Source organism: Argopecten irradians, chromosome 12, assembly GCF_041381155.1.
Source record: "Argopecten irradians isolate NY chromosome 12, Ai_NY, whole genome shotgun sequence".
NCBI lineage: Eukaryota > Metazoa > Mollusca > Bivalvia > Pectinida > Pectinidae > Argopecten > Argopecten irradians.
Window position 1 is genome coordinate 547,072 of NC_091145.1, and position 144,179 is coordinate 691,250.

At 35.9% G+C, this 144,179-nt stretch overlaps 3 protein-coding genes across 4 annotated transcripts in view; 2 read left to right on the forward strand and 1 right to left on the reverse strand.

Annotated features, from left to right (window-relative positions):
* Positions 1-28,183: 28,183 nt before the first annotated feature.
* LOC138336519 (rho guanine nucleotide exchange factor 3-like) lies at positions 28,184-59,498 on the forward strand. The gene is made up of 11 exons (XM_069286026.1): positions 28,184-28,384; positions 34,370-34,432; positions 36,155-36,251; positions 37,310-37,386; positions 41,061-41,217; positions 41,779-41,837; positions 42,708-42,749; positions 45,297-45,398; positions 51,373-51,441; positions 53,087-53,276; positions 53,790-59,498. The coding sequence occupies exons 1-11, from the start codon at positions 28,184-28,186 to the stop codon at positions 54,128-54,130; spliced, it is 1,398 nt and encodes a 465-aa protein (XP_069142127.1). The 3' UTR covers positions 54,131-59,498.
* Positions 59,499-62,551: 3,053 nt separating this feature from the next.
* LOC138336383 (beta-galactosidase-1-like protein 2) lies at positions 62,552-103,323 on the reverse strand. 2 transcript variants are annotated; one of them, XM_069285859.1, is made up of 20 exons: positions 103,239-103,256; positions 102,577-102,630; positions 96,576-96,774; positions 87,258-87,326; positions 84,948-85,043; positions 83,725-83,833; positions 81,719-81,811; positions 80,213-80,294; positions 79,702-79,860; positions 78,454-78,597; positions 73,654-73,746; positions 72,976-73,026; positions 71,924-71,979; positions 71,236-71,385; positions 70,320-70,397; positions 69,798-69,888; positions 69,423-69,510; positions 67,858-67,975; positions 64,735-64,851; positions 62,552-64,506 (listed from the first exon to the last, which is right to left on the reverse strand). In XM_069285859.1, exons 3-20 carry the CDS (start codon positions 96,752-96,754, stop codon positions 64,384-64,386), a joined length of 1,896 nt encoding a protein of 631 aa, XP_069141960.1. In that variant the 5' UTR covers positions 96,755-96,774; positions 102,577-102,630; positions 103,239-103,256; the 3' UTR covers positions 62,552-64,383. The 2 variants fall into 2 exon arrangements, with proteins under 2 accessions (XP_069141960.1, XP_069141961.1); XM_069285860.1 differs by lacking the exon at positions 102,577-102,630 and having other exon boundaries at positions 103,239-103,323.
* Positions 103,324-134,171: 30,848 nt separating this feature from the next.
* The window catches only part of LOC138336520 (uncharacterized), a 21,022-nt gene continuing 11,014 nt past the window's right edge, over positions 134,172-144,179 (forward strand). The window contains exons 1-4 of the mRNA XM_069286027.1: positions 134,172-134,183; positions 135,010-135,194; positions 135,400-135,514; positions 141,940-142,010. Coding sequence (XP_069142128.1) covers positions 134,172-134,183; positions 135,010-135,194; positions 135,400-135,514; positions 141,940-142,010 — 383 coding nt within the window. The remainder of the gene's footprint in view (positions 134,184-135,009; positions 135,195-135,399; positions 135,515-141,939; positions 142,011-144,179) is intronic.

Genomic DNA, 144,179 nt, shown 5'->3' on the forward strand with positions numbered 1-144,179 from the left:
CATCTGGAAAATGCTGTTGATATTACCTCTTTGTCCCCAAACATATATATATAAGTAAAAAAGAACCATGTCCATGTGATGGTTTCCATATACATAAAAAGAAAATACAACTATAAAACAGTTTTTTCCTCCCTAGCGCTTTCTCGGCTCATGCCGGTCTTCAGGGGTTTGAATTCTTGTATTTGTAAAACATGACGTCATAGTACAAAAATGACAAATTAATTATACATTCAAAAATGGTTTTCATTTCAAAATCAAAACTAATATGAATTGTACATCCAAAAATGTCATATACGCACTTATTTGTAGAAAATGCTAAGATTTTTATATTGGTCAGACAGGAATGGAATTGAGAAAGAGAGCTACATTACACCGACAACAAACCAAAACAGATCATCTCAGATATTTAACAGTAAACGAACATTGTCATATGTGTGCTAATGATAACTTTTTTATTTTACCAATATATCAAATGTCTAATTCAGATCTTTTAAAAAGAGAAAATAAGAAAATGTATTTTATTCAACTTATGAAACCTGTGCTAAATTCAGAACGTGACAAAGGAACTTTACATTAGTTTTTATTTTGTCCTCATGTTTTTGTTAGTTTCTTCCAGAACCATTCACAATATCTTTATGTACCATGTTATGACGTAATCTTACTATGACGTAATCTTACTATGACATCATTGTACTATGACGTCATGTTTTACAAATAAAAGAATTCAAACCCCTGAAGACCGGCATGAGCCGAGAAAGCGCTAGGGAGGAAAAAACTGTTTTATAGTAGTGTTTTCTTTTTATGTATATATATATATAGAGAGAGAGAGAGAGAGAGAAAGAAAAACTAAAACAAATCTGCCATCGATCTCTAACGTTTTCCCAGCTGCCGCTGTTCTTCAGGAGATGTTTATTGATGTTGTTAAGGCAACAACACAAATAACAAGGATTGATGACGTCATAGTAAACAATACACTATGACGTCATAAGATACACATATTAGAAGTCACACTTACAAATTAAACTGAACTATTTAAACCTGGTTTTAATAAAGCTATTAAACTTGATTCTTTTCCTTCTCTTTCAACAACATTATCAGTAGATTGATAAATAGGGATAACGTTGAAAACATCACTTGCACATGTATGAATGTGCTTACTGACATGAAGAAATCTTAAACTGTCTGTCTTAATTTGATGTCTGTATACAGTAATCCGTTGTCGCAACTCATTACCAGTTTATCATTTATTTATTATATATATATTGAATAGCATTAAATTATCAATGTCCGGTAAACATATAGGAATAAAAACGTAGAAACACGTTGTTGGTTTAGCATTAGCGCTTTCATAATGTTCTTCAGGTGCTTAACAACATTAGATGACGTCATAACAATACAATGACTATACTGTCATGACGTCATCTAATGTTGTTAAGAACATGATGAAGCGCTAATGCTAAACTAACAACGTGTTTCTACCTTTTTTATTTATATATACATGAACGTGTTTTACAGTTTGTGTTTAAAAATAGTCAAAAAGTCAAAAATAGTCAATAGTCAAAAATGTGCTTCACTTCTAGCACAAGATGAAATAGGACGTTGGGTTATGAGTTACAAAGTTTAACTTCAAGTTTACAAAATTGTGAAAATTTGATGGAGGGCCCCATTATTATTATTATATGATATTCGACAAATATGCTATCTTAGGTATCCCATGTCAAATATTGTAAATTTTTTAAGCTTTTTATTTCGTTTTAGCCCATTCCTCCAATTGACGAACTAACAAGTAAAGCGTAATGTGCATATACGTGTTATTTTAAGGGTATAAGCGAAATGAACGACACTCAAATATGTCAGTTTATACAAATATTTGCGAAGGATTTAAATTCACGAACGCCTCCCTTTGCGAATCTACCCGATTATAAATCTCTCCTGAAATATAAGTGATTTACAGTTAATTGAATCACGTTATATCATTCAAATGCCTGACGAAATTGAGGCCTCATGATTCAAGCGTCTACGGGTAAATATAATGAGTTATCTCCCTTACCATGAAACTACATTCATAAGCATAATATTTATCTTAATTTTTTAAATAATTACTACACTATTTACAAAGACTGTTTTAAAATCTTTTACGTCTTTGTAATGTTGCTTAAGAGTTACGTCCCTTTACATTGAACGATTTTCACGTCAATATCCTCACATGAGGAAGCCCCCTGATATACGTTGCTAATTTCGGTTGGCTGCTATGTCTGTTTTTGCTCAGTTTTGGCACAACATTATCAAAAAATATATATAATCATATGGGGAAAACGATGGTAGTAATTGCTTACAACTCTTTAATCATCACAGTTAGTAGATGACCAGTTTTAGCAAAATGTTTCAAGATTTCGAGATTTCAAGATTTTTCAAGATTTAAGATTTCAATATAACAATAATAACGCACTAATGAAGATGGTATAATAACTAACAAATGAGATGTGGAAGGAAAGTGATATTGTATGACTTGATGTAAGGTTTTCTTCAAATGGTTCGGTAGAGTTTAGATGATATCTTATTCAGATGGGACCAAAAAAACTGACCACTACTCAAATTGAAACATTTTTGCTAACATTTCACAAATAAATACCATCGTGTTTTATTTCATGTCTTGTAAATATGTCAATAGCACAGTACTTTATAAATATACAGCTTCGAGGCATTTCTGGTTCACCAACGCGTTTCTGCAGGTCCGAGTACCCAAAATGATTGTTTATATAAATGTAGCAGAAATTTGGGTTTTGTAACGTTACTGTAAACTAAACTGTTTTTCGCGTGATAAGAATTCACAATAAATAAATAAATTATTAGAATCGTCAAAAATGAAATGGGTTTTTAAATGTAAATCGAGAAAAATCAATCGTTATGGAAACGACATCAGACACGAAAAAGTGAAATGATGTTATCGTAAAAATACGCTGGGTTACAGAGTATTAAAAGGTTTTGGTATTTAACGTTTATTTACAGGACTATGTACGGGAATTCCAGTCTGTGTCTAATGACGAAGCAGCTCGTGTCATTTGTGTGGACCCACTAGCATTTTCTAACCTTTTGGTGAGGTCTCATTTAGACTCTGGAGGCCATATATTTCGATTGGAGGCCGGGAAATTTTGGCCTTCAAATATGGATCGAAAACCACCAGATCCCCAAACCCTGGCAGGAGTGCTGGAATATTTACAGAGCAGTGGGACAGTCCCCGAATCATTTCTGCCTCTCCTCTGGAATGTACGTCTCTCATATATACGTGTATAATACTGGTGTCTCCAGTGCAACCTCGTGACGTCACTGCGTCAACCAAATTACAATTTTATTAGTAAAATTTAAAAGTTGTTTTCAGGAACTAGGCTGGTTCCGCTATTAAAAACACAAACAACGGGATTTGTGTTTACAATATCACACAATTTTCTTGTGTAGAGAATTGACTTGCAGTCACGGTTTTCTTCGAACTTCAAAATCGCAGGATATCATAATTTGCAAAATTGTAATAATAAACGTCAGGGTATGAGATGTGGATATGAAGGATAAGGATATTCTACCCAAAGGTTACACAATGTATATATTATAATAAATTGGTATATTGGTAAAATGTAGTATTGAGATGCACAACTACGTGAAAAGATAATGATGTGTTTGTTTAACCTTAAATGTTGCATTGTGTCTTAATGTTTTGAATTTTACTGACTGTAACAATTTAAATATTGTTATAAAAATGCTATTCAGTTTATCTGATACTTAAAACTTAAAACAGCGCACTGTCAAAAAATATCAGACAGAGTATAACAGTATAAAATATTGCTATTTAAAACTGAATGTAAAATATATTAACACTTAACAACATATATATATATCGTTACTTACCCACTATCTCCTTGATTCTAGATGCCGTATATTCGTGAGGACCAGATTTTAACAACATTGAGTGTTATGGAAAATCTGGGTCTAATATGTTATGCTAACATACTTGGCCAGGCAAGGGATGCCACCCCGGAGCTAGACATGCCATTCTTCACATATCTCTCTGGTGCTAACATTCGTCACATCATGCTTATGAACAAATTCACAGAGAGCAAGCCGGTAAGTAGCGTGCTTTAAAGACTTTATCTTTGCTCTTGTATCATTGCATGAATATTACTTATCACTATGAAACAAGAACATGTTTATCGTGTGTTTATTTCTGTCGTTACCTATGATAACCGCAGTCTATGTTTCCCTCCATGGTTTTAATTTATTTTTATGTTTGAGTACTTCTCATAGTCATTGACAACAAAATTACATGTCCAGCAAAATCCTAAATGCTATGAATATATTTGTAGTTTTTGTGCTCGAATAAATTTAGACGTCGATCGTTTTAAAATCAGAACAAAATTATGTAGTTTGTTCGTGTGATTTAGACTCGCCTTGGATGTACTGTATATGACACACACATCACCGACCAGCGATCAGATTTACGCAATGGCCCCATTTAGTGTAGATGACTTAGCAGAAAATAGCACGAATCGAATCGCCAAAAAAATACCGAAACGTCTCTGTATATTGTTATTATATTGTTATCTTATAAACCTAAATATGTGTAACTATATTTGTTAGAATGTCGATAAAGTGTGATATGTGAGAAGCACTGTTATATGTATCCAGATCCTCCGTAAATCTACCAGGGTAGGACCATTGTTTGACACAGATAAATGTAACGAAGCTGTGGTGCGCTTCGTTGCTATATTTTCCGGAAATTATATTAACCGGGACTTTGGCGGGAATTTGCTGGGCAAGAGATCTCGGGACTGCGCCGAGGCTTTCAGTTTTCTACCGGGCCTTGAGAGGTGAGGGTTGTGTTTTTGATTCCTATGTCATTGTTATATATTTGTCGCCCATCCTTTCCCTAATTTGATGTTATCGTATAGTATGGAAATGCATTAACATTACTGTGTGTGTATTTTTCGCTATCAGTCGATATTTTTGCTATATTTTTGAGTTTGAAATACTTGTGAAATTGTTCAATGTCGGACTTGGCATGTCTCGCTTTTAGACGGGTTTCGATAGTAATTAAAAGTCTTCACTCTTGTGTTGAGAGCCGTCGGTAGGCTGGAAAAGAGTGGGAGCCTCCTGTGTTGAGTTTCGGGGTTAACCGTTAAGAAGATATTTTGAGAATCTTCGCTGGAGAACGGTGTTTGTGAAATTGGAGGTTAAACTGTCGATAATCGGCCCGGTGTGAAGCGCCACGTGTTCGGTCTTTCATTGATGGGTAGGAGTTAATTCTGATAGCGAAAACGTAAGAATATTAGCAGCAAAACTGTCCATTACACACTACTTCCCACTGAGCCACGCGGGTATTTTCTTGTTGTCACCTTTACACATGTTAAATATTAATAAACTGTTAAATGAATTTGATGTCGTCCATTGTCCATACTCACTAGTACTTTTGAATATTGTAGCGATACATAGAAATCTGCAAGCTAACGCGGCAGTCGAACCCAGAGCAAAACAAATTAACTGCGGTCGTAGCGAAACAAGTCGTTACAATTTGGCGCCCATGTAGGGACCCTAATTAACTAATTAATTAATTTGAATTTTTGATTGTTGACTTCCTACTCCTTTATTTACTAGGCGGTGTGACGAGTCCCTGTGTTTGTGAAATTTATACAGGTGAACTGTTTACGTTTCGGTTGAGTGGTTACGCTTGTGTGTATAATTTCTCCGGTGTGAGCTATTTATAGCTTGCACTGTGTTTCTCTTTTATATTCTGGACCTAGTCTTGTTGGCTTGATTAACGAAACTTGTGTAGGCGTTTCACATTACTGGTGAGAATATGGACAGTGCGGATTTTGGAAATGAAATATAGGCTTTACAATCCTGTGTAAAACTTCCATTGCGAATGCTCATGGGAGGTGTCGTGTAACAGGGTACAGGGGAAGGATGGGCGACAGCATTACTGGGGAGGCCGCTCATGGGTAAAGGGGACTAAGGAGGATTTATTGTAGCAACTGATATGGGGTTGGAGTGTGTTAATACTGAAACTGATAAGGCCACTACTGAAAATACAAACTTGTGATTTGGATATTTGAGGGGTTGTTGTTATTTAGTAGTATTGATATTACAATTTGATAGGACTAACGTTTGTTGTTCAACTTGTTTTTCATATCGCTGTATACTGGTGCCCCTGACCTGGGGGGAGGAACTAAGGAAGAGGACCCAGGCCCCTGTGTCATTGCTGGTGCCATAACGTCAAAGCGGTTTGGGGAAACTAGGGGGCCCTGCCCGGACCCAGACGTCCTCATTGTTATTCCGGAAGTACAAAGTTTGATATAAAGTGCCCGGAGGAACTTTGATGTGATAAGTGTCGGGACATTGGGGTGTTTTGGCCATGGTAACAATAACCCCCAGTACTTGATTCCAGGGAATTTCAGTGGTACACAAGGAGAACATTATAGTTTGGGCCCGATCGGGCAGGGTAATTACCCCGAACCGCGCAGCACAGGGGTCTGGAGGACACCGTGTCGACCCCTGAATATCCCTTCCCCCAGCGGGCATCAGAACTGTTGGATAATGTGCATTAGTGAACATTCAAATTTCAATGTATTGATAAGTATTCCTGAAATGTTCATATCTGTTTTATATTTTTTTCGTTTTGTTATTGGTAGGCTAAATATGGCTATAGTCATGTAGTGTTAGGTATAATTTGGGGGGGGGGGGGGGCTGTTTTTCTATATTGTCTATATAATGGGGGTTGTAATGTAGGTGAACCGGGGGTGGGGGTATATAATGTTAGGTGAAATTGGTGGGGGCGTCCAGGGGTATGTAGATAAGACTATAGGTATAATTGTAGTTAGTTAGGGAGAAGGTCCAGGTGGTTGGGGGTGTCTCATCAGCGGGGGGTAAGAGTTAACATGACCAACACCTCGAGGTAACCCTAACAAGGACTTCTCCTATTCAAAATTGTTGGGGTAGGTATTTTTGGCTGTTAGGTATTCTGGCCACTGTGGGGACTATGGTTCTGGTGGTTAGAGTTGATATGACCAACACTGGGGTCTTGTACTCACGTGGTCAGACTTAATTAGTTTGGGAGGGAGCTATATAAGTAACGGGAAAAGTCTCTGGTCGACCCCAAATTTTCATTCGAGTTGGGTTAAGTGAAATCATAAGAGTGGCTTCCCCAGTCTTGTAGGATCGTTTAGGCCCGGTGGAAAACTTTGTTTTGTTAATTGTATGTTTTTGTATTTGTGTACTTTTTTCCCATTATGTCATTTTTCCCCCTTTTCTTCTAAAAATCGTGTAAAAAGGAGGTGGTGTCCAAGGCAGAAAGAAAAATTATGTATGGGTACTTTTCTGATTTTGGAATTGTCTAAAAGCATAAACGAAATTTAACTTGGTTAAAAGACTCTTGGGACATTGTTCTGTTTTTTTTTTATATATATAAATGCTGGAATCTTGTGAAACCCACAAGGTTAATGACAGCAAGGGATTATTACGTTTATCTATAATCTTAAAGTTTTCGTGTACAGAGTTCTGGGACATGGAGCTTAAACTTTTTCTGCCTTGGAAAATTATTCAACTCTCTCTAAGTTATGTTTGGTGGTTTCTAACTTTGCACAGCGGAAAGTGTAACGCGTGCAAATATATATGTTAGGGGTAAAATCAATTGCTGATTAATGTCCATTTCACAATAACAATTATTATGGTCTCACCATTGTAATACTCGACAACATCTTTGATAAAAAAGTAGAACGACGTCGCAGTCTATATTTTTCTGACATGTTACAAAAAATAGAAGAAAAACGTATTTTTATATTAACAATTCATGTCTCTATCTCATGTATTAGTACCGTTTTGTATTGTGTGTATTTGTGTTTTTTTTTTTTATTTTTTCACTTTTTTATCTTTTCTCTTCGGATCTGTCGATCGGCATGTCTACAAACAAAGTCCACCATTTTGAAGTATGACGTCACAATTCATTATAACGAAATCAAAAGTTCGTTTTCGGGGATATCAAAAATAAACGAAATCTATGAGAGGAAACCAGAAGGGAGGGTCTACCTTAAAGTACTAAAAGATGCTCCATGGTTGCCGTAGATCGGAGTTCGAGGCCCGGATAGGACACGAGTAAATAAATTGTCATGCTTTGTTAAATTGTGTTTCTTTGATATTTAATGTCTAATTTACACAAACAAATAATATGAAATAATTTATTTTGCTTTTTGGTGCATGCCCAATCAGTACTTTATTCCATACTGGCTGTCGACCCTGGGCCTATTATCGTGATGTACCCATTATCATGAATTTGAATGGCGTGATATACAAAATGCGATTTTTGTGCGTGTAAAAAGATGTCATACCAAAATTATCAACAATATTTTTTCAAATTTTACAAGAAAATTCTTTAGATTTAAATAAAAAATGGCAAATTTAAAAAAAAAAGAAGACATTACTCAGGGAGGAGGAGCATGATATCGGCTTCATTCTAAGATAAATAGTACTGATTCGCATATTGTCTGCTTCCTACAATGTCGGAAAACAGTGTTCAAAAAACAAAGTCCGAAGGGAGATAATTCAATCTTAGTAACTTGACACAACATGCATGGCTGGGGAAATGTACTCGTCCGCTCATACAGACGAGTGCATTTGGCCATCGGACGAGTGAATGTTGACATCACGCTTGTCTGCCGGACGAGTAAAATATACTGTTACCAAATATGATCTACAGTAACACCTTATTAATTATATCATTTCTCGCTAAATCTATATAGGGTGTGACATTCGTAACGGTTTCTTTTTATTCCATATATATTAAAAACACCCTTTACATTATACAAACATACAGTGCTATGTAATGTAGTGTTACATCGTTTTTAATCGCGTTGTTGAGTAATAAAAATGCTCCAATGTGAGGTTCTTGTTGTAATACGATTCTGTTTGAGACAAAGCTAGGCTACAGACGATCGCAACCTAATAATGCAATAAATAAACATGATAGTGTCTGCAAATATTTACATTTTTGAACCTAAATAATGAACAAATTTACGTACATTTGTCCTGGCAAGATAAGCTTATGATCGTGGTCTAACTTCAAAGGGCTGATCGGTTTGCAGTGTTGTTTCGACATATGTAGGAATTCGAAAATGGTGGCAGGCGATGAATCCTGCAATAGCTGGCAAAAACCCTGCAGCCATGTATTCAATGGGCCTTAAATGTGTTTAGAGAATTATTCCTTCCGGTATTGTTGATTGATGGAGCATTTGCAATTTTGCATGAAACACATTGTAAAGTCTATAAACTCATTTCTACAGGAGTTATTTGCCGAGTTTGGTAACCTGAAGAAAGCAGCAGTACATTACGACAGGTCGGGCAGGTCCCTGGGAACAGCAGAGGTTATATTTGAGAGGAGGGCAGACGCAGCTAAAGCCATGAAACAATACAACAATGTTCCCCTAGACGGTATACATCTATTAATATTGGATATAACATATTCTACTTCTATAAGCCAGGAGAAACAATTGAATGACCTATATATAGTTTTCTATTGTAATGAAACACATACATTCATGCTTTATGATTACCTTTAAAGGATTTGTGCAGCCAAAAAAATTTTTTTGTAATACGTCAGGATATTGCTTTGGATGAATGAAAAATTAAGTCCCACCCAACGAATCGCCTATCTTTTAGCGCTATCAGTTGGTTTTGGTCGTGATTTACGGGTAGTGTCGACTACGGTTCAGAGATAATGAGCTAGGTGGTCACGTGGTCTTGTGATGTCAGAGTAGTCCGCGGCTACACAAGGTAAGCCTAGTACTATAAATGTATACCGCATGTATACTTATACGTTAGATCTACAATTTGAGTTTTTCGAGTAAATGGTTATTCTAGCTTTATGGTGTCGATATTTTCAGTTTCAAAACATTCCATTTAAAACCACTTAAAAAATTCAGACAAGCATATACCTAACTTTAGATTAGATAATCAGTCCAATTTGATAGCGATATCAAAATGATGTTCGGATCAGTCTGGACTGAGATTTAGATAGCATTTGATGTAAATTTCAGTGTAATAAAAAACAGTATAATGTAACACTATCTTTTTACGAGTAAAATCCCAAAATTTAGCATGAATATATCTAGAATCCGTGTTTTTATTTCAAACTTCTTCTATAACGATGCAAACATGGCACAGTTTTTGAGTAAAAATAAAATGTGGACGGTTATCAGTTATGTGATATTGGAGTAACAGTACCGAACTTATACTGAAAATAATATGTATATCTATATTGTTGCCTTTGAAACTTTATCCATAACGTTTACTAAAAAGCAGAAATACATCAATGGTATTTCTGATATATGTTCCTAAATCACAGTTGAAGTGTAGATTTATATTCATTACTTCAAAATTAAACTAAATCCTTAAAATAGTATATTCATTGTCGACCATTTTTGTATATCATACCGAGATTTAATAGTATGATATATGAAAATTTATCGTATAATCCAAAAAGTAACCACATAAAGTGTTCAAATGAAAATTGATAACTTGTATAAAGGGATTATAAATAGATATAATATCTTGTGGTACCTTTTTAAAAATATACTAAGTGATATTTAAATAAGCATATTTAGTGTGATAATGTTGTAACCCTTCTTGTATGACTAAAATCTTGTACATTTATATTCGAAACGGTGAAAAATACATGCTTAGAATTTTTAATTATCCTTAGAAAATTACGGAAGATTGCTATATGCCACGATTCCGGAATACAGTTCTAGACTGGAATAATTTTTATAAACCTTTAGTTGAAATATTCTTTGAACCATTTTTGCTTCTGAATAAGTCACGTTCCATTTGTTTTAACTGTTACACATCTGGAAAATTAGTTGCCGATATAAACCCAACAATGCGTACCAAATATATTTTATTAACATATGGTTTTATTTTGTTAGTTCCCATGAATTAAAAATTTTTAATATGTGTTATGTACGTTTAAATAAACATGTTCAAGTTTTTGAGTGTACAGAATTTAATAAAATAATATTACAGTATTCAAAATTAAACTACTGACCCTTTGAATAATATGTATTTTCTATTTGCTTTTATTACTTTATCCATAACTAAATGGAGGCGGCATAAGCCAATTCTGTTGCAGTAATATCCTGACAGCCTAAATACATTTAGTGTAGATTTATATTCATTATTCAAAATTAAAAACTAATTTAAAATTTATGTAATATCATTGTGGTATATATATCGAAAATAGTTGATTTATATCAATTTAATATATACTGTATAATCCAAATGAAAATAGAAATGTGTTTAAATGATTATATTGCTAATTTTCGAAAACCTTTCAAGTAACAATGATTGTATAAAGTAATTGTAAACGGATTAATGTGTGATAAATACCACATTTATCACAAGGAAAAAATATAAAACTATAAACGAGGGTATAATAAAAAATGAATTTATTAATATATATGTGGTACCTTTTTAAAAATATACTAAACTGATATTTAAATTCGATAAACATTTAGTGTGATAATGTTAATTGTAACCCTTCTTGTCTGACTAAATTGTACCATTTATATTCGAACGGTATGAAAACTTACATGCTTAGAATATGTTTGACTAATACTTAGACACTTACGGAAGATTGCTAAAAAAAAAAAAATATAAAGACAAAATACTATAAAAAGAAATTCAAAAATAAAAATAAGATATTGCCACGATTCCCGGAATTTTCTCAGTTCTAGACTGGCTATATTTTTTAAGGGATGAAACCTTTAGTTGGAAATAGTATGCTTAAAAGAACCATTCTTTGCCTTCTGAATAAGTCACGTTTCCAATTATTGTTTTGAACTTTGTACGACATATATATATATTAGGGCTGTCCGCGATAAGACGGCTTAGCGTACCACGATTATATTGCGATACACAACAACTGTATTGTGATATTTATTGCAATATGTATGACCTTAACATATGTGTTGTTGTCTATTTTGTATATATTCCATAATAAAAACACCCTTTTACATTATAACAACATACAGTGCTATGTTAATGTAGTGTTTACATCGAATTTGAAACCATGTTGTTTGAGTAACAAAAAATGTTCAAATGTGTTTCTTGTTTTAAAAAAAATACGAGTTGTGCTTTTGTCGGTGGTGGAAAACGCACTCTGGTGAGTTTACCTTAGTGATGTACTCGTGCAGAGATGTGGCCGGAATGTTTGTGTTTAGGTAATGTTAACAGACGATCGATATCCTATAATGCAATTCTTTAAAAGCTACGTGGCTGGACCCCCTTCAAATTCATACAACCATCAACACACAAAAATGAAAGCGTATGCTCTCACTACTAAAACATGATTGTGTCAGCACAATAATTAACACTTTTTGAACCTAACTGATGAAACAATTTATCACGTTGTAATTTTGAAACGGACAATTGTCCCTACAGTGCATAATAAGCATACGATCGTGATTAAACTTTTCATAGGGTAATGACCTGCCTTGCAAAAAGAGTTGTTTTTTGGACACGTGTTAGGAAAATCGAAAATGGGGCGCCGGACGATGAAGGCATCCTCCCCTTGTTGACAAAGCTGGGCAAAAATCCCTGCAGCCATGTATTCACCGGGCCCTTAAATGTGTTTAGAGAATTAGGATATCTTCCGTATTGTTTGATTGATTGGAGCGAATCACTTGATAATATATTACAGAGAAACTAGCCTAATGTCCCAATTGTTTAATATTTCAACGTCATGCAAATGTTTGAATCATTTGAACATTATACAACGTTATGTTTACGACAACATTTGGACCGAACATCTGAATCGAAATGAAAACCGAACGGGATACCCGCCAGGGCTTTATGGCTTAAATATTATCGGGGGGGAAAGCGAAAACAAATACAACCTTGCTGGTTTTGTTTTTTAAATGACAGACGTTTGTTTTAATTATATCAAATTAATGAAATTGTGATACTAAGAAAATATATCGTAAAAAACCAGGTACAGGTAGACCTGTATCGTGGTCACAATATTTTTTTGGTGGTGCATTGCAATACCCCAATATACCGGTGAACCGCGGCAGCCCTAATATATATGTGTATGTAATATATATTCCTAGGTATGATCAGGTATATTTTACTTCCATTTGCTTTTTTCATCTTCATTTTGAAAAATGGAGGTGACAATAAAAAAACCTAGAGCATAGATGTACGGGGTTTCCATAATTCAAATCACAATCCAATTAACAGATGTCCTAACCTGATTGACAGTAAGACAATAGCAAATACCCAATATAGTTCACCGCAGGGGGTGTACAATTCCAACTAGCACCGACGTCCGGGGCTAGTGATTTTCAGGTCAGGGCTAGTGGCTTCACGATCATTACTAGCCCGTGGGCTAGTGAAAATTTCTGTTAAAATCTATATTCACATTGAAATTTCAGTTGTAAATCAGCAGTTTAGCCTTTTATTGCCGTTCAGAATTCGACTAGCAGTAAATGTGTCGTCAAAACTGAAGCAAGCGATATCGTTGCATACCACAGGTGTTCCCAAACGTAAATAACCTTCTTCATCTAGATGCTTCAAACGTTTTGTTATGTAATTGATGAAAGTTAAGAGCTTGAGTGACCCAGATGGCCATGTGTTTGCCTATAGGTTGCTGACAGACAGGGAACGGGAAAATCTAGATTTCTTGACTCTAGACAAGAATCAATTATGAAGTGACATTTTTATTACCTAGCATCATTATCATTTTAGTGTTATAAATTTGAGTATATGGGGGTTGGATTCAGAAAGAACTACTGCTGTGCGATGGATAGCGGATCATTTTGAAGTAATTAAAATACACGGTTAAAATGTTGTTCATGCCACTTGCAGATACATAGGTATGCTTAGTTAACACAGCTGACACAAATAAACCCACTGAATGTTTTTCAAAATAACTTTAATAGAGGTTTCATAATTATAGGTACAATATTTTTGCATATTTTTCATCTTATCTTTCGCATATTTTTATGATATATTGAAAACTTGTAAATGAAAATCAGCAGTGCTAATTAATAATCATTTACAAAATATTTTATAGTAAATTGTAAAATTGATTTTGTGTAGTTCTTAAAATAAATCTATATGAAATTCAATAACAAATTGACATTCAAATACGAATATATCATGCAAATGTTACTAGATAAAAAAAACTTTTCCAATGCTCATAAAATTAGGGAAAATAAGTAAGTGTTCAGTAAAACAGTAATTTCAATTAAAGATTTTTTACAGAATTTTCATGAACAGTACTATGTACTAAATTCATCATACCCATAAAATGAAAACAGCAGATAATAAATACTGATTGTTCACTTTACATTTTCCTGCTAAGCTTTTAATATCAAAGTTAAACTTTAATAGATATACTGATTATGTTATCTTTCTATATATATATAATGATAGTTTTAAAGGAAATATCTGAGTGAAATAAGAACCATAATTTCAAATCTAAAGTATTTTGCATGCGATGGCATTGTTGCATTATCAATATTGACTCAAGAATTTTTTTACTAAATGAATACCTGGTACCTGTGAACAATCGGTGCAATATCTTTATTAGCGGAATGGTATTTAACACACTGTTAGACATGTACTTGTTCTGTACAGGTTTGTAAAAAATCCAGATCGAGTAAAATGAACATATAAAAACAAACAAAAAATAGGGCTAGTAGACTTCTGATCAGGGCTAGTGAAAAATTGATGCTACTAGCCCTTGGGCTAGTGCAAAATTTTCAGAATTGTACACCCCTGTCACCGAATAGCAAATTCCCCGCGGCCAGAATAATTACCGGTGAGTTCGATGAATGGCGTTGTGTACAGGTAAACAACATCCTGGTCAAGGTATAACATAAACATTAAACCAAAGGCATGGCTAATTATATATCTATAATATCGGTGATTCTACTCGTACATCGATTAAAAATTGAAAGCGACCGCACGGTCTGAAAAAATAGTTTGTTTTGCTTAATATCTCAATTATTTGATCTTTTATAATATCAAAAGTAAATTCTTTCTACCACTTGTTGAAACGTTTTACGGTCATTGAAATAAATGTATTTCGATTTATTCGGTTAGCAACACACAACACAATGTTTGTAATGATCAATCATCGGTGTGTACATATGTCAAGCATCATATCCTTGATGCTTTAATCAAGAATTTCTTAAATTGTTGCGTAAAATTTCATTTTACAGTCACAAACTTTGCAATTCTCAATGTATCAAAGATATAGACTACAGGAAAATATTATCTAAATAAAGCCTATTCGTTGCTGAACTCCTCGAAAAAAAAATCTGAAACTTTTATTTCTGTGTGGATTTTCCTTCATTATTACACGAAGATACCTGCTATTAGAGCATAAATAAGAGTATTTGGAACATCGAATTTTCACGCTTTTAGTTATAAATATCCGAGCCAAAGTTATTGTACGATTAACTTCACTCAAAAGTAATCATAAAAAAATCTTTGATCGGCTTTTCCTGTGACCGTCGATGTAAGTGATAGCACATCAGTTTTGTAGTACAGCTTTAAGCCACGGACTAATAATACATCACACGGTTTTAGAGCTAGAAAATATGCATAATCGGGTGGTCAGAAAATTTGACCTCGATATCGGCGGTTTACAGGTTATTCCGGTCGCGCGCGGCAACGGAGAGGTTTCTACATGGTCTAATAAAGCCACTTCCAGCATAAACTGAAATTATCATTTTTGACTGCACAAATCCTTTTAGATTTTGTATTTAACAATGAGAGATTTTTGTAGGTCGACAGATGAGCATACAGTTAATAGGGGCATCAGAGAGCGGGAGCTGTACCAATGTCCAACAGAATTAACATGAGCCCAAAGGACAGGTGGTGGCCAGAGGAGTAGAGGAAGTGGCAGGTCAGTTATATAATATACAAGTCAGTCAGATTAAGAGAACCACTATTTACCGTCATATGTAAATAAGATGTACAGTCAAACCATTGTAAACGAGACGTACACCTCAAGGGACAGAAAAATATGTCTAATTAGACAGGTGTCTTTAACACCTTCCTGTTCGGGTGTTTTTTGATCTGCTAAATAAGTGAGATTAGCACTTTTTTGTATATCTTATATTCCAAACGTTGGGTGCATAGAAACCATAAAGTGTTATGCATCATTGATTAGTATATCACCTGAATTTCATTTTCCTAAATATAGTTTTTCACCTTTGACCTTTATGGTAGTAAAGGTCAAAGGTCAAAGATCACCAAAATCACCTTTGTATTGAAAAAAAAAAATCACCATTTTGCTTTTCTGGATAATTTGCCGGGCGGAACAACAACACAAACTGTAAATTTGAAGATTCAATGTAAACTACAGATAATTCTGAAGATAATCCTATGAGATAGCCCATTAATTACGATCAACAAAGTTTTGGCAAAGAGATTATCGGTGTGACCTTTGAAGAAAATATCAGCTAAAATGACAATATTGGCAGCAAAATCATGTATTGATTAAGTAAGTAGTTACACATAAGATAGTAAAACCTTGAATTGATAAAGATATGAGTTACCTACGGTAATTGAAAAATCAAAGTAGTATAAAGATTAAAATACATGTACATAATATTAATATAATTATTATATATGTACATTGGCAAGACACAAGGGAGGTAATTCATATTCTTGCACACTACTCATTGTTTTGGAAGAAACGTTTGCATTTACTCCCAATTTGTCATGAACTTGGAACATGAAAGATGGTGCAACATCTTCGTCGTAAGACTTTGTTTCCATTCATATTACAGAGATGACATGTTTATTTTTACAAATTGACATAAAATGTATATAGTATGTGCATGTATATATTAAAACGGGAGATTACTTTTGGTATTAATTGAGAAGCAGAAGCAATAAAGTTTTGTTGTAAGAACATTTTAATCCCGTGGGAACGTTGGAGATCTATGGTTACGACCAATTGTTATGTATATGTTTGCATGATTATACACTTCAACATATATCATAAAATAAGCATTGTCTTGCTGAATAGTATGTATGCTTAATTCATCCATGCTACTAGAGTGGATCCAGGAATGACGGTATTTACTGGGTTTTTTTTTAGCCCACCATCTGATGATATTGAAATCGCCTTTCGTACGTGGTCCGCCTGTCCTTCCTTCCGTCCGTCTGTTAACAATTCTTGTTACCGCTATTTCTCAGAAAGATCTAAGGGATCTTCTTTCAAATTTCATATGTAGGTTTCCCTAGGGCCCTAGCTGTGCATATTGCATTTTGGGACCGAACGGTCAACAAGATGGCCGACGGCCGCCATCTTGGATTTTGATATCGAAAAGCAGCGAAAAAGATCCCTCTGCCATATGTCAGACATAGACCATTTTTTGTGGGCGGCAAGATCCCTCTAGGATCTCTTGTTTCTTTGTAGGAAAGGATGTGATTAAACAGTACCGACATTCTGATAACCAGTACCTACATATGTATATCGTTAGTTGACATCTTTGTGACCGACAGGTTTCTTATTATTGTGGTAAGAGCGAGATAATGCACGACCAGAACCGTTTCAAACCCGGGACCATCCAAACTCTTCCCGGATGCTCTACTAATTGAGCTGCTTGGTTGTCGGCTATCGATCCGACCCAGAACCGTTACATTAGTATTATCCCCTTCCTTTTCACTCATCGCCACCAAAGATTCAACACACTAACCGGGGTTTTTTATATTCCCCTTTTTAGATTCCGAGACACTCCAAAACACTATCCTGATGCTCTACCAATTCAATTGTGCTATATAAATAATATATATATTTCAAACAGATGAGCCGAAGCTCAGCATAATAGAAAGCCGGAGCAAATGGGGAAAAAAATACTCTTGTGTTATAGATTAAGAGGGAAAAAATTCTTTTTTATGCCATGATATATATATGATAAGCAACTAGGTCAGGTTCTGATTTTCTGTACATGTATGAATTTGACTCAAATTTAATTCAAATCACTACATTTACGAATTAATATCAATCAAGTGTTGTACCCATCTAGATCCAAGAGAAAACCGTATGTTTTAGAAAATAGCCGCTGCCCTTTGGCCAGTTCCTTAGAGCTGTGTAACGATTAATAATTACATGTACACATTAAACATTAAATCGTTTTATTTACTGTTTACCGTTTTCATATGGATGTTGTCGATCAATTGTGAGAAGCATTGTTGTAAATGATATCTATAAATATAAACCAAACTCTTTATATATTTCATTACAGGCTGTTATTACAAAAATGATTTGTAATCTGTTTTCTTTTTAAAAAAAACTATGTAGCAGAGTCATCCATGATATCTCTTTCTCCGACATCCCTTCAGTTTTCATTTGGTTGTGTAAAATAGTGATTGACAGATCTGACTTGTAATCAGTATGACTTAATTATATGTTTATGGAGTTATGAACCACAAGACTTCTAGTATATAATCTATATTTTACATATGAACCACAAGACCACAGGGACCTGACAAGAACATTTTAACCAACAGTATACATATATATATTATAGATACTATAATATGTATGTACAGTTGGTTAAACATTTTCGTGCCAGGTCCCTGTGCACAAGACTACTAGTATATATAATCTATATAACTACATTTTTTTGATACTGATTCTGATACTAGAGTCAACATTTTTAAAGCAAACAGATTAAGAGAGCATTATAATGTATATGCATATGAACAATGTATATACACATAATTATAATGCACCGGTCGTCACTCACAAAAAAGGCGATTTGATTTTACCGACCAAAACGTGTATTACAAATAGTTCGTATGTCAATCTATTACGAATAGTTCTATATTCATCCTATCCTAAGTCTATTTCAAAACGGATCCAGAGCCCCTGTTAATTTGTGCACGAGGTCTACATGTACATGTACACGTACGTACAATAGAACTATGGCTATCACGACTAACCCGTCACAACTACGTACATGTACACGTATTACCTACGTGTGCTGCACATGTACCTGCTACTAGTACCGCTATTTCACATATTTAAGTAAACAAGTTGAAATCTATCCGTTTCATAAAATGTTTGATGATTGAACTGGTTTCAACGACGTCTAAACCTAACATTAATTGCTAACGCTTCAAAAATTGATGAGAGTTTATTATGCATCGTTTCTATGGACGCTCAAGGGACAATACTCTAGATTGATTTTTTCTATACATGTACAAATTTTGAAGTACTTTCACAGATGCTTTACTGTACATGTATTACCTACGTGTGCTGCACATGTACCTGCTACTAGTCCCGCTATTTCACACATTTAAGTAAACAAGATGAAATCTATCCGTTACATAAAATATTTGATGATTGAACTGGTTTCAACGACGTCTAAACCTAACATTAATTAATGCTTCAAAAATTGATGAGTTTATTATGCATCGTTTCTATGGACGCTCTAGGACAATACTATAGATTGATTTTTAGCTCACCTGGCCCGAAGGGCCGGTGAGCTTATGCCATGGCGCGGCGTCCGTCGTCCGTCGTCCGTCCGTCCGTCCGTCCGTCTGTCTGTCCGTCAACATTTCCTTTAAATCGCTACTAGTCATAGAGTTCTGCATGGATTGTGACCAAATTTGGCCACAAACATCCTTGGGGGAAGGGGAACAGAACTTGTATAAATTTTGGCTCTGAGCCCCTGGGGGCAGGAGGGGCGGGGCCCAATAGGGGAAATAAAGGTAAATCCTATAAATCGCTACTAGTCATAGAGTTCTGCATGGATTGTAACCAAATTTGGCCACAAGCATCCTTGGGGGAAGGGGAACAGAACTTGTATAAATTTTGGCTCTGAGCCCCCGGAGGCAGGAGGGGCGGGGCCCAATAGGGGAAATAAAGGTAAATCCTATAAATCGCTACTTGTCCTAGAGTTCTGCATGGATTGTGACCAAATTTGGCCACAAACATCCTTTGGAGAAGGGGAACAGAACTTGTATAAATTTTGGCTCTGACCCCCCGGGGGGCAGGAGGGGCGGGGCCCAATAGGGAAAATAAAGGTAAATCCTATAAATCGCTACTTGTCCTAGAGTTCTGCATGGATTGTAACCAAATTTAGCCACAAACATCCTTGGGGGAAGGGGAACAGAACTTGTATAAATTTTGGCTCTGAGCCCCTGGGGGCAGGAGGGGCGGGGCCCAATAGGGGAAATAAAGGTAAATCCTATAAATCGCTACTTGTCATAGAGTTCTGCATGGATTGTAACCAAATTTGGCCACAAGCATCCTTGGGGGAAGGGGAACAGAACTTGTATAAATTTTGGCTCTGAGCCCCCGGGGGCAGGAGGGGCGGGGCCCAATAGGGGAAATAAAGGTAAATCCTATAAATCGCTACTTGTCCTAGAGTTCTGCATGGATTGTGTATCACCAAATTTAAATCGCTACTAGTCATAGAGTTCTGCATGGATTGAAAATAAACAATGAACCTGTATCCAGAATATTACTAGGCATTACAAACCAGGTGAGCGATACAGGCCCTCTGGGCCTCTTGTTGTGAACCAAATTTGGCCACAAACATCCTTGGGGGAAGGGGAACAGAACTTGTATAAATTTTGGCTCTGAGCCCCTGGGGGCAGGAGGGGCGGGGCCCAATAGGGGAAATAAAGGTAAATCCTATAAATCGCTACTAGTCATAGAGTTCTGCATGGATTGTAACCAAATTTGGCCACAAGCATCCTTGGGGGAAGGGGAACAGAACTTGTATAAATTTTGGCTCTGAGCCCCCGGAGGCAGGAGGGGCGGGGCCCAATAGGGGAAATAAAGGTAAATCCTATAAATCGCTACTTGTCCTAGAGTTCTGCATGGATTGTGACCAAATTTGGCCACAAACATCCTTTGGAGAAGGGGAACAGAACTTGTATAAATTTTGGCTCTGACCCCCCGGGGGCAGGAGGGGCGGGGCCCAATAGGGGAAATAAAGGTAAATCCTATAAATCGCTACTTGTCCTAGAGTTCTGCATGGATTGTAACCAAATTTAGCCACAAACATCCTTGGGGGAAGGGGAACAGAACTTGTATAAATTTTGGCTCTGAGCCCCTGGGGGCAGGAGGGGCGGGGCCCAATAGGGGAAATAAAGGTAAATCCTATAAATCGCTACTTGTCATAGAGTTCTGCATGGATTGTAACCAAATTTGGCCACAAGCATCCTTGGGGGAAGGGGAACAGAACTTGTATAAATTTTGGCTCTGAGCCCCCGGGGGCAGGAGGGGCGGGGCCCAATAGGGGAAATAAAGGTAAATCCTATAAATCGCTACTTGTCCTAGAGTTCTGCATGGATTGTGACCAAATTTGGCCACAAACATCCTTGGGAGAAGGGGAACAGAACTTGTATAAATTTTGGCTCTGACCCCCTGGGGGCAGGAGGGGCGGGGCCCAATAGGGGAAATAAAGGTAAATCCTATAAATCGCTACTAGTCATAGAGTTCTGCATGGATTATAACCAAATTTGGCCACAAACATCCTTGGGGGAAGGGGAACAGAGCTTGTATAAATTTTGGCTCTGACCCCCAGGGGGCAGGAATGGTGGGGCCCAATAGGGGAATTAGAGGTAAATATTCAAATTTCTTCAGAAAATAAACAATGAACCTGTATCCAGAATATTACTAGGCATTACAAACCAGGTGAGCGATACAGGCCCTCTGGGCCTCTTGTTTAATAAGTATATAATGTTAGTCCTAAAATATATGATATAATATACACAATCTTATTTGTTATGTCTAAAACAAAGTCTCCACTGACCTATAGTTATTGTCATTAGTCCCCTATCCATTTTCCATTCTACTTCATGTGTTCACAAATAATTCACATTTTTTTATTTCTCCAAATCAATCTCAATGAAACTTAAGTATTTCCAAAGATCTGAAACAAAATGATCAAGTAGATATATATCATTGCTAGCATTAAATAGGGTCAAAATGCTGAAATTTTACTGAAGATTTTAAAATCTTCTCAGGACTGAAGTTATAGTAGAATTGAATGCTAAATGGGGATATAATAAATTCCTTTATTATAAAGATTATGCCTGTTATTTCCCAGGATGAAAATAAACAGGAAAATCATTTCTTTCAGACATTGTTATCTCGGAGAAGTGATACAAAATTGGATAGAATGTTCAATATTTTGTTACTAATTTTCTCCTTTGGCTTGCTTACTAATTTTCTCCTTTGGCTTGCTTACTAATTTTCTCCTTTGGCTTGCTTTTTTTTCCACCTTGGCCCCATTCTACCAAGATAAGTAGGGTCACTGTGACCCAGCTTGCACACCCCTCGATTTATAGTATTGGCCTGTAGATGGCTCCAGGAACATTTCTCTGATCCAATAACATTATACTGTCTGATCCATCGACTCCTGAAGTGTGTGTAAAGTCAAGCCATAGAGAGTGTACAGTTCAGATGCTGTAATGTAGAATTGGGTATAACACCTGTCTCTGTTGGATAAGATAAAACAAACAAGGAAAATTAAAGCTCAAACTATTGTTATGTAAATTTTTGGGAAGACATGATTAACTGCCTTTATGTACGATTAAAGGTAGTATAAGCTCAAACTGTCTTTATGTAGGAATTAGGATAGGAAAAGCTCAAATTGTCTTTATGTAGGAATTAGGATAGGAAAAGTTCAAATTGTCTTTATGTAGGAATTAGGATAGGAAAAGTTCAAACTGTTAGCTCACCTGGCCCGAAGGGCCGGTGAGCTTATGTCATGGCGCGGCGTCCGTCGTCCGTCCGTCCGTCCGTCCGTCCGTCAACATTTCCTTTAAATCGCTACTAGTCATAGAGTTCTGCATGGATTGTAACCAAATTTGGCCACAAACATCCTTGGGGGAGGGGGAACAGAACTTGTATAAATTTTGGCTCTGGTCCCCCAGGGGCAGGAGGGGCGGGGCCCAATAGGGGTAATAGAGGTAAATCCTTTAAATCGCTACTTGTCCTAGAGTTCTGCATTGATTGTAACCAAAATTAGCAACAAACATCCTTGGGGGAAGGGGAACAGAACTTGTATAAATTTTGACTCTGACCCCCCGGGGGCAGGAGGGGCGGGGCCCAATAGGGGAAATAGAGGTAAATCCTTTAAATCGCTACTAGTCATAGAGTTCTGAATGGAATGTAACCAAATTTGGCCACAAACATCCTTGGGGGAAGGGGAACAGAACTTGTATAAATTTTGGCTCTGACCCCCCGGGGGCAGGAGGGGCGGAGCCCAATAGGGGAAATAGAGGTAAATCCTTTAAATCTCTACTTGTCCTAGAGCTCTACATGAATTGTAACCAAATTTGGCCACAAACATCCTTGGGGGAAGGGGAACAGAACTTGTATAAATTTTGGCTCTGATCCCCCAGGGGCTGGAGGGGCGGGGCCCAATAGGGGAAATAGAGGTAAATCCTTTAAATCACTACTTGTCATAGAGTTCTGAATGGAATTTAACCAAATTTGGCCACAAACATCCTTTGGGGAAGGGGAACAGAACTTGTATAAATTTTGGCTCTGACCCCCCGGGGGCAGGAGGGGTGGGGCCCAATAGGGGAAATAGAGGTAAATCCTTTAAATCGCTACTAGTCATAGAGTTCTGCATGGATTGTAACCAAATTTGGCCACAAACATCCTTGGGGGAAGGGGAACAGAACTTGTATAAATTTTGACTCTGGCCCCCCCGAGGGCAGGACGGGTGGGGCCCAATAGGGGAAATAGAGGTAAATCCTATAAATCACTTCTTGTCCTAGAGTTTTGTTTGGATTGTGACCAAATTTGGCCATAAACATCCTTGGAAGAAGGGGAACAGAACTTGTATAAATTTTGGCTCTGACCCCCTGGGGGCGGGAGGGGTGGGGCCCAATAGGGGATTTAGAGGTTAATATTAAAATTCCTTCAGAAAAGAAACAATGAACCTGTATTCAGAACATTACTTGGCATTACAAACCAGGTGAGCGATACAGGCCCTCTGGGCCTCTTGTTTCTATATATGTACAAAATTTGAAGTACTTCACAGACGCTTTAGCTTAAGGATTTTTTTCAGTGGTAATAATTACCTATAATTCCATCAAAAAGGAGTTTCCGAGGCCGCAACGTTGACCGTCCGAGGTCAGAATTACCGTAATCTCACATTTAGCATCCCATAATATGAATGCGATGATATTTTCTGATTGCATAGTGTATTTTGAGTAGTTTCGTTAAATTCTATATCTGTAATCTTCAGCAGCATGATATATATCTATCTATTTGATTTAGATAAACAATCATCCAATGTGCTTCTCCAGGATCATGATCATAACGTTACGATAAACGTAAATGAAACGTAACGTCATAATGTTACACATTTGTAAGTAACGTCGCGAATTTTCGTTTGAGTAGGGTAAAGTAAAATCGCGATAATTTCGTTTCAAGAAAACCAATTCTAAATCTAAAGCTGATTTGTAAAAGAATTTATCTGTGGCATTAACACACTGTATTTTCATGAAGTTATAATCTTAACTGATATATATATTCCAGCTCTGAATACATAAAAACGTTAATTTTTGATGAAAAACATTGCATATGTTTTTCATTTGAGAAAATTTTCTTTAAAATAATAAAATAAAGACATATGAATAACATCTTTTTCTTGCTTGCAATCTAAGCTTTTCAGTGATATATGTCATTTCAACACTGCAATATTTCATATTTACTTTCCGAGCGGTTTATTCACGAATAACGCTGGCAAATTTAACGACATTTTCGGCACTTTTTAACGGACGTTTTTTTGACGGAAACTTACAGCGCACTAATTCATTCTAGCAAACCAACTTGTGAAATTTATATGAACATAAAATAGAGAAATCACTGATTCCGTTGATATAAATATTTCGTTTCTACGAGGAATATAAAGGTTAATGTGACGCCTTCGAACTTGGTAGATGACGTTATCAAAGTCATATCGGTACAAATGTACCGATGCGAACGGGAAGGTGTTAATATACAGGTTACCAAAAGATCACGACACAATATGTGTACTTTATTACAATGGAATATTGGAAAAAATACTGCATTAATTAGGGCTTAATTAAATAAGTTTTAAATTCATTACAATTATGTATGTACCTAATTTTCATCTCAACAGAAGCATTTACTTATTAATAAAATATTTTTAAACCCGTTAAAGTAGTAGTCAAAATGTATCTTTATCTGTGAAAAAATAAACAAAAAAAATTCTTTGTTTACTGGTTTATTTAAAGTATGAATTTTTAGCTCACCTGATCCGAAGGACCGAGGTGAGCTTATGGGATACCGCGGCGTCCGTCGTCCGTCAACAATCGACTTCTTCTCCATAACCGCTGGTTGGATTTCAACAAAATTTGATTGGTAGCATCCTTATGGGCTACTAACTGAAAATTGTACAAATGATGGGGCTGATCCCCCTGGGGCCTGAGGGGCGGGGCCAAAAGGGGTCAATTTGGCTTTTTCCATATAAACGACTTCTTCTCTGAAACCAAGCATGGGATAGCACCCATAATGCAATGGTAGCATCCTTATAGGGTGGGGATTCAAAATTGTACAAATGATAGGGCTGACCCCCCGGGGGCCTGAGGGGCGGGGTCAAATGGGGTCAATTTGGCTATTTCCATAAAACAACTTCTTCTCTGAAACTAAGCAAGAGAAAGCACTCATAATGCAATGGTAGTATCGTTATAGGGTGGGGATTCAAAATTGTACATATGATGGGGCTGACCCCCGGGGGGCCTGAGGGGCGGGGTCAAAAGGGGTCAATTTGGCTTTTTCCATATAAACGACTTCTTCTTTGAAACCAAGCATGGGATAGCACCCATAATGCAATGGTATTATTCTTATAGGGTGGGGATTCAAAATTGTACAAATGATGGGGCTGACCTCCTGGGGGCCTGAGGGGCGGGGTCAAAAGGGCCATTTTGGCTATTTCCACATAAACGACTTCTTTTCTGAAACTAAGTATGGTATAGCACCCATTATGCAATGGTAGCATCCTTATAGGGTGGGGATTCAAATTTGTGCAAATGATAGGGCTGACCCCACGGGGGCCTGAGGGGCGGGGTCAAATGGGGTCAATTTGGCTATTTCCATAAAACAACTTCTTCTCTGAAACTAAGCAAGAGAAAGCACTCATAATGCAATGGTAGTATCGTTATAGGGTGGGGATTCAAAATTGTACATATGTTGGGGCTGACCCCCGGGGGGCCTGAGGGGCGGGGTCAAAAGGGGTCAATTTGGCTTTTTCCATATAAACGACTTCTTCTTTGAAACCAAGCATGGGATAGCACCCATAAGGCAATGGTATTATTCTTATAGGATGGGGATTCAAAATTGTACAAATGATGGGGCTGACCTCCTGGGGGCCTGAGGGGCGGGGTCAAAAGGGCCAATTTGGCTATTTCCACATAAATGACTTCTTTTCTGAAACTAAGTATGGTATAGCACCCATAATGCAATGGTAGCATCCTTATAGGGTGGGGATTCAAAATTGTGCAAATGATAGGGCTGACCCCCCGGGGGCTTGAGGGGCGGGGTCAAAAGGGGTCAATTTGGCTTTTTAGGTCATCTGACCCGAAGGGTCAGGATGACCTAAAGTCATCATGCACCATCCGTCGTCGTCCGCTGTGCGCCGTGCATAAACTTTTCATTCAAACAACCTCTTCTCAATAACTGTAAGGCCCATAGTACTCATATTTGGCCTGCAGCATACTGGGATGAAGGGCTATCAAAGTTGTGAAAATAAATGACCTTGACCTACTTTCAAGGTCACAGGGGTCAAATAGGCTAAAATCTTTTAATAACTTCTTCTAACTAACCAAAAGGTCCAGGGTACTCATATTTGGCCTGTATTATACTCAGATGAAGGGCTACAAAAGTTGTGAAAATTAATGACCTTGACATACTGTCAAGGTCACCAGGGGTCAAATAGGCTAAAATCTTTGAACGACTTCTTCTAACTAACCCAAAGGTACAGGGTACTCATATTTGGCCTGTGACATGCTGGGATAAAGGGCTACAAAAGTTGTGAAAATCAATGACCTTGACGTACTGTCAAGGTCACACGGGTCAAATAGGCTAAAATCTTTGAACGACTTCTTCTAACTAACCAAAAGGTCCAGGGTACTCATATTTGGCCTGTAGCATGCTGGGATGAAGGGCTACCAAAGTTGTGAAAATAAATGACCTTGACGTACTGTCAAGGTCACCGGGGGTCAAATAGGCTAAAATCTTTGAACAACTTCTTCTAACTAACCAAAAGGTCCAGGGTACTCATATTTGGCCTGTAGCATGCTGGGATGAAGGGCTACAAAGTTGTGAAAATAAATGACCTTGACGTACTGTCAAGGTCACCGGGGGTCAAATAGTCTAAAATCTTTGAACAACTTCTTCTAACTAACCAAAAGGTCCAGGGTACTCATATTTGGCCTGTGGCATGCTGGGATAAAGGGCTACAAAAGTTGTGAAAATAAATGACCTTGACCTACTTTCAAGGTCACCGGGGGTCAAATAGGCTAAAATCTTTGAACGACTTCTTCTAACTAACCAAAAGGTCCAGGGTACTCATATTTGGCCTGTAGCATGCTGGGATGAAGGGCTACAAAAGTTGTGAAAATTAATGAACTTCTTTCATGGTCACAGGGGTCAAATAGGATAAATTCTTTGAACAATTTTTGTTAACTAACCCAAAAGTACAGGATACTCATATTTTGCTGGTGGCATGCTGGGATGAAGGGTTACCATAGTTATAAAAATGAATGACCTTGACCTTCTTTCAAGGTCACAGGGGTCAATTAAGCTAAAATGTTAAGGTCCAGGGTCATTCATATTTTAGTCAGTAGCATGCTGAGATAAAGGGCTATCAATGTTGTGGAAATTAATGACCTTGACCTACTTTCAAGGTTATGCCGAGAGTCAAATATTCCAAAACCCTCTTTCATGAAGATAAAAATTTTGAATGCACAATAATTTCTTCATTAATGACAAGAACAAATAATCATGCTTAATGAAGATTAAGAAAATTAAGCAATGCTATTTTTATCTATCTCTTTCATATATCTATCGGACAGTGATCAGTGCATAAAGTATATATAACAAAATCAAGATGATATAACATTCTATATGTATTGTAACTTTTTGCAGAGGTCAATCAGTTTCAAGGTGCCATCTTCTCCAGCTTCATCCAAACAGAGTCTGACACCCTACAAGGCCCCATCCCCGTCCCCAGCAAAGCGACGTCTCAGTCGGACATGGAGTGATATGATGACAACTTCAGGTCATATTCCTGCTGAGCTCAGCCATCGGGACATCAAGAAACAGGAGGTCAGAGATCCAAAAGAAATTGCTATTGAATTCTAGCTATAAAATTATGGTGCATGTCATTGAAATTACGTGTCAAAATTCTGTTTACACATATTTGCTGCATTATTGCATTCTCAAACCGAGTTCTATAACTCAATATCCCTGATTTGGGAACACATTTTATTAGCCCACCATCATCAGATGGTGGGCTATTCAAATCGCCCTGCGTCCGTGGTCCGTCGTCCTCCGTCTGTCGTCCGTCCGTAAACAATGCTTGTTATCGATATTTCTTGAGAACTACTGAAGGGATTTTGTTCAAACTTCACATGGAGGTTACCCTTGGTCCCTAGTTGTGCCATACAGATTTTGAGGCTGATCGGAAAAACAAGATGGCCGCCAGGCAGCCATCTTTGATTTTGGCAGTTGAAGTTTGTTATCGATATTTCTTGAGAACTACTGAAGGGATTTTGTTCAAACTTCACATGGAGGGTACCCTTGGTCCCTAGTTTTGCCATACAGATTTTGAGGCTGATCGGAAAAACAAGATGGTCGCCAGGCAGCCATCTTGGATTTGGGCAGTTGAAGTTTGTTATCGATATTTCTTGAGAACTACTGAAGGAATTTTGTTCAAACTTCACATGGAGGTTACCCTTGGTCCCTATTTGTGCCATACAAATTTTGAGGCTGATAGGAAAAACAAGATGGCCGCCAGATGGCCATCTTGGATTTTGATAGTTAAGGTTTGATATCCCTATTTCTCAAAAAGTGCTGAAGGGATCTTTCTCAAATTTAATATGTAGGTTCTCCTAGGGCCCTTGTTGTGCTTATTGCATTTTTGGACCAATCGGTGAACAAGATGGCCGCCAGGCCGCCATCTTGGATTTTGATAGTTAAAGTTTGTTATCGCTATTTCTCAGATAGTACTGAAGGGAATTTCATATGTAGGTTCCCCTAAGGACCTACACTACTGCATAGAACTTTAATTAAAATGTACTTAAAATCCAATTAACACTGTCATTAGAATCATTGGCGTTTTTCATTAAAACTGCTCATTAAATTCATGTTTTTCTTAATTTAATGAGCTGCAGTTTATTTCATTAAAAATCATTAAACTGCCTAATTTTAATGCTCATTAAGAACAACTAATTTCTCATTAAAATAAGTTTTCAAGGCCATAAAAATTATGATTTAAGAAGTTCAGCATTTTGAATGATCATTTACTTCTTGTAGTCTATTGAATTTCAGCGATCATTAATTTGCATTTTAATTAGTCATTAATGATTTGTTGATGATAATTGAAATATTTGATGTAAGTATAATGAACCATGAATGGAATTATCATTAATAAATGCAAAACAATAACATTTAATCAAAATTTCTAATTTATATCTAACTTTAGGACAATGAAAATGTAGCATGAAATTTAATGACCATTAGTTTTGGATGAAAATCTATCTAATATAATTATTGGCCATTATTTCTTTATGTGTGTCATGAAATATATATTTTGATACCATTAAATATTTTTTAATGGCCATTAATCAAAATAAGAAGTCATGTGACTTCAATTTTTCCGCCAAAATAGACAAAATCCAAAATGGCAGCAGTGTCTGTTGAAGTGTTGGAGGGGAATATTCATTCTTCTTAAAATGTAAGTTTTGAGAACTGGTGAAAAGATTATCTCATTCCTGAATATCTTAGGTACAGATGAACACTTTCAGTAGATTTTAAATGTGTTTACAATTCTTTATCAACGTGAAATAGGGCACACAAATATAATTTCTGAGGTGTACCAAAAAAGTCATTGTGTTTGGTTTAAAAATTTAAGTGTTTTGTCAAAACAAAAATATTAGAAATCTTAGTTTCACTATGTTATTAGTTTTGGTATAACAAGTAGTTTTATTTGTAGGCAAATAACAATTATTTTGTTTATTAAGAACAGTAAACATCAGCAAAAACTAGTTAACTTTCTAAGATAGTATGTAATCGCCAATTATATAATGAAAATCCATCACAGACAGGAAAGTAAATATAAAGGTCATGTTCATCTTTTAAACTTGCCATTTATAGGCCATTAACGAAATTTAGGACATTAATGTGAAAGACACCAGGAATATTCAAGCCCAAGGATAATGCTGAAAAATGATATTTGATTGACATGTACAAGGTTTATCAGTTGTTATGACCCTCAAACTAGATATTGAGCACCATTATTTTGCAATGCTAATCAAAAGTGATGGCAATTAATCAATTAAATATTGATAAAAAATAATGGAATTTGATCATTAATATGCACCCACTAAATACCAAATTAATGGGCAGTTGCTCGGTCACATTTGCAAGTATTAGATGATATGAATATAATATATGCATTTTTAGCTCACCATGTCAGGAGATGTGTGGGCTAATTTTCAACAACAATTGCTTAATAAGGAGTTAATTAAGGCGTACATAGCTATTAAAATTTAAATTTGTTTTATCATTACCAATTAATCATTTTAATGTTCTTAATCATGCACTGATTTCATTAAATTTTAATGATTTTAATTATTGTTAAACCAGATCAGATGACGACAATGAAAAGAAAATTAAAAACTTGACAATTTTTTAATCAATTTTTAATTAATTTTAAAATATCATTAATCAAATAATTAAAACCTCATTAAGTTATTTTTCGTTAATATGATATTTTGAATAGCATTAAAGATGATCTTTTGTGAAAAGATTAAGAAACAATTAATGTTCTTATTCATGCATGTTTTTCATGGAATTTTGATGAGGTTTTAATGCAAGAACATTTATGATATTTTCATGACAATTTAATAGCCATTCTATGCAGTAGTGCTAGTTGTTCATATTGCATTTTGGGACCGATTGGTCAACAAGATGGCCGTCAGGCAGCCATCTTGAATTTTGTTATTCAAAGATTGCTATCGCTATTTCTCAGAAAGTACTGAAGGGACCTGTCTCAAAATTCATATGTAGGTTCCCCTAGGGCCCTAGTTGTGCACATTGTGATTTGGGACCGATCGGTCAACAAGATTGCTGCCAGGCAGCCATCTTGGATTTTTATATTCAAAGTTTGTTATCGCTATTTCTCAGAAAGTATTGAATGGATCTTTCTCAAATTTCACATGTAGGTTCCCCTAGGGCCCTAGTTGTGCATATTGTGATTTGGGACCGATTGATCAACAAGATGGCCGCCAAGGAGTCATCTTGGATTTTTATAGTTGAAGTTTGTTACCACTATTTCTCAAAAGGTACTGAAGTGATCTGTCTCAAATTTTATATGTACCGTAGTATGTTTGAAAAAGTTTAAAAAGTAGAGAAAAGATCCATCTTTCCTTTGTCAGATATAGATCATTCTTTGGTGGGCGCCAAGATCCCTCTGGGATCTCTTGATGACATATTTCATTCCTATTAGCAATGTATATAAATTTAGAATGACCCTTACAGACATAGTATAGACTAAAAAGAAAACTCGACACATCCTTTAGCACTTTCACCGTGTCTAAGCGGCTCTTCTGAGAAGATTAAGATCATTCAAAACAGATTAATAAATTTTTTCTTATTTAATTGTTTTTGTAGTAGCCATACCAGATTATAAAGGTTTTCAAAACATCCAATATCATTTGGTTGCCATTCCAATATCATTTGGTTGCCATAGTTACTAAATGAAAGTCAAAATGAACTTAAAAACTCGGTTTATGTATCATAAGGGCTTTTCACTATTTGTGAAAAGACCTATTGTTTTCGTTAAGTTTCTTATTCTTATTATTATTATTCTTCCTGTTTTTGTGAACGCTCTATCGGTCAGACGGTAAGACATAGAATAAAAATTAATTCAGTATGTTTAAACCATGTATCTGAAGGTGTTCCATGAACAAAATTAAGTAGGTCAAAAATTTCAAAATGGCCGCCATGACGTAAAAAACTCAAATAGTATGAAAGCTATTTCAAATCTGATGGTATTTTATTGTAGGAAATGAACATATCTAACTTTTACCCATTACATATTTCCACAAAATGCGTCTCGTTAAAAAGCTTGCTAGAGGTCTAAGTTTACCAAATGTGACTATATTTAGATTTTTTTTGTAATTATCCATTTTTTCCCCAATTTTTTGCATTGAATCGATGCAGTATGTCATTGTGAAGTTTTTGATGTCTTCAAAATTAAAATTGGTCCACTAATTATTTTTTTATGACGTAATTAATATTTAACAAAGAATGTATTGCAAATTTCGACAATTATATTATAAACGTCTCCTCTGATTTCACCAGTCCGATCAAGCCTAAACTCGCACAAGATCTTCCACTTATCACCGTGACCAATTCTTGTTAATATGGTGTCTATTCAAATTCAAATATGGCCGCAATGACGTCACTTCCGGTTTAACCTAGACAGCCATAACTCGTTCCAGGGTTGGGGTAATTAAAATTGTAATTGTAATTAATTGCAATTAATTACATTTTTTCAAGTAATTGAAAGTAATTTGTAATTAAGAAATATTTCAATTACATGTAATTGTAATTGTAATTAATTACATTCTAAAAAATGTGTAATTAACAATTACATTTCAATTACTTTTCAATTACATTACATTTATATATTTACTTATGTCTAAATAATTACAAAGATTAATGAATGTATGACATTTATTTGACTTATATGTAGAAATTTAATTATAAACAGTTAACATATGTGAGGTAGTGACCATAGTATATATATATATATACTACACTTGTACCTGTAGTTTACACCTCAGGCAATATACAGGTGTGAGGTGTGAACACAAAGCCTGTGATTACAACTCACAAAGGTCTTGCGTGTATAACACATGTTGATCACCTAATTAGCAAATCTAATGAAGGCAAAAATATAGATGATAGTTCAGATTAGTCTTCACTGCCCCTGCCAAGAAAAAATGATAACAGAAGACTTTTTCCAGTTTTCTTCCCACTACACCGTCACGAAAGAGACACAACTGAGGTCTTATAAATTCAATGAATTCTAGGCATCTACATTAGTGAAGATTGCACAGAGAAATGTTGTGACCCATTAAAGTTCTGGAAAGATTATTCTTGCAGATTTCTAAATTCGTCTTTTTTAGCTAGGAAGTACTTAGCTATACCAGCTCCAGTACAGAGTGTTTAGTGTTGCTGGCAAAGTATTCCGACCAGACAGATACAGACTGTCTGATGATGATTTTGAGATGCTAATGGTGATAAAATGCAATAAAAAATATGAATACCTGGTACATAAAGTTGACGCATTTAACAATATTACTGCTAGGTCCAATAAAAATGTACATGTAAAACTAATACACCCTACCAATACTCTATTGTAACTTGCGGTTTATGTGAAGTGAACATGTGTTCTATCAGAATTTACTGATATTGAGTATATCCAGAGATTTAAATCTCTGGTATATCTGTATAACTGCTACAGTGTATGATTATACAAATGTGTATATATGCAAGGACGTACATCTCACTTATAAATCCTTGGTATAACCATATAAATAAACATATTAAGAAAATGTAATGTGTAATTGTAATTAATTACTTTTTGAATGTAATTGTAATTGTAATTAATTACATTTACAAAACTGAGTAATTGTAATTGTAATTGTAATTGAGTTTTGACCAAGTAATTGTAATTGTAATTAATTACATTGCAATGTAATTGACCCCAACCCTGACTCGTTAACCACTGAGCCAATTTCTTTCATTTCGTTATATGTTATGTAGAATAGTATATGGAGAAACTTTGTAATTGTACATTTTTCTCCTTGGCTTTCATTTCAAGTTGATGATTGAAATATTTTGAGGTAAGATTTCCAAATAAGGTTGTCAAAGGATGTTTGAACATAATTTGTGGATGCTATAATTACATCACTTAGTGTCTGAGGTAAAGCAAAAGTATGTAGATTCCTTTCAGATGAATTTCTAATTCCTCATAAAGAACATAACCCAAGTAATCCATCTAACTACTATTCATTGCAGGCTATCTATGAGCTGTACCAGGGGGAGAAAGACCTGGCAGAAGATCTGATTAATGTGAAGAAGGTAATGTCTGTCCAATGATTACTCAATGTCATTTGTTTTGGTATGATAAGAAGGTAAGCTCTGTCAAATGATTACTCAATGTCATTTGTTTTAGTGGGATAAAATCTTCTCCACTCGCAAATGTGGTAGAATCAAATACTCTTCAAAGATTGAAGAGTCACATTTGGTTAGAATTATTAGCCTGAGATAGCATTTTAGCATCATATCAATAATGCATATTGGTCCTGGCTTACCCCCATCTACATAGATTAAAAGTTCAAATCGATATTCTGATTTCAAGTGCCTGAGTGGCCAAGTGTTTTCGTCTTTGTTTCTTTCTGTATCCAAACCCAGGTGACTTAAAACCCATGGGCCTCTTGTATATAGAATGTTTTATTGATGAAAGTTGCAAATTCAAGTGATGGATCAGGTAATCAGTTAACTCACAACTCATTCAAATGTTGTGGTCGCTACTGAAAGTATCAAATGTTGTGGTCGCTACCGAAAGTATCAAATGTTGTGGTCGCTACCGAAAGTATCAAATGTTGTGGTCGCTACCGAAAGTATCAAATGTTGTGGTCGCTACCGAAAGTATCAAATGTTGTGGTCGCTACCGAAAGTATCAAATGTTGTGGTCGCTACCGAAAGTATCAAATGTTGTGGTCGCTACCGAAAGTATCAAATGTTGTGGTCGCTACCGAAAGTATCAAATGTTGTGGTCGCTACCAAAAGTATAAAATGTTGTGGTCGCTACTGAAAGTAAATATGGAGTTCATTCTTAGAGTAAATGCATATTGCTGCTGAGATTAATTGAACTATGTTTAAAGACTGTATGATGCTTATAATATGATCATCATTATAGAATAATATTGTATAGTATATTGCCTGAAGTTATAGAATGTGTATAAACTTAATTGTCGATTATTATTTCGCTAAAAATGCAGCAAAACTGTTTGACAAAATCAAGGAAAATACACCTGTAACTGAAATATATATCTCATGTGTGCAGACATGTTTTTTCGTTGCAATTGTCTGCAAATTAAACGTGTCGTGAAGTATTATTTAAAAAATATATAATTCAGTTATGTTTTGATCATTGATCATTTTTAATGTTATATGTACCATAGCTAGACGAAATTTTGGCATATTTTTTTCTGTAATCTATTAAAAACAATCAAATTGAGTGAATTAAGCTGTCAAAATTATTGAAATGGACAAATGTATACGGGATAACTGAGTTTCAGTCGGTTGATTTTCCTTGAATGAAGCCATTTTAATGATAGAACATGCTTCTGGTACGTAATTATTTAGTTGTATTGTATATGGTAGAAAATGCTTCTGTTAGGTAATTATACTGTATTTCCTGGGATTATTTTAATGTATGATTGCTAAACCAGAGAGAAAATCTACAACTTTTACAAGTGTATTATAACATAATCAAAGGAAAGAACGCTTGTTTGCTGTGATATCGATGTATTAATGCTTCATCATGAGTACAAAAAGAGTTCAAACTGTCTGATATATTTGATGATTCAATATTGCGAACTAAAATGGTAAAATGTTTGGCAAAATGTTGATTCAATTTATAACCCTCATACTTATGAATCTAAATTTAAAGCAATAAGTAAAACTGAACTCTTTCAAAAATACTGCATTTGGACTTTTGTGACCAATTTTGTAAACCAATTAAGTGAGATGAGATGTTTATGTTATATAAATACATTTTTTATTTTAACATTTAAGACATATCGTGACTCGATGAAGAAACTCCAGCTTTTGTCAGATGGAGAACTACAGCAGATATTTGGACCAATTGACTCCCTGATCCCTGTCCATGAAGGTAAAATTCTATCAGGTATTACTTTCTGTGAAAATAACTCCAGAAAGAATGATAATTATCTTATTCTAACTTTGAGGAGAAACCTTTGTTGGCTTTAACTCTTTCGGTACTCATTCAATACAGATAAATCTTGGTAAAAATGTTTAAAGAAGATAATATGTATTGAAAATATGATAAAGATGACAATAATTACATACCAGATGCATGTTCAATCGTTAATTCACGGAACAATATTGATATTTTCATTCGCATTTGACCAATCAGGATGTAGCATTGGCAGTGAAAATATCATTTTGATTGTTACCTACTGGTAATTAGTTTATGCACAAAAATTACATCATATTTTTGAGTAGAAATACGATGGTATGCTCACAAAAATATAACGTAATATTCGCAAGGGCAGATAAATTAAAATAAAATACAATGGCTGAATAACCTTTGGGGGAACTAGCAGTGATGATCTTCTGTAAATGAAAGCAAGAAAAATGTAATAAAAAGAATATTCCATGTTTCTTAATGAATGCCAGTGATATTCCACTTCACTCGATGTCAGAAATATAACTGGTATTCATCAAGTAATATCCTCTTTATATATACTGATTTTTACTGCCAAAAGTGATTGTCAGCTCTTATCTGTACTTGTAAAATTAAAACAATTATTTGTGAATATGAAAATTACGACACATCTAACTTGCACATGTGTCACACTTGTTGGTCAACAGATGTATTTCCTGGAATTCTGTCAAACAATTTTGCCATGTTTGTCATGAAACAATCAGCTGTCAAGTTCACATATGTAAGTTTAGGCCATACAATGTTAATTATTTGTTTCTAAGGCCCACCCGTATTGTTTTTAAATCCCAGCATCAGCCGATTTTATCAATAATTCAACAAAACAAAAAAAAACAATCTCTGCAGCGGCATGCATTTGCTCAATACACAAAGGTCGAAGCCCATAATTTGAATGAGTACAGAAAGAGTTGATAGATTATATATAGCCCATTTGGATATAACTGAATGTGACATTATGCACCAATTGATTTTATATTTGAATGCAGACCTAGCTATGAAGCTACAGAACAACCGTCGGCCTGATGGCACTACAAACAGAGTTGGAGAGATCCTGGTAGATTGGGTAAGTTATTTCTGCTGTCACAATATAGGTATGTGAAATTGATCATTACCGTATTTCACCGCAAATAAGACCCCTCCCGCAAATAAGACCCCCCACCTATTTTGACACATTTTCAGACTTAGGGGGGATGTCTGCAAATAAGACCCCCCACCAATTTTTCAGTTTACTGGATGATGGATTTGAGCAATGGAGTAATTAAAAATATCACCAAAATGACTTTGTATCGGAATTTTTGTTTTTGTTTATTTTATCGGCATAGAAAAATCACGTAGTAAAGAACTGTTTGTGTGCTTGTTATTTTTGTCATTTAATTCAAGTTAATTCACGGGTGATTTAATTTAATTATCAATAACTACGAAATGTGAACAGTGCTTATATTTAATCGGAGGCTATTTTCAACAAAATACGCCGATATTTGTTTCCATGAACACTTCAACACGTTTTAGTGTTCCTAACTTACGGCTTGTCATTTTTTACATGCATCGGCAAAGATATTCGTCATTGATGCAGATCGTTTCTGCACTCGTGGATTCTAACTTAATACAATCATTACCTTAAACATCTACTTAAGGCATTTACAATTTCAAATATGTTTATTTGTGAACGTAACGTACCTGCAGTTCACGATCAGTTGGAGAAACCATGCTTTACTTTTCGGCCGCCATGTTTTGTTTACGCAGTCAGTACAATATGATTAGCCGCAAAGTTTCGTATTTTACTCTGGATACAAAAATACTTGCTACGATGTTTTAATGCAGTTAATACTTGGATTAATATCTGAAATATTATCAAAAACTATCGTCGTATCAATAGCAATACCGATCAAATTCCCAAACACGACCCGGTGTGAAAATGTGAAAGTATGGCTTCAACCCGGCGCCATTTTCCTACACATGTGTGTACGATGTTACAAACAACTGCATCAGTGCATGTCGGCACGTTGAAGTTAAATCACGATCGTTTGCTCATTTGACTGAGACAAATGTACGTAAATTCTTCTGTCTATAAACAAATTTGATATGTAAACGTTTGCAGTGAATTTTAAATAGGCCTGAGTCTGAACGGCGATCGTCCTTCCGATTCACGGCGATTGATTCACGTGTTTACTAAGACGGAGATGTAGTTGTGATCGTAAACAATAACCTAATTTGAATATTTTAAAATAACAATACGATTATTAAAACTTCTAGATTAAAATGACATTGCTTATGATGCTGTTTCTTCGTTTTGATTCATTGGTGAATGTCCGCGTGACTCTTGCAAAAATGTGCTATTACCCATCTGTCATACGACTGTTACAACGATGACAGGACATTAAAAAATCCAATATGGCGACCTCATAGATCGATGTTATCAGGCGGGTTGTCCGCAAATAAGACCCCCCACCACTTTTGACCTTTATTTCTTCTCTGGGAGGGGGGTAAGTTATTTCTGCTGTCACAATATGTAGGTATGTGAAATTGATCATTCATAATTGTTGACGTCTGCTACTCCACACAAATTTGACTGATATAAGAAATAACTCCCTCTCTACATCTTACACAGCACAAAAGTGTTCCAATTATAGTGCAAATTATTGTCGTGAAGAAAGAAACAGTAATTACTTTCGGGTGTAGACTGATGATACATTAAAATGTGAAAAACTTTCTCACTGTATGTCTCCCAGACAATTTCTAGTTCATCATTTGTTTCTCTGTATAAATTTGTCACTGTATGTTTCCCAGACAATTTCTAGTTCATCATTTGTTTCTCTGTATAAATTTGTCACTGTATGTTTCCCAGACAATTTCTAGTTCATCATTTGTTTCTCTGTATAAATTTGTCACTGTATGTCTCCCAGACAATTTCTAGTTCATCATTTGTTTCTCTGTATAAATTTGTCACTGTATGTTTCCCAGACAATTTCTAGTTCATCATTTGTTTCTCTGTATAAATTTGTCACTGTATGTCTCACAGACAATTTCTAGTTCATCATTTGTTTCTCTGTATAAATTTGTCACTGTATGTTTCCCAGACAATTTCTAGTTCATCATTTGTTTTTCTGTATAAATTTGTCACTGTATGTCTCCCAGACAATTTCTAGTTCATCATTTGTTTTTCTGTATAAATTTGTCACTGTATGTTTCCCAGACAATTTCTAGTTCATCATTTGTTTTTCTGTATAAATTTGTCACTGTATGTTTCCCAGACAATTTCTAGTTCATCATTTGTTTCTCTGTATAAATTTGTCACTGTATGTTTCCCAGACAATTTCTAGTTCATCATTTGTTTCTCTGTATAAATTTGTCACTGTATGTTTCCCAGACAATTTCTAGTTCATCATTTGTTTCTCTGTATAAATTTGTCACTGTATGTTTCCCAGACAATTTCTAGTTCATCATTTGTTTCTCTGTATAAATTTGTCACTGTATGTTTCACAGACAATTTCTAGTTCATCATTTGTTTCTCTGTATAAATTTGTCACTGTATGTTTCCCAGACAATTTCTAGTTCATCATTTGTTTCTCTGTATAAATTTGTCACTGTATGTCTCCCAGACAATTTCTAGTTCATCATTTGTTTCTCTGTATAAATTTGTCACTGTATGTTTCCCAGACAATTTCTAGTTCATCATTTGTTTCTCTGTATAAATTTGTCACTGTATGTCTCACAGACAATTTCTAGTTCATCATTTGTTTCTCTGTATAAATTTGTCACTGTATGTTTCCCAGACAATTTCTAGTTCATCATTTGTTTTTCTGTATAAATTTGTCACTGTATGTCTCCCAGACAATTTCTAGTTCATCATTTGTTTTTCTGTATAAATTTGTCACTGTATGTTTCCCAGACAATTTCTAGTTCATCATTTGTTTTTCTGTATAAATTTGTCACTGTATGTCTCACAGACAATTTCTAGTTCATCATTTGTTTCTCTGTATAAATTTGTCACTGTATGTTTCCCAGACAATTTCTAGTTCATCATTTGTTTTTCTGTATAAATTTGTCACTGTATGTCTCCCAGACAATTTCTAGTTCATCATTTGTTTCTCTGTATAAATTTGTCACTGTATGTTTCCCAGACAATTTCTAGTTCATCATTTGTTTTTCTGTATAAATTTGTCACTGTATGTCTCACAGACAATTTCTAGTTCATCATTTGTTTCTCTGTATAAATTTGTCACTGTATGTTTCCCAGACAATTTCTAGTTCATCATTTGTTTTTCTGTATAAATTTGTCACTGTATGTTTCCCAGACAATTTCTAGTTCATCATTTGTTTCTCTGTATAAATTTGTCACTGTATGTTTCCCAGACAATTTCTAGTTCATCATTTGTTTTCTCTGTATAAATTTGTCACTGTATGTTTCCCAGACAATTTCTAGTTCATCATTTGTTTCTCTGTATAAATTTGTCACTGTATGTTTCCCAGACAATTTCTAGTTCATCATTTGTTTTTCTGTATAAATTTGTCACTGTATGTCTCACAGACAATTTCTAGTTCATCATTTGTTTCTCTGTATAAATTTGTCACTGTATGTTTCCCAGACAATTTCTAGTTCATCATTTGTTTCTCTGCATAAATTTGTCACTGTATGTTTCCCAGACAATTTCTAGTTCATCATTTGTTTTTCTGTATAAATTTGTCACTGTATGTCTCAGACAATTTCTAGTTCATCATTTGTTTCTCTGTATAAAGGTGCCGTCTCTGAAGGAGTATGTTACATTCTGTAGTAACCAGGTGTTTGGGAAAGCCCTGTTGGACGAGAAGCTAGCTAATCCTGCAGTTGATGATTTTCTCCAGAGATGTCAGAACTCCCCTTTTAGTCGTAAACTTGATCTTTGGACATTGCTAGGTAAATTTTCATGTTATTTTGTGTGCCATATCTGCCCTGTGTATTTTAATTGTATTGAGGAAGTGACATTTATTAATTACAGTATTTGTAGTATTCTTATTTGTAATTTCCAATCTTGTCAAAACTAGATAATATATACTACGGTGCATCCAGTAGACTCTTGAGAGTATGAACTCTTCAGTTTGAAGCATATGTCTATTTGTCATATGTTTCGACTCTTCAGATTTCTGAGAAATTGTGATTTGACTCCTGAATCTGCTAAAAGTCAAGGGTCAACTGGATGCCCTGTTAATAAATAAATACTAAATGGTTGCAGAAGACAGGTGGTCATAGAAAAAACGTGTCATTCAATATCTGATCTTTTCATAATTAATTGAAAAAAGTTCACATGGGATATGTGAGTGAAGCATTCATCTAAAATCAGTTACCAATACCAAACAGAATACTACCATCTTCTGTAGTTCTTATATGTTCAGATTGCCTCTTCTTCTCAAGTTTTTAACCAAATCTTTATATCATATCGGTGTTGACATTATTTTATTTTGAAATGGACTTTTGCAGATGGAGCTAGGAGCAAGTTCATCAAGTATCCTCTTCTTATCAAGAGCATCAAGAAATATGTGAGTTTCATGAATGGGAATCATTCATGTACCACATGATATATACCCGATAACGTTTGTGTGGGACTATTGTTTCTATTGGTGATGGAATGATGTCAAAAGATGAAATCCCGCGCTAACGTCATTTCAGCAGGAGGATTACAAATAGTTTTGTTTCATCACCACTGGAGATACTAGTCCCGCACATTCACCATCGGGTATCACGTAGTACGTGAATGAGTCCTATTCACTTCATTTATGGGATGGAGTTGAGGGAATACTTTGTCAAACTGTACTCTCAGAGCTCCTGATAATAATTTCTATGCATAAGCGCGTAATAACACATTGAAAATAATTTCTATGTGTACAAAGAAATGCATTAGAAAAACTAAATATGCATTGTTTTCAAAGATGATGCTTATCCAAGATGGCTTAAGGGCATTTGGATTTTGACATTTCACATAAATTACTATTTCTCATAAAGTACTAAAGGAATCTCTTGTTAAATATAAACATTGGAATACAAGATGGCCAACTGCAGACAGTCATCTTGGATTTTGATAGTTAACGATTGTTACCAATATTTTTCAGAAAAAAAACTAGTAGGTCCTCCTTTATATACATACCCCGATTTCGCATTCTGGAAGTGATTAGAAAACAATGTGATCATCTGGGATTTTGTAATTGAAGTGTTTTGCTGTTTGATCTTCTCACTAACATAGATTGTTCACTGGTTATATAGAGCAAAAAGATATTATTTTGTGATATCAGAATTATGAAAAAAATTATTTTTAGAATTAATAGCCAAATTTACAGTACTTCTAACTTCATCTAGATATGAGCTTGTCTTCCAGCAATATTTTGTCATTACCTGTATTTTCTAAATTTTAGACACAGACAGAAGATGAAGACACCCACTACCTGAATGAAGCTGTGAGTACTTACTGGTGGATATTTGAAATAGTCGTTTCTTTCATATCTGGATTTTATTGAAAATTGAGTAAATTCAACAACATTCAAAACGCCATTGTAACGGTAATGTGTCACGGTAACAGAAAACATGTTTAATATACAATCTGATTCTCTTTCCCATTCTTTGTATTCTCTCTTGATTCCGTAGTTATAGTCTTGCCCCGAAAGGCTTTGAGAAGATATCAGACAAAATGACCAGTTGTTGTGTGCTAAGTTATTCATTTTAAACATACTAAGTTTAGCGCAATTATTTGAGCTTAGTTAGAAACATTTTATGAATTATTTAAAAAAAAAAAAAACTGCATCAAGTTTTTATTTTGATAGACTGCCATTTTGCTGATGATAACGTCTGTTTAATTTATCTTGTTCCGCTGCCATGAAAATTGATACATGGTCAAAATAATTATTTAGCATCCAGAAAATTGGTTTTGAACTTTAGATACTTTTCATATATCTCTGCATTGAAAATTTGAATTCAATAGGACTTTTAAATCTAAAGAAAGAACATTAGTGTCGACTATGGTCAAAAATGGAGAATTGGGAGGGTAAAATCCTGTCGACAATGGTACGGAAAGAATTGAATAAAGATATTATTTCATGAACAACTGCAGAAAAATTCAACATTTATGTGTTTTTTTTTCTTGAATTCAATACGAAATTGCCATTTTTTGGATTTTAAAGATTGGATATAGATTATTTTTATGATACATAATTTAATAAAACTGATTTAAAACATATTTTTTTCATGAAGATAAATATGAAGTGCTATTTCATAATTACTTATTTTCAATGTTTTAATAAGACTTTTGGCTAAATTGACCACAGTCCTACATTAGTATTATACATTAAAAACAAAATCTTTAAAAAGTTTGATAGGTGCGAAATACAAAAACATTGGTCAGAATGAATCGTGTTATGCAATCTCTGAACAGTATTTCCATGTAAAAAAGGAAAAATAACCTTGATTATTTAGATTAGATAGTTTACTTAAAATGTATCTCTAATAAATTTGTTCTACACAGATCCAAGTATTTGAAGAATTGTCTCAATAAACATCATGTAATTTCCTGTGAGAAATTGGGACATTAGTTTTGGACATTCTACCATTACAGATATTTGGAACTTCTTTCAATAAAATTTCTATTATTTAGCATAACTTAAACCATTGAAACTAATTTAAATGCTGTACTAAATTGATTATTTATGGGATTTATTTAATTAAAGATAAAGACATAGAAAATAAAAAATGTCCCTATGGAGATATTGACGCATTTAGTGTGTCGCCTGCAACGCAAGGGTGTCACTTATATAATTAGGTATCACTATGTCGGCGGCGTCTGGGAAACGGTTCCCATGCGATAACTTTAGTATTTAATCGTCCGATTTCAACCAAATTTGGTATATGGCTTTATATCAATGAGATCTCAGATGAGTTCAATAATGGTCAAAATCTGTGAATATTTGCAAGAGTTACAGGACTTTAAAATTGTCAAAACAGATAAATCCATGGTTTCTGCTCGATAACTTTATCATTTATTGTCTGATTTCAACCAAATTTGGTATATTGCTTTATATTAATGAGTTCTTAAAGGATTCGATACTGGTCAAAATCCATCAATATTTACAAGAGTTACAGGACTTAATAACTTCACAATTAGTAATTTTTGTGTTGCTGTGCAGGCGACACATCCACTTCCGTGGAATTCTTGTTGTTATTGATATATAACAGTACGTAGTCACCGGTACAGAAGGGTAAATTTATAAAATATTTATATAACTCTCCCAAATTCTATCTCTGAAAACCAACTTCTTTGTAAATTTCAAGCGAATCTTGTATCAGTACCTTCACAATATTCTCAACTGATAGCATCTTCCAGAACAATACAAAGCAAATTAGGTTTATATAGTCAATAAAAGAAAGAGTGGAAACAGATACCGTATTCGACCCAATTAGCGCCCATGTCCCTATAAGCGCCTCTCCCTCTTTTTGAGGCCTCAATTTTAATTGCCCAGGCACAAATAAGGACCAAAACTACGTAAAATGGTATAAATTTGCAATAATTTTGACTTATTAGCACCTTTTCATTTTTATCAATTTTTTAAGCGCCCTGGGCGCTTATTGGGTCAAATACAGTACAGCTAATTATTATTTGTGCCAACCAAATACATTTACACCGTTATTTATAATTATATATGTGCTGTTTATTATACAAAGCTGTAGACTATACATGCACTATATACATCACATATTGATGGTTAGAAAGTTCTACTTTCGTTTTCAATCATATAATATTTTCACGATTCCGATATGATTATTTGTTACTTGCAAAATATCTTAGAGCAGGGGCCTTATATATAGATGCATATTGAACTGGAAATTAAGGTTTTAGGAAGTATAGTTTGCATACACTTGATGTCGAACAGACATATTTCTAGTTTGTAACATACATTTTTAATTACTAACATTAAAACCACAAACTTTATGACTTATAAACACATATGTTACAGATCAAGCTGTCTGAGAGTGTGATAGCAGAAGCAGACAAGATGACAGGCGAGGCCAAATGCCGCTACTACAGGTGTCAGATCTCCTTTCTGTTTGACGAAGAGGTACATCTTTAGTGTTATATCAAACAACTTGACAATGTAACTTTGATTCAAGTTTATGATGAAATAAATGTATGCATTGCCTGTATTTTGTGACTTTAACAAATCATGCAGCTATCTTTCTGTGTACAAATATAGAATAAGATATACTTTTTAACATCTATACATTAACAAAAACATGGTGGACTATCTGAAAAAAATATAATTGACTGATTCCTTTTAAATAATTTTATCCTACGTCTGTGATATGTGATAATGTATATGTTTGATATTAACCACTGTCGGCTCGTGAAAATGTTCAGACACATTACCTCTAATCCTCTACCTGGTGAAAATGTTCAGACACATTACCTGTAGTCCTCTACCTGGTGAAAATGTTCAGACACATTACCTCTAGTCCTCTACCTGGTGAAAATGTTCAGACACATTACCTCTAGTCCTCTACCTGGTGAAAATGTTCAGACACATTACCACTAGTCCTCTACCTGGTGAAAATGTTCAGACACATTACCACTAGTCCTCTACCTGGTGAAAATGTTCAGACACATTACCACTAGTCCTCTACCTGGTGAAAATGTTTCAGACACATTACCACTAGTCCTCTACCTGGTGAAAATGTTCAGACACATTACCTCTAGTCCTCTACCTGGTGAAAATGTTCAGACACATTACCACTAGTCCTCTACCTGGTGAAAATGTTCAGACACATTACCACTAGTCCTCTACCTGGTGAAAATGTTCAGACACATTACCACTAGTCCTCTACCTGGTGAAAATGTTCAGACACATTACCACTAGTCCTCTACCTGGTGAAAATGTTCAGACACATTACCACTAGTCCTCTACCTGGTGAAAATGTTCAGACACATTACCACTAGTCCTCTACCTGGTGAAAATGTTCAGACACATTACCACTAGTCCTCTACCTGGTGAAAATGTTCAGACACATTACCACTAGTCCTCTACCTGGTGAAAATGTTCAGACACATTACCACTAGTCCTCTACCTGGTGAAAATGTTCAGACACATTACCACTAGTCCTCTACCTGGTGAAAATGTTCAGACACATTACCACTAGTCCTCTACCTGGTGAAAATGTTCAGACACATTACCACTAGTCCTCTACCTGGTGAAAATGTTCAGACACATTACCACTAGTCCTCTACCTGGTGAAAATGTTCAGACACATTACCACTAGTCCTCTACCTGGTGAAAATGTTCAGACACATTACCACTAGTCCTCTACCTGGTGAAAATGTTCAGACACATTACCACTAGTCCTCTACCTGGTGAAAATGTTCAGACACATTACCACTAGTCCTCTACCTGGTGAAAATGTTCAGACACATTACCACTAGTCCTCTACCTGGTGAAAATGTTCAGACACATTACCACTAGTCCTCTACCTGGTGAAAATGTTCAGACACATTACCACTAGTCCTCTACCTGGTGAAAATGTTCAGACACATTACCACTAGTCCTCTACCTGGTGAAAATGTTCAGACACATTACCACTAGTCCTCTACCTGGTGAAAATGTTCAGACACATTACCACTAGTCCTCTACCTGGTGAAAATGTTCAGACACATTACCACTAGTCCTCTACCTGGTGAAAATGTTCAGACACATTACCACTAGTCCTCTACCTGGTGAAAATGTTCAGACACATTACCTCTAGTCCTCTACCTGGTGAAAATGTTCAGACACATTACCACTAGTCCTCTACCTGGTGAAAATGTTCAGACACATTACCACTAGTCCTCTACCTGGTGAAAATGTTCAGACACATTACCACTAGTCCTCTACCTGGTGAAAATGTTCAGACACATTACCACTAGTCCTCTACCTGGTGTTCAGACACATTACCTCTAGTCCTCTAGAAAATGTTCACATTACCTCTAGTCCTCTACCTGGTGAAAATGTTCAGACACATTACCCTAGTCCTCTACCTGGTGAAAATGTTCAGACACATTACCACTAGTCCTCTCTACCTGGTGAAAATGTTCAGACACATTACCACTAGTCCTCTACCTGGTGAAAATGTTCAGACACATTACCTCTAGTCCTCTACCTGGTGAAAATGTTCAGACACATTACCACTAGTCCTCTACCTGGTGAAAATGTTCAGACACATTACCACTAGTCCTCTACCTGGTGAAAATGTTCAGACACATTACCCACTAGTCCTCTACCTGGTGAAAAAATGTTCAGACACATTACCACTAGTCCTCTACCTGGTGAAAATGTTCAGACACATTACCACTAGTCCTCTACCTGGTGAAAATGTTCAGACACATTACCACTAGTCCTCTACCTGGTGAAAATGTTCAGACACATTACCACTAGTCCCTCTACCTGGTGAAAATGTTCAGACACATTACCACTACTAGTCCTCTACCTGGTGAAAATGTTCAGACACATTACCACTAGTCCTCTACCTGGTGAAAATGTTCAGACACATTACCACTAGTCCTCTACCTGGTGAAAATGTTCAGACACATTACCACTAGTCCTCTACCTGGTGAAAATGTTCAGACACATTACCACTGGTAGTCCTCTACCTGGTGAAAATGTTCAGACACATTACCACTAGTCCTCTACCTGGTGAAAATGTGACAAATGTTCACCTGGTGACACATTACCACTAGTCCTCTACCTGGTGAAAATGTTCAGACACATTACCATCTAGTCCTCTACCTGGTGAAAATGTTCAGACACATTACCACTAGTCCTCTACCTTGAAAATGTTCAGACCATTTACACTAGTCCCTCTACCTGGTGAAAATGTTCAGACACATTACTACTGGGAAAATTCAGACACCACTAGTCCTCTACCTGGTGAAAATGTTCAGACACATTACCACTAGTCCTCTACCTGGTGAAAATGTTCAGACACATTACCACTAGTCCTCTACCTGGTGAAAATGTTCAGACACATTACCACTAGTTCCTCTACCTGGTGAAAATGTTCAGACACATTACCCTCTAGTCCTCTACCTGGTGAAAATGTTCAGACACATTACCATCTAGTCCTCTACCTGGTGAAAATGTTCAGACACATTACCACTAGTCCTCTACCTGGTGAAAATGTTCAGACACATTTACCACTAGTCCTCTACCTGGTGAAAATGTTCAGACACATTACCACTAGTCCTCTACCTGGTGAAAATGTTCAGACACATTACCTCTAGTCCTCTACCTGGTGAAAATGTTCAGACACATTACCACTAGTCCTCTACCTGGTGAAAATGTTCAGACACATTACCACTAGTCCTCTACCTGGTGAAAATGTTCAGACACATTACCACTAGTCCTCTACCTGGTGAAAATGTTCAGACACATTACCACTAGTCCTCTACCTGGTGAAAATGTTCAGACACATTACCACTCGTCCTCTACCTGGTGAAAATGTTCAGACACATTACCTCTAGTCCTCTACCTGGTGAAAATGTTCAGACACATTACCTCTAGTCCTCTACCTGGTGAAAATGTTCAGACACATTACCACTAGTCCTCTACCTGGTGAAAATGTTCATGACACATTACCACTAGTCCTCTACCTGGTGAAAATGTTCAGACACATTACCACTAGTCCTCTACCTGGTGAAAATGTTCAGACACATTACCACTAGTCCTCTACCCTGGTGAAAATGTTCAGACACATTACCACTAGTCCTCTACCTGGTGAAAATGTTCAGACACATTACCACTAGTCCTCTACCTGGTGAAAATGTTCAGACACATTACCACTAGTCCTCTACCTGGTGAAAATGTTCAGAGAACGTATTACCACTAGTCCTCTACTGGTGAAAATGTTCAGAGTATTACCACTAGTCCTCTACCTGGTGAAAATGTTCAGACACATTACCACTAGTCCTCTACCTGGTGAAAATGTTCAGACACATTACCACTAGTCCTCTACGTGGTGAAAATGTTCAGACACATTACATCTAGTCCTCTACCTGGTGAAAATGTTCAGACACATTACCCCTAGTCCTCTACCTGGTGAAAATGTTCAGACACATTACCACTAGTCCTACCTGGTGAAAATGTTCAGACACATTACCACTAGTCCTCTACCTGGTGAAAATGTTCAGACACATTACCACTAGTCCTCTACCTGGTGAAAATGTTCAGACACATTACCACTAGTCCTCTACCTGGTGAAAATGTTCAGACACATTACCACTAGTCCTCTACGTGGTGAAAATGTTCAGACACATTACATCTAGTCCTCTACCTGGTGAAAATGTTCAGACACATTACCCCTAGTCCTCTACCTGGTGAAAAATGTTCAGACACATTACCACTAGTCCCTACCTGGTGAAAATGTTCAGACACATTACCACTAGTCCTCTACCTGGTGAAAATGTTCAGACACATTACCACTAGTCCTCTACCTGGTGAAAATGTTCAGACACATTACCTCTAGTCCTCTACCTGGTGAAAATGTTCAGACACATTACCACTAGTCCTCTACCTGGTGAAAATGTTCAGACACATTACCACTAGTCCTCTACCTGGTGAAAATGTTCAGACACATTACCACTAGTCCTCTACCTGGTGAAAATGTTCAGACACATTACCACTAGTCCTCTACCTGGTGAAAATGTTCAGACACATTACCACTAGTCCTCTACCTGGTGAAAATGTTCAGACACATTACCTCTAGTCCTCTACCTGGTGAAAATGTTCAGACACATTACCTCTAGTCCTCTACCTGGTGAAAATGTTCAGACACATTACCACTAGTCCTCTACCTGGTGAAAATGTTCAGACACATTACCACTAGTCCTCTACCTGGTGAAAATGTTCAGACACATTACCACTCGTCCTCTACCTGGTGAAAATGTTCAGACACATTACCTCTAGTCCTCTACCTGGTGAAAATGTTCAGACACATTACCACTAGTCCTCTACCTGGTGAAAATGTTCAGACACATTACCACTAGTCCTCTACCTGGTGAAAATGTTCAGACACATTACCACTAGTCCTCTACCTGGTGAAAATGTTCAGACACATTACCACTAGTCCTCTACCTGGTGAAAATGTTCAGACACATTACCACTAGTCCTCTACCTGGTGAAAATGTTCAGACACATTACCACTAGTCCTCTACCTGGTGAAAATGTTCAGACACATTACCACTAGTCCTCTACCTGGTGAAAATGTTCAGACACATTACCACTAGTCCTCTACCTGGTGAAAATGTTCAGACACATTACCACTAGTCCTCTACCTGGTGAAAATGTTCAGACACATTACCACTAGTCCTCTACCTGGTGAAAATGTTCAGACGTATTACCACTAGTCCTCTACCTGGTGAAAATGTTCAGACACATTACCACTAGTCCTCTACCTGGTGAAAATGTTCAGACACATTACCTCTAGTCCTCTACCTGGTGAAAATGTTCAGACACATTACCACTAGTCCTCTACCTGGTGAAAATGTTCAGACACATTACCACTAGTCCTCTACCTGGTGAAAATGTTCAGACACATTACCACTAGTCCTCTACCTGGTGAAAATGTTCAGACACATTACCTCTAGTCCTCTACCTGGTGAAAATGTTCAGACACATTACCACTCGTCCACTATATATAAAGATGTCATCTATATATACATATAGATTATAGATTCCATAGGAATATAGTTTAATGCATATATTTTCATTATTCACTCATTTTAATAGTCTCTGCATTAAAATTGTTTAAAGTTTACCAAGTAAACCGTTTATCAATGACAAGATACTCCACAAGATGGAACAGCTATTTTGATTACCATGTCAACATATATTAGTGACATCAGATATAATGGTCACATTTTGGGTGTCATTTATACGATCATTTGTTTCACTTTCATATGTTTCACTTTGGTTTGCTTAGTTTATATAGTAGAAGTGGCAAGTTTTGTAAATATTAATATATATGTATCCAACAAAGTGGTATTGTAATTGATTTATTTGTTGTTTGCAGAAGTGTGAAGCTCTGGAGCAGTCTTCCATGTTGGTGTGTAATGGAATCCTGAAAAACAACAAGAATAGTGTAAGTCTTTACAACCAATTCATACCGGGTACTTCGATAAAGTATCTGTGCTAGTTTTTAAAAATAGTGGAAATAGTACCAGGACTCTTATTGGTATTTGAAGGAAAACTAAATACATATTATTCTAAGGAAATTAAAGGCGTTAAAGAGTAGGGCTGGTTATTGGAATGTCTAAAGCGATACGATACGTATTGACAATACACTGAAACAATACACGATTCATATTGACGATACAGTGGACTTCTTTTTCAAATTAAGTTGACCATTGTGTTTTGAATACTGTGACAATAAAAGACAATTTTGATAAAACATTCTATAACCTGGATAAAACCTACCGAACATTTGATTCGTTGTATCATCTGTGTAAATAAATTACTGTCAATTCGTTTGCTTAGTTATGTAAAGTCATTTCTAATGCATCTAGGTGAGGCAGATGCTTTAAACACTTCCTTTTGATTGAAATGCTGTAACTTAAATGATGTTTTAGAATAAATTTTGTTGGAATTTCCTATTTCTATTGATAGCGAACGAAAACACTAGGTTGATTGGTTAGAACGATACAGCGATATACAGCATGTTTGCATATCGATATTCGATACGCTGCGAAAAACCGATACGTTTCGGTATATTGATATATTGATCCAGCCCTATTAAAGAGGTTAATCAAAACGACAGAGCACCCTGCGGTCAATACCACAAGTGAACATGCATATCGCTAAAGTGATTGTGTGATATATATTAAAGATGCTCCACCACCGACAGAGCATAAATGATATTCATCATTTGAACAATGATTGATGTTTAATCGTGTAGATATGTCTAATTAACAGAATAAACCAATATATAACAATTCATTTCGGTATTGCTGCATGCGTAATTAGTACTTAATTCCATATAGGATTTAGTGACACAGAATTTTTTCGGGATGCAATTAATTATTTTCCATATTTTTAACTTAAAGTAAAATTAGAAGCTCAAACTTTTCAGTGGTGGTAATGGTGTAAAGTAAATAACTTTTGCAACTGAAGAAAAATACTAAATCGTCTGCTCCTGTTTTTGATAGTGAAAAAATACCAATTGTCAGCGGTGGAGCATCTTTAAATCGGAATTAATATACAGAAAACAGTTTCATAGAAAAATGTTATCATTCTTAAGTTTTGAGAGAATTGAAAGATATTGTTGTCAGGGATTATAACACAGAATTACTGAACATATCTGTGTAAACATTTAAAACTTCATGTTTTTCATGTCATGGTTTACATGTTGGTGAAGGGCACTCAGGTGTGATAAGACATTCCTAGTAATGTTTTATAAATAGAAACAAAGAAATGGGAAGAAAACATATACTTTTAATTTTGATAGTTATTGTTCTAATCTATTATCAAAATGATATCAAGACTATTCTTGATTGTGAAGAAATCCAATAGAAGGTATCCAGAAATTGAATCCTTTATTGCAAGACATCTCCTTACGAGAGTAAAACCCCTGGCAAATATCTTTGCTTGAATTTGATGTGAGGTTAATTGTCTTTAATGACTTGAGAAGTTGATGATCTGTTTGATATGAGAAGTTTACCATACTTTCTTGTTCTATACCAGTTTAGCTTGTTTTCCAGAATCATTAAGATTTTTTGTTTATATTACAGAAGCTGTACATTTTCCTGTTTGACAAGGTGCTGGTAGTGACACGTATGGTGAACCATAATGGACATCAGGGCTTCCAGGTCTACAGACAACCCATCCCTGTAGATGAGCTCATCCTCACAGATCTCAAGGATGGAGAAGTCAAGATGGGATCCTTCCGCAGTGCCTTTGGCTCAGGCCAGACAAGCAAAGGTAAGATTGATCTGTTTGAATATGAGAAGATTTTAAAGTAAAAGAAAAAATAAGATGATGAATCCTGTCTGCGATAACCTTTATTCAGTAAAACTCACTTGGGTCACGCATGCTTGAACCAACTATATTGGATGAGTCAAATGTTTTGTTAGATTCCAAATTTTTTCTCAGACGAATTTCAGCTAAATATCTTGACATAATTAGATCTAAATACATATCAGATTTACAATAGATTTTAATGATGACACTTGGAATTACACAAGGTAGGATTGATTATTTGATTGCAAAAACATTGTGTTGAAATCCCCATTAGTCTACCAGTATAGTCTCACTGGCAATGAGTAAACAAAGCGTCAATTAACAATATATTGTTTAGGCAGTATGCAACTAAATTTGATTATATGCTTGGATAGTTCAGTTTAACTGAAATATTTGAAATTAGATATTACTTATTAGACTTATTTTATTGTTTTCACTCCTAAATAATAATGAAAAATTTATGTTTCATTTCAGCAAAGAACTTGTTTCGGGTGTCTTTCCAAGATTCCAACAGAGGCCAGTCACACACCCTGATAGCAACAGATGAACATGACAAGCGCCAATGGCTTCAGTCCATACAGAAAACCCTGGACAGTGTGAGACGTGGGGAGGGGGATGGAGAAGAGCGGCCATCAACATCGTCTCACACAGCGACAACACAGACCACTGAAACTTCATCATCATATTCTGATTTGGAAGCAACAACTTCAATGTCAAGCTTATCAAGAAATACATCTGCTTCAAAAACGACATCATCATCTGATTTGGCATTAACAACTTCATTATCAGATTCAACAACATCTTCATCATCATGATCAACGCGTACAGTGATGACAAATTAATATACACAGTACTAGCTGATATGTGTGGACTTATCATTTGCCATCTTTTAACTAGTGCTACAGCAATCTCAATTAATGTGGACAAAACTTGTGGAGATAGAGAGAAAGGACTGAATTAGCCATGCTGATTATTTTCTGGTACGCATTCTCTTCAGGGTCAGATCTGTGTTGTTTGTGATATTAGTTTTTGTTGAAGACAGTTGTTTATGTTATAGTGCAGTGACTTGTTATGTTTGAATGTCCCTGGTAATAATTGTTTGTTTGATTCAAGAACTGACTCTAAACCAAGTGGCTCGGGGAATTAGCTTTTTGTGCAGTAAGGCCAGACAACATTTTTACTTCAGATTTCTAACTCTGATCAAATCAAAAGATAGCCTTAGGCCAAAAAAAAAATATGTCTGTTTAGGGTTACATTGGGATATATATATTTTTTTAGTGTCTTTCACTCTAAAGTTATGGCCGGAACCGGAGTCTGAGATCAAAATCTCAATTTAAACAAAAAAAAAAAAAATGGTTTAAAATATGTGGAAAAGTGGGAGGGAGGGGGGGGATAGGGTCGGGGGTCAAAAATTAGAGCCGGTCGGGTCTTTTTTTTTTCCCGCCTAAGCTCAGAGCAGCAATTGACTCTTTATAAATCGCAGTACATTTTGTTTTAACTTTATCTTGATTGTAATCATGGGTTGTAAGAAAGTGTTAAGTGTTTTAACGATGAATTGTGAAGATACATCTGTTTTAATTGTTAATGTTTTGTTATGATTATAATTGCTGTATGTCTTGATAATAGTGTTTGTCAACATTATGAGATAGAGAGCAAATCAGTTTCAAAGGGAAAAGTGGAAAAATTGTTTGGATATTAAGTCAGCCTGATATAACCCTACATGGAATTTGGGACATACAGGATTATAGGTGATTGACCCATCATTGTTGTTTCTACTTCGTTGCATGGAGGCAGGGACATTTATTTCTACCATACTTCACAGGGATATCACAGGCATATCCTGTGGTTGCTAGGGAAAAGATTATAACTCTATTTTACACACTACAGGGATGGGGATGTAAGACGACTACACAATTACATGACGTCATCAGTACATGACGCATAACCACATTCCTTTGATAATTACTTGATGAAAAAACTGGAAAGCAATGGAAATTTCATCATGATTTCTTCAAAGTATGGAAAAAATAGATCTGTCAAGTCCACTTATCCCTGTCCACTATATAAGATTCTATTTAGTATTAAACACATTTCTAGTTTAATTTATGTATGTTTGTTAAATATCTCATGGTTGTTTTATATTGCATATAATTTTGGAATATTTCTCTATTATTGTAATAGCTGTGTGATCAATTGTTTTGTAATTAGTCAAACGTTTTAATTCCAATAATTGTACAGTATTTGACCCAATAAGCTCTTCTCCTTCTTTTTGAGATCTCAATTTTACTTATGTTGACTTAAATACAGATTTAAACTATGAAAACTGTTTTGGATTTCGTTTTGTAATTTCTTACTATAGATCTGTGCAATGAATTTGTGAAAAATAAGGCCAAATTTTATCCTATTTGGCATTCCTGCAGTTTTCATTTTTTTTTTTTACCACCATGGGCTCGAGCTCTGATTGGGTCAAATACAGTATTTAATAGCCATATATCGCATTAGCCCAGACATTTACATGTTCTATAAAAGAAAGCCTTGAAGATGAGATTATCTGTACATATAAATACCACATATTAGCCGACTATTAGAAGGTTTTATAATAAGTTATTTTATGATGTTGATGTATTTTTCTTTGATTGGTGCTGTGAATTTTTACTACCCAAGTTTTAGCATGTAATCTAGTCTTGAGTAAAGGTGTACCATGTATCTTCTCTGTACAGTTGTTCATGTGATGTTGAGTCATGGCATGTATATCCTCATGTACCTACTATGTACAGTCAAGCTACTTAAAATTGCACTTGTAATTAATATTCCACTCCACTACGATGCTCTGAGTAACGCTCCAATACAAGATCTAACAACGCTCCATTAGGGGTCACCTCAGCATGACCCCTGGCCTAGAATCGGAACATCTTGAGACATACTGTTAGCGGGTTATACTTTCGAGAGAATCAACCACATTTTCGCAGGCAAGACACTGATTGACTATTAAACCAAAGGGGTCATGCTGAGGTGACCCTTAACGGGGAGTTGTTAGGTTTTGTATTTAAGTGTATGATAGAGCATCGTAGTGGAACGGAATTACAAGTCTAATTTTAATTAGTTGTATGTACAGTCATTTATTAGCTCACCTCTTGAAGTGAAGGGGCTTATGGAATCACTCTGGCGTTAGCGTTGGCGTCGGATATCCGAGGTTAATGTTTTGGTGCTAGTGTTGAAATACTGTTATCTGTCACAACAGACATTAATTTCTACACTGATTTAGGATATTAAGTGTTGTGATTGGTATGAACAATCATTTTAAGGGAATGAAATGCTGGATTTTGAGAATTTCAAGAGGCCTAATGGGCTGAAATCACCAAGTTAAGGCTTTGAAGTGTTGAAATACCGTTCCCTATAATTTCGACATCATTATAGCATTACATGTGTTGGTAGGGGTATGAACAATCAATTTAATGGAAAAAAAGCTGGATTAGGAGAATTTCAAAAAGCCCAAAGGGCCGACAAAATAATCAGATTTAGGTTTTGGTGCCTGTTGTTGAATGCTGTTCATATATGTAGATCTGAAACGAATAGCAGATTTTGGTATTGGAATATTCGTTTGATGTATTCGAATAGTATTCGAATATTCAGACCTTAATGTCAAAGATCTTTGAAACTCCCAAACTCTCCTTATACTCATTCAAATTTCCCACTCGCTACTGTACCGGAAGTAAATATGGGCTTCATCCTTTCTGTATGGAGCAGTTGCATGTCGTTGCAGAGATCGATTAAACGATGTTTTACATCAGTGTGATGTTTATAACATCGGTATTATGAACTAAATTACCTTTATTTTACATGCATAAAATGGATTGCTGATTATTTAGTTAAAACATAGCAAAATTGTTTGACAGAATGCTAGGAAAGACCGACATACATGTATGTGTAACACGTGTGGAAGTTAGCAGTCAGTCAGAAGATCGTTTTTACACTGTCTACGAACATTTTTTTGCACCTGCATAATATTTAAATAATATAATTAACTTATTGTTTGATATTTCATTATTTTTGACGATTTAACTATTATTTTCTCGATAATCGTCCCGTAGAAAATCATAGCAAAAATGAGTCCGCCATTGCGTTGCGATTGTAAACAACCACGCTTCAGTCGGCCGATTTTCCGTGAATTAAATCATGATTGAACGCTTTTACCAATATTTATCTGATCAATAACTTTGCTAAACTGACGAGTCAAACGAAAGGAAAACATACGATTTTCACATGTGAATAACGAATTGATAATGCGTCATAAAGGATACCGGAAGGGAGGTAATATTTATCGAATATTCGAATACTATTTTACTATTCGAATATTCGTTAATAAATATTCATTCGCGAATATTCGAATATTAGTTTCAGCTCTACATATATGTACAAAATATTACGCGTGGGGGAAATTTTCGCTATCAAGCAGCCTTCACGTAATTATCATCAATTTCCCCCTCGTGAAAATTTCCACATTTATAGTATTTAAAACTACAGGGATCTGAGAATTAGTTACAATATAATTATGGACCCAACAGAGTGCCCTTAGACCATTTTTAGACGTTTTAGAGGTTTAGATCAAAAATTGGTAAATATCATACTGTACATGGTACTATTAGGTATAGGATGGAAAGCTCCCTAAATCAAAACTTCTAGCCCACATAGCTTAAGCAGCTAAAAAACACATTTCTAGCAGGTCTTCATAAAAAGGGTTACTATCGTTGGAAAGAGTGATAATTTTCCTTTTAAAAATATTCCTACATAACTACGCAAAGTGCTGTCACTCAGCCCCATTACCGTATTTTTGAAGACATGCTAGAATATTTTTTTCAGTTGCTAAAGCTTGGTGGGCTAGAAGTTTTGAGTTGGGGAGCTTTCCACCCTTTACGTATATAGTACTTTGTAGAGTATGATTTTTACCGACTTTTGATCTAGACCTCTAAAATGTCTAAAAATGGTATTAGGGCACTCTGGTGGGTCCATAATTATATTGTAACTAATTCTCAGATCCCTGTGTTAAAAACCTGCATCAAGATTTCATTTTGATATTTCAATCAGGGGCAAAAGTGCAACAAATCACCATTTGTTGATAATTTAGTACTTCATCCTCAGGTTACGATGACACATATCAGCTGCTAGGGAAAATGTCTTGAAACAATTGATGCCTATATCTTGATATTTACAGGTAACATCAACTTGACAGTAGGAGATACACGTGACGTAGAAATAATCCAATCAAACAGGCTAGATTAGATTATTTCTATTATCTGTAAACTTGTTACAAATAAGTATAGAGCCTAGCAAGCATTCGGATCATTCTGATATTGTTATGAGATAGGAGTCTATGGGAAATAAGCTATGCCTTGTTATTAGATCCTGAATATATCAATGTAGTCTAAACTTGAAATCAAAAACACTGAGTAACAGTCACAATATGCCCTGCCTGTATATAATTTAGACTCTCTTTTGGACATACAAATAGGGCTATTCAGTTCTTTATCAATGACCAACTTTTTTTAGAAACCTTATTTTTGGAAAAAGATTTTTTATAAGAAAAAATAACGTTCTAGATGAAATAAGAAAATAATAAGACAGTACAGCCCCTGATCAGGTTCAATTGGAAGAAAAGAAGGGGAAAAAAAACTAAAATCATTACGCATTCAAAAAGTGAAGGGGAGTGTTGTTTAGTTGCGAGCAAAATGAATTGAAGAGGGGGAGAAGTCTTTCTTGTTTCTCATTCTTGTTTAATCTTGAAAATAGAAATTAGAAATTAGAAAAGGAGAAAGGTGACATTAATACAAACCAAAATGATATTTTACTTAAGTTCCATCAATGATTCACAATGTATAGTATTATAGAAGTTAACAATTTTAATTTGGAGGATTATCTTAATGGATGCGAGGTTTCTAAATTAGTTGTGACAGAGGAAGCAGGCATCACTCTGAAAAGTATGAAAAAATAATAAATGTCCATGCTCTGATGGGTTCACTGTAGATTTTTTTTGAAAATATGTAGGAGAGTTCATTGTGTCAGTTACAGCTGCAATATCGTAGCTCAAAAGACCTTTGTCGTCTTTAGAGCTACAATTGGTGCCTATCACTGCTAATGGAGCAAAGTAATGATTATGCAAACCATTATTAAAACGTTTGTATGCATTTTATTGTATTTGTTTTATATCGCTTACCTACTAGGCAATTAAACTGAACCATATGAAATATCACATTCACATGCGAGACATTTTTTTCACATACATAAATATGAGTTTTTTTTCGAAAAAAATTATATGACAAATCTACAAATTGTGAACTTGACGTCTTGTTAGCGGTAAACAGTAGATATTACGAATGGTCGTTATGTTTGTTTTAGACATATATGCATGTATACATACAATATTCGGAAACGTACAAAAAAGTATTAGAAATAGTGCCCGAGTGATTTTCTGAGGCAGTGCTCCACAAGGACACAAAGGCACCATTTTATACCCGGCCGAAAGGAATATTCGTTCTAGATAATGCTAGGTTTACACTATGTTCCCGGCGACCACGGCAGCCCCATTTGCCCGAAACGTAGTACGCCGTGGAATTTTGGCTATTTTTGTATCTGTATTCAAGTTGAGCTAGGTCTTGTGAAGTTTTGCCACGGTCTTTTACGGATTACGTGGTGGACCGTGGATATAGGGGAAATGACTGCTCCCGGAGGTTAAAGGTACACTACGGTTACCGTACGGTCTACCAAGGATACCACTACGTTCTCTCTAGGCCCGCTACGATCTGATAAGGTCTTCTACGTTTTGCACGTTTTGATCTTTTTTTTTCACGGTTCGCCAAGGCTTACTGGAGATGACAGTGTAATGACGGGCTCTGTGGAGCAGGTAATAATCAGAAATGAAACAATATCTATTGCCGAAAATTTCTTAATTATAAAATGTATTAAAAGAAAAGAATAATCTGAGCTAGGTTTGGTATAAATATATCATTATCATATATTTAATGCATTATATAGCAGCTAAGTAATATTAGACAGCAGTTTAATACGGCAAAGTGTTTCTACGCAGATCTTTTTTTTATGTTATGATTCTCAATTTATAATAGGCTTTTTTGTAATAATAGCTTTGGTATAATATGATGGTTAAAATGTGTTTGATAATGACTATTTCTATTATTCATTAATACAAATACTCCATGAAGTATCAAATATGTACCAGATAAAGCAATGCTACCCCATCATATATTGCTTGCAACCTAAGACCGTAATAAGACGCAACACGCCGTAGAGCGCCGGGCTTTCAACCGCTACAAGCCGTGATGTGCCATTCACAGCGAGACATTTTTTTTCACTTAAATAAATATGAGGTTTTTTTCGAAAAAAATTATATGACAAATCTACAAATTGTGAACTTGACGTCTTGTTAGCGGTAAACAGTAGATATTAAGAATGGTCGTTATGTTTGTTTTAGATATATATGCATGTATACATACAATATTCGGAAACGTACAAAAAAGTATTAGAAATAGTGCCCGAGTGATTTTCTGAGGCAGTGCTCCACAAGGACACATAGGCACCATTTCATACCCGGCCGAAAGGAATAGTAAGCCGGGTATGTACATGTGTATAATCAGACCGTTTTTTTATCAGGGCGCTATATTGGATAATTATTCACTTTATGATGTTATGTGTTATGCAGAAGATTTGAATATTCCTGGTATGATACTCTTGGTAGATTTTGAAAACGCATTCGATTCAATTTCGTGGAAATCTATTGACAATCTTATTTCAATTTTGGGGCGAGTATTAGAAAATGGGTCCAACCTTAAAATACTAATGTATCATCTCTTGTAAATCAAGGTGGAAATCTTACTTTGCTCGTCTCTATCCAACGTGCATGCATCAGGAGATCCAGTTGATCGATCCTCAAAAAAAATTCAGTTTGGAAGACTTTTTACCAGCTTTCAAAGCATCAGTCGGAAAAATATATCTCATATATAAGGAAATACAAAGGTATTAATGAAAAAGTTGTGTCTATTAAGCTCACACAAGCATTAGTCACTTCTTACACATGTATAATCCTTGAAATACACAGCGAAAAAAGGAATGCCGTAATTTTTGCCTCTTCTGAGAACATCTTGTTTATGTTGTCTATATAGTCAATGGAAAGGGAGTTTCAAATCAGCGTAATTGCAATGACATATGAATACAAACCTAGTCCCAGACTGGACTACTTCTACTTCGCGCTTTGATAAGATAATACTTAGTTTACATTTTACTTTAAGTTTTGCTATGATTTAATGTTAAACTATAAAGGTCTAAAGACTGATCCTGAGGCAGCACAGACAATATCATTCTCATCAGTAGAAAGAACTGAACAGGAAATTTTACAATGAAATATATTTCGTCATGTTACAGAGTTAGCTACGTACCTTTCGAGTAGGTATCCATTGTGACGTCATTATTTTGTGGACGCAATTCACATCGTTTTCTACGAAAAGTATGACGCTACGCTCGCAAACACGTGACGTCCCAATCAATACCTACCTGCAAAGGCAGATAACTCTAATATGCAAATACGGTATCAGTTGATGGATTTCACAATAGCAATAGGAGAGTTGTTATTAGATAATTGTCCATATATATGAATTATGGATCTTTGTTGAGGTCCATATGGTGTTATTTCGCTCGAGTAGAATAAATAATGACCAAGGGCGTAGCCTGAGGTCATTATTTTAAATTATAACAGGGCAATATAACACCATATGGCCAAAAACAAAAGTCATTAATTTTTATATTAGATGTGATAATTAATTTTAATGTTTGCTTTGTGCAAAGTAATATAAAAATGCATGGAGAATGGCTCGAATATATACATCTTAACGAAGAACTCGACGTCAGGGTATCGTAACGTCATATTTGCAATATCGACTTGGGAGTGACGCCACAATAGGGAATATTGACTCAGTGGTTCTTAAAACGGAAACATCAAGTCAATATGCTTTCTAAAAATGAAAACATCAAGTCGATTTGCTAAATATAGCTCTCCTTGTGACAGTGTATCAGCCAATGGCGGAGAATCGGAGCATATCTAGTGTATACATGTATGTACATAAATTTCAGTCTCAGATGACGTAAACACTATAACATAATTAATTGCGTCATCATTTACAATTAATTTAAACTTACATGTTAATTAGCAGGACAAAAAACACAGATCCCAATTTGCTTTTACTTCTTAATTGTATTGTAAACATTGATTTGTTTCTGATATTTTAAAAATTGTGGCACATTATACAGAAATAAAATCAAGTTCATTTGTATTGGTGATCCAATATAGACACTCTATATGTCTGTAGATGGCGATGCAATATTTTAAAATAAGTCCCCAGTTTGAATAATGTTCACTCTCACAGTTCACTTTTTGGAAATCCAACTTTGAAATATGTAATGAATGTTCGTTGATGGATGTCCTGTCCCTTTGGTCGTTGACAATCCAACTACCGTAAAAAATATAAAAATTGTTCATATGATAGACCTGACAATTGTCCAGCTTGACGGGTAAATCCGGATGTAAGAATAATTACATAACAATTAAAAGACTTGACAATATAGTGTGCGCTTTGATATAAAAGGACAACTTCCCAAACCTATTAACAGAATAACACTTGGGTGACATTAATATGGCGGTATAATGATACATTGTACCTCTGAAATAACACGCTGTTTCCCCAGATGATCCGTTTGTTTTGACGTAATACTAACTCATTAACTAATCTTTTTTTTTCGCCAGAGGCAAATCCAACATGATTGGAATTTGCCTCTGTCCAGTTGGCATTCATATTTGCTATGAATGCAAACTGAAAGACGTTCAATGCTTAAATATTTACATTTTCACTACAGTCCCACTATGTAACCTTTTCAAGTGCAGTTGACAGTCATATAAACTGTGAACTTCAATCGTTTATTATGACGTTTTTATCATTGTGACGTCACAATTGTCCTGCCAGCGATCACTGAAAACGGCTGTTCAAATGGCTGTTCCATCCGTTACGATAACGAATGAGAAATTCATTATTCCGGATTTGCATATTACAGAGTTATCTGCACTTGCGGGTAGGTACGGATTGTGACGTCATGATTTTGCGAGCGTAACGTCATACTTTTTCGGAGAACGTGGCGTGAATTGGGCTCACAAAATAATGACGTAACAATCGATACCTACCCGCAAGGAAGCTAACTCTGTAATATGCAAAGACGGAATAGATGCAAAATCCCTTGTTATTTCAACATACAATTGTAACCAAATGTAAATATAAGCATTGAACGTCTTTCAGTTGGCATTCATAGCGAAAATGAATGCCAACTGGACAGAGGCAAATCCAACATGAAGCTCTGACGCGCTTCATGGAATTTGCCTCTATCCAGTTGGCATTCGTTTTGGCATCCGGCATGAATCCCTCTCTATTTCCATATAATGTTTCCTGTAAGTACCAACAAACATAACATTTGTACATCATTCTCTATTCTCTTTTGATACATGTCTTTAGCCGTCCATGATGGCCGCCATTTTGAAAAATACCAAAACTTTAGGGACCCGCATCGAGATGCGGATGCCCTATAGTTATCAGGTTGTCCATCTGTCTGTCCGTTTTTTCTAATTGTAAAATTATGAAGGGAGGAAGTAGAACATTGCTCTTAAATTTGGTAGAATTAATCGTCATGTTAACTAGAGATACTGCGTAACCTTTTGGACTAACCAGATTCAGAAAGCCTACTCAGCGGCCATATTTCATTGCCGCTCTACTTTCATTTCACATTCTCTATCCTCTCTTGTTATGTTTTTCTCTCTCTTTAAAAACTCGTTTGTGAATGAGTTGATTAATGTTTATGATACTGTCTATATTGTATATGTTTATTGGTTTTGCAGCATTGTTGTCTTTTAAATTTTTTTTTTTCAAAGTTGCATTAACGATTACTATCACAATAACAGCCAATAGCACCGAATTATGGGTCATCAATTCTAAGCATTCTACACCGCCTCGAACATAGATATTTATGAACCAGTCGGATATTCTTTGCTGGCATCCTCCACATGTCTCTCGTCATTTTCATCCAAAATCGGGGCGTCCAGAAATTCTACAGACATGCCAGATGCTTCTTGTTCAAATATCAAAATCTGCAAACAATTAAACTGACTGGTAAAATCATATCATATATGATATTTTCACCAAAAAAATCCAACCGAAATGTTAAAAAAATCGATGTATTCACGATTAGTTACATTTTTAATAAATTACTATATTTGAACATATTTTATTTTGTTGTAAAACATCAATCAAAATTCATGTAATGTACGTAAATGTTGGTAATAATCGTGAGACTTTTACGGCGATAGGATATTTACCTGATTGTCTCCCTTTCGTAATAGTGGTGCTGGCACGTACAGTGTTTGCTGGGGACCGATATACCAGAATCGGCCAAGGTTGAACCCATTTAGGAACACTATGCCCTTTGACCAACCCTGCAAAGCACAGTGTTTGAATGAGCCGAAAGGTAATAAAAGAATTGAATTGGATTGAATAAAATAAAATTTATATTGAAATTAAGGTGTCTGTTCGAATAAATGCATTTTTTTAAACATCAAACACGCTGACCTGATAAATCTGGCGGCAAAATCGGGATGTCAAAATAGTGATAACACTTCAACACAACACAAGTAGATCATGTCTTTTATAGCTATCTTACCTTCATACAGAGGAACGTATCTCTGGGTAGGTACCTAGCTATCTTACCTTCATACAGAGGAACGTATCTCTGGGTAGGTACCTAGCTATCTTACCTCCATACAGAGGAACGTATCTCTGGGTAGGTACCTAGCTATCTTACCTTCATACAGAGGAACGTATCTCTGGGTAGGTACCTGGCTATCTTACCTTCATACAGAGGAACGTATCTCTGGGTAGGTTCCTAGCTATATTACCTTCATACAGAGGAACGTATCTCTGGGTAGGTACCTAGTTATATTACTTCATACAGAGGAACGTATCTCTTGGTAGGTCTGGTACGTACAGAGGAACGTATCTCTGGGTAGGTTCCTGGCTATCTTACCTTCTTACAAAGGAACGTATCTCTGGGTAGGTACTGGCTATCTTACTTTACCTTCATACAGAGGAACGTATCTCTGGGTAGGTACCTAGCTATATTACCTTCATACAGAGGAACGTATCTCTCTGGGTAGGTACCTAGTTATATTACCTTCATACAGAGGAACGTATCTCTGGGTAGGTACCTGGCTATCTTACCTCCATACAGAGGAACGTATCTCTGGGTAGGTACCTAGCTATCTTACCTTCATACAGAGGAACGTATCTCTGGGTAGGTTCCTAGCTATATTACCTTCATACAGAGGAACGTATCTCTGGGTAGGTACCTAGTTATATTACCTTCATACAGAGGAACGTATCTCTTGGTAGGTTCCTGGCTATCTTACCTTCATACAGAGGAACGTATCTCTGGGTAGGTACCTGGCTATCTTACCTTCATACAGAGGAACGTATCTCTGGGTAGGTACCTAGCTATCTTACCTTCATACAGAGGAACGTATCTCTGGGTAGGTACCTAGCTATCTTACCTTCATACAGAGGAACGTATCTCTGGGTAGGTACCTAGCTATCTTACCTTCATACAGAGGAACGTATCTCTGGGTAGGTACCTAGCTATCTTACCTTCATACAGAGGAACGTATCTCTGGGTAGGTACCTAGCTATCTTACCTTCATACAGAGGAACGTATCTCTGGGTAGGTACCTAGCTATCTTACCTCCATACAGAGGAACGTATCTCTGGGTAGGGCTATCTTACCATACAGAGGAACGTATCTCGGTAGGTACCTAGCTATCTTACCTCCATACAGAGGAACGTATCTCTGGGTAGGTACCTAGCTATCTTACCTCATACAAGGAGTAGGGTAGTAGCTTCTCTCCATACAGAGGAACGTATCTCTGGGTAGGTACCTATCTTACCTCCATACAGAGGAACGTATCTCTGGGTAGGTACCTAGCTATCTTACCTCCATACAGAGGAACGTATCTCTGGGTAGGTACCTAGCTATCTTACCTCCATACAGAGGAACGTATCTCTGGGTAGGTACCTAGCTATCTTACCTCCATACAGAGGAACGTATCTCTGGGTAGGTACCTAGCTATCTTACCTCCTCCATACAGAGGAACGTATCTCTGGGTAGGTTCCTAGCTATCTTACCTCCATACAGAGGAACGTATCTCTGGGTAGGTACCTAGCTATCTTACCTCCATACAGAGGAACGTATCTCTGGGTAGGTACCTAGCTATCTTACCTCCATACAGAGGAACGTATCTCTGGGTAGGCACCTAGCTATCTTACCTCCATACAGAGGAACGTATCTCTGGGTAGGCACCTAGCTATCTTACCTCCATACAGAGGAACGTATCTCTGGGTAGGTACCTAGCTATCTTACCTCCATACAGAGGAACGTATCTCTGGGTAGGTACCTAGCTATCTTACCTCCATACAGAGGAACGTATCTCTGGGTAGGCACCTAGCTATCTTACCTCCATACAGAGGAACGTATCTCTGGGTAGGTTCCTAGCTATATTACCTTCATACAGAGGAACGTATCTCTGGGTAGGTACCTAGTTATATTACCTTCATACAGAGGAACGTATCTCTTGGTAGGTTCCTGGCTATCTTACCTCCATACAGAGGTACGTATCTCTGGGTAGGCACCTAGCTATCTTACCTTCATACAGAGGAACGTATCTCTGGGTAGGCACCTAGCTATCTTACCTTCATACAGAGGAACGTATCTCTGGGTAGGCACCTAGGTATCTTACCTTCATACAGAGGAACGTATCTCTGGGTAGGTACCTAGCTCTCTTACCTCCATACAGAGGAACGTATCTCTGGGTAGGTTCCTAGCTATCTTACCTCCATACAGAGGAACGTATCTCTGGGTAGGTTCCTAGCTATCTTACCTCCATACAGAGGAACGTATCTCTGGGTAGGTTCCTAGCTATCTTACCTCCATACAGAGGAACGTATCTCTGGGTAGGTTCCTAGCTATCTTACCTCCATACAGAGGAACGTATCTCTGGGTAGGTACCTAGCTATCTTACCTCCATACAGAGGAACGTATCTCTGGGTAGGTACCTAGCTATCTTACCTCCATACAGAGGAACGTATCTCTGGGTAGGTACCTAGCTATCTTACCTCCATACAGAGGAACGTATTCTGGGTAGGTACCTAGCTATCTTACCTCCATACAGAGGAACGTATCTCTGGGTAGGTACCTAGCTATCTTACCTCCATACAGAGGAACGTATCTCTGGGTAGGTACCTAGCTATCTTACCTCCATACAGAGGAACGTATCTCTGGGTAGGTACCTAGCTATCTTACCTCCATACAGAGGAACGTATCTCTGGGTAGGTACCTAGCTATCTTACCTCCATACAGAGGAACGTATCTCTGGGTAGGTACCTAGCTATCTTACCTTCATACAGAGGAACGTATCTCTGGGTAGGTCAGGAATGGTCAATGTGGCTCTGAACAATGCTGGGGAACCACTAGCTGACAGAGATATGGCCTCCCATTCATCACACTGAGACACACTGGAGAACAAGTGTAGTTTATGGATTTATGATACTTGAACACATAATGCTTCAAATTCGTTATTTGCATACATGCATTTACATGAGACATTGTCTGAACAGGCAAACACAAAATAAAAGTAAAATTTGCAATAAAATATTGGCTTACTTGAAATTGTAGTGAAGTTTTTACCATTTAAATTCTCACACAAAGTAAACATTTACATTAGCTATCTATCTACCTATCAAACAGTTCAGGGGAACTCAACTATAATTACATTATATAAGAATATGTTATTTCTGTAATGGTGTGCCACACTACGGGAATAAAATCCTTGGCTAGTATAGCATATGTTAGTTTAATATGAATATAAATCATAGTCAGTTGAAATTTTACAAAATTAAAACAATAACCCCACAGTACAAGGCGCGCTTAACTCAACAGGTGCCCAAACGTTACGTTTATGTGTTTGCTATGGACAGTGTATGGAACAAGCACGCAACACTGTTTAAACTACTATCGCCACTTTGGTACCTTGGACCAGATATTCGTGATATGGACCTACCATACATCTGTTTTCTGTGACATTGATGTGAAGGATCATTGCTAACATGGGATGACTTACTGATGTCCTATCATTGATGTGAAGGATCATTGCTAAATAGGTTGACTTACAGATGTCCTATCATTGATGCGAAGGATCATTGCTAACGATGTGAAGGATCATTGCTAATACAGGCTGACTTACTGATGTCCTATCATTGATGTGAAGGATCATTGCTAACATAGGCTGACTTACAGATGTCCTTTCATTGATGCGAAGGATCATTGCTAACGATGTGAAGGATCATTGCTAATATAGGCTGACTTACTGATGTCCTATCATTGATGTGAAGGATCATTACTAATATAGGCTGACGTACTGATGTCCTATCATTGATGTGTAAGGATCATTGCTAACATGGGGTGACTGACTGATGTCCTATTATTGATGTGAAGGATCATTGCTTACATAAGCTGACTTACTGATGTCCTATTATTGATGTGAATGATCATTGCTAATATAGGCTGACTTACAGATGTCCTATCATTGATGCGAAGGATCATTGCTAATATAGGCTGACCTACTGATGTCCTATCATTGATGTGAATGATCATTGCTAATATAGGCTGACGTACTGATGTCCTATCATTGATGTGAAGGATCATTGCTAAATAGGCTGACTTACTGATGTCCTATCAATACAGACTTCTTCTGTATGCAATGTATTGTGTGTGATGACTTCAATGTTTTGGGAGAACTTAATACGCTAGGTTTTGAAACATAATCTCAAGAAACTCTAGACAATGAGTACAATAATTAGTCATGGCATTTGAAGCAACCCTAACAACACTACTATCGCACCATATGATTTCAACCCATCTACTAATTGAAATTTTAATTTTAGTGAATTTGCAATTTCTTACTTGTTCACAAATTCTTTGTCAAATTCCAAAGGAAATATATTCCACGATTCCAATTTCTGACCGTCTATTGATACATATCCAGACAACCCTGTAGCAAAATCAATTCATAAATAAACTTTGATATTACTTGCCAAAGCGGTGCCGGACAGGCAGCATGAAAACGGCTAGTTCTGGAGTTAAGGTTTACCAAATTATCACAACCGATTACTATGTATCACTTTACAAGTTTGCGAGACAAAAATGTTTGAAAATAACTCATCTATCCCGTTTCTTTACAACCCTACATAATAATAATAACAAGGTTTCCATGGACCGCTGGTAAATTATTGTAACATACAAACTCTTTATATTATAACACTAGTTTTTACTTTTTACCTTTTCTTTGTTCATTCAACATATTAAGACCAAATTCCACATAGTTGACACGCCCGTGGTTTTCCACCAATATCTCCAATGTGTTAGCATCCTGTCAATGCAGAATGGACCTTATTTCTCAGCATGTACGGAAATTCTTAATATGTATTTTAAATATTACATGTCCAACGAACTCATTAAAAAAATTAACTTGATGAAGGATATTTTTTATATGAATCTCGACTTTCAGCACATTAAATGAGAACTACAGTGTATTTGATTAGACTGTCATATCACGTAATGCCTATTCCTAAATCAGGATTTCGGCTTTCGTTCATTTTTACATTACGCCTTTCATACATTTTCATAGTCAAGAACTATTCCTAAACCATGATTTTGTTATCGTACATTTTACACCCTATATCTATTCTGAATCATTATTTCGCTTTTCATACTGTTTTACAGCAAGTATCTATTCTTAAATGAAGATTTCGCCATTCATACTTTTTTACACTCAATAAATCATGATTTCGCCATTCATACCTTGTTACACTCAATATCTATTCCTAAATCAGGATTTCTCCAGTCAATCACATGTACGGAAAGTCCATTTATAAAGATCTAAAACACAAAAAATAGTTACGTCAACAATTAATGTGTGGATATGGTATAGACTTTCGATATAAATCAATTCTGTACAGTAGTTTTGGTGTTAAACAAAATCAATATTAGTTGGTAAACAGCCTTAATGACAAATTGATATATGTAATCAGCATTAACAATTAATCCATGTTTATGTTCCTTTTCTCATATGTGTGTATTAAATAGATTATATCATTACAACATTAAATACGACAAAGGTGTGCTGCCTCTAACCACGTGTACATGTAATATGACAAAAATGATGATCCATACAAATACATGTAATTTCACTAAAAGTGTGCTCCATTATAAATGTACATGTAATATGATAAAAGTGTGCTCCTTAGAAGTAAATATGATATGACAACAGTTGAAAACATGTAGATTTGAGCACCTTTACAGGGTAAAGTCACGACTTTTCCAATGGTGTAAACATATTGGTAATATCCCAGTGCCGAATATCTAATGATCAACACAATCAATATGTAGTGTTAATAAGAAAACAACTAAGAATTTTGATAATACCATACAACAATGCTGATATTAAAATTTATTACACATTACTTTTTAAGCCGTGAAGTTACAGAAAGCTTTCGATGACTACACTGTCCATATTGGTTACTCTAATGATAACACTAGGTGGCGTGGCTACATAGCAGTGGCGTAACATACACATGATGATATTAGTCGTAATTACACTTGGTGATCACTGAAAAAACGAATAATTTTACAATTTAAAACATATGACACAAAGTATGTCAGAACTCCACAAATCTAACCTTTTCAGTTCTAACATGCTATTGCCTCGCATATATACCTGGGCCCTATCCTGTGGAAGTGATGAAAACTCCAGTCGTTTCCCGGCAGGAAAAGTTGCACGGTACAAAATGTAACCGTAGTTCTGGCCATTTCCCCCATGTATTTTAAGGAGCTCCATTGGAATTGGTGAAGGAACTTGGACATCATGCTAGAAGCATAACCAACAAAGGTTTGTTTAAAGGCCACACAAGATAATACCATATACTTATGCTGTTTCGTTATCAATCAGCGACACTGACGCATGATACATTATGCTGATAGCTTTGGTTAGCTTTTATAACTAAGACTATCAAAAGACACAGCTAAAATACTCTTGGGCATTTTAATATCATCACGTTTCACACTCTTTCACTTAAGATTCTGAGTAAAAGTATTATGTTAATCAAAATAGTAATTCATGTACTGTAAGCTCTATCTATCGTGGAGGATTAACATCTTATCCTTTTAACAACTTAACATGAAGCACTTAAAATATTGCTCGCGTATATCTACAAAACAACTGTATGAGGCTTGTCTGACTGACCTTAATGCGTATCCTCAATGAAGTGGAAATAAGCGTGTAAGTGACATGGGGTACACTACTTATCCGATTATTCGGTCACAGATGCCACCATTTAAACATGATATAAATAAGCGTGATATCACGTGAATAGCTTAGCTAAATTAAGCATAATATTGATACAAACCTTCACATAAGTAAGCATGTGACTTAAGCTCATCGTATGCGTACAGAGGACCTTCCCTAGAAAACAGCAATTAACTACATTGTAGAAAAAAACAAGAAATCCCAGAGGGATTTGGCGCCCACTAAAAATTATCTATGTATGACAATAGAAAGAAGGATATTTTCTTTGCTTTTTTTTAAATATTAAAATCCAAGATGGCGGCCTGTATTCTATCTTATTGACCGACCGCTCCCAAAATATAATATGCATAACTAGGACCGATCACGATCCTACATATGAAATTTAAAATCCCTTCAGTACTTTCTGAGAAATAGCGGTAACAAACTTAAGCTATCAAATCCAAAATGGCAGTCTGGTGGCCATCATGTTTTACTGATCGGTCCGAATATGGAATATGCATATCAGCTGACATAGGGGAACCAACATATTAAATTTGAGGAAGATTCCTTCAGCACTTTGTTTTTGAAAATATCGGTAACAAACTTCAACTATCAACATCCAAGATGTCGGCCATCTTCTTTACCGATTGGTCCAAAAATCTAATATGCGCAAATAAGGCTCTAGGAAAATCTACATACGAAACTTGAAAAAAGATGCCTTAAGTACTTTCTGAGAAATAACGGTAACACGAATTGTTGACGGACAGACGGACGGAATGACGGAGCACGGACGAAAGGTGATTTGAATAGTCAAACTGGAATCATGTACTTTAAAACTCTGATATGGTTCTCCAAAATATATTTGCTTTCAATATTTGTACACCCTATAATATATGGGGTTGTCTTTTATATTACACCAAACTTGACGTTCTTTATTTTGACACATAATTATTTCAAAAGCTGTATTAAAGCATTATCTCTCATTTAGAAATTTTAACAATTAACTATATTCTCGTTTCTTCACTGGAAAAGACATTCCATATAAATCACTTTCAATCATTCTGATTCTATTTTCAACCCAGTACAATATGTTGATATCAGTAACTGTTCGTTTCATTGCAATATAATAATCATCATATTATTTTCAGCTTACATAGCATTTCATCTACTCACCATAATTTGCTTTAGGGGTATTTGGAGGAATGTCTGGCAATTTGGAAATACCTGTATGAAGCAACGAAGGTAAAACAAACTCAAATTCATTAAAATTGCCTTACTTTACAAATAATTCAATATAAATGATCACATTAAAGGATAAGATGAGTTATTGTTACTTTTTTCTTTAGAAAAACGTTCTGCTTTATCGACCAATTACAGGCGATTTTACAAACTATAGCGACATTTTCACTCACTAGGTGATGCCTACATGACAACATTAGTTTTAAGTGAGTTGAGAAAGATTGAATTATCGCCTATTAAAAAAATACCCATTTAATATTAGAACCATCTGTGAAATTTCTAAAGTGAAGTATCAAAACTTAATTAGTTTGATTTGTGGATATGGGCTTTGGTTGCCTCTTATTATTAACACTTGCATGATTAAAATATAAACATATCTGATAGAATAAATAAATGTAGGATGTCCTTGTGATGGAACAAAATATGAAAAAAACCAAATATCAAAACAAATCTGCAATCTCTAGCGCTTTCACAGCTACCGCTGCTCTTCAGGGGATGTTTATTGATGACCAATAATACACATGCCCTGAAGAGCAGCAGTAGCTGCGAAAGCGCTATGGAAGGCAGATTTGTTTTGATGTTTGCATTTTTTATATATGATTATATATTTACCTGATGGTTTGAGGACTTTTTCAAAAATAATTTCTCTTGCTCGCAGAAACTTCGGTGTGATGTCGCCTGCTTCACTGAGCGGTGCGTCATAATCTAAAAATATTAAAAACAATTCTCAAAGTGTAAAAGTATCATTAAAATGCACAAAAACCCAAAAGTATAGTAGGATATATACTGTACCATAGTAAGGATATTTACCGTACAATACTATGGATATTTACCGTACCATACCAGGGATATTTACTGTACCATAGTAGGGATATTTACTGTACCATACCAGGGATATTTACTGTACCATACCAGGGATATTTACTGTACCACAGCAGGGATATTTACTGTACCATACCAGGGATATTTACTGTACCATACTAGGGATATTTACCGTACAATACCAGGGATATTTACCGTACCATACCAGGGATATTTACTGTACCATACTAGGGATATTTACTGTACCATACTAGGGATATTTACTGTACCATACTAGGGATATTTACTGTACCATAGTAAGGATATTTACTGTACCATATTAGGGATATTTACTGTACCATAGTAGAGATATATACAGTACCATACCCGGGATATTTACTGTACCATACTAGGGATATTTACTGTACCATACTAGGGATATTTACTGTACCATACCAGGGATATTTACTGTACCATACCAGGGATATTTACTGTACAATACTAGGGATATTTACTGTACCATACTAGGGATATTTACTGTACCATACTAGGGATATTTACTGTACCATAGTAAGGATATTTACTGTACCATAGTAGGGATATTTACTGTACCATAGTAGGGATATTTACTGTACCATAGTAGGGATATTTACCGTACCATACTATGAATATTTACCGTACCATACCAGGGATATTTACTGTACCCTAGTAGGGATATTTACTGTACCATACCAGGGATATTTACTGTACCATACCAGGGATATTTACTGTACCACAGCAGGGATATTTAATGTACCATACCAGGGATATTTACTGTACCATACTAGGGATATTTACCGTACAATACCAGGGATATTTACTGTACCATACTAGGGATATTTACTGTACCATACTAGGGATATTTACTGTACCATACTAGGGATATTTACTGTACCATAGTAAGGATATTTACTGTACCATATTAGGGATATTTACTGTACTATAGTAGGGATATATACAGTACCATAGTAGGGATATTTACTGTACCATAGTAGGGATATTTATTGTACCATAGTAGGGATATATACAGTACCATAGTAGGGATATATACAGTACCATACCCGGGATATTTACTGTACCATAATAGGGATATTTACTGTACCATAGTAGGGATATTTACTGTACCATAATAGGGATATTTACTGTACCATAGTAGGGATATTTACTGTACCATAGTAGGGATATATACAGTACCATACCCGGAATATTTACTGTACCATAATAGGGATATTTACTGTACCAAAGTAGGGATATTTACCGTACCATACTAGGGATATTTACTGTACCATAGTAAGGATATTTACTGTACCATAGTAGGGATATATACAGTACCATTGTAGGGATATTTACTGTACCATTGTAAGGATATTTACTGTACCATAGTAGGGATATTTACTGTACAATTGTAGGGATATTTACTGTACCATAGTAGGGATATTTACTGTGCTATAGAAGGGATATTTACTGTACCATACCAGGGATATTTACTGTACCATAGTAGGGATATTTACTGTACCATTGTAGGGATATTTACTGTGCTATAGAAGGGATATTTACTGTACCATACTAGGGATATTTACTGTACCATACTAGGGATATTGATTGTACCATAGTAGGGATATTTACTGTACTATAGTAGGGATACTTACTGTACCATAGTAGGGATATTTACTGTACCATACTAGGGATATTTACTGTACCATATTAGGGATATTTACTGTACCATAGTAGGGATATATACAGTACTATAGAAGGGATATTTACTGTACCATAGTAGGGATATTTACTGTACCATAGTAGGGATATTTACCGTACCATACTAGGGATATTTACTGTACCATAATAGGGATATTTACTGTACCATAGTATGGATATTTACCGTACCATACTAGGGATATTGATTGTACCATAGTAGGGATATTTACTGTACCAATGTAGGGATATTTACTGTACCATAGTAGGGATATTTTACTGTACCATAGTAGGGATATTTTACCGTACCATACTAGGGATATTTACTGTACCATAGTAGGGATATTTACTGTACCATTGTAAGGATATTTACTGTACCTTAGTAGGGATATTTACTCTACCATTGTAGGGACATTTACTGTACCATTGTAGGGATATTTACTGTGCTATAGAAGGGATATTTACTGTACCATACCAGGGATATTTACTGTACCATAGTAGGGATATTTACTGTACCATTGTAGGGATATTTACTGTGCTATAGAAGGGATATTTACTGTGCTATAGAAGGGATATTTACTCTACCATACTAGGGATATTGATTGTACCATAGTAGGGATATTTACTGTACTATAGTAGGGATACTTACTGTACCATAGTAGGGTAGTAGGGATATTTACTGTACCATACTAGGGATATTTACTGTACCATATTAGGGATATTTACTGTACCATAGTAGGGATATATACAGTACTATAGAAGGGATATTTACTGTACCATAGTAGGGATATTTACTGTACCATAGTAGGGATATTTACCGTACCATACTAGTGATATTTACTGTACCACAGAAGGGATATTTACTGTACCATACTAGGGATATTTACTGTACCATAGTAGGGATATTTACCGTACCATACTAGGGATATTATTTGTACCATAGTAGGGATATTTACTGTACTATAGTAGGGATATTTACTGTACCATAGTAGGAATATTTACCGTACCATATTAGGGATATTTACTGTACCATAGTAGGGATATTTACTGTACCATAGTAAGGATATATACAGTACCATACCCGGGATATTTACTGTACCATACTAGGGATATTTACTGTACCATATTAGGGATATTTACTGTACCATAGTAGGGATATTTACTGTACTATAGAAGGGATATTTACTGTACCATAGTAGGGAAATTTACTGTGCTATACTAGGGATATTTACTGTACCATAGTAGGGATATTTACTGTACCATAGTAGGGATATTTACTGTACCATAGTAGGGATATTTACTGTACCATACCAGGGATATTTACTGTGCTATACAAGGGATATTTACTGTACCATAGTAGGGTTATTTACCGTTCCATACTAGGGATATTTACTGTACCATAGTAGGGATATTTACCGTACCATACTAGGGACATTTACTGTACCATAGTAGGGATATTAACTGTACCATAGTAGGGATATTTACTGTACCATAGTAGGGATATTTACTGTACCATAATAGGGATATTTACTGTACCATTGTAGGGATATTTACTGTACCATAGCAGGGATATTTACCGTACCATACTAGGGATATTTACTGTACCATAGTAGGGATATTTACTGTACCATAGTAGGGATATTTACTGTACCATAGTAGGGATATTTACTGTACCATAGTAGGGATATTTACTGTACCATAGTAAGGATATTTACTGTACCATAGTAGGGATATTTTACCGTACCATACTAGGGATATTTACTGTACCATAGTAGGGATATTTACTGTACCATTGTAAGGATATTTACTGTACCATAGTAGGGATATTTACTGCACCATAGTAGGGATATTTACTGTACCATAGTAGGGATATTTACTGTACCATAGTAGGGATATTTACTGTACCATACTAGGGATATTTACTGTATCATAGTAAGGATATTTACTATACCATAGTAGAGATATTAACTGTACCATACTAGGGATATTTACCGTACCATACTAGGGATAGATAGGATATTTACTGTACCATAGTAGGGATATTTACTGTACCATACTAGGGATATTTACCGTACCATACTAGGGATATTTACTGTACCATAATAGGGATATTTACTGTACCATTGTAGGGATATTTACTGTACCATAGCAGGGATATTTACCGTACCATACTAGGGATATTTACTGTACCATAGTAAGGATATTTACTGTACCATAGTAGGGATATTTACTGTACCATAGTAGGGATATTTACTGTACCATAGTAGGGATATTTACTGCACCATAGTAAGGATATTTACTGTACCATAGTAGGGATATTTACTGTACCATAATAGGGATATTTACTGTACCATTGTAGGGATATTTACTGTACCATAGCAGGGATATTTACCGTACCATACTAGGGATATTTACTGTACCATAGTAAGGATATTTACTGTACCATAGTAGGGATATTTACTGTACCATAGTAGGGATATTTACTGTACCATAGTAGGGATATTTACTGCACCATAGTAAGGATATTTACTGTACCATTGTAGGGATATTTACTGTACCATACTAGGGATATTTACTGTACCATAGTAGGGATATTTACTGTACCATTGTAGGGATATTTACTGTACCATAGTAGGGATATTTACTGCACCATAGTAGGGATATTTACTGTACCATAGTAGGGATATTTACTGTACCATAGTAGGGATATTTACTGTACCATACTAGGGATATTTACTGTATCATAGTAAGGATATTTACTGTACCATAGTAGAGATATTAACTGTACCATACTAGGGATATTTACACTGTAGCATACTAGGGGTATTTACTGTATCATAGTAGGGATATTTACTGTACCAGTAGGGATATTTACTGTACCATAGCTTGTGATGTCGGGCTTGTAAGTAGAGTTTGCGAAGAAATTCGCCCCAGCCATAAAGCCGAAGTTTGTTCCGCCATGAAACATGTACATGTTGAAGGAACCGCCGGCGTCTAATATCCCCATCAAGCAGTTCTCAAACGCTGTAAGGCGACAAGCAAGTTTCAGTTACAACAAAATGATATGCATTACCTATGTGTTTCTTAATCATTCAAGCACGCTCCGCCGGACACGTTACAAAGTAATTTCACAACATAACCTGTACGTGTTAACAGGGGACTATTGTATACCAAGCAGGCGCATAATATAACCCGTACGTGTTAACAGGGGACTATTGTATACCAAGCAGGCGCATAATATAACCCGTACGTGTTAACAGGGGACTATTGTATACCAAGCAGGCGCATAATATAACCCGTACGTGTTAACAGGGGGCTATTGTATACCAAGCAGGCGTACAACATAACCTGTACGTGTTAACAGGGGACTATTGTATACCAAGCAGGCGCATAATATAACCCGTACGTGTTAACAGGGGACTATTGTATATCAAGCAGGCCCACAACATAACCTGTACGTGTTAACAGGGGACTATTGTATACCAAGCAGGCGTACAACATAACCTGTACGTGTTAACAGGGGACTATTATATACCAAGCAGGTCCACAACATAACCTGTACGTGTTAACAGGGGACTATTGTATACCAAGCAGGCGTACAACATAACCTGTACGTGTTAACATGGGACTATTATATACCAAGCAGGTCCACAACATAACCTGTACGTGTTAACAGGGGACTATTGTATATCAAGCAGGCCCACAACATTACATTTACGTGTTAACAGGGGACTATTGTATATTAAGCAGGCCCACAACATAACCTGTACGTGTTAACTGGGGCAGGTGTTATCAAATGGAACAAAGACAGACAGGTACATATGTGTACCTCTAATTCATTTGAAAGTTAAAAACAAAGCAGGCCCACCGTTTATACAAGATTGGTTTCCCTTCACCCAAGAAAGCTTCAGACCAAATTTGGTCAAAGTCCATTCCGCCAATAATGTCTAGTAGGGATTTTTGTGAAAATATGACGTACGACGGACGCGCCATGACGTAAGCTTCGGCCAAGGTGAGCTAACAAGTAGAGTAGCATATAATCTTATAGCGGAAAATCCTACAACATTCAAATGTTATCAAAGGTAGGTATATCACTTGAATATTAAGTTTTTATAAGATTTTACTGACATGGTATCGGTAAACCTTTGTGTTTCTGCCCCCAGTGATCAAACCAGCCCGGCCAGAACTCCATAACCATCAGAGGGAAGGCGGAATTCCATTCTCGGATCAAATCAAACAGCTTTTGTCCGTCTCCCATTTCCGGAAAATTCGCTGTCGGCAGTGCATCTTTAATACACATGTTTCCGTTATACATTTTGTACACAGTGTTTGTTACAATTATACACCAACTTCAAACATAACGGTCCCATAAATCTACTTTTACAATGATTTCGATTTTCTATGATACCGTTACTTAAGGAAATAAACTACAATATTTTGATGATATTTTATTTTTAGCGCTTTTGGTTTCGGACCTTTGTTTAATTCATTTTATCGTGTTTTGACTTGTCTTTGGTGTCAATTTCGTAATTGTATGGTTTCACTGAAATTGTTTAATTTATTTAAATTTTTTATGCTTGGGGTACACCATAACGACTGACGGAACTTAACCAAATTTATGACAAATTGAAAATCTTACGTTGATAAAAGGCTGCTCTCTTTAGTCCGAAGATATTTTCAGAAGTGAGTAATAGTTCTTGTATTCCGTACTTGATGAGCAACTGAAATAGTAAGCATCCACTTCACTATATGTTGACTGTTCTAATAGATAATGCAAAATATGGACAATCCTAAATTTCAGATAAATTTTTAAAGGTTAATATTTTATTGTTAATTATAAATTAGTTAATATTTCTTGTTTTTATTGAACAGAAACAATTTCTGGGATTCTTTGTGGCGCCCATTACTGAATGATTACTGTTATAAAAAGGAGAAATGGATACGTTCTCTACCTTTTCCTTCTTCCTTTGCATCATTTGATACATACAGGCAAACTATTTCAGTTTTAGTCTTATTAGTTTAACGGCCTATTAACAGCTAGAGTCATTTAATGTTTAACCCATTACTGCACAAATACGCATTTCTTCGCATCTACGGGATCTTTTTGTAAATCTTGAATTGTCTGGTAATATGATTGTTTATATATGCGAATTAAATATTTTTGTAAAGTAGAAATAATAAGGATAAACTTCTGTGTATTTGCAAAAGTATCATCTTCATTGCAAATACAAAGTTGTTTCTTGACGTTGCGTGCTATTCGCAAAGTCGTCAAATAACGTTGCATTGCATTTCAACTCCCAACTACGCATTTCTACGCATTTTCGTGCCATTGTAGGAAAGATTTCCCTTATTTGTGGATCATTCAGGATATTGTTTATATGTTGTAAAACTGCAGAAAATAATCGACAACTTTCTTCTAAGAAAAAAAATCATTTGGCAATGTCTTTTTTTCTCTTTCCGTAAGTTGAAAAATCATGCCAACTTAATTCCGAGCATTTTTAAATTGTTGACGTCATGTGTCAGACGGAGAAATACCAAATTCTGATATTTACCAAATTAACTGTCAAAATCAAAGATGTTTTCAGCCATTTTGCAACTTGATTGGTTCGAAATTCAATGTGCATAACTAGTGCATAATGTGCATAACGGGAACCTACAAATGAAATTTAAGAGAAATCCATTCAGTACTTTCTTAGAAATAGCAATAAAAAACTTCATTTGTCAATATCATAGATGGGTGTGTGTCGGCCATCTTGGATCTTGACTGGTCCAAAAATGCAAAGTACATAACTTTGCACAAAGGGGTACCTACAAACGAAATTTGCGAGGGATCCTTTCAGCATTTTCTGAGAAATTAGGATAACAAACTTCAATTGTCAAAATCCAAGATCGCTGCTTGTCGACCATCTTGTCTTTGGGTCAGTCCCAAAATGTATTATGAATAACATTACGGGCGGACGACGGACCATGGACGAAATGCAATTTGACTATATCACCATCTGATGATGGTGTGTTATGATAAACTCCTTTTTTTATTATTTTTATTATAAAGCGTTGATACTTAATAGTTTGAAGTATCGTAGAATGTATATCACGATGTTTCTATCGTTTTTCCCTTTGATGAAATTGTAATACAAATTATTACCTCCTTTACAAACACTAAATGCTCTACTTGGTCACTGTAAGAGCCAAACTCATTTTCAACCTGTACGGCGATAATTGGTCCCCCATGTGAATACTGCAATAACAAAAATATCGTTGACATCACTCATTCAAAATAATCACCCAAAAGCGAAAGAGAAAGTAGTTCCATCTATGAAAAGACATGTAGATATACAACATCTGAATAAAACACATTATCTGCTGATGTTACATGCAAATTATTGAAAAATCAGGGAAACTGAGGTATTAAATAAGAGCCCCATGGGAATTTACAGTCACATGATTTCGGATACAGCATGAAACAAAAACTTGTTGAAATTTTAGCCATTTTGATCCCTTTTGACCCCACCTCTCTGGTTCCTGGAAGTCAACCGGACCTATATCGATATGATGTTAAAATGCTATCTTCGACTAAGCATTAAAGGGCCACTACCTTTCCGAAACGGCTTTTAATTTTTAAAATAGGAATGTAAAACGAGATCAATAATTTTGTAGAGTCGCAGAAGTTATTAACTATACGTTTACTAGCACACTTATCATCACCTTCAGAACTGTTTAATTAGAATAAATAAAATGTTAATTTTCATAACGCGGGTCGTTTTATGTTTCCCGCCGTCGTCCTAAATGCCGCGCGGTAGTTGACTATCACTGCGCCAGACGGCAAAACAGCGAAATGAATCTTCACTGTTATCGTACATTAGACAGGAAATCTTGCATATGTTTGGTGTTGTAACCTCATCTTAAGCCATCGATATATATTTTCTTTTGTTATTAATGTTTTTAAGAAACCTTTAAATTTTGCTCCGGAAAGGTAGTGGGCCTTTAAATCCAAGTTTTACTTGTGTAAATAAATCGCATAAATGTGTTATCCAATATAAACCAAAATAAATGTGACTCAACCCCAGGGAAAAATCTGAGACCCTGTGCTATGAAATTCACAATTTTGTAGAGGGGTTTTAGACCTGTCAATCTATCTAAATCTGTAGATTCAGAAAACGATTTTTGGAATTTTTGTCATTTTGACCCTTTTTGAACCCGCCCCTCAGGGCCCCTCAGGCCACATGGCGTCAGTCAGGACCAATTAGGATATGTTAAAAACTATCTCAGGCTAATGATTCATTTCCAATTAGGCAAATAATGCTCATACGGTTTTAGACTCTGTATAAACTAGTGATATTGTACATGACTATATATCACTTCTTAGGTGTATTTGAACATAACTAAGTTGATAAAATGTGTGTATGCATCAGACCTAACCTGAAGTATTACTGTCGACACGTAGAATGTTGTGTTGTTTGTAAAATTTGGCAAAATGTGTAAAAAATGTACATTTCAGTTTAGAATTCAAAAGTTCTTATTTTTTAAGGAACATTAAGAGGTCTTGGTCGTATAAACAACTGGCACTCAGGCCCAGATCGTGTCTATTATTGACACTCAGGCCCGATCAAAAAACGTTCAAAACACAACAATCCAGTAATTCCTATGCAGAGACAGGTGTGTACAACAAACAATATCACTTCAAGGTAAAAGTTCATCGCGATATAGTCTTAGAGTTGTTCAAAATGCTCAGAATCTTCAAATTAGGTAAGTTACGTCAACGCGCACGACTGTGTCATTTCACGTGATCACTCAGGTACCATATATGGAAGTGTGGAATTCACAATTTTGATTGATCTTATGCTTTAGAAGTTTTGTATAAAATTTAATTGAATTTGCTTCAGCAGTTTTGGAGAAGTTGAAAATGTAAATTGTTTAAGGACACACAACGGACGGCGGACGACAACGCACAAATCATACAATGTATACGCCTATACGGTATGAATCATCTCCCATCAATATCATTACGGTTTGACAATGTGTCTGAAGTCCTCTTCCATGTTATAGGACATAAGAAGTAATATACATGTAGGCATAGAAAATATCACTTCTTTACCCTTAACCTCTGAATCCAGTTACAAGGACGCTGACCTGTAATTCACACATTCTTACCTGTAAATCTGTAACTAAAGGTAACAGTTTGGAAAAGAATCGCTCCATGGCCTCTTGGTAAGGTTTGTAGTTACTTCTCACTTGCATGTTTTGGTCGGCCAGAAGCCAGCTGTGGAGACATCAGTGAGTGCCACATAATCCTAATCTATTGTACATGAAGTCAAGTATTTTTATATTTCTAACGCCATTTAATGAAATAATTTTCGTTTGATGATGCTTTGAGTTAAAATACCTCCGATAAGACATTTCCATATTTGGATATGAAGGATAAGTTACTACTATACCCGAGGGTCTCAAAATGTTGTTTAACCCGAGGCTTGCCGTGAGGTCAATTAAAGGTTCCTTTTACCTATTTGACTGTTTTAGAAAGTAGGTCATGGTCATTTTATGAACAATACTGTGCAAAAACCAAAGTGTCATTCATTACACAGTTTTGCCATGCCACTCTATATAGGACTTTGTATTTTCAGCTCAAAATTACAAATATCATAAACCTAGCTGGGTAAATTGTTTGTTATTACAATCATTACAACTACTTATTTAGTACACTTCTTGAAAAATGACATCCGTCGAATGTCATTTATTACTTACCATATATAATTACTATCCTGCATAGAAGTAAATATTACATCACTATACGAGTGACAATGTATTTGACCGGTATGCTTTAAACCTAAGTATTCACTACATAGTCAATGTTTGATTTACTATCAGTTTGCAACCGACAAAAACAAGTAACAAATCTGCAGCTTGTTATACGCAACTTACACTTATAAATGTATGAAGCCTATCATTTCAAAGAAATTGACAGAAAAGTGAGGAAAGCCACCCAGACAATATTCATGTACTAGTAGAATTAACAATGGGATGTTTTCGAAATGGAATTTGTAATTACAAATGTTTGACGTTCAGATTATATTCAAATAATGTAATGAATCGAATTTTTAGAATATAATTGACAGAAAAGTGTAAATGGCCATCCCCAGACAATATTCATGGACTGGTAGAAATAAACAAAAGGAAATAATGTCTGCAAAACTATACCTGGACATCTTACCTAATCTTTCTTGTTATAACATGTAGAAAAACAATCCCCTTTAGATTATCTTCAAATAATTACATCCCGTAAAAGCTGTAAAAGTAGCGATCAGATTTTATAAAATATCAAAACGTTTGCCGTTCAAATTGAATTCAATTTAAAACTATATGTATCTATACTATACCTTGGTAGTCCGCCAAGGTCCCATTCGGCACATATGTACGGACCAGGGCGGAATATGACGTATAATCCAACCTTTTGGGCGACCTGTACAAATTTTCTGGAAAACCAAAAAATACGATGGTATCTCTAAGTTTTTGCGGTCCCTATCGTAAATGGGAATGGATTTTCAAACATTCGAAGTAACATTAATCGCAAGATATGATAAAAGGGGACCCGTCCGAAAGATATTCCGGAATTTTAAAAGTAATCGCATGCGGATTTCGTTAAAACACTTAATTTGGAGAAAATCATAAGAACAAACAAACTTAAACCAGATGTAATATAATATAAAACATATGAACTGATTCAGATTTATTTATTTACTTTTTTGCGGCTTGGTTTTCAAAAAAATAGTCAAATATGACCCATCTTAGCACCGGATGAAATGGGGGTTGGGTTGTGAAAATTTGATCGAGGACCCCATGTTTATATACAATATTTGAAAAATATATAACCTTGGATATATCATAATATACCAATATTGTGAAAATCACATGGTTTTGATTTTCGTTTTTGCATATTCATTGATTTTTAGGGGCAAAAATATGGCAAAACATGATTATTACGTAAAGAAAATAAAATTAGATATAATTTGTGAAAATAAAACAGCTTTGTATTTTTTTTTATCGTTAGACATTTAGGAAAATAAATCAACAGTATTGTGACTACATTCACTCTAATATTACAGAAAACATGATTTTATCCATTTTTCGGTCAGCAAAATTTGCACAGATGGTATATTTCAAATTAAAATATCTCAATAAGTAGTTCGAGATTTCCCATTTTTTTAATATATTTGAAATCTTCATGAAAAATGCAAGAAGATATGGCATGTCAGAAAAAGATGACATGGATTTCACCAAATTCATGGGGCTACCATAAGTTTGCTTATAAAGATTATTTCTATTGGCTTAATCATTGACTGCTACTATGGCTTAACGATTTATTCTAAGAAGAAAAAGTCCGTAAAACTTAGGAATACCAAATGATTAATATTACTTTATGTATCTATAAACACAGAAACCGTGCCATAATCTAGTTATAAACCGCTAAAATATATTAAAGTTAACGGCCCACTACCTTTCCGGAGCAAAATTTAAAGGTTTCTTAAAAACATTAATAACAAAAGAAAATATATATCGATGGCTTAAGATGAGGTTACAACACCAAACATATGCAAGATTTCCTGTCTAATGTACGATAACAGTGAAGATTCATTTCGCTGTTTTGCCGTCTGGCGCAGTGATAGTCAACTACCGCGCGGCATTTAGGACGACGGCGGGAAACATAAAACGACCCGCGTTATGAAAATTAACATTTTATTTATTCTAATTAAACAATTCTGAAGGTGATGATAAGTGTGCTAGTAAACGTATAGTTAATAACTTCTGCGACTCTACAAAATTATTGATCTCGTTTTACATTCCTATTTTAAAAATTAAAAGCCGTTTCGGAAAGGTAGTGGGCCTTTAACCTTATAATAAGTTAGCGGCTCCTAGCTACGTTTTTATTACTGTCTCCAGCTCAATTGAGTACATGTTAACCTCAATTTCCCTCAAATTGTTACTGTTATGCTTTCATAAATCTCGGATTATCGAAAATTCATGGGACCGGCAGTCACAGGAATAGAAAATTGGTCGTCATGGCAAGTCTTTAAAGATGACGCATGCCACACAAAATCCCTTTTCAGTGAATTAAGTACAAAATTGTGTTAAAATAATTTCTATTATTTTGGTTTCTACAGTTCAATAATGTGTCACAAGCACTTATTACTCCTCTAACTCCTACTATGTTAGTCGGAAAGAAGGGTAAGGATATATCGGCTACTTTTCATTTGTTCTAGTGTCTATATACTCCAATATTCCTTCAAGATGCTCCACCGCCGACAGAGCATAAACATAAATGATATTCATCATTTGAACAATAATTAATGTTTAATCGTGTATACATAATTCTAATTAACATATAAAATAATTTATTTTTGCATCTGGGTCATGCGCAATCAGTACTTCATTCCATATAGGGTATAGTGCCACGGAATTTTTTCGGGATGCAATTAATTATTTTGTTATAGTTTTAACTTGAAGTAAAATTAGAAGCTCAAACTTTTCAATGGCGGTAATGGTGTAAAGTAAGTAACTTTTGTAACTGAATAAAAATACTAAATCGTCTGCTGCTGTTTTTGATAATGAAAAAATGCCATTTGTCAGCGGTGGAGCATCTTTAATGTTGTGGTATCTAATAGATTCAATTTGCAAGGTGATAGACTTACCTAACGTCCAGGAGACCATCGAAGTCAAACTTCCCAGGGTATTCTTCGTGTTTATTCCATGGCACATACCTATAAAACAACAACCATCAATACAAATAACCAAATGGCCTGAAACTGATCACATTTTCTTCTAGCAATAAAACAAAGTACATTGATACACAAATTTCAATTACAAAATTACACAAATACGCTTTGGTCATAGGTTAACGTCTAGGAATGTCCTAATTGTTCACAGTAACTAATTCTAAGATAGCCGTGCAGCGTATGTTGGTGAGGAGCGGGAATTTGACACACTTTACCGCAAGCAAGTCCTCATTTATATGTAATATGCGAAACGTTAGGGAAATACGTGCTTAATTCAAAACAAACTTTACTTTATAAAGTCTTAAGAACTAATTTTGAATAGTTTCACAATCCGATAATGCATGTGAAGTTTCGAAAAAGATATGAAAAAAATCAAAATAACTAGAAATTGTCATCGGACAATTTGACGGGCTTTTCACCAACAAGGAATTTCGTTAATTATCATTCGTATTAACACACTTGGTAGCTATTTATCTCAGCATGCTACAGGCCAAATATTAAGTCTCTAGGCCTTCTAGAACTTCACAAGAAGTCAATTGAAGATTTAGGGATTTTTGGCCCATGTGACCTTGAATTAAGGTCAATGTCATTCATATTTACTAATTTGATAGCCGTTTATGTTAGTATGCTACAGGCCTAATATTAGGTCTCTAGGCCCTCTAGAACTTCACAGGTTTTGATTGTAGGTTACATGTATAACAAATGTCATTTCTAAAAGCAGTTTCCATCTAGATTTCGATTTGATGCTATTGTCACAACACAAAGTATGATACATGTCAATAACACATGGCGTCATTATCATTGTAACGTTACAATTGCCAGCGATTACGAAAGATGGCTGTTCAAATGGCTGTTCCGTCTCTGCCGATAATGAATTATCTGGTAATTATAGATGCAAAATCTCTTAGGATATCATAAAATTGTTATCAAATGTAAATATAAGCATTGAGCGTCTTTCAGTTGCCATTCATAGCCAATATGAATGCCAACTGGACAGAGGCAAATTCAACATGAAGCGCTATTGCTATCTGTCCAGTTGGCATTCATATTGGCTATGAATCCCAACTGAATTTATCCCGCTTCATGAACTTTGGGGTGGGGCGTCGGGGTCGTATAAATAGGTTTAGGCGGGGGTTAGTCCTAACAGGAGGTTTGACCTGGGAACTGGTCAGGCACTGAACACCCCAAGTGGCGCCACGTGTTTTCGGTAAGTGAAATTAGTGTAAATTATTCTGTCGGTCGGGTCGTCTAAAATTGTATTTCAGTTTAAGGTTTAGCGGTCTCTGTTTACTCCAGGTTGAAGTTTACTGTGGAACTTCCGAGCGTCAGTAGATGCCGGCATATACTTATTGTTTATTCCCGTCTGTCTGTCCGGATTTGGTTTCCGGTTTGTATAATCAAACCACATTATAAACAATAATGTATCAATTTAAGTTAGTCACGTTGATTGAGAATATCTTTGTACTATTACAGCTGGGAAATGCAACGTCATTTGGAACTCCACAGTCTTGCTTGTACTAGTAATTTAGAGAAATAGTCCACTGGAGATCACCAGGATGTAAGTGTCATATGTTTGTACTAAACTTGTTTATTTACTTGTTATAATGCATTGGTTAAAATACATTAGAATTGATCAGTAGATTTATTGACATGTAAGGAAATCCAGTCTAAATGTACATCTACAAATTATAGATGGTTATTGTAATACTCTGTATCATACATGCTATACTGTAGCTATGTACATGTAATGTAATGACAGGGTAATATCTATATTGTGTGCAGTTATAATTCTTTGTTAGTTTTTCTGATTTGTATGGTCACAAGTTTGAATTATAATGTCCAATATGAAAATAGTCATAGGTTATGACTTTATCTGGATATGGTTTAAAGCGACGATCAATAAAGAAACGTTTCCCTGTAAATGGCTGCTTGTTATGATTCGCAAAGGCAAATGCGTATTGTAATTCAGGGCAGTACAAGAAAAAATCAACGCATTTTCATCAAATTTTCCACAATGGTAGCATATGGGAAAATAAACCTGGGATTGTATTTGATGTCAAAAGGTCAACTACAAAGGTCTTGTTTCACAAATGTTAGTTTCCGGATGATAACATGGATTTGCTCAAAATTCATACGATGGTAACATAAGAGATAACATGGCTTGGGATTGATTTGGGGTCAAAAGATCAACTACAAAGGTCACTGCTACTAAAATTAAATTGTTTCACAAAATATTAGTTTCCAGACGATAACTTGAGAAAACATCAACGCATTTTCATCAAACTTCACACAATGGTAGTATATGGGAAAATACAGCTGGGGTCAAAAGGTCAACGGCAAAGGTCACTGTTACTAAAAATAGATTGTTTCACAAATTTTAGTTTCCGAAATGATAACTTGAGAACACATCAATGGAATTTGTTTAAACTTCATACAATGATAGCGTAACTAAGCAATAATAACTTATCATAGATTAGAAAATGTAATTGACGGCAGGGGACGTGTGTCGCTTGCAACACTTGCTGTAAGCTTGTTTATTCCATATTTGTGTCGTCTGGTTCTTCCCCGGCGCTTATATTCGTCCTTCGATTTACAGTTTATGTATATTTATGTCTATGTATATTTATGTCTATGTATATTTGTGTCTATATATATTTGTGTCTATGTATATTTGTGTCTATGTATATTTGTGTCTATATATATTTGTGTCTATGTATATTTATGTCTATATATATTTGTGTCTATGTATATTTGTGTCTATGTATATTTGTGTCTATGTATATTTGTGTCTATGTATATTTGTGTCTATGTATATTTGTGTCTATATATATTGTGTCTATTATATTTGTGTCTATATATATTTGTGTCTATATATATTTGTGTCTATGTATATTTATGTCTATGTATATTTATATATTTATGTCTATATATATTTATGTCTATGTATATTTGTGTCTATGTATATATTTGTGTCTATGTATATTTGTGTCTATGTATATTTTGTGTCTATGTATATTTATGTCTATGAATAATTTGTGTCTATGTGATGGTTTCATATAATAAAAAAACACTAACTATAAAACAGTTTTTCTCCTAGCGCTTTTGCTCATGCGGTCTTAGGGTTTGAATTCTATTATATTTGTGTCATGACGTCATAGTACAATGACGTCATAGTCTAGTATTGTCATGACATGGTTATAAAGATTTGTGAATGGTTCTGGATTTAGAGGTGAAATAAAAACTAATATGAAGTTCTTTGTCCCGTTTATTTGTGTCTATATATATTTGTGTCTATATATATTTGTGTCTATGTTATATTTGTGTCTATATATATTTATGTCTATGTATATTTATGTCTATGTATATTTATGTCTATGTATATTTGTGTCTATGTATATATTTGTGTCTATGTATATTTGTGTCTATATATATATTTGTGTCTATGTATATTTGTGTCTATATATATTTGTGTCTATATATATTTGTGTCTATTATATATTTATGTCTATATTATATTTGTGTCTATGTATATTTATGTCTATGTATATTTGTGTCTATTTTTTATATATTTGTGTCTATGTATATTTATGTATATTTGTGTCTATCAATTTCATTCTGTGCTATTTTTCATGTATCTTCACATTTATATGTTAAATATTGTAGTTGTTTGGATTAAAAGTACTGACAAAAGGTATTATATTGCTTTTGGATTCACTTTATTCGATTTATTAATGAATAGGTGTCTTTTTTTGCTATTTCAATGTCTATCTATATTTCTGCGGATAATGCTGTGCGCAGATAAAAAACTAAGTTCTCTAGCGTTCATAATATAGTTTTATCACTTACGATTGTATTAACGGACGCTAATTAAATGGGATATTTAGCTTTACATGCTTGCATGATTTGAATAAAAATTATAGTTATGCGAATCCGTCGGTTTACATACAAGTCAGTAGTGATTTCACATTTTTATGTACAGATATATCCAAAAACGTTTTTTACTGTACTAGAATCCATTGTGTACTGTATATAGGATGTAGCTATATTTATTTGTGTCTTGAAATATATTTTACATCTATATATATTTGTGTATATGTATATCGTCTATAAAAATCTGATGAAATTCCTTCTATTAAATAATCAGCTTGTTCATTGTCTATTTTCCCGATGTTTGTGTAAAGCATTTCCTCTAGGTAACCAAGAACCAAAGTAGCATACGTAGGGGCAACCTTTGTCCCCATCGCTGTACCTTTACATTGCCGATAATATGAATTATCAAAATAAAACACATTTCTATTCAAAACTATTTTCAAAGCTTCCAAAATAAAGTTTTTACTTACTCGATTGTGAATTAAAGCAGGGTGTTTTTTCTAGCCAAAAATTGACTGCTTTTAAACCAAGTTCGGTAGGAATGTTTGTATATAAACTAACCACATCAAACGAAATCAATTTGCTACCTGGTACAACCTTTTTTGGTAACCTTGTTAAAAAGTCAAAATCGTCTTTAACAAAACTCGGTACTGTAGGACAAAGTGGTTTTAAAATGATATCTTTGACTTAGTCGTTGTGTAACGTATTATATTTATGTCTATGTAATATTTTGGTCAATGTATATATACTCAGAATTTTGTGTCTATGTATATTTATGAATCTATGTCTATAAATATAGAATCTATTCCTCTTGTTGTCTCTATTTATATTTGTGTCTATGTATATTTTGTTGTCTATGTAATTATTGTGTGTATATGATATAATTATGTCTATGTATTTATTTGTGTCTATGATCTTTTTATTTTATATTTTTGTCTATGATATCTTCTAAAACTATGTAATTTAGGTGTCTATGTATATTTTGTCTATGTAAATATTTGTGTCTATGTCAGAAATATTTGTGTCTTATATCTTTGTTGTCTATGTATATTTAATTCTTGTCTTATATTTTGGAGTGACAAAATTTAGACCTTTTTTAAGCAAATTAATTTCATGTTACGTTAAACTGCGCGATGACAAATTGATAACTTTTGGTAGTACCTGTTCAGTCAATGAGTCCTGGTTTTTCCCCCGCCTTTCATTAGATAAAACTATTTTTATTAGATAAAACTATTTTAGCTGAACGCTTAGAGAACTTAGTTTTTTATCTGCGCAAACAGCATTATCCGCAAGAAGTTATAGATTATGGAGTTGAAAGAGCAAAAAAAGAAGGACCTATTCATTTAAGGAAATCGAATAAAGTGGAATCCAAAAGCAATATAATACCTTTTGTCAGTACTTTTAATCCAAACAACTACAATATTTTTCCAATTGTAAAAGGTTGTGAAGATTACATGAAAAATAGCGACAGAATGAAATTGATTTTATCTAACAAGAAAATAATAAATTGCAAGCGTCAGCCTAAAAACCTTAAACGTATTTTATGTGCGTCAAAATTTGATTGAAAATGCAAGATACTTCTGTCACTAAATGTAGCAAAAGCGTTGCAAAACATGTGATATTATTATAGAGTGTAAAAATTATACATTCAAAAATGGTTTTAATTTCAAAATTAAAACTAATATAATTGTACATCCTATGTCATATACGCACTTATTTGTAGCAAATGCTCAGATTTTTATATTGGTCAGAATGGAATTGAGTAGAGAGTTACATTACACCGACAACAAACAAAACAGACCATCTCAGATATTTAACAGTAAACGAACATTGTCATATGTGTGCTAATGATAATTTTTTTTATATTTACCAATATATCAAATGTCCAATTCAGATCTTTTGAAAATAAAGAATGTATTTCATTCAACTTATGAAACCTGTGCTCAATCAGAACGGGACAAAGGAACTTCATATTAGTTTTTATTTCGTCCTCATGTTTTTGTTATTTTCTTCCAGAACCATTCACAATATCTTTATGTACCATGTCATGACGTAATCTTACTATGACGTCATTGTACTATGACGTCATGTTTTACAAATAAAAGAATTCAAACCCCTGAAGACCGGCATGAGCCGAGAAAGCGCTAGGGAGAAAAAACTGTTTTTATATTTATGTCTATGTATATTTGTGTCTATGTATATTTGTGTCTATGTATATTTGTGTCTATGTATATTTATGTCTATGTATATTTGTGTCTATGTATATTTATGTCTATGTATATTTATGTCTATGTATATTTGTGTCTATGTATATTTGTGTCTATGTAATATTTTGTAGTATTTGTCTATGTATATTTATGTCTATGTATATTTTGTGTCTATGTATATTTATGTCTATGTATATTTTGTCTATTATATTTATGTCTATGTATATTTGTGTCTATGTATATTTGTGTCTATGTATATTTGTGTCTATGTATATTTGTGTCTATGTATATTTATGTCTATGTATATTTATGTCTATGTATATTTGTGTCTATTATATTTGTGTCTATGTATATTTGTGTCTATGTATATTTGTGTCTATGTATATTTGTGTCTATGTATATTTTGTCTATGTATATTTGTGTCTATGTATATTTATGTCTATGTTATTTTGTCTATGTTATATTGTGTCTATGTATATTTGTGTCTATGTATATTTGTGTCTATGTATATTTTGTCTATGTATATTTGTGTCTATGTATATTTGTGTCTATGTATATTTTGTCTATGTATATTTGTGTCTATGTATATTTATGTCTATGTATATTTGTGTCTATGTATATTTTTGTCTATGTATATTTGTGTCTATGTATATTATGTCTATGTATATTTGTGTCTATGTATATTTATGTCTATGTATATTTGTGTCTATGTATATTTATGTCTATGTATATTTGTGTCTATGTATATTTTTGTGTCTATGTATATTTGTGTCTATATATATTTGTGTCTATGTATATTTATGTCTATGTATATTTGTGTCTATGTATATTTGTGTCTATGTATATTTTGTCTATGTATATTTTGTGTCTATGTATATTTGTGTCTATGTATATATTTGTGTCTATGTATATTTGTGTCTATTATTTATTTGTGTCTATGTATATTTATGTCTATGTATATTTGTGTCTATGTATATTTGTGTCTATGTATATTTGTTTATGTCTATGTATATTTATGTCTATGTATATTTATGTCTATGTATATTTATGTCTATTATATATTTGTGTCTATGTATATTTATGTCTATTATATTTTGTCTATGTATATTTGTGTCTATGTATATTTGTGTCTATGTATATTTGTGTCTATGTATATTTGTGTCTATGTATATTTATGTCTATGTATATTTATGTCTATGTATATTTGTGTCTATGTATATTTGTGTCTATGTATATTTATGTCTATGTATATTTGTGTCTATGTATATTTGTGTCTATGTATATTTATGTCTATGTATATTTGTGTCTATGTATATTTGTGTCTATGTATATTTATGTCTATGTATATTTGTGTCTATGTATATTTATGTCTATGTATATTTATGTCTATGTATATTTGTGTCTATGTATATTTGTGTCTATGTATATTTGTGTCTATGTATATTTGTGTCTATGTATATTTGTGTCTATGTATATTTGTGTCTATGTATATTTGTGTCTATGTATATTTGTGTCTATGTATATTTGTGTCTATGTATATTTATGTCTATGTATATTTGTGTCTATGTATATTTGTGTCTATGTATATTTGTGTCTATGTATATTTATGTCTATGTATATTTGTGTCTATGTATATTTGTGTCTATGTATATTTGTGTCTATGTATATTTATGTCTATGTATATTTGTGTCTATGTATATTTGTGTCTATGTATATTTGTGTCTATGTATATTTGTGTCTATGTATATTTGTGTCTATGTATATTTATGTCTATGTATATTTGTGTCTATGTATATTTATGTCTATGTATATTTATGTCTATGTATATTTATGCGTATGTCGCGAGGTGAACATGTACATTTATAGTTGTTTCAATGTGTTTTAATTATGGTTACTTGTTATTGCCTTCCTGTATACACTCTCCCATACCTGACACGGCTATCACCCAGAACCCAAAATCGTTACCTAAGGAAATTCTACGGAAAACTGTTACACTTTAATTGTGTACATTTTTACTCAACAGTAATGTTTGTGTTAATTTCAAAAATATAGTGCCCGGCCAAAATCGGTGATTCAGTTACACGACCTACTTATAATTACGTTTCTGTGCTATTTAGGGGTCGGTATATATTAGTCCACACGCCTATGTTACAAGGGGTCGGTATATATTAGTCCACACGCCTATGTTACAAGGGGTCGGTATATATAAGTCCACACGCCTATGTTACAAGGGGTCGGTATATATAAGTCCACACGCCTACCACACGCCTATGTTACACGGGGTCGGTATATATAAGTACACACGCCTATGTTACAAGGGGTCGGTATATATAAGTACACACGCCTATGTTACAAGGGGTCGGCATATATAAGTACACACGCCTATGTTACAAGGGGTCGGTATATATAAGTCCACACGCCTACATTTGTATGTTACAAGGGGTCGGTATATATAAGTCCAAACGCCTATGTTACAAGGGGTCGGTATATATAAGTCCACACGCCTTTGTTACAAGGGGTCGGTATATATATAAGTCAACACGCCTATGTTACAAGGGGTCGGTATATATAAGTCCACACGCCTATGTTACAAGGGGTCGGTATATATAAGTCCACACGCCTATGTTACAAGGGTACGGTATATATAAGTCCACACGCCTTTGTTACAAGGGGTCGGTATATATAAGTACACACGCCTATGTTACAAGGGGTCGGTATATATAAGTCCACACGCCTTTGTTACAAGGGGTCGGTATATATAAGTCCACACGCCTATGTTACAAGGGTACGGTATATATAAGTCCACACGCCTTTGTTACAAGGGGTCGGTATATATAAGTACACACGCCTATGTTACAAGGGGTCGGTATATATAAGTCCAAACGCCTTTGTTACAAGGGGTCGGTATATATAAGTACACACGCCTATGTTACAAGGGGTCGGTATATATTAGTCCACACGCCTATGTTACAAGGGGTCGGTATATATAAGTCCACACGCCTTTGTTACAAGGGGTCGGTATATATAAGTCCACACGCCTTTGTCACACGGGGTCGATATATATTAGTCCACACGCTTTTGTTACACGGGGTCGGTATACATGTATATTAGTCCACACGCTTTCATATTGAGAAGATATTATACACGATATACTTACGTTTCTACCGTATTTAGTCCACACGCTTTCATTTTGAGGAGGCGATCTTCCCAGTACTCGGGTACCACCCGGAAGTAGTGCATGGTGCCGCTGAGGATACGGAGCGGTTTACCGTCCAGTATGAAATCTCCATTGTTGTAGGTGAGGCTGCCAGAACTTGTGTATGGTAGTTCCGCCATGTCCTCCTATAGTCAGGCCTCTGTAACAGGCAAGGTAGATTGTGATAGATCGGTAAACACAACGTAGGCCCTACATGATAAGACGTTGACCTTGTGCTATATGTTATTTTGAGTTCCACTCTAGCAATACATATATTTTAAAAAGCCTAATAATATAGACAGGTTTAGCGGACTATACAGATAAAGGTTTCGTTAACGCATTAGTGATACACAGTGGACAACTGCTAGGTGTATATTATATGTACAATGACATACTAGTTAACTTATATTAAATCTGAATTAAATACTTTTCATCTTGCATTGACAGCTTAACATACATGTATAACATGTCAGGTAACACACAGGTAATATGGTAATCAAAGGGAGACAACTTGTACTCGACTTATATTTGCCCCACCGTCGACAGATCAAAGCATAACTGATACGATATTTAATCGTGTACTGTATGATTAAGTGTCTAGTTAACACAAAAATACACATGAAATAACTTACTTTGCGTTTGGTGAATGCGTAATCACTACTTAATTCCATATAGGGCATAGTGTCAACAGGGTTTTAGACAGTATAGATTTTTTTTCCGGGACGCAATTAATTATTTTTAATATTTTTATCTTGAATTAAAGATGATCCATCGCTAACATATAGTAGTTTTTCACATTAAAAACTGAACCATTGAAAAGTTTGAGTTTTCAATTTTTTTTTTATAATTATTTTATTTTTCCAAAGCATTTTTACAAATACAAAACAAAAGATTATCATCACTCATCATCTGCCACATCAGTTTCATTCACCATCATCATCATAATCTGATGCATCAGCTTCATTCATCATCATCATCATCTTCATCATCATCATCACCATTCATCATCATCATCATCACCATTCATCATCATCACAACCATTCATCATCATCACCATTCATCATCATCACCATTCATCATCATCATCATCATCCATCGTCATCATCATAATCATCATCATCACCATCACCATTTATCATCATTATCACCATTCATCATCATCACCATTCATCACCATTCATCATCATCATCATCATCATCACCATTCATCATCACCATTATCATCTTCACTAGCACCATCACCATTCATCATCATCATCATCATCATCATCTTCAGCAGCAACATTCATAATAGTCATCGTTATTACCATTCTTCATCATATTCATCATCACCATCATTATCATTTACAATCACAGTTTCATACACCATCATCATTGTCTGATGCATCAGCTTCATTCATCTACATCATTATTGTTCATCATCATTCATCATCATCTGCAGTAGCAGCTTCTTTTTACGAACATGGTCCTCACTCCCACATCCACACAGACACACATACGCCACACACGCCTACATACACCCCCTCGCACGCAAGTTCTTACACAAGCACTCTAAGGAAAAGGGTATGATACATATTAGAGAAGGAGAGAAAGAGGGAGGGAGATAGAGAGAGAGAGAGATAGAGAGAGAGAGAGATAGAGAGAGAGAGGACTAGAGGTCGAAACAAGATTTATGTGGTGTTATAAACTCCAGGAGCTCAATGAAGGATAACTAATTTATGTACATGGTAAAAAAGTTATAGTACATGATACATAGTTACATGTATATAACATAACATGACTATCATAGATTGTCGCATTAAATAAAGAAACATACAAATAGTTAACTAGTCAGCTAAATCAATAAGTTTTTCCCATTTTCTCCATTCATTTTCACATTTCTGCTGAGCACCTCCACCTTTACTATTGGCAATATGTTTTTGAGAAATGTAATGTTCTTTAATTAAGTTGAGTAGAGCATGTGGACTTAAAATTTTATGCAAACATCTGGTTTTGTATATGTAATACTTAATAATAATCAAAATTTCATTGTCTACTCTATTTATAGTATGATATCTATTTTGTAAAAACAAACCAAAAAGAAAGCTTTGTTTATTGTATTGAAAAGGGATATAGAGTGCATCCAGGAATGTCTCTACGCTTTGCAAAAATCTCTGAGTTTCTCTGCATTCCCAAAGAATATGGACAATGGTTTCTCTTTCAAGATTGCACAAGTTACATATTGGATTATTGGCTAATCCTACTTTACATAAAAACGTGTTTGTTGTTAAAATATTTTGTACTGTCCTATACTGAAACCATTGTAGTTTTGTGTTTTTAGTAACCTTGAAAGGATTATTATATATGTTGACCCAATTTAGTTCAATATCTTCAAACAGATCATCCCATTTTCTTCTACCAGTTGAAATGAGATTATTTTTAACCATAATATTATAAAAATCTTTTGTCCCATTTAAATTTTTCATAAAAAGTAAGATATTATTAGGGATAATTGGATAGACTATTCCATGGTTCATATTTACAACATTAAGTCTCGTTAAAAGTCTTTTGATAGATGAGATTATACCCTGAAATTGAAGGAAATTTATATTAATATTATACACATGCATGAATTCTTGATATGTATAGAAAGAACATGTAGTGGGATCTTTTACTAAATCATTAATTATTGTTACACCTCTATCATACCAGGACTTATAAAAAACTACCTTTCCTCCAATAGTTATATCTTTATTATACCATAATGGCTTTGTCTGTGTACATGATAACATATCTATTTTTTCTCTCACCCCCTCTACGTCATTGAATTTTTTCCATGCTTTAAAAACATCTTTCCAGAAATTATTCCTGCAATGTGACCTACATTCCTCAATATACTCACTACCACATATTGATAACTTTTGCAAATCAGTATGTGATTTAAAAATAATTTGCCACTTGCATGTCTTTTTTAAAAGCCGGTCTACCCAAGTAAGTTTCAAGGAATCAATAAATAGTTTTACATTTACCATTCTTAGACCGCCTTCATTAAAATTTTGCACCAAGACATCCCTCTTTATTTTATCTACCTTACTGTTCCATAGAAAGTTAAATAGGATAGTGTTAAGTTCTTGAAGAAATTTTTCATTAGGATTTGGTAATGAAATAAATAAGTGAATAAATTGAGACAAGAAAAGAGACTTAATTAGGGCTATTCTGCCAATGGGTGTGAGAATTCTTTTACTCCATGTCTTTATTAGTGCTTTAAGTTTAATTAACTTCTTATCAAAATTTAATTTTGGAATCTCATGCATGTTCACACTAAATTCAATTCCAAGCAGTGTAAATTTAGTTTTACCCCATTGTAAATTTAACTCCGGTAAAAAGGTATCACCACTATAACTTTTGCTCCCTATCCAAATGACCTGTGTTTTATCAACATTAAGTTTTAACCCAGAGATTTTTGCAAAGGAGTTCAACTCACAAATAGATTCCTTTAACGAGACTTCTGAACCATTTAGTATAAGTGTGGTATCATCAGCATATTGGGAAATAAGAATGGGAAAACTACCTACATCTATACCCTTAATCTTCTTGTTATTTCTTATCCTGATACCTAGAATTTCAACACACAGAATAAAGATGTATGGAGCGATTGGGTCCCCTTGACGGCAGCCTCTTCTGATGTGGAGAAAAGAAGATAGATTCCCCCCCCCCCCTGGTTCACAGCAGCAATAATATTAGTGTTAAACAATTTAACCCATTTTTGAATATCTGGACCAAAATTGAAATATTTCAAAACTTTATTTACAAATTTCCAAGACACAGAATCAAAGGCCTTTTCAAAATCTAACATGAGTAACATACCTGGGATATTTTTTTTCTTCTGCATATTGCATGATATCGTAGACAAGTCTTGTATTTTCTCCAATATAGCGACCAGTAAGAAATCCTGTTTGATCCTCACAAATTAATTTCGTCTTACAAAATTTATTCTAGAACTTTTTTAATCCTGCTTGCTATACATCCTGAAGCTATTTTATATACAATATTTAAAAGAGTAATAGGACGCCAGTTTTTCAAAAATTGCCTGGGTTTATCTCCCTTAGGAATACATGTGATTACACCTTCTCTTTGAGTTACAGACAACATTCCCTTTATATATCCAAAATTTATAGATCTAACTATGAAAACCCCTAACTGCTTCCAGAAACATTTAAAAAATTCCGCAGTGAAACCATCTGTGCCCGGACTTTTATTGTTTTTCATATTTTTCAGAGTTTTAGCTGCCTCATCTAAAGAAATCATCCCTTCCAAACTTCTAGCCTCGTTATTATCTAATTTTGCAACATCATACATACCTAAATAATCTGTTAAGTTAGCATCTTCTGTATCACAGTTTTCATCATATAGCTTTTCATAATAAGAATGAACTTCATTGAGAATATCATCCTGATCAGTAAGTATAATATTATTTTTTTCTATCTTAGGTATAATCTTAGATGTAAAATTCCTATTTTCTAAACTAAAAAAGTATTTTGTTGGTTTCTCACCTTCTTCTTGCCATCTTGCCCTCGATCGAATAACACTGCCTTTAATTTTTTTAACTCTGATTTTTTCCAATTCCCTTTTCTTATTCTCTAATTCCTCAATGTCTACCTGATCTTGTTCTTCTAAACTTTGAATAGCTTTCTTGAGATTATCTTCATTTCTATTTAGCTGTTTCTTTTTATATGATGAATAGGAGATGGTTTTACCCCTAATTTCCATAAGCAATGTTTCAAGGAAAAGCTGGTCATTAATCAAAAATTCAATATCTGTATCTGAAATATTTCCTATCTCATCCCTATTGTATACTGGTAAGCAGTACTGACTTTTTATATCTAAAATAACTTTATTAATCAACTTAAGGAAATCTTCATCATACAATAGCGAAGAGTTAAATTTCCAAAGCCCTTTTCCACGTTTAAAATCATTAAATTTTAAATTAATCATAGGAAAAGAATGATCAGATCTATACTACTACTGCATTAACCGTACTAGTTAACAAATTATCAGATATCAGATATAAATCCAGTCTTGCCTGTTTTAATGGTGATTTCTTTCTCCAAGTATAGCGTCTGGAATCAGGGTGAAGATCCCTATAAATATCTACTAGTGACAAATTTTCAATAATTTCTAAAACTTTATCTCTTGCTTTGGGGTTATTTATATTTTTGTAGCTATTGTCATAGTCTAGATCTGGGTTGATGACTAGATTGAAATCTCCACATATAATATACTTATCATTACCAAAATCTTCTAAAGTATTTGAAATAGTATCAAAAAATGTAGGTGTATCAATGTTAGGACCATACAGTGTTATCAATGTCATTTTAGAGCCCTCCACTACAATATCTAGCGCCAAAAAATTCCCAGACAGATCTTGTTTTTCTTTTACAACACTGATTTCACAATTACTGTTAAGCAAGATTGCAACCCCTCTAGAATTAGACTTAAAAGAACTAAAATAACAGTCAAAACCCCACTCACTTCTTATAATGTAATGATAATCTTCTGTAAAATGGGTGTCCTGTAAACAATAGATACTGCAATTTTTTGCCCTTAAGTAAGAGAAAACATCTTTTCTTTTCATTTTATCTCTGAGCCCCTGACAGTTTGCCGACAGGATTGATATACACTCCGTCATCTTATACTGTAATTAAGTAGATTAAGTATCACAAACATGATCTCTAGTCCAGAAAAAGAAGAGGGAAGAGAAAGTAGAAGATTAGGAGAATAAAACATTTCAAAAATGGTCAAATTTAAGTACCACTGTCGACTCATGCATCCACATAATCCAATAATATTAGATCTCGATATTGAGAAACTTCTGATGTGCAATATCGAGATCTAATGCCCGAACCCTATACGAGTCTTCGCAAGTTCCGCCCTCGAATTAGAGCGGAACTTTGACGCTTAATTACCAAGTGAAAAACTTACCAGAATGTCAAAAAACATGTATAGCGTGAATCAGTAGTTATCCATGAACACATCCTGGTATAAGAATAGGTATGACATAACATTAATCCGCGGAATAATCACACATTTGAGCTGACCCATAGCATCGCTGTATAATCTACAAATGTAGGTTAATTCCTATTCAAATTTTCGTCACTTCCGGTTTATCAAATTATAGTACGGTGTATCAAATGGAAAGATAATATTAATAGTGGTAACCAAGGTTGTTTGTATGCACGGAAACAAGTACTTTTTATTAGTTCTGATTGATTCTGTAAATTTTTAAATGAATTGATGCATTTTAGTCGAAATACTGCAAAATATTTCATAGACAATGACACTATTACTTTCCGTCACCATTCCGTAATTTGTAACAACCAAGTAAAAATGGCGACCGGGTAGACTTACAAATAGTGGTGGGGGTATAGAAATGTCTAAATTCGGTATAACAGTGCAATAGTGACGTCTTGAATTTTGGATTTAACATGATTTGGGATAATTTTTTCAGGATATAAAAGGTTAGTGTAAACACAACTTGAAATTTTGAATTTATATCAAGCCCATTTCTGCGCCGTGTGAATCCTGCCTCGATTGTTAGAGGTTAGACATGACGTAATGATCAAAAGTGTCTCGTCGTGCTATACCTCTAACATTGTTGGAGTAGCATCCACACAATCAGCCACAATCAGGCAAGAAAAACACAAGGCGAATCAGCGGAAGTAACATGCAAACCGGAAGTAGTACACTAATATTGGAAGCGGGAAATTAGAAGAACGATATAAAATATCCGGAAAAGCATTCGTTAGGAAAGCAACGCATTTAAATTCCAAACTAAATTACTACGACAAAATTACTACTCACTCGATTTTCTTTTTGGATAATATATATACCAATGAAGATATTTTCCAATGTAATAGGGCGTTGTTAAAATGACTTACCGGTTTACATGGAGGTTCCATATATATGTATATATCGTACAAAATTAACCATACCATTATATGTATTGTACACATACGTAGTGATTGCATGTGTAACAGGAGAGGAGAAAATGTAGCGGCCAGACCGGGATTTGAACCCGGGACCCTCAGAATACTAGCCGAGTGCTCTACCGACTGAGCTACCTGGTCACCGATGATCGACCCAGTCCAATCCCGCTACACTCCTCCCTCCTTTCTCGAAGTCTTCGCCCTCGAAGACACACGAGACCCTTCCAAACACCACCACCGTGGGTTATTTAGTTGGGCGCCAATTCTGTAACAGGAGAGGAGAAAATGTAGCGGCCAGACCGGGATTCGAACCCGGGACCCTCAGAATACTAGCCGAGTGCTCTACCGACTGAGCTACCTGGTCACCGATGATCGTCCCAGTCCAATCCCGCTACACATGTAATCCAAAGTTGGCGGATAATAATATAAAAGATTATTATAAGGAAACACTAGATCCAATCAGCAAATATACTTTGCGTGACACGAAAATTACTCATTTGGGTTTCCTTTTTTAACTATACAGTACCAGAGAATAATATACAGTGTAGTATAGAAAGGAAGATATTTTCTAATTTAAAAAAAAGTTGTAAACGTTGTAAAATAGCGACTTACCGGTTATATGAATTTTCCATACACAATCCAATGTAATGTGTACACACATATAATCCAAAATTAAGGAAAACACATCACATAAACAGATTTTAAAATGAAACACTAGATCCAAAGAAATTTTTACGAGTGTCCGATCGATAAACCAGAGAAGTCCGTCCCTGGCGGTACTTAATGTACCTAAAGTCAATTATCGATCACATGGAACACACAAAGAAATATACACTAAATATCAAAATTAATAGATCCAAATGTGTTCATCGGAAAAATTAAAGTCCCATTCGAAAGTTTCTGTCATCTGCCAAAAACTGATCTGTCAATTCAGTATCATAACGCAGTCTGCGTTTCTTGTCATTGTCCAGTACCACAAAGAGTTTTCCATCTACACTGTACGTATGTTTCACACTCTTAAGTTTGTATGCCTCTTTGAGAATGTCCTGGTTCCGCTTTGTAAGGTCCTCAAAAATCACTTGTGGTTTCCCCCTGAGTTTCCTCCGGTTGTTGATAATCTCTGCCTTTTTCCTCCTGTGGGTAAACTTGCAGATCACAGTCCTCGGTCGGTCTCTGCTGTATCGTCCGAGCCGATGGGCAATGTCTATGTCCTTGTCACTGATGTCAACCTCAAGGGAATTTTTGACGAATTTTACAATTTTACCCACACAGTCTTCTACTGATTCCCGTTCATTTCTATCCTCAAGGCCTATAATTCGAATTGAATTTTTCCTCCCTTGCTGCTCAATATCATTCAACTTATAGTCCATGGATGCGTTGAACTTTTCACTTTCCCTGACGTGGTCAACAAGTGATGCTACTTTGTTCCTCAGCAGTTCATTTTCCTTTTCTAAGTCAAAAATTCTTCCTTCCATCTGTTCAACCAACACACGGTTTTCCTCTCTAATATCCTCTCTGAGTCTTTCCAATTTTTTGTCCATAAGTTGATCCATGTCACTCTTTGTAACCAGTGAGGAGATCATTCCGAATAACTCTTCTATTCTGTCCTTTTCCATGGATTCTGACAAAATATCCAACTGTTTTCCGGATTTCGCCCTCCCACCTACACTTTGTCTAGATCTGTTAGCCATGATAACAAGATAGTTCGTCAGGTAGATACACACAGGTAACACACGTGTAGGTAAGGTATATATACACACTAGCGTGAGTAAACAGTAGTCACTCTACTGGTCAGTCCATTGTGCTCGACGTAGTCATCAAAATCAACATTTCCACTGAATCTTCACTAAAAATGTTTATGGAATAAGGTTCACTGAGCCATCAGCCTGCTGCGTGCCAATTTTACTTAAAGATAAAAAATATTAAAATAATTAATTGCATCCCGTAGCACTTTGTCCTATATAGAATGAATTACTATGTCCTATATGGAATGAATTACTGATTGCCCATGTACCAAAAGCAACATGAATTATTTCACGTTATTTTTTGTGTTAATTAAACATATATATATATATACAGTTGGTAGTAGACTAAAGATTACAAATTGTTCACACGGTGTGAACTACGAGTGGACAGGGATCCCGGAGTAATGGAGTACGGAGTGCACGACGTGTGAACACGGTGTCCATTACAGGTGGACATGGTGTCCAGGGCGCTATTCAGACCTAGACAGACAAATTAATGTGTTACAGCTAGGGATGGGGAAAGAATACATTCGCCACTATTAAATAATGCATAATCATGATTCTTTAGTATTTTTTTTTCATTACAACATCTACAATTCAGTGTACAGTATATAAAATTATACGATATTTTTGTTAGTATAAACATCTCTGCTATACACTGCAATATCGCAGCAAAAGTAACAAAGATTATTTTATGTCTATTTTATTATATATCATTAGTTTCCAGTTCAAATCTAGAATATATTGCGTTTTCGAAAATTCACATATTGCATTAAATATATACATGTATATCACTAAAATGAAATACAAGCAGTTTCACATGTCATGAAAACTTTAATATGCATCTACATACATTGTAATCTATGATGTGATACTTGTCATTAACCTGTCGGTCCGCCCCACTCACATGTGAGATAAACAAATCTCATTAATATTCATACGAAAAATCGTGTCGTCCAATAAAACCGTGCGACCTTTACGAAACAACCAATCAACTTCTACTATGGTTCAATATTGTAACGTAGAGTTGTATTTTACTTCCGTGTTCTGTTTACGCTCAATGTCAAATACGTGCTTGACTAATATCGTTATTTACAGTCGTATACTGAAGGCGACTAGGAGACCTAGATTATATAGAGGGCGCTTCCTGCCTGTTAATTTCCCGCCATTTTAAAAGTATAAAAACGGAGACAACTTCTAGTATACGTCCCGTGTGAGGATGCCCAGCCTTGAACGATAAAAACCCCTCTGCGGTCTTTCGATGAAGAGTATGTGTGATAACGCCGGCCCAGAGGATAGGTATAGGTACAGGATATAGTTTAGATATTTTTACATAGATAAATTAGATAAAGGGCTTCAAAATTATAGAATCTATATACCAAATTGATAGGCTTGGTTTCTCCCTTTCCCCCTGCTCTTGATGGGTAGGGCTAGTTACTGCTAGACGATGCCACGATAGGACCTTTTAGGATCTAGGAGTTGTCTTCCAAATTAATAGATATATAGGTATAGCAGACGACTCCTCACTTTATGCTTTCTCTCTATACTTTGCTCTTCCTACTCCATTTCCTATCTTTTCGCGTGCCCCGAAACGATATATATAGCGTGACGGCACGTAAAACTCTTTACTTCTAGTATACGCTCTCTATCGGTAAGTGTGTTGTTAGAGGAATAGGGCTGAAATATTGCCTTATCGTCAGCCTGCAAGTTACCTGCTTGCATGAAAAAGGTGGCTGTCTTTTTCATCACTCCTGAATCAAAGGGCACAGTGTTTTTCTTGTGTTATTAACCTGATCTTTATTACTTCAGAGAAAAAATATTTGCAATACACACTTGGTCCATCTATATACACAAAGGGAAGTGTTTATATACAAGTGGAAATAGTGTTTTTCTACAACGTAACGTGAACTGTATTCGTCACTACACGTATTGTTACGGCCGTCGTGGTGGTCGGTAAGAACTCAGCCTCGAACTTTGTTAAAAATGTAAGGTCTGGAAACTGTATCACAACAGTCGTCGATATGTATGGATCAACAGACAATCGTGTCAAGGACTGCTCCGGTCCCCGTATATATCGTCAAAATGAAACGCCAGAGAGATAGAGTGTCTGGAGGGGACACAAGTCAAAAAGACTAAAGGCCCACCTCTCAACACATCGCTCGCACATGCGATTCACCGCCACGTAAACTGTTTATGGAGGAAATCACGGTCTCACAAACTTCCAATACAAATTCAAATGATGTCAACGTCGCTGAATAATCAACTCGACAACATTGAATTTGACATTATAGATAAGGTTGTCTCGCGGGTTGTTGAACTTCTAGAAGAAAACATCGACATTAACACCATGTGGTAATGACCCCGGAACTAGGTACCCCCTGAAGCGAGAGTGAGAAAATCAGGATTTGAATAGAGCTAAGATCATAGCTATTATCTGCATTTTGAGATGTTTTTGGATACTGACGTTTGGTACACGTGATTCCGAATATATCAGCCACACATTGATATATAAATGGTTTTCGAGAAGTGTCACAAAAAAACTTACGAGATGTAAACATGCCACCACACCAAGGGAGGTACCGACGTAAATCGCCTGTCGTTTGAACAGATGCTGGAAAAGAACTTTCCATCGACCATAAATACATATTTTAGTGCTAAATTACTCTATTATGATATATGATGGTAGATTCACAAGAAAAAAACTTCTCAGTCCGTCTCATTTATGTAAAAAGACTCGTCCAAATCGCAATGGTATACGGCACATAGCAAATGCTTATCTCAGGAGGTGTACGGCACATAAACACTTTATATGAAGGGAGTTGTACGGCTTATAGTTACTAATATGACTGAAGGCAAGGCCTTAAAGGGCGCAGCCAGGGCCCGGTTTCATGAACGTTCCTTAACTTTAAGGAGCTCCTTAAATCTCGATTTTCCTTAAATTTAAGGAAGTTCCTTAACTTAGATAAGAATGCGTTTCACAGATCTTCCTTAACTTAAATCCGTCTTTAACTTTAAGGGATTCCTTAAATATTTAAGGCCTTAGTTCCCCCTTCCTTAAATTGTTAAGGAGCTTCTTACCTAGGAAGCAGACGACATGTTGCTTCATGTCAGAAGAGCGCAGAGGCGACGTTTACGTAGAAGAAAACAAAGAACATTCAGAAGAGAGGAGAATCACGATGACGATGAACTCTTCGCTCGGTATAGGTTTTGTGGAGCAACTCTGGCATTTTTAGTTGAATTATTGAGTCCTGTATTGGAAAAAGGCACAATGAGGTCGATGGCACTGACAGCAAAGATGCAATTATTTGTTGCTCTTCGTTTTTTCGCTTATGGATCTTTTTATCGAGTTGTGGGAGATACGTTTGGGGTTTCTGTTGCGACCGTCTCCCGATGCGTGTCCATTGCCTTGTGTCGGATGGCCCACCTGTTTATCACTGTCCCGGTAGGGAATGCTGCATCCGAGACAAAACGTGTTTTTTTTATATTGCTGGTAAGTTCAAAACGAAACTTTCGACACCTTTTCCATCCATCCGGAACTCCTCGGGGAATAGATATTACATAGATTCTCGAGATAATACCCGATGAGTTCAATATGTAGGGTAATACTAAATACACTATTGATCACTTTAAGAAAAATACGTTAAGCTTTATAATTAATATACCTTCTTAAAGATAGTACGTATCATTTACAAAATGATAAAAATGACCGTTGATTTAGCAATTCTGTATTCAAAACATCAACAAGGAACCGCAAAGCGTGGCATTATCCCCTGCGCCACGCTGGTGGTATGAAAACACTAATACAGGTATATCTCAAGCTCAAAGTATAAAAGTATAACTAAAAATGTAGTGTAAAACTGAAGGAAAAAAAAAAAAAAAAAAACAGCAGGTGACAAAAAGAAACAGTAATTTGGTATTTTTGACTAAGTTTCCATGGTAACAGAAAGAAATACCGAACATGGAAGGTCCACAATAGCGAAAGGCACCACTAGGGCACTTGTCTGCAAGTTTCAAAGAGCTACATGTACGTTGAAAAGTTTAAGAGCTATGGTCGGCAAACAAAAGGAAACAATAATTTGGTATCTTTCACTAAGTTTCTATGGTAATAGGAAAACACTGAACATGGAAGGTCTACAATAGCAAAAGGCATCACTAGGGCACATGTATGATATACAGAAAGTTTCAATGAGCTGCGTTTAACGGTTTTTTAGTTACAGCCCGGAAAAGAATCTCGGACGAACGGACGGACGGAGCCCAAATTAATATCCTCCACAAACGCGTTTCGTGGGGGATACTTATGTTTGATAATATTTGACTGCGTAATTTAAATGAAATATTAATTTCGTCTGTATCCCTCAATATCATAAAAATTCGAACTACAACAGTCATTGTGATATAACAATGATTCGACAAGTAGTAAATATTGTACTTGATAAATGCAAATATAAATATGAATTGATAAATCATTATCGAAAGTTTTTTTCGGTTATGGTAAATCAAATCGTTTACACATTGTGGTGCTAATCATTGGTATTTTGACGTGATATCATGTCCCCTTTTAAGCGAGTAAGTGAGGGTGGGGTGTGAGGGTGGAGGGGGGGGAGCTTAGCGCATCGTTAACACAATGACCGAAATTGTGTAATTTACAACAAAAATGACGTGAGTAAAATTAAGTTTTGAAAGTTGCATTTTGTTTCATTGAAAATTATATCGGCAACTCGTATTTATCGTTTTTTGATCTAGACCTCTAAAACGTCTAAAACTGGCTTAAAGCACTCTGGTGGGTCTATGATTATATAATCTGTAACTAATTCTCAGATCCCTGTGGTACATGCGTGTACCGCAGTCTTTAAGTTTCCACTAAGTTACATGTACATATACGGTGGCGAAACTGGGATTGATAGGTGGAAATTATCTCGCATCTAACAGGTGTGAGAGTCGTGTTGATGTAAGTGGTACAACTGAAGTATATACAGAAGACACTTCACTCTATCAAGTGTGAGAGTCGTGTTGATGTAAGTGGTACAACTGAAGTATCTACAGAAGACACTTCACTCTATCAAGTGTGAGAGTCGTGTTGATGTAAGTGGTACAACTGAAGTATCTACAGAAGACACTTCACTCTATCAGGTGTGAGAGTCGTGTTGATGTAAGTGGTACAACTGAAGTATCTACAGAAGACACTTCACTCTATTAGGTGTGAGAGTCGTGTTGATGTAAGTGGTACAACTGAAGTATCTACAGAAGACAACACTTCACTCTGAAAGTATACACAGACACTTACACTTCACTCTATTAGGTGTGAGAGTCGTGTTGATGTAAGTGGTACAACTGAAGTATCTACAGAAGACACTTCACTCTATCAAGTGTGAGAGTCGTGTTGATGTAAGTGGTACAACTGAAGTATCTACAGAAGACACTTCACTCTATTAGGTATGAGAGTCGTGTTGATGTAAGTGGTACAACTGAAGTATCTACAGAAGACACTTCACTCTATCAAGTGTGAGAGTCGTGTTGATGTAAGTGGTACAACTGAAGTATCTACAGAAGACACTTCACTCTATTAGGTGTGAGAGTCGTGTTGATGTAAGTGGTACAACTGAAGTATCTACAGAAGACACTTCACTCTATCAAGTGTGAGAGTCGTGTTGATGTAAGTGGTACAACTGAAGTATCTACAGAAGACACTTCACTCTATCAAGTGTGAGAGTCGTGTTGATGTAAGTGGTACAACTGAAGTATCTACAGAAGACACTTCACTCTATCAAGTGTGAGAGTCGTGTTGATGTAAGTGGTACAACTGAAGTATCTACAGAAGACACTTCACTCTATCAGGTGTGAGAGTCGTGTTGATGTAAGTGGTACAACTGAAGTATCTACAGAAGACACTTCACTCTATCAAGTGTGAGAGTCGTGTTGATGTTAAGTGGTACAACTGAAGTATCTACAGAAGACACTTCACTCTATCAAGTGTGAGAGTCGTGTTGATGTAAGTGGTACAACTGAAGTATCTACAGAAGACACTTCACTCTATCAAGTGTGAGAGTCGTGTTGATGTAAGTGGTACAACTGAAGTATCTACAGAAGACACTTCACTCTATCAAGTGTGAGAGTCGTGTTGATGTAAGTGGTACAACTGAAGTATCTACAGAAGACACTTCACTCTATCAGGTGTGAGAGTCGTGTTGATGTAAGTGGTACAACTGAAGTATCTACAGAAGACACTTCACTCTATCAAGTGTGAGAGTCGTGTTGATGTAAGTGGTACAACTGAAGTATCTACAGAAGACACTTCACTCTATCAAGGTGTGAGAGTCGTGTTGATGTAAGTGGTACAACTGAAGTATCTACAGAAGACACTTACACTTCACTCTATTAGGTATGAGAGTCGTGTTGATGTAAGTGGTACAACTGAAGTATCTACAGAAGACACTTCACTCTATCAAGGTGTGAGAGTCGTGTTGATGTAAGTGGTACAACTGAAGTATCTACAGAAGACACTTCACTCTATCAAGTGTGAGAGTCGTGTTGATGTAAGTGGTACAACTGAAGTATCTACAGAAGACACTTCACTCTATCAGGTGTGAGAGTCGTGTTGATGTAAGTAGTACAACTGAAGTATCTACAGAAGACACTTACACTTCACTCTATTAGGTATGAGAGTCGTGTTGATGTAAGTGGTACAACTGAAGTATCTACAGAAGACACTTCACTCTATCAAGTGTGAGAGTCGTGTTGATGTAAGTGGTACAACTGAAGTATCTACAGAAGACACTTCACTCTATCAAGTGTGAGAGTCGTGTTGATGTAAGTAAGTGGTACAACTGAAGTATCTACAGAAGACACTTCACTCTATCAAGTGTGAGAGTCGTGTTGATGTAAGTAGTACAACTGAAGTATCTACAGAAGACACTTACACTTCACTCTATTAGGTATGAGAGTCGTGTTGATGTAAGTGGTACAACTGAAGTATCTACAGATGACACTTCACTCTATTAGGTGTGAGAGTCGTGTTGATGTAAGTGGTACAACTGAAGTATCTACAGAAGACACTTCACATCTCTATCAGGTGTGAGAGTCGTGTTGATGTAAGTGGTACAACTGAAGTATCTACAGAAGACACTTCACTCTATCAAGTGTGAGAGTCGTGTTGATGTAAGTGGTACAACTGAAGTATCTACAGAAGACACTTCACTCTATCAAGTGTGAGAGTCGTGTTGATGTAAGTGGTACAACTGAAGTATCTACAGAAGACACTTCACTCTATCAGGTGTGAGAGTCGTGTTGATGTAAGTGGTACAACTGAAGTATCTAAGGGAAGACACTTCACTCTATCAAGTGTGAGAGTCGTGTTGATGTAAGTGGTACAACTGAAGTATCTACAGAAGACACTTCACTCTATCAAGTGTGAGAGTCGTGTTGATGTAAGTGGTACAACTGAAGTATCTACAGAAGACACTTCACTCTATCAAGTGTGAGAGTCGTGTTGATGTAAGTGGTACAACTGAAGTATCTACAGAAGACACTTCACTCTATCAAGTGTGAGAGTCGTGTTGATGTAAGTGGTACAACTGAAGTATCTACAGAAGACACTTCACTCTATCAGGTGTGAGAGTCGTGTTGATGTAAGTGGTACAACTGAAGTATCTACAGAAGACACTTCACTCTATCAAGTGTGAGAGTCGTGTTGATGTAAGTGGTACAACTGAAGTATCTACAGAAGACACTTCACTCTATCAGGTGTGAGAGTCGTGTTGATGTAAGTGGTACAACTGAAGTATCTACAGAAGACACTTCACTCTATCAGGTGTGAGAGTCGTGTTGATGTAAGTAGTACAACTGAAGTATCTACAGAAGACACTTACACTTCACTCTATTAGGTATGAGAGTCGTGTTGATGTAAGTGGTACAACTGAAGTATCTACAGATGACACTTCACTCTATCAAGTGTGAGAGTCGTGTTGATGTAAGTAGTACAACTGAAGTATCTACAGAAGACACTTACACTTCACTCTATTAGGTGTGAGAGTCGTGTTGATGTAAGTGGTACAACTGAAGTATCTACAGAAGACACTTCACTCTATCAAGTGTGAGAGTCGTGTTGATGTAAGTAGTACAACTGAAGTATCTACAGAAGACACTTACACTTCACTCTATTAGGTATGAGAGTCGTGTTGATGTAAGTGGTACAACTGAAGTATCTACAGAAGACACTTCACTCTATCAGGTGTGAGAGTCGTGTTGATGTAAGTGGTACAACTGAAGTATCTACAGAAGACACTTCACTCTATCAAGTGTGAGAGTCGTGTTGATGTAAGTGGTACAACTGAAGTATCTACAGAAGACACTTCACTCTATCAAGTGTGAGAGTCGTGTTGATGTAAGTGGTACAACTGAAGTATCTACAGAAGACACTTCACTCTATCAAGTGTGAGAGTCGTGTTGATGTAAGTGGTACAACTGAAGTATCTACAGAAGACACTTCACTCTATCAGGTGTGAGAGTCGTGTTGATGTAAGTGGTACAACTGAAGTATCTACAGAAGACACTTCACTCTATTAGGTATGAGAGTCGTGTTGATGTAAGTGGTACAACTGAAGTATCTACAGAAGACACTTCACTCTATCAAGTGTGAGAGTCGTGTTGATGTAAGTGGTACAACTGAAGTATCTACAGAAGACACTTCACTCTATCAAGTGTGAGAGTCGTGTTGATGTAAGTGGTACAACTGAAGTATCTACAGAAGACACTTCACTCTATCAGGTGTGAGAGTCGTGTTGATGTAAGTGGTACAACTGAAGTATCTACAGAAGACACTTCACTCTATCAAGTGTGAGAGTCGTGTTGATGTAAGTGGTACAACTGAAGTATCTACAGAAGACACTTCACTCTATCAAGTGTGAGAGTCGTGTTGATGTAAGTAGTACAACTGAAGTATCTACAGAAGACACTTACACTTCACTCTATTAGGTATGAGAGTCGTGTTGATGTAAGTGGTACAACTGAAGTATCTACAGATGACACTTCACTCTATTAGGTGTGAGAGTCGTGTTGATGTAAGTGGTACAACTGAAGTATCTACAGAAGACACTTCACTCTATCAAGTGTGAGAGTCGTGTTGATGTAAGTGGTACAACTGAAGTATCTACAGAAGACACTTCACTCTATCAGTGTGAGAGTCGTGTTGATGTAAGTGGTACAACTGAAGTATCTACAGAAGACACTTCACTCTATCAAGTGTGAGAGTCGTGTTTGATGTAAGTGGTACAACTGAAGTATCTACAGAAGACACTTCACTCTATTAGGTGTGAGAGTCGTGTTGATGTAAGTGGTACAACTGAAGTATATACAGAAGACACTTCACTCTATCAAGTGTGAGAGTCGTGTTGATGTAAGTGGTACAACTGAAGTATCTACAGAAGACACTTCACTCTATCAGGTGTGAGAGTCGTGTTGATGTAAGTGGTACAACTGAAGTATCTACAGATGACACTTCACTCTATTAGGTGTGAGAGTCGTGTTGATGTAAGTGGTACAACTGAAGTATCTACAGAAGACACTTCACTCTATCAGGTGTGAGAGTCGTGTTGATGTAAGTGGTACAACTGAAGTATCTACAGAAGACACTTCACTCTATCAGGTGTGAGAGTCGTGTTGATGTAAGTGGTACAACTGAAGTATCTACAGAAGACACTTCACTCTATCAAGTGTGAGAGTCGTGTTGATGTAAGTGGTACAACTGAAGTATCTACAGAAGACACTTCACTCTATCAAGTGTGAGAGTCGTGTTGATGTATATGTAAGTGGTACAACTGAAGTATCTACAGAAGACACTTCACTCTATCAAGTGTGAGAGTCGTGTTGATGTAAGTGGTACAACTGAAGTATCTACAGAAGACACTTCACTCTATCAGGTGTGAGAGTCGTGTTGATGTAAGTGGTACAACTGAAGTATCTACAGAAGACACTTCACTCTATCAGTGTGAGAGTCGTGTGTTGTAAGTGTACAACTGAAGTATCTACAGAAGACACTTCACTCTATCAGTGTGAGAGTCGTGTTGATGTAAGTGGTACAACTGAAGTATCTACAGAAGACACTTCACTCTATCAAGTGTGAGAGTCGTGTTGATGTAAGTGGTACAACTGAAGTATCTACAGAAGACACTACACTTCACTCTATCAAGTGTGAGAGTCGTGTTGATGTAAGTGGTACAACTGAAGTATCTACAGAAGACACTTCACTCTATCAGGTGTGAGAGTCGTGTTGATGTAAGTGGTACAACTGAAGTATCTACAGAAGACACTTCACTCTATATCAGTGTGAGAGTCGTGTTGATGTAAGTGGTACAACTGAAGTATCTACAGAAGACACTTCACTCTATCAGGTGTGAGAGTCGTGTTGATGTAAGTAGTACAACTGAAGTATCTACAGAAGACACTTACACTTCACTCTATTAGGTATGAGAGTCGTGTTGATGTAAGTGGTACAACTGAAGTATCTACAGAAGACACTTCACTCTATCAAGTGTGAGAGTCGTGTTGATGTAAGTGGTACAACTGAAGTATCTACAGAAGACACTTCACTCTATCAAGTGTGAGAGTCGTGTTGATGTAAGTGGTACAACTGAAGTATCTACAGAAGACACTTCACTCTATCAAGTGTGAGAGTCGTGTTGATGTAAGTGGTACAACTGAAGTATCTACAGAAGACACTTCACTCTATCAAGTGTGTGAGAGTCGTGTTGATGTAAGTGGTACAACTGAAGTATCTACAGAAGACACTTCACTCTATCAGGTGTGAGAGTCGTGTTGATGTAAGTGGTACAACTGAAGTATCTACAGAAGACACTTCACTCTATTAGGTGTGAGAGTCGTGTTGATGTAAGTGGTACAACTGAAGTATCTACAGAAGACACTTCACTCTATCAAGTGTGAGAGTCGTGTTGATGTAAGTGGTACAACTGAAGTATCTACAGAAGACACTTCACTCTATCAGGTGTGAGAGTCGTGTTGATGTAAGTGGTACAACTGAAGTATCTACAGAAGACACTTCACTCTATCAGGTGTGAGAGTCGTGTTGATGTAAGTGGTACAACTGAAGTATCTACAGAAGACACTTCACTCTGTTCTATCAGTGTGAGAGTCGTGTTGATGTAAGTGGTACAACTGAAGTATCTACAGAAGACACTTCACTCTATCAGTGTGAGAGTCGTGTTGATGTAAGTGGTACAACTGAAGTATCTACAGAAGACACTCACTCTATCAGTGTGAGAGTCGTGTTGATGTAAGTGGTACAACTGAAGAAGTATCTACAGAAGACACTTCACTCTATCAAGTGTGAGAGTCGTGTTGATGTAAGTGGTACAACTGAAGTATCTACAGAAGACACTTCACTCTATCAAGTGTGAGAGTCGTGTTGATGTAAGTGGTACAACTGAAGTATCTACAGAAGACACTTCACTCTATCAGGTGTGAGAGTCGTGTTGATGTAAGTGGTACAACTGAAGTATCTACAGAAGACACTTCACTCTATTAGGTGTGAGAGTCGTGTTGATGTAAGTGGTACAACTGAAGTATCTACAGAAGACACTTCACTCTATCAAGTGTGAGAGTCGTGTTGATGTAAGTGGTACAACTGAAGTATCTACAGAAGACACTTCACTCTATCAAGGTGTGAGAGTCGTGTTGATGTAAGTGGTACAACTGAAGTATCTACAGAAGACACTTCACTCTATCAGGTGTGAGAGTCGTGTTGATGTAAGTGGTACAACTGAAGTATCTACAGAAGACACTTCACTCTATCAAGTGTGAGAGTCGTGTTGATGTAAGTGGTACAACTGAAGTATCTACAGAAGACACTTCACTCTATCAGGTGTGAGAGTCGTGTTGATGTAAGTGGTACAACTGAAGTATCTACAGAAGACACTTCACTCTATCAGGTTGAGAGTCGTGTGATGTAAGTGGTACAACTGAAGTATCTACAGACACTTCACTCTATAGGTGAGAGTCGTGTTGATGTAAGTGGTACAACTGAAGTATCTACAGAAGACACTTCACTCTATCAGGTGTGAGAGTCGTGTTGATGTAAGTGGTACAACTGAAGTATCTACAGAAGACACTTCACTCTATCAAGTGTGAGAGTCGTGTTGATGTAAGTGGTACAACTGAAGTATCTACAGAAGACACTTCACTCTATCATGTGTGTGAGAGTCGTGTTGATGTAAGTGGTACAACTGAAGTATCTACAGAAGACACTTCACTCTATCAAGTGTGAGAGTCGTGTTGATGTAAGTGGTACAACTGAAGTATCTACAGAAGACACTTCACTCTATCAGGTGTGAGAGTCGTGTTGATGTAAGTGGTACAACTGAAGTATCTACAGAAGACACTTCACTCTATCAAGTGTGAGAGTCGTGTTGATGTAAGTGGTACAACTGAAGTATCTACAGAAGACACTTCACTCTATCAAGTGTGAGAGTCGTGTTGATGTAAGTGGTACAACTGAAGTATCTACACAGAAGACACTTCACTCTATCAAGTGTGAGAGTCGTGTTGATGTAAGTAGTACAACTGAAGTATCTACAGAAGACACTTACACTTCACTCTATTAGGTATGAGAGTCGTGTTGATGTAAGTGGTACAACTGAAGTATCTACAGAAGACACTTCACTCTATCAAGTGTGAGAGTCGTGTTGATGTAAGTGGTACAACTGAAGTATCTACAGAAGACACTTCACTCTATCAAGTGTGAGAGTCGTGTTGATGTAAGTGGTACAACTGAAGTATCTACAGAAGACACTTACACTTCACTCTATTAAGTATGAGAGTCGTGTTGATGTAAGTGGTACAACTGAAGTATCTACAGAAGACACTTCACTCTATCAGGTGTGAGAGTCGTGTTGATGTAAGTGGTACAACTGAAGTATCTACAGAAGACACTTCACTCTATCAAGTGTGAGAGTCGTGTTGATGTAAGTGGTACAACTGAAGTATCTACAGAAGACACTTCACTCTATCAGGTGTGAGAGTCGTGTTGATGTAAGTGGTACAACTGAAGTATCTACAGAAGACACTTCACTCTATCAAGTGTGAGAGTCGTGTTGATGTAAGTGGTACAACTGAAGTATCTACAGAAGACACTTCACTCTATCAGGTGTGAGAGTCGTGTTGATGTAAGTGGTACAACTGAAGTATCTACAGAAGACACTTCACTCTATCAAGTGTGAGAGTCGTGTTGATGTAAGTGGTACAACTGAAGTATCTACAGAAGACACTTCACTCTATCAAGTGTGAGAGTCGTGTTGATGTAAGTGGTACAACTGAAGTATCTACAGAAGACACTTCACTCTATCAGGTGTGAGAGTCGTGTTGATGTAAGTGGTACAACTGAAGTATCTACAGAAGACACTTCACTCTATCAAGTGTGAGAGTCGTGTTGATGTAAGTGGTACAACTGAAGTATCTACAGAAGACACTTCACTCTATCAGGTGTGAGAGTCGTGTTGATGTAAGTGGTACAACTGAAGTATCTACAGAAGACACTTCACTCTATCAAGTGTGAGAGTCGTGTTGATGTAAGTGGTACAACTGAAGTATCTACAGAAGACACTTCACTCTGTGAGAGTCGAGTGTGAGAGTCGTGTTGATGTAAGTGGTACAACTGAAGTATCTACAGAAGACACTTCACTCTATCAAGTGTGAGAGTCGTGTTGATGTAAGTGGTACAACTGAAGTATCTACAGAAGACACTTCACTCTATCAGGTGTGGAGAGTCGTGTTGATGTAAGTGGTACAACTGAAGTATCTACAGAAGACACTTCACTCTATAGGTGTGAGAGTCGTGTTGATGTAAGTGGTACAACTGAAGTATCTACAGAAGACACTTCACTCTATCAAGTGTGAGAGTCGTGTTGATGTAAGTGGTACAACTGAAGTATCTACAGAAGACACTTCACTCTATCAAGTGTGAGAGTCGTGTTGATGTAAGTGGTACAACTGAAGTATCTACAGAAGACACTTCACTCTATCAAGTGTGAGAGTCGTGTTGATGTAAGTGGTACAACTGAAGTATCTACAGAAGACACTTCACTCTGTGAGAGTCGAGTTGATGTAAGTGGTACAACTGTAGTATCTACAGAAGACACTTCACACTCTATAAGGTATGAGAGTCGTGTTGATGTAAGTGGTACAACTGAAGTATCTACAGAAGACACTTCACTCTATCAAGTGTGAGAGTCGTGTTGATGTAAGTGGTACAACTGAAGTATCTACAGAAGACACTTCACTCTATCAAGTGTGAGAGTCGTGTTGATGTAAGTGGTACAACTGAAGTATCTACAGAAGACACTTCACTCTATCAAGTGTGAGAGTCGTGTTGATGTAAGTGGTACAACTGAAGTATCTACAGAAGACACTTCACTCTATCAAGTGTGAGAGTCGTGTTGATGTAAGTGGTACAACTGAAGTATCTACAGAAGACACTTCACTCTATCAAGTGTGAGAGTCGTGTTGATGTAAGTGGTACAACTGAAGTATCTACAGAAGACACTTCACTCTATCAGGTGTGAGAGTCGTGTTGATGTAAGTGGTACAACTGAAGTATCTACAGAAGACACTTCACTCTATCAAGTGTGAGAGTCGTGTTGATGTAAGTGGTACAACTGAAGTATCTACAGAAGACACTTCACTCTATCAAGTGTGAGAGTCGTGTTGATGTAAGTGGTACAACTGAAGTATCTACAGAAGACACTTCACTCTATCAAGTGTGAGAGTCGTGTTGATGTAAGTGGTACAACTGAAGTATCTACAGAAGACACTTCACTCTATCAAGTGTGAGAGTCGTGTTGTTGTAAGTGGTACAACTGAAGTATCTACAGAAGACACTTCACTCTATCAAGTGTGAGAGTCGTGTTGATGTAAGTGGTACAACAACTGAAGTATCTACAGAAGACACTTCACTCTATCAGTGTGAGAGTCGTGTTGATGTAAGTGGTACAACTGAAGTATCTACAGAAGACACTTCACTCTATCAGGTGTGAGAGTCGTGTTGATGTAAGTGGTACAACTGAAGTATCTACAGAAGACACTTCACTCTATCAGGTGGAGAGTCGTGTTGATGTAAGTGGTACAACTGATCTACAGAAGACACTTCACTCGTGTGATGTAAGTGGTACAACTGAAGTATCTACAGAAGACACTTCACTCTATTAGGTATGAGAGTCGTGTTGATGTAAGTGGTACAACTGAAGTATATACAGAAGACACTTCACTCTATCAACTCTGTGAGAGTCGTGTTGATGTAAGTGGTACAACTGAAGTATCTACAGAAGACACTTCACTCTATCAGGTGTGAGAGTCGTGTTGATGTAAGTGGTACAACTGAAGTATCTACAGAAGACACTTCACTCTATCAGGTGTGAGAGTCGTGTTGATGTAAGTGGTACAACTGAAGTATCTACAGAAGACACTTCACTCTGTGAGAGTCGTGTTGATGTAAGTGGTACAACTGAAGTATCTACAGAAGACACTTCACTCTATCAAGTGTGAGAGTCGTGTTGATGTAAGTGGTACAACTGAAGTATCTACAGAAGACACTTCACTCTATCAGGTGTGAGAGTCGTGTTGATGTAAGTGGTACAACTGAAGTATCTACAGAAGACACTTCACTCTATCAAGTGTGAGAGTCGTGTTGATGTAAGTGGTACAACTGAAGTATCTACAGAAGACACTTCACTCTATCAAGTGTGAGAGTCGTGTTGATGTAAGTGGTACAACTGAAGTATCTACAGAAGACACTTCACTCTATCAAGTGTGAGAGTCGTGTTGATGTAAGTGGTACAACTGAAGTATCTACAGAAGACACTTCACTCTATCAGGTGTGAGAGTCGTGTTGATGTAAGTGGTACAACTGAAGTATCTACAGAAGACACTTCACTCTATCAGGTGTGAGAGTCGTGTTGATGTAAGTGGTACAACTGAAGTATCTACAGAAGACACTTCACTCTGTGAGAGTCGTGTTGATGTAAGTGGTACAACTGAAGTATCTACAGAAGACACTTCACTCTATCAGGTGTGAGAGTCGTGTTGATGTAAGTGGTACAACTGAAGTATCTACAGAAGACACTTCACTCTATCAAGTGTGAGAGTCGTGTTGATGTAAGTGGTACAACTGAAGTATCTACAGAAGACACTTCACTCTATCAAGTGTGAGAGTCGTGTTGATGTAAGTGGTACAACTGAAGTATCTACAGAAGACACTTCACTCTATCAGGTGTGAGAGTCGTGTTGATGTAAGTGGTACAACTGAAGTATCTACAGAAGACACTTCACTCTATCAAGTGTGAGAGTCGTGTTGATGTAAGTGGTACAACTGAAGTATCTACAGAAGACACTTCACTCTATCAGGTGTGAGAGTCGTGTTGATGTAAGTGGTACAACTGTAGTATCTACAGAAGACACTTCACTCTATTAGGTATGAGAGTCGTGTTGATGTAAGTGGTACAACTGAAGTATCTACAGAAGACACTTACACTTCACTCTATTAGGTATGAGAGTCGTGTTTCTAGTAAGTGGTACAACTGAAGTATCTACAGAAGACACTTCACTCTATCAAGTGTGAGAGTCGTGTTGATGTAAGTGGTACAACTGAAGTATCTACAGAAGACACTTCACTCTATCAGGTGTGAGAGTCGTGTTGATGTAAGTGGTACAACTGAAGTATCTACAGAAGACACTTCACTCTATCAGGTGTGAGAGTCGTGTTGATGTAAGTGGTACAACTGAAGTATCTACAGAAGACACTTCACTCTATCAGGTGTGAGAGTCGTGTTGATGTAAGTGGTACAACTGAAGTATCTACAGAAGACACTTCACTCTATCAAGTGTGAGAGTCGTGTTGATGTAAGTGGTACAACTGAAGTATCTACAGAAGACACTTCACTCTACTCTATTAGGTATGAGAGTCGTGTTGATGTAAGTGGTACAACTGAAGTATCTACAGAAGACACTTCACTCTATCAGGTGTGAGAGTCGTGTTGATGTAAGTGGTACAACTGAAGTATCTACAGAAGACACTTCACTCTATCAAGTGTGAGAGTCGTGTTGATGTAAGTGGTACAACTGAAGTATCTACAGAAGACACTTCACTCTATCAAGTGTGAGAGTCGTGTTGATGTAAGTGGTACAACTGAAGTATCTACAGAAGACACTTCACTCTATCAAGTGTGAGAGTCGTGTTGATGTAAGTGGTACAACTGAAGTATCTACAGAAGACACTTCACTCTATCAGTGTGAGAGTCGTGTTGATGTAAGTGGTACAACTGAAGTATCTACAGAAGACACTTCACTCTATCAAGTGTGAGAGTCGTGTTGATGTAAGTGGTACAACTGAAGTATCTACAGAAGACACTTCACTCTATCAAGTGTGAGAGTCGTGTTGATGTAAGTAGTACAACTGAAGTATCTACAGAAGACACTTACACTTCACTCTAAGTGTGAGAGTCGTGTTGATGTAAGTGGTACAACTGAAGTATCTACAGAAGACACTTCACTCTATCAAGTGTGAGAGTCGTGTTGATGTAAGTGGTACAACTGAAGTATCTACAGAAGACACTTCACTCTATCAGTGTGTGAGAGTCGTGTTGATGTAAGTGGTACAACTGAAGTATCTACAGAAGACACTTCACTCTATCAAGTGTGAGAGTCGTGTTGATGTAAGTGGTACAACTGAAGTATCTACAGAAGACACTTCACTCTATCAGGTGTGAGAGTCGTGTTGATGTAAGTGGTACAACTGAAGTATCTACAGAAGACACTTCACTCTATCAAGTGTGAGAGTCGTGTTGATGTAAGTGGTACAACTGAAGTATCTACAGAAGACACTTCACTCTATCAAGTGTGAGAGTCGTGTTGATGTAAGTGGTACAACTGAAGTATCTACAGAAGACACTTCACTCTATCAAGTGTGAGAGTCGTGTTGATGTAAGTGGTACAACTGAAGTATCTACAGAAGACACTTCACTCTATCAAGTGTGAGAGTCGTGTTGATGTAAGTGGTACAACTGAAGTACTACAGAGACACTTCATCTACAGAAGTGGTACAACTGAATTCTACAGAGCACTTCACTCTATCAGTGTGAGAGTCGTGTTGATGTAAGTGGTACAACTGAAGTATCTACAGAAGACACTTTCACTCTATCAAGTGTGAGAGTCGTGTTGATGTAAGTGGTACAACTGAAGTATCTACAGAAGACACTTCACTCTATCAAGTGTGAGAGCGTGTTGATGTAAGTGGTACAACTGAAGTATCTACAGAAGACACTTCACTCTATCAAGTGTGAGAGTCGTGTTGATGTAAGTGGTACAACTGAAGTATCTACAGAAGACACTTCACTCTATAAGTGTGAGAGTCGTGTTGATGTAAGTGGTACAACTGAAGTATCTACAGAAGACACTTCACTCTATCAAGTGTGAGAGTCGTGTTGATGTAAGTGGTACAACTGAAGTATCTACAGAAGACACTTCACTCTATCAGGTGTGAGAGTCGTGTTGATGTAAGTGGTACAACTGAAGTATCTACAGAAGACACTTCACTCTATTAGGTGTGAGAGTCGTGTTGATGTAAGTGGTACAACTGAAGTATCTACAGAAGACACTTCACTCTATCTATAGTGTGAGAGTCGTGTTGATGTAAGTGGTACAACTGAAGTATCTACAGAAGACACTTCACTCTATCAAGTGTGTGAGAGTCGTGTTGATGTAAGTGGTACAACTGAAGTATCTACAGAAGACACTTCACTCTATCAAGTGTGAGAGTCGTGTTGATGTAAGTGGTACAACTGAAGTATCTACAGAAGACACTTCACTCTATCAGGTGTGAGAGTCGTGTTGATGTAAGTGGTACAACTGAAGTATCTACAGAAGACACTTCACTCTATCAGTGTGAGAGTCGTGTTGATGTAAGTGGTACAACTGAAGTATCTACAGAAGACACTTCACTCTATCAAGTGTGAGAGTCGTGTTGATGTAAGTGGTACAACTGAAGTATCTACAGAAGACACTTCACTCTATCAAGTGTGAGAGTCGTGAGTTGATGTAAGTGGTACAACTGAAGTATCTACAGAAGACACTTCACTCTATCAGGTGTGAGAGTCGTGTTGATGTAAGTGGTACAACTGAAGTATCTACAGAAGACACTTCACTCTATCAAGTGTGGAGAGTCGTGTTGATGTAAGTGGTACAACTGAAGTATCTACAGAAGACACTTCACTCTATCAAGTGTGAGAGTCGTGTTGATGTAAGTGGTACAACTGAAGTATCTACAGAAGACACTTCACTCTATCAAGTGTGAGAGTCGTGTTGATGTAAGTGGTACAACTGAAGTATCTACAGAAGACACTTCACTCTATCAGGTGTGAGAGTCGTGTTGATGTAAGTGGTACAACTGAAGTATCTACAGAAGACACTTCACTCTATCAAGTGTGAGAGTCGTGTTGATGTAAGTGGTACAACTGAAGTATCTACAGAAGACACTTCACTCTGTGAGAGTCGAGTTGATGTAAGTGGTACAACTGTAGTATCTACAGAAGACACTTCACTCTCTCAAGTGTGAGAGTAGTGATGATGTAAGTGGTACAACTGAAGTATCTACAGAAGACACTTCACTCTATGAAGTGTGAGAGACGTGTTGATGTAAGTGGTACAACTGAAGTATATACAGAAGACACTTCACTCTATCAAGGTGTGAGAGTCGTGTTGATGTATGTAAGTGGTACAACTGAAGTATCTACAGAAGACACTTCACTCTATCAAGTGTGAGAGTCGTGTTGATGTAAGTGGTACAACTGAAGTATCTACAGAAGACACTTCACTCTATCAGGTGTGAGAGTCGTGTTGATGTAAGTGGTACAACTGAAGTATCTACAGAAGACACTTCACTCTATCAGGTGTGAGAGTCGTGTTGATGTAAGTGGTACAACTGAAGTATCTACAGAAGACACTTCACTCTATCAAGTGTGAGAGTCGTGTTGATGTAAGTGGTACAACTGAAGTATCTACAGAAGACACTTCACTCTATCAAGTGTGAGAGTCGTGTTGATGTAAGTGGTACAACTGAAGTATCTACAGAAGACACTTCACTCTATCAGGTGTGAGAGTCGTGTTGATGTAAGTGGTACAACTGAAGTATCTACAGAAGACACTTCACTCTATCAAGTGTGAGAGTCGTGTTGATGTAAGTGGTACAACTGAAGTATCTACAGAAGACACTTCACTCTATCAAGTGTGAGAGTCGTGTTGATGTAAGTGGTACAACTGAAGTATCTACAGAAGACACTTCACTCTATCAGGTGTGAGAGTCGTGTTGATGTAAGTAGTACAACTGAAGTATCTACAGAAGACACTTACACTTCACTCTATTAGGTGTGAGAGTCGTGTTGATGTAAGTGGTACAACTGAAGTATCTACAGAAGACACTTCACTCTATTAGGTGTGAGAGTCGTGTTGATGTAAGTGGTACAACTGAAGTATATACAGAAGACACTTCACTCTATCAAGTGTGAGAGTCGTGTTGTTGTAAGTGGTACAACTGAAGTATCTACAGAAGACACTTCACTCTATCAGGTGTGAGAGTCGTGTTGATGTAAGTGGTACAACTGAAGTATCTACAGAAGACACTTCACTCTATCAAGTGTGAGAGTCGTGTTGATGTAAGTGGTACAACTGAAGTATCTACAGAAGACACTTCACTCTATCAAGTGTGAGAGTCGTGTTGATGTAAGTGGTACAACTGAAGTATCTACAGAAGACACTTCACTCTATCAAGTGTGAGAGTCGTGTTGATGTAAGTGGTACAACTGAAGTATCTACAGAAGACACTTCACTCTATTAGGTGTGAGAGTCGTGTTGATGTAAGTGGTACAACTGAAGTATCTACAGAAGACACTTCACTCTATCAGTGTGAGAGTCGTGTTGATGTAAGTGGTACAACTGAAGTATCTACAGAAGACACTTCACTCTATCAAGTGTGAGAGTCGTGTTGATGTAAGTGGTACAACTGAAGTATCTACAGAAGACACTTCACTCTATCAAGTGTGAGAGTCGTGTTGATGTAAGTGGTACAACTGAAGTATCTACAGAAGACACTTCACTCTATCAAGTGTGAGAGTCGTGTTGATGTAAGTGGTACAACTGAAGTATCTACAGAAGACACTTCACTCTATCAAGTGTGAGAGTCGTGTTGATGTAAGTGGTACAACTGAAGTATCTACAGAAGACACTTCACTCTATCAGGTGTGAGAGTCGTGTTGATGTAAGTAGTACAACTGAAGTATCTACAGAAGACACTTACACTTCACTCTATTAGGTATGAGAGTCGTGATGATGTAAGTGGTACAACTGAAGTATCTACAGAAGACACTTCACTCTATCAAGTGTGAGAGTCGTGTTGATGTAAGTGGTACAACTGAAGTATCTACAGAAGACACTTCACTCTATCAGGTGTGAGAGTCGTGTTGATGTAAGTGGTACAACTGAAGTATCTACAGAAGACACTTCACTCTATCAAGTGTGAGAGTCGTGTTGATGTAAGTGGTACAACTGAAGTATCTACAGAAGACACTTCACTCTATCAAGTGTGAGAGTCGTGTTGATGTAAGTGGTACAACTGAAGTATCTACAGAAGACACTTCACTCTATCAGGTGTGAGAGTCGTGTTGATGTAAGTGGTACAACTGAAGTATCTACAGAAGACACTTCACTCTATCAAGTGTGAGAGTCGTGTTGATGTAAGTGGTACAACTGAAGAAGTATCTACAGAAGACACTTACACTTCACTCTATTAGGTATGAGAGTCGTGTTGATGTAAGTGGTACAACTGAAGTATCTACAGAAGACACTTCACTTTACTCTATTAGGTATGAGAGTCGTGTTGATGTAAGTGGTACAACTGAAGTATCTACAGAAGACACTTCACTCTATCAAGTGTGAGAGTCGTGTTGATGTAAGTGGTACAACTGAAGTATCTACAGAAGACACTTCACTCTATCAAGTGTGAGAGTCGTGTTGATGTAAGTGGTACAACTGAAGTATCTACAGAAGACACTTCACTCTATCAAGTGTGAGAGTCGTGTTGATGTAAGTGGTACAACTGAAGTATCTACAGAAGACACTTCACTCTATCAAGTGTGAGAGTCGTGTTGATGTAAGTGGTACAACTGAAGTATCTACAGAAGACACTTCACTCTATCAGGTGTGAGAGTCGTGTTGATGTAAGTACAACTGTATATACTAAGTGGTACAACTGAAGTATCTACAGAAGACACTTCACTCTATCAGGTGTGAGAGTCGTGTTGATGTAAGTGGTACAACTGAAGTATCTACAGAAGACACTTCACTCTATCAAGTGTGAGAGTCGTGTTGATGTAAGTGGTACAACTGAAGTATCTACAGAAGACACTTCACTCTATCAGGTGTGAGAGTCGTGTTGATGTAAGTGGTACAACTGAAGTATCTACAGAAGACACTTCACTCTATAGGTGTGAGAGTCGTGTTGATGTAAGTGGTACAACTGAAGTATCTACAGAAGACACTTCACTCTATAAGTGTGAGAGTCGTGTTGATGTAAGTGGTACAACTGAAGTATCTACAGAAGACACTTCACTCTATCAGTGTGAGAGTCGTGTTGATGTAAGTGGTACAACTGAAGTATCTACAGAAGACACTTCACTCTATCAAGTGTGAGAGTCGTGTTGATGTAAGTGGTACAACTGAAGTATCTACAGAAGACACTTCACTCTATCAAGTGTGAGAGTCGTGTTGATGTAAGTGGTACAACTGAAGTATCTACAGAAGACACTTCACTCTATCAGGTGTGAGAGTCGTGTTGATGTAAGTGGTACAACTGAAGTATCTACAGAAGACACTTCACTCTATCAAGTGTGAGAGTCGTGTTGAATGTAAGTGGTACAACTGAAGTATCTACAGAAGACACTTCACTCTATCAAGTGTGAGAGTCGTGTTGATGTAAGTGGTACAACTGAAGTATCTACAGAAGACACTTCACTCTATCAAGTGTGAGAGTCGTGTTGATGTAAGTGGTACAACTGAAGTATCTACAGAAGACACTTCACTCTATCAAGTGTGAGAGTCGTGTTGATGTAAGTGGTACAACTGAAGTATCTACAGAAGACACTTCACTCTATCAAGTGTGAGAGTCGTGTTGATGTAAGTGGTACAACTGAAGTATCTACAGAAGACACTTCACTCTATCAAGTGTGAGAGTCGTGTTGATGTAAGTGGTACAACTGAAGTATCTACAGAAGACACTTCACTCTATCAAGTGTGAGAGTCGTGTTGATGTAAGTGGTACAACTGAAGTATCTACAGAAGACACTTCACTCTATCAAGTGTGAGAGTCGTGTTGATGTAAGTGGTACAACTGAAGTATATACAGAAGACACTTCACTCTATCAAGTGTGAGAGTCGTGTTGATGTAAGTGGTACAACTGAAGTATCTACAGAAGACACTTCACTCTATATTAGGTATGAGAGTCGTGTTGATGTAAGTGGTACAACTGAAGTATCTACAGAAGACACTTCACTCTATTTTAGGTGTGAGAGTCGTGTTGATGTAAGTGGTACAACTGAAGTATCTACAGAAGACACTTCACTCTATTAGGTATGAGAGTCGTGTTGATGTAAGTGGTACAACTGAAGTATCTACAGAAGACACTTCACTCTAGGTGTGAGAGTCGTGTTGATGTAAGTGGTACAACTGAAGTATCTACAGAAGACACTTCACTCTATCAAGGTGTGAGAGTCGTGTTGATGTAAGTGGTACAACTGAAGTATCTACAGAAGACACTTCACTCTATCAAGTGTGAGAGTCGTGTTGATGTAAGTGGTACAACTGAAGTATCTACAGAAGACACTTCACTCTATCAAGTGTGAGAGTCGTGTTGATGTAAGTGGTACAACTGAAGTATCTACAGAAGACACTTCACTCTATCAGGTGTGAGAGTCGTGTTGATGTAAGTGGTACAACTGAAGTATCTACAGAAGACACTTCATTCTATTAGGTATGTAAGTGGTACAACTGAAGTATTACAGAAGACACTTCACTCTATCAGTGTGAGAGTCGTGTTGATGTAAGTGGTACAACTGAAGTATCTACAGAAGACACTTCACTCTATCAAGTGTGAGAGTCGTGTTGATGTAAGTGGTACAACTGAAGTATCTACAGAAGACACTTCACTCTATCAAGTGTGAGAGTCGTGTTGATGTAAGTGGTACAACTGAAGTATCTACAGAAGACACTTCACTCTATCAGGTATGAGAGTCGTGTTGATGTACAAACATAAAGGTAGACAGTACTACATTCTAATTAATCAAAGCTATGTGTGGCGTAACTGAACGAAAAATTTGAAATATTAGAATTTCTTCGGTAATGTATTGAAAACCATACGGTTTGATGGATCACGCTGTGAAAATCATTCAAATGGACAAATGTATGATGCATTATAAACATTAGTTACAACAGAAATTGCGCACTGTAAGATTCTTGCTTTTTATGCTTTATATATGTTTAGATGGACACATAACAGCAAAAATCACTCTATAATTCCTAATAACACTGTAAAAGTGTTAAATGAAATCGTAGACAAGTTGGCTTCATGATCACCCCGTGTGTACTCATTTCACTGCAGAGCAGATGTAAATATAAAAGGCAAAAATTCATTTTCAGCTTTCATTTGTACTTGTAAAATTAAAACCTGTGCATTGTCACTTTTATAATTCCCAAAATGTGTGTAATGTTTGATGGCGAATAAAATATCAAGGTACAGTTTCAACCAACTCTTTATGCATGATTGCAAAAACCTCCCCAGAGGAAGGTGAAAATCTACAAAATACAATACTAGTAAACTTATTGTCAGTAAAATGTACATACATTTCTAGACAGTAATGTTAAATTTGCCAAAATTGCCAAGATTTGACAAAATATCTAAGATTTGCCAATATGTCCAAAATTCCTAGTATAAATTGCCAATTACTTACTACCTAGCTATTCAAACACACTGCTTATCAAAACGTACATTTATTATTGTTGCAAATCTGTATAATCAACATAACTACTGTACATATATATCTTCCAATAAACTTTAGTGAACAAACTGACTTTGTTATGCTTTTTGGCCTTCAGATATCAACATTCTAAAAATAGGACATGGGCCGCTTCACCGTATAAACATATCCGCAGAATTACAGTTGCCAGATTCTAACAACATGCGTAAATATCACACAACTACAATTACTAAACAATCTGACATGGGACGGGAATAATTTTTACGTACGGGAGCACGTTTTTCGTGGCGCCGCCATATCTTAACCAATACCGAAATCGTCATGGGAAATACCCAAAATCCAAATAGAAACAACAAAACTACTAGAATGGATAAAGAAAGTGCATTATGAGTTTTGAGGTATTTTGCTAAGTTCTGTAATTCTTTTACATTTGTTACATCAAAAAGTTGTGGTAGTGTATATTTACATATGCCTCTATATAGTCAATATTCAATCTTTAACGCAATCAAAACACTGTTCAATCTTTATATACATTTTTTTCTTGAAAAATAGTATTTTTTAATTATTTTACTGATATCAGAATAACATGATATATTTTGGTAACGACGCTTTTCTACATAACGATTGTGCGAGAAGTATTTTGGAAATTTCTTTTGAGATGCTCTTTTAAAATTGGTTTTCTTAAATAGTATTGTAAAGCAAAATCGTTCTCAAGACATGAGTAAAAGAATCCTTTTGAAAATGTTCTTATCTGTTCAAGACAATCTTGTTTATATATATCCAATAACCTTTGTTTGATTATACACTAGGAGTTGCTATCTATATTATCTGTTTGCCAAAGGTAACCTAAACCTATTCTTTACAATTTATCACACATACATCATTGTGGTCTAACATTTGTTGATAACATGATTTCAAAATACAATTTTAAATTTCTATTAGTTTCAACCAACACTTAAATATTCTTTTTTTTTTAAAGCAACAACGGGTATTCACCAAGTTCTAAGTAAACCATAGTATTACAAGATATTTTACGTATGCCAAGTAAACGTTCAACGTCAGGCGCTTTTTATGAAAAGCGGAAGGAGGATACCGGAACATCCACGTTTTCGGAAATGGTGGCATCCGTTGAGAAAGGCTATGAGAATTTCATTCGCGGTGTATCAGAGCAGTATACCGACGTATTCTGGCGTACGGATTGAAACTAATCTAGGTAGGCACTCTTGGCAGTCAAAGCCCGCATTTTAGTATACATAAATATTCATTAGATATTATATATTTTATCCAAGTAGGTAGGTGGGTGTGTTGGGGGTGGGGGGGGGGGGGGGGGGGGGGGGGGGGGGGGGGGGGGGGGGGGTGGGGGGCTCGCCGGTACCATCTCATAAAGTTAGATATTCGATAATTTGGCGAACACAGGCGGTATCTATCGAGTAGTTTCACCCATGACATGATTTCGATATTCATGTTTGATAAGGAATACCAATGCTGTAGCATGGCCAAACTGTCGTATGTCTGGTCCATTTCATAGACAAGTATCTACGAATACTGTGCCAGTCCGTCCCTTTATCCTCATACGCAGTATTCAAAGAATGGAGGAGAAGTCCTGGGTTTGCTGGGGTGCACACAGCGCAAAGAGAAGAGATACATGCAAACGTTTCATTGCGCAGATATGAGCATTTGTGCGCCATACCATCAGGTAAGCACCCTGCTGTGTAAAATTACCATAATCGGTAAAAACCTACCTTGACATTATACTTCGCAGCCTAGGATCAGGGGGTCGAACGTCTCTTGGTATGCGAATGCATAACTTGGCATACGAAGCAAATATGGTGTAGAAAGTTCCGCTTCGAGCATTCGATGCATTCCAGGTTAACCGCACTGCCCTAACCTTTTGTGATATTTTTGTCTCCCCTTCTTTTCAACCCATTCTTTTTACATTTACATAAAAGGGTGAAGGTCTTCAACTTCTTATGACTGTTTTCTGGAACGTTTGGGACGGTGTTGGACCGGGTAATTAATATGGCCAGAAGGGATGACGCTTCCTTTGTTTTAATTGGGATATTTTCTCAAAACTTATCCAGTTTTTGGGCGCACGCAGTGAGGCTGTGTTACACTCATTAATATTAGTTAAAAATTTGAGGTTATTATTTCATATACATGTATCGAAATAATTATATGTCTAGTGGTAGGACGTAATCAAGGATTTATAAGTGACTCTATATACGTCCTCGGAAGTAATACAAGAAGAAAAAAAATACTGAAAAAAATCTCGTATATTTAACATATGCATACATTATAGATGTAAATACCTGATGCATTCCGATATATTCATTCCACCTTCCACATACTCTCTTTAATGTTTACAAGCTATACATTATTTACACTGACATATAAATATGATGTATATTAATGTTTGCCACACATTGACATTAATTATAAATATTGTTACATGAACGAATAACAGAAATGAGAAACCAGCAGCTAAATTCAAAACACAATTTACTACAATATTATACAGAGATGGATTACAATATCTAAATTAATTGGTGATAGTACAAGAGTAATACGATGATTTAAAGTGTTACTTATCTGTATGCGAATGTCCTGATATAATCCTTGATCCTTCCAGGTTTCAAATTAACAATAATCACAAATCCACGAGGAAAATGAATGTCCACAGATGATTTGTAAAGTTCCAGGGAATATGAATAAATCTACACAAAGTGTTGTAATAATCCACAGATAAAGTCACAATAGCTCTCCCAATAGAATCTTATATGGCGCTGTACAATTCTTGATATGTCTCATAACAGGTCTCATTACAGTTCTGATTAGCCTTGGACAGCTGGAGTATATATAGCTAAACCCTAATTCAAGGATATTGGAGAACTTTCTACTTCTAGAAATATCTAACTAAAAACAGTAAACAAGTAAACACACAGAACTTTCTGGAAATAGATAATTCTAGATCCCTACTTATAATCAACATGTTAACAAACATGTATGTTTATACATGATAATATTCTAGAAAGTTCTAAATTAATGATATGACCTTTATAGGGTGTATTGATAATATAGCTATAGGAGTTATCTCCCTTATTTAATAACCACATGTATTTAGTGTCATACATAACAATATCATATAGCTAATATATACATCCACACACATACAATAACAACTAAATATAAGGCTTTTATGTTGTGAATAATAGTACATAAACGAGCACAGTAAATGTAGGAGATGGAATGGAGGAGGGAATAACACAAATTTGAAGGTTTTAAATGAAACAAATTATATTATAATGCACTGAATGTTAAGGAAAGGAATCGACGTCAGGATTAGAAGGAAAAGAAAAGAGCGATAGCTGAAATTCATGTGATAATACACTAAACCTGATCTTCTGGTATGTTTTAATTTTCCGTGTTTTGGGGAACAATATGACATTCAAACATCGCGGATTTGTTTATCATAAAAATGTATTGGTTTACATTAATTTTTATATGAAAATTACCAAAGGCAAAATAGAATTAAGATAATTCATCTAGAAACAGTATCGTTATTCGCTATTTCGCAGAGTGTAGCATATGGCCATATAAGTAATCTTCTTGATCTAAAAATATATCTTGTGATATTAAATAAATTGTCGGAAAAAAAACCCGGTTATGCATATTTGTATCAATAAGGTAATGAATCGTAAACTGTCCATATATGCGTGTCTATAAAAAGGAAATGACTCTTTTGAAAAACGTTTATAAAAGGAACTGCAACATGAGCATTTTGGTAAGTCTTTGAACTTAGTTTTCATCCATTTATTATATTTGTTATATGTTTTATACCACCGATAACATTGTACAGGTGTACTAGCGAATGCTAATTTAACATACATTCATTTTATAGTTTTCCTCTGATCAGCTATTTACAAACTTAAGCCTAGTTATTATGATCAAACATATATACAATAGATATTTCTTCGGTCAGATAAAAGAATAGAAAATGAAAAGCGAACAATAGCTTAGTTTTAATAAAAAAAATTCAAAAGGAAATACATGATGTGACTCACATCAATAATATTTAGCCTGCGATATGTTTCTTTTTGGATACGATTTAGAAGTTAATATAAAATATCAAACAAATATTACTGGATTTGTATTTATGGGATAAAGAAGTGATTTAAACCGTGTGGACGAAAAAATTGTCAAATTTTCAAGGCGATCTGCCCTTTTATTCAGACACAAAACGAACACGATTACATAATATGACACGAACAGTAAAACGGGACAATGAAAGAAGACAAACCCTTCGGCAAGTGGCAGCCGAAGGCCGGATCTACCAAAAAGTAGCCATGCTGTTCGGCAGACCGCTACAATATGTGGGCGGTAGCTGGAGAGCATGCCACGTGTGACGTCAAATCTGTGGCGAAGTTTATATGTAGTGCTCATTTGTATAGCATGCAAATTTAGTCGCCTGTATTTCAAACATTAGTAGGGGTTATTAGGTCTATTAGCCATATGGAGGTATTATTAAATGTATTTTAGTATTCCCATTAATATGTTGGTCTCTAGAATTGATATTTAGTTTGTCTTGGTGATTGATTCCTGTTTTACAGGGTTTATCTGTGCTGGTGAGCCTTGTGGCTGTTGGCCTTGGACAAGATGATGAGCCTGCAGCAATCAGGCTGAATAGGACGTGTGAGATCCCGGTGAGCGCCACCGTGTTTCCTATTACTGAGTTCAGGGCCAACACTACATCTATGGTCAGGACCACCAAATCTGTGTTGAAGTTATCCAATAAGTAGGTGATTTAAAGATAATTACAAAGTGTTGTTTGTTTTTTCATCGTAATATTTTATTTTTCCTTAACGAACGTACATTTTCATTGGTTAAACAATTACTTTATCATACTATTATTACGGCTAGTGTACTGGGGAAATAGCTCGTAAAGTCCGTGAAAAAGGATAATTCAAAGATCAAATTTTCTATATATTGATTTATTACAGTCGGGTGCGAAGTGGAGAAATATCTAACTTTACACTTCCAAACCTAGGTCTAAGTGCGAATATACAAGTAACAATACAAGCCAAATTCAACATAGAGAAAAAACAACGCAGAGCAGTAAGATACGTAAACAACAAATATCACGACACCAGTTCAGTTACAAACATGATCCGTCAACTCAACTTGCCAACATTACAGACACAACGGTTGCACGTTGATATTTTTTCTACAAAATAATACACAATATAGTTGCCGTCGAACACCAGACCTTACTTATACCAGCAGATCACAGGACCAGAGACTCCAAACTACACTCCTTCAGACAAATATCTGCTAAAAAGGACACATATAAATACTCATTCTTCCTACAAACAATAACACAATGGAATCTCCTCCCTGTAGCAGCAGTTCAATGCAAGTTACATTGGAGGACTTTAAAGCACATTTTTCTCACATAGCCCTTGAAGTCCCCATGCATTAGTTTAGCACACATCTGTTATCTTATACTAAAACACAAACTAATTCCTTTTAAACTCTTGCACCTCTACATATCCACCACGAGATAATCGTCATTTTTGACAGCGGCGTGTGTTAACGAAGAAGGACACAAACTGATAATATACAGAACATACAGGAACAAACATGTAAACAGCGCCGAGTCTAAACGTGATAAACGTGGAATGTGTTACAATGAATGTCAATTATTTATCTGATGGAAAATAAGGCGTCTATTCGATTACGTTGTTAAATAACACTCTTATTAGAGTTATGGTGTTTACATCTATAATGTCGTAAAGAAATATGAGCAATACAGACCCTCTGGGCCTCTTGTTATGTCTATAATATAGTAATGAAATAACATGTTATTAGATTGATGGTGTTCATGTCTATAATGTCGTAATGAAATAACACGTTTACAAGATTCCTAGTGTTTACATCTATAATGTCAAAATGAAATAACGTTTACTAGATTTCAAGTGATTATACTTCTATAATGTCGTAATGAAATAACACGTTTAATATTTCTTGTGTTTACATCGATAATGTCGTAATGAAATAACACGTTAATATTTCTTGTGTTTACATCTATAATGTCGTAATGAAATAACACGTTTACAAGATTCCTAGTGTTTACATCTATAATGTCAAAATGAAATAACGTTTACTAGATTTCAAGTGATTACTTCTATAATGTCGTAATGAAATAACACGTTAATATTTCTTGTGTTTACATCGATAATGTCGTAATGAAATAACACGTTAATATTTCTTGTGTTTACATCTATAATGTCGTAATGAAATAACACGTTAATATTTCTTGTGTTTACATCGATAATGTCGTAATGAAATAACACGTTAATATTTCTTGTGTTTACATCTATAATGTCGTAATGAAATAACACGTTTACAAGATTCCTAGTGTTTACATCTATAATGTCAAAATGAGATATTATTTTACATGTTATTTACCAAGAACTAATGCTATTATATATAACATATAGGTAAGATAAACCGACAAACAATGAACCTTGCTGTAAGGAACCATCCCCCCGCACTACATACACGCTACACACCATTTAAAACAAAAATGAAAAAATAGTTAATCATATCTATTATAGAGAAAAATGCATACAATGCGTATTTGTAACTATAGCTAGTGCCATTTAAACTTAATAACAGGAATAATTTTACTAGAATGTATAGGGGTACCAATCTTTAATTCTACAACTTATGGAAATTGATAACGACCCCAAAAGTATTTTCGAGTGAGAGTGAGAAACAACAGCCTATATTTTTATATTCCTTTATATTTGATTCCTCCCCTAGGGTAAATTATATAAATATATTTGTCCACGGTGGACAAACACTCCCTGATGATAACATTAATGAACTGTATCTCCTTCTTACCAGTGAGGGGTCCCCTGGTCTTGTGGAGGCCTGACAGCCAGCCAATCTCACGATAGACGAACCAACTATCCAGATAGTTTAAGGATGCCATGAAAAACTTTGCCAAAATTAGTATTTTGGATTTTATCTGATTATAGAGCATGGATATATTAACCGTATTTCAAGGACTCTATCTAAAAATATCTAAAGATAGACCAGAGTTCTAGCTAATATTATAAATCAATCCCAAAAAACTAAAATTTATATCAAATACTAAGAATTTAAATCATCTGAATACGAATTTAAGACCTGTATGTTCCAGTTTCCACCTGATTTCTTGATTTCCTCCGAGATACCCCTTTTTGCTGCATCAGTGGCTGCCCCTATCCTAAAACTGTGAGACCGATATAGCCCAGTGTGGATATTACAATATTCTAAGGATGATGTAAGAATTACCGAGAACTGATATCTTGTTAACAGGACCCCATTCATGTGAATAAACAATTGAGGAGTGGGTTCTACTGAGGGGCGCATGCTCAGATAATATTCCATTGCCTGAATGGCACAGATATGAGGTTGCTGAGACTTTTTAATCACTAGTGTGCTGTTGTCTCCCCTTTGATCAGTCTTTGATTCGCTGATTGTCAATTCCCACATACTATACCATTAGCGATCAGGGCAATATCTCCTAACTGTAAAGGATTTGTGAAGCCAAAATTCTTTTTTGATAATACGTCAGAATATGGCTTTGGATGAATGAAAAATAAAGTCCCATCCAACGAATCGCCTAGCTTTTAGCGCTATCGGTTGGTTTTGGTCGTGATTTACGGGTAGTATCGACTAAGGTTCAGAAATAATGAGCTACATGTAGGCGGTCACGTGGTCTTGTACATGTGATGTCACAGTAGTCCGCGGCTACACAAGGTAAGCCTAATATAGTCCAGTAAAAATACGAAAAATAGAGGCCTAACCTCCAAATAATTGCAACAAAATTTGTTTTCTGCTTCTTGGGTTGGAGTATCTTAGTATTTTACCATGGAGAAAGTCGCCAAAAATCATATGTTCGGAAAGTCGTTTTTTCAACAACCGAAAAATAAGAAAATATAAAGAAATCACACTTTTGACCACTTTAAAAGTACAATATCTGCTTCTTTTGCAATATTTGAAATATGAAATCGGGTATATAGTAAGACAAACTTTAGGTTAGTACAAATAAGTTGAAATGATACAATAATTTCAGTCAATCCAAGAAATAAAGATTGATGAAAACGGCTCAAAACCTTTTGGATTTAGCTACCATTACCATTTTTGTTCTTTTTAGATGCAAACACTTATAAAATAATACCCTGAACAATATTAGTTGATGTTTTATGTCTTAAAGGATTACTTTTTCTTTGATATTAATGCATGATCGATAAAACATTAGATACAAAAAACTTAATATTAACCTGTCAAGTTGACTGATCGTGCCGATTTGAAGTGTTTTTATGCTTAGATTTTTGACAAAAAACCTATTTGGGTAGCTAATATTTTGGAAAATAAAAAGCAAATGCTTTCAAATATGTTATATCCTTTTTTGTATATTTTGTACTTGTTATTTTCATCATTTGTTGTAAAAACGGTATACATATGGACATCCTATTTAGTACTAAACACTTCCTATCACGTTAATTTTTACTGAATACCAAAATATGTCCAAGTCCATAAATCTGCAATACAAAAATCTCAATTTTTCGAATATGCTTTATTCGTTTGTCATAAAATTTTGTCAGTAAATAAATCAGAACTGTGATGATTTTCAGCTATAAAATTGAAATTGAGCTCTTGTTTATTTCCTTTATCTCATTGAAAATTGTGTAACCCCCATCCGGTTCCATTATGGAAAAATGAAAAACTGACCTATTCAAATATTTGACCAAAAAGAAACTTCAATCTCACTTTATGAAGAACGCTACATTATGGTGGTAATATCTGCCAAAGAATTTTGCAATCTGATAAGTCACAAAATAGATATTCACATTTTTGATTTTTCAACTTAAGGACTTAACCAATTTGAGAAGTTTACTCAAATTGGCACTAAATGAGGATTTGATCGACCTCACGTCTTTTATATTTGGGGATTTCTTGATATAGTTGTCTCTTTTAGATGAGAATAGCCTACATATTAAACTATCTAAACACTTGAGACGGTACTTACTGAATAATTCTTGAATAAAAAGACATATTCAATTTGGACTTAAAAACATCCTTGAAAAAGGCCAAAAGACTAACTTTGAGCAACCATGTTATCTCAGGTAGTGAAAGTAAAATGTTTTACTTTTAAATCCTTTAATCAACAAGTTTTATTTTAAAAGATTCCACCAAAATGAGTATCAATGATATTGGTGATCGATAATAACAAATCTTTATCCTAACAATCCAACAAAAGCATATTTGGCTGTTACAAGGACATCATTATGTAATTTTCTTGATGTCATACTTTTTCCCTGTGTTGATTTCAACTTATGTTTTTGGCATTCTGTGCTATCCTCATAACGTTCTTGCCATAAAGTAGATTTTCTAGTATCTCATGACAACCATGTAAGTTTATATTTGGCTTCAAAGTTCGCAAATTATGTAAATATCCCTATTTTCTGATTTTTGGGGTGTCAAGAAAAACACTTTCCCAAATTTTTTTATGTGGCGACTTTTTTTCTTGTATAAAACAAAGTCAGATCTGTATGAAAAACACAGAAACAATTATGTTGCAATTATTTTGGGGTAACACTCTATCTTTACTGGACTAATACTATATATGTATACAGCACACATACGTATATGTTAAATCTACAATTTGAGTTTTTCAAGTCAATGGTTATTCTAGCTTTGTGATGTAGATATTTTCAGTTTCAAAACATTCCATTTACACAATTTCAAACATTCAAACAAGCATATATCTAACTTTAGATTAGATATTCAGTCCAATTTGATATAATATCAAAATGATGTTCGGATCAGTCTGGATTGGGATTTAGATAGCATATTATATAAATTTCTGTGTAATAAAAACAGCACAATGTAACACTATCTTTTTACGAGTAAAATCACAAAGATAAGCATGAATATATCTAGAATGCATGTTTTTATTTCAAACTTCTGACATAACGATGAAAACACGGCACAGTTTTTGAGTAAAACTAAAATGCGGACGGTTTTCAGTTATGTTATATTGGAGTAACAGTATCGAACTTATACCGAAAATGATATGTATATCTATATTGTTGCCTTTATCCATAACATAACGTTTACTAAAAAAAAAACCAGAAATACATCAATGATATTTGTGATATATGTTTATAAATTACAGTATACGTGCAGATTTAAATTCATTATTTCAAAATTATACTAAATCCTTGAAATAGTATATTCATTGTCGACCGTTTTGTATATCATACCGAGATTTAATAGTATGATATATGAACATTTATCGTATAATCCAAAAAGTATCCACATAAAGTGTTAAAATAAAAAATGAAATTATTTATATACAGGCATCATGTAAATAGATATAATATCGTGTACCTTTTGAAAATATACTTAGTGATACTTAAATAAGTATATTTAGAGTGGTAATGCTGTAACCCTTCGTGTATGACTATACATGTAAATTGATTCGAAACGGTGAAAATACATGCTTAGAATTCTTACTATTATCTTAGAAATTACGGACGATTGCTTTATGCGACGATTCCGTTATTGCAGTACTTGACTGGAATACTTTTTAAAGTTAAACCTTTAGTTTAAATAGTTCTTATAACAATTTTTGTTTCTGAATAAGTCGACTTCAATTATTGTTTTACCCGTGAAATACATATAAATATGTAATATATATTCGTAGGTATGATCAGGGATATTTTCCATTTGCTTTTACATCTTCATTTTAAAAATGGAGGTGACAATAAAAACCCTTGAGCATAGATGTACGGGGTTTCCATAATTCAAATCACAATCCAGTTAACGGATGTCCTAATTGACCTGATTGACAGTAAGACAATATAAAAGCAATACCCGATATAGTCCATCGACTAGCAAATTGCTTGGTAATTACAGGTGAGTTCGATGAATGGCGTTGTGTACAGGTAAACAACATCCTGGTCCAGGTATTACATAACCATCAAACCAAAGGTATGGCTATAGCTACTTATAGATCTATATCGGTTTATCTACTCGGATATTGTCTGAAAAGATAGTTGTTTTGCTTAATATCTCAACATTTTGATCTTTATAATATCAAAAATAAATTTGAAACCCATTACAACATTGTTATAAATGTATCACAATTAATTCGATTAGCAACACACAACACAATGTTTGTAATGATCAATCATCGGTGTTTTTTCCACACTTTTAGTTATTTACATTCGAGCCAAAGTTATTGTACGACTAACTTTACTCAAAAGTAATCATAAAAAATAGTTGATCGGCTTTTCATGTGACCGTCGATATAAGTAGTAGCACATCAGTTATAGCACATTTAGCCATTTGAAATTTCTGATTAAAAAAATTATGTCTCTAGCCGCCATGTTAGTATATGTGTAGTGTATTTGTTTTCTCGACGTTGATTGGTCAATTAATTTCCGAGAGCCAATCAACGCCGAGAAAACAAATGAACTACACACATAGTTAGTTCATGTCAAATAGCTACGTTGGACAAATGGGTTGTATTTAGACTTGAACTAACTAACCGGTAAGTATGAAGATGAAGTGTTGACTTGCTGTGGTTTTTGAGCTACCCATTAGAGTTCTGGTGTGTCTATCAGAGAACACCATGTACAGTGTCCGACCTGTTGAAATCAGACTGTTTTCCGAAGTTTTCTGATACCTAGTGACATTTATACGGCATGCTATATATTATACCATATACCAAATTAAAGATAAATTATCTGGCTGTCGATTGAGAGTACTCCCATCGTCACATTGTATACGGGTTTTTAATAATCATGCTTTTTTCTTAAATTGGGTATTGTTACAAGGCCAGCCGAGTTATGGATTTGGTTTGTTTATTTTTTTACGTCCTATTAACAGCCAGGGTCATGTAAGGACGTGCCAGGTTTGTTGGTGGAGGAAAGCCGGAGTACCCGGAGAAAAACCACCGGCCAACGGTCAGTACCTGGCAACTGCCCCACATGGGATTCGAACCCGCTTCCCAGAGGTGGAGGGCTTGTGGTAATATGTCGGGACATCTTAACCACTCGGCCACCGCGGCCCCCCCGAGTTATGGACCTTGACACAGTATTACATATACATATAGAAAGAAAAATGTCTTTAAAGCCAAACGCCTGTGGTTATAGTAGTGCTATAAGCCACGGACTATTATAACGTCACTTCCAGTTTAGGGCTAGAAAATATGCATAATCTGGCGGTGAGAAAATTTGACCTCGATATCGACGGATTATAAGTTATTCCGGTCGCGCGCGACACGGAGAGGTTTCTACACGTGCTAATGAAGCCATTTTCAGCATAAACTGAATCCTTTAAATCCTTTAAAGCTCGAGAACCTGCAGATTTCCTCGTTATAGCTGTGATCTCCATAAACCATAAAAAGCAAGGGTGACAGCAGCTGATAGCACTAACATAAGTTCTAATGGTAGATGCCGATCGCTGTCGTAGCGATAGAAAAGCTATATAATTGCATAAATATTTTATAAGCATTGATCATATTTCGACGAGCCCACACATTGTCAGATACAACTCAAATTGATTGAATGCATTTTGATAATTTGACCATGTTCCCTTTGCAAATGAGTTCTCTAGAGGCAAGTCACCCACGCATTTAAATCTCATGGGTAGGAATCTCTGCTATTAGAGGATGTGCGTTTGGTGATAGGAGTCTAAACTTTTCCCACTGTTGTCGAGAAATAGCATCGGCAATTACTGTTGGCGAGAAATAGCATCGGCAATTACTGTTGGCGAGAAATAGCATCGGTAATTACTGTTGGCGAGAAATAGCATCGGTAATTACTGTTGGTGAGAAATAGCATCGGTAATTACTGTTGGCGAGAAATAGCATCGGCAATTACTGTTGGCGAGAAATAGCATCGGTAATTACTGTTGGCGAGAAATAGCATGGGTAATTACTGTTGGTGAGAAATAGCATCGGTAATTACTGTTGGCGAGAAATAGCATCGGCAATTACTGTTGGCGAGAAAAAGCATGGGTAATGACTGTTGGTGAGAAATAGCATTGGCAATTACTGTTGGCGAGAAATAGCATCGGTATTGGCGAGAAATAGCATCGGCAATTACTGTTGGCGAGAAATAGCATCGGTAATTACTGTTGGCGAGAAATAGCAAGGGTAATTACTGTTGGCGAGAAATAGCATCGGTAATTACAGTTGGCGAGAAATAGCATCGGTAATTACTGTTGGCGAGAAATAGCATGGGTAATTACTGTTTGCGAGAAATAGCATGAGTAATTACTGTTGGCGAGAAATAGCATGGGTAATTACTGTTGGCGAGAAATAGCATGGGTAATTACTGTTGGCGAGAAATAGCATCGGTAATTACTATTGGTGAGAAATAGCATCGGTAATTACTGTTGGTGAGAAATAGCATCGGTAATTACTGTTGGCGAGAAATAGCATGGGTAATTACTGTTGGTGAGAAATAGCATGGGTAATTACTGTTGGCGAGAAATAGCATGGGTAATTACTGTTGGCGAGAAATAGCATGGGTAATTACTGTTGGCGAGAAATATCATCGGTACTTGTATTAACACGACCAGGTTTATGTTCTGCTCTTAATACGATATTGAATTTTAAGCAACTAACTACTATGCTACGGACTAAAACCATAACCAGGGGGTCTATAGCGGTTTGCTTTTTAATATACGGAACAGCACTTTTTAATTTTTTTAG

Coding starts and splice junctions, on each gene's coding strand:
- LOC138336519 (XM_069286026.1), top strand. CDS start 28,184: ATGTATTGTAACTTTTTGCAGAGGTCAATCAGTTTCAAGGTGCCATCT. Junction 34,433..36,154: donor ATCTGATTAATGTGAAGAAG/GTAATGTCTGTC, acceptor TTAACATTTAAG/ACATATCGTGACTCGATGAA. Junction 37,387..41,060: donor GAGAGATCCTGGTAGATTGG/GTAAGTTATTTC, acceptor CTCTGTATAAAG/GTGCCGTCTCTGAAGGAGTA.
- LOC138336383 (XM_069285860.1), bottom strand. CDS start 96,754: ATGGCGGAACTACCATACACAAGTTCTGGCAGCCTCACCTACAACAAT. Junction 78,598..79,701: donor CAAAGGTTTACCGATACCAT/GTCAGTAAAATC, acceptor GTCGCCTTACAG/CGTTTGAGAACTGCTTGATG. Junction 67,976..69,422: donor GACAAAGAATTTGTGAACAA/GTAAGAAATTGC, acceptor CTTGTTCTCCAG/TGTGTCTCAGTGTGATGAAT.